Source organism: Caretta caretta, chromosome 11, assembly GCF_965140235.1.
Source record: "Caretta caretta isolate rCarCar2 chromosome 11, rCarCar1.hap1, whole genome shotgun sequence".
Lineage (NCBI taxonomy): Eukaryota > Metazoa > Chordata > Testudines > Cheloniidae > Caretta > Caretta caretta.
Window position 1 is genome coordinate 3596247 of NC_134216.1, and position 144179 is coordinate 3740425.

The 144179-nt window shown below is 45.2% G+C and overlaps 1 long non-coding RNA gene across 1 annotated transcript; it reads right to left on the reverse strand.

Moving 5' to 3' along the window:
• Positions 1–43227: 43227 nt before the first annotated feature.
• On the reverse strand, positions 43228–95929 carry LOC142068433 (uncharacterized). Its single transcript, XR_012664264.1, has 3 exons — positions 95743–95929; positions 94477–94647; positions 43228–43835 (listed from the first exon to the last, which is right to left on the reverse strand). It is a non-coding gene; the product is annotated as an uncharacterized LOC142068433 (long non-coding RNA).
• Between the last annotated feature and the right edge of the window lie 48250 nt (positions 95930–144179).

A 144179-nucleotide genomic window follows, 5' to 3' on the forward strand; every position in this document is an offset into this window, starting at 1 on the left:
GAAGTACTTTTTCTCACAACATGCAGTCAATTAGTGGAACTCATCACTATGGGATGTTGTGGTGGCCAAAAGTATAACCAGATTCAAAAGAGAACTAGGTATGTTAATGAAGGATGCATCCATCAATGGCTATTAGCCAAGATGGGCAGGGATGCAACCCCATGCTTGAGGCAACCCTAAACCTCTGACTGCCAGAAATCAGCAGGGGAAGACGGGGTGGATCACTCATATTGCCCTATTCTGTATACTCCTCCTGAAGCATTGATAAGGCCACTGTTGGAGACAGAAAGAAAAGGAGGACTTGTGGCACCTTAGAGACTAACCAATTTATTTGAGCATAAGCTTTCGTGAGCTACAGCTCACTTCATCGGATGCATGCAGTGGAAAATACAGTGGGGAAATTTTATATACACAGAGAACATGAAACAATGGGTGTTACCATACACACTGTAACAAGAGTGATCAGGTAAGGTGAGCTATTACCAGCAGGAGAGAAAAAAAACCACAACCTTTGGTAGTGTTAATCAAGGTGGGCCATTTCCAGCAGTTGACAAGAATGTGTGAGGAACAGTGGGAGAGGGGGAAATAAACATGGGGAAATAGTTTTACTTTGTGTAATGACACATTCACTCCCAGTCTTTATTCAAGCCTAATGTAATGGTGTCCAGTTTGCAAATTAATTCCAATACAGCAGTCTCTCATTGGAGTCTGTTTTTGAAGTTTTTTTGTTGAAGAATTGCGATTTTTAGCTCTGTAATCGAGTGACCAGAGAGATTGAAGTGTTCTCCGACTGGTTTTTGAATGTTAAAATATTCTAGGTGATCTAGGGAGAATCTCTCTCTTCTCCATCTTGGTGGTGGACAGATGAAATTATAACATTCAAAAACCAGTCGGAGAACACTTCAGTCTCTCTGGTCACTCGATTACAGACCTAAAAGTCGCAATTCTTCAACAAAAAAACCTTCAAAACCAGACTCCAATGAGAGACTGCTATATTGGAATTAATTTGGAAACTTCTTGCTGCATGGAATCCACCCTGGAGGGCAGGTAGGATTTAAAGACTCCAAGACTGAACATAAGAACGGCCAGACTGGGTCAGACCAATGGTCCATCTAGCTCAGTACCCTGACTTCTGACAGTGGCCAATGCCAGGTGCACCAGAGAGAATGAACAGAACAGGAAATCATCAAGTGATCCATCCCCTGTCATCCACTCCCAGCTTCTGGCAAAACAGGTTGACTTTTTGTTGTGTTTTAGTGAAAGACAGGACTGTAGTTGGCTCTTGGTTGTACAAAGGGACAGTCTCCAAAAGTGGGAAAACTCTTATGTCCCATTTTGAAAAACCTTATGTTGACACAGCAGAAATTGCTTGTTATGAGTGTCTTATTTTTAGGACCAATGACAAAACTGAGATATTCTAGGTGATCTAGGGAGAATCTTTCTCTTCTCCATCTTAGTGGTGGACAGATGAAAGCTAAGGTATTTTAATGATGGCAGTAGCTTTGAGAGCCTAAAATAAAAAGCTCCTCATATCAGTGCTAATTATTATTCTGAAACCCTGGATCCAATCCTCCCCCCCCCCGCTCCGAATTCCAGAGAAATTTGGATCTGAATCCCCCTTTCCAGCTGAGGGCTTCGCACAAAGATTTCCCATGGAGTATCAGTTGATCTTTACAGATCAGATTCTCAGATGATGGTTTCCATTTCTATGGGCTCAGATTGCAGGGGGGTAAATTTTGGTACCACAATCTAAGCTCACTCATGCCTATGTCCGTGGTCTCTGGATGCAGACAAGAACTTGGATATCTAAGTGATCATCCTATCCAGAACATCATCAACAATCTACAACCTATCCTGGAAAACAATCCCTCACACTCCCAGACCTTGGGAGGCAGGCCAGTCCTTGCTTACAGACAGCCCCCCACCTGAAGCAAATACTCACCAGCAACTACACACCACACCACAGAAACACTAACCCAGGAACCTATCCCTGTAACAAACTCTGTTGCCTACTCTGTCCCCATATCTACTCTAGTGACACCATCATAGGAAGCTACCATATCAGCCACACCATCAGGGGCTCATTCACCTGCACATCTACCAATGTGATATATGCCATCATGTGCCAGCAATGCCCCTCTGCCATGTACATTGGCCATCTGGACAGTCTCTACGCAAAAGAATAAATGGACACAAATCAGACATCAGGAATGGTAACATACAAAGCCAGCAGGAGACCACTTCAATCTCCCTGGACATTCTATAGCAGATTTAAAAGTAGCCATCCTGCAACCAAAAAAAAAATTCAAAAACAGACTTCAGAGAGAAACTGCAGAGCTACAATTCATTTGCAAACATAACACCATTAATTTGGGCTTGAATAAGGACTGGGAGTGGCTGGCTCACTACAAAAGCAACTTTCCCGCTCTTGGTATTGACACCTCCTCGTCAGTTATTGGGAGTGGCCCACATCCCCCCTGGCTGCACTGGCCTTGTCAACACTGGTTCTCCACTTGTGAGGTCACTCCCTTCTCTTCCTGTGCCAGTATATTTATGCGTATATCTGTAATTTTCACTCCATGCATCTGAAGAAGTGGGGGGTTTTACCCACAAAAGCTTATGCCCAAATCAATCTGTTAGTCGTTAAGGTGCCACCGGGATCCTCATTGTTTTTATGGATACAGACTAACACGGCTACCCCTCTGATAAGTGATCATCAATGTATGAGATGCAAATAAACTCCGGGTGCAAAATTTTGCAGCCACAGAAATCAAGAGGCTCGTTAAAGCCCATCTCAGAATTGGACACTAAATTAACTATTTCTGCTCTTGGGTTCAGAGTGTTTCTTTTCTCTCCATGCTCAGCTATAACAGCTTAGAATAATGCATGGGGTGCTGGTTTGCTTCTCATCCCCAAGCACCAATTGGGGTATAAGCCAATGAAGAAACAGAGGATCTCATTCTGCAAATGTCCGTAGCAATAAAGAACCAGGGACGGGAGAATTAAAGCAGGAGAGTAGAGTTGCTCCTGAAGAGTGAGTGTTTCAAGGCTTTGCTGGGAGGCACCAGTTGCCTTTCAGTGCTTCAAATCCTCCCCCTCGGATTTCTTTCTATTCTCTTTAATTAACCAGCTCTGCCTCTCCCTAGGCTCGGGGGCTGGGAATTTGCTAGGCCAGGCATGTTTTGTATTCCCAAGCTCCAGTGTGCAACGTACATAACCCATATTGCACACAGGCGCTTGTCAGTGCTTTATACGGATCCCCGGGCTGTCTGCATTTGCTCTTAGGTAGATTGCTCATGTTTTATGGGGCAGGGAAGGAAAGGACATTCGTTGCCTGGTTAATTATGATTTTTTCCTTGCTGCAGACAAATGCTTCCTCTTAGCGGCCGGGGAGGTAGGTTTCCAGCGCAGATGTGGGGCAAGAGGAGGAAAGAGTATGTGTCGGGGGACAGTCTCAGGGCTCCCATTATGGGGAATTGCAAGGCGAATTCTCTAGGTGCGCTGTTGAAATGTTAGCTCCATCTGTTCCTTTAACAAAAAAATCTAGGCGGTTAATTTGGCTCTTAATTTGCTAAACATACTTTGCCTTTACTGTCCTGTGCCTTCATACCCTGCTCACTGGGGCAGGGAGCTGGAAATGTTACCTCGCCTGCAACAGTGGGGGCTGCATGTTGGGGGGGAAGGGGGTTCCACTCCTGTTTATACCACTGCTCCCCTCGGGTGTTTACTAGACTATCTGAGGCTGACAGGAGCTCTGGCAATTCATATGCTGAATCAGCAACTGTTCCAGCTGCCATAACAATGCTTCCTTCCCAACCAGTGCCACTCACCTGTGGCACTGGGCTGGTGGCTTGTGGGCCCCCCGATGGGTGCAGGTGCTGTCCCTAATGGGTTTTCCACTGCCAGAGGCCCCTCCTCCAGTGGAGGGTCTCAGGTGAATCTGTTCCCACGTGTCTGTGCATCATGTGTGTCTGCATGTTGTGCATGTGTGTGCAATTGCGTGTTGGACATGTGTACATATGTGTGTGTGTACGCGTGTGTGCATGTTTGCCTACATCCTGGTGCATTCATGCACCTCTGCATTTTGGAGTCATCTCACTTCCCTTCTCTATCTTTTCAGACTGGATTCTAACTCCTTGTGAAGAGCAGGAAATAGGAATGACTCCGTCCTCCAGTGACATAAGCCCTTCTCTCCAAGTGCGCCGGGCGGCCCTGCATACCGCTACGCTCTGCAGGTGGAGACTCACAGCTGGATTCTATTCGAGCAACGGCATTAGGTAGCTTGCACAATGGCTTGTTAAATGCCTGCGGCTTTGGAACCCACGTGCTCGGGCTGAGCGCTGCTCAGGGCACCTGGGAGCTGCTGGAAGAGACCAGCCAGGAATCCCCGCAAGGAGAGAGGGGGTGTTGTATTGTTCTAAGGGAGGAGAAAGAGACTAGACCTCAAGCAGCTCTAAATAGGCACTTGGTCTGCATAGAGACTCACCCCACACTAGAGATCAAGGCCAGGTCTTTTGCAGGGGAGGGCACTCCTAGACCTTTGCCCATTTCCTCCCCTCTAGACCATGTTGCTCAAAGAGCTGTGGGGCTAGGGTCCCCATGAGCAAGCTGGGCTGGGGCTCCTGCCAGAATCCCTGCCAGTGTGATTATCTAGGGCTGGTGACAACTGCGGATGGACAGGCAAAACTGACATGTAAAGGTGACCCTAGAGCTAGCCAGCCGCAAGGTGTGTCGATCGCACCACCAGAGACTCATCAGCTGCTCTCAGGAGCCCCTGAGGAGCGACTCAAGAGCAATGCCCTCCCCGCTGGTGCAGAGAGATGGGAATTGTATGTTCCCTGCCCCCAGTAGCGGCCGCTTGGGGAATTCCACTCCTGTTGGCATCACCTTTCCACCGGGGTGTTTGCTAGACAGATGGGCGCCTAAGAGCTCACTGCTCCTGCTGGCTTGGAATGTGGTCAGCACCCGGCTTGGGTTCTGACACGAGGAAGCGGCTGGTTAGCACCACAATTATGCTGGATTCTTTCCCCCCTAGCAAACTCCCAAGAAGTCCAAGAGTTCCCACCTCCTCACTTGCTTCTCCATTCCCACCTTCTGACACCTCCCCTTCAGTTCCCCCTAGGGTCCTCTGGCATGTACTGCATCCATCCCCCCCCCCCCCCCCGCCACTCTGTTCCTCTGCTCACCAGCCCTGCCAGCTGATAAGACAGATACTGTATCTTGGCCAGGGCCAGGCCCCTCCCCGTGTAGACTCTCCATTCCAGACTGAGCAGCAGAGTCATTCAGTGGCACACAACACCTGTTGAGCACTGCCCAGGAGCACGGTTCCAGCAGTTTAGGAGGGGAGTGCCCTCTCCAAATGAAATCGTAGGGGGAATCTGGATGTAATTACGTAGGACTGGGGGGGGACGGACCACGGGACAGGACTGTGATGCAAACAAACAGCAAGGCTGGGAGAAGTAGAAGTGGCCACGAATCTGCAAGGAAGTTTCTCCAGTCAGCACCCCAATCTGTGGGGAAGCCCCAACTCACCTTCCTGATCTCTCTTCACCTGTCTTGCCCACAGCAGCACAACCCAAGGATGGATTCTTCCCCCACCCCCATAGGGTCTCAGCATATACAAAACACTGGCTTAATGTGAACGGGCATCCTCCCGTAAGTCTGGTTCTAATGAAGAGAAGAGTCTACTATTAATTGGGTAGGTTTTCCCAAAATCCTGTCCCTGGGATTTCTCATATGGCTGCCTATGGGGTTTCTGGCACTTTCTCTGAAGCAACTGGTACTAGCCAATGTTAGCAATAGGTCACTGGATTAGATGGACTGCTGGTCTGATCTACTCTGGCATTTCACCACTACGCAATGCACCTCCTCCAACAGCCAATTCATACAGGCACAGGAGCGAACTTGTATCGTACACCTCAGGGTATGGATCACAAATCACAGACCTTCTTGCACGGCTTAATCCCAAGAGGCTCAGCATGACATCACGATTTGGATGGAACATTCTTTGGTGGTCCAATGACCCCCATCTGCAAAGAGAGCACCCTTTACGAGTCACCACCGTAGCTCCCCTCCTTGCTTTCTCCTCTCCTTGAAAAGCGGTGGGACTTTGGAAAGAGAAGCTCTTTTGGGTCGGCGGTATCAAACCTGAATCCCATCTAATCAGGATTTAGCACAGGAATGTGCTAACGATCCCTTGGGGAACAGCACATGCCTCTCCTTCCTTTGCTTTTGGGTGATATTTGGAGGAGTGGAGTCGCTTGTCATTTGTCTTTTCATAATAATACAATTTCTGCTGAGACAGCAAAGCCTAAGGATATAAACGTATATACGGATATACGTTTTCAGTGGGGGGATTCATTTATTATTGATGTAAGACATCTCGGAGAAATATACTTGCGGACTTTTTTTGGATACCTGTCAGAAGGATTTCACAGGATCTTTGTGTGCTGATTACTTAGTTTGGAAGTTCTGCGGGGCAGAAAGTGTCCTTTTGTTCTGTGTTTGTGGTAGGAGCTGTGCAATGGGGTACTGGTCCACGATGGGGTAATAGACCCCCAACTGGCATTACCCTCTTTGGCTGAAATGTGCCTGTCACAGTGGTACCTAATACTGACTACACCCTCCAAGTCATCTCTGAAAGACCATCTCTGAAAGACCACAGAAAAGAGGTATCAGCGACTTCATAAACTGAAGATAGTGCAAGAGAATCATAGAATCATAGAATATAAGGGTTGGAAGGGACCCCAGAAGGTCATCTAGTCCAACCCCCTGCTCGAAGCAGGACCAATTCCCAGTTAAATCATCCCAGCCAGGGCTTTGTCAAGCCTGACCTTAAAAACCTCTAAGGAAGGAGATTCTACCACCTCCCTAGGTAACGCATTCCAGTGTTTCACCACCCTCTTAGTGAAAAAGTTTTTCCTAATATCCAATCTAAACCTCCCCCACTGCAGCTTGAGACCATTACTCCTCGTTCTGTCATCTGATACCATTGAGAACAGTCTAGAGCCATCCTCTTTGGAACCCCCTTTCAGGTAGTTGAAAGCAGCTATCAAATCCCCCCTCATTCTTCTCTTCTGCAGGCTAAACAATCCCAGCTCCCTCAGCCTCTCCTCATAACTCATGTGTTCCAGACCCCTAATCATTTTTGTTGCCCTTCGCTGGACTCTCTCCAATTTATCCACATCCTTCTTGAAGTGTGGGGCCCAAAACTGGACACAGTACTCCAGATGAGGCCTCACCTCAAGATGAAACAAGTTTGATTTAAAAAGAAGTATGATGTCAAAATACAAACCCTGGGGGGGGGGGGGTGGTGGACCTGCCCCTGCCATGATCCACCCCACAAAGGGTTGCATTGTTTGGGGTGCAGAACCATCATGAGCCACCAGAGAGAGCTCTGTGCACTGCAATTATGATTGAGCATCCCCGGGGTCCTGCAGGATCTGCTGACATTTCAACATCTGCTTTTGTTCCGAAACAGGACGCAAAGTTGAAATTTTCTGCAGAATGGAAATTCCATAACATTTCCATATGGAAGCATTGAACCACTTAGTTTTGACTTTTTCAATTGATCTGAACCATTTTGCCATTCCCGAAACCCAAATGTTTCATTTTGATTCACTGCAATGATATAAAACACGTCAATTGGAGTCAATTCAACATTAAACTGCAGTGCCCCATGGTGCATTGCCTTATTGCAATTCTAGTTCTGGCACCCATCCCCTTCTATGGGTCAGGTGCCCTGGTTGGACTACATCTCCCATAATGCACCCTGCAGCATGGTCAGAAGGAAATCAGTGCATTGCCATGTGGGAGATTCATGTCATCCTAACAAATGGAACAGGCTCAGGGCTTGCCCTCTTACAGCAGAATAGGCCAGGGCACCACTCCGAACACACCATGTAGCAGCTCAGCATAGTACCTAAGGATGCTAAGGGCTACTTTACAGAACAGTAAAAGAATTAATTTCTGAGTGCCGGAACCAGCACCTAGGCCTCATTGCTACAAGGCTTTGGCAGTGCAACACAACCTCTGCAAATGGCGTGCTGATAACATGGGTTGCAGCGAGTGTGGAATGTGCCCCGAGAAGCACGGCACATGAAGGGTTAGTTTTGCAGCTCCACCAAAGTCACTGACACGCACATTCCCACCCCCAACCAGCCCCAAAGACATTCAAGTCATAAAACCGTTGGCAGATCCATAAGGAAGAGGTTGTAGAGGAGGGAGGTAATGGGCCCCTGAAGGGAGCTTAGCAAGTAAAGAGGTGCTGGTTACTGAGACTCAAAATTTCTTTGTTCAGATGGGCATAAGGGAATTGGAGGACATATGTGAGGGGCAGAGGCGTGTTCCTTTAGGGAAGGAAATGGGAAAATGACTGAAGTTCAGGGGTCCTCAGGCTAAAGCAGCCACTCAGACCACATGGCACCCGTGAATGCTGGTAAGTGGGGGCAGATTTATCATTTGTGGAGGTCTTTAAAGTCTCTCTGTGCAACTCACAGATTGCAAGGCCAGAAGGGACTGTTATGATCATCAAGTCTGACCTCCTGCGTAACACAGGCCACAGAACGTCCCCAAAATAATTCCTAGAGCAGATCTTTGAGAAGAACATTGGTTTAAAAATTGTCAATGATGGAGAATTCACCATGACCCTTGGTAAATTGTCCCAATGGCTAATTGCTTTCACCATTAGAAATTTACACTTTATTTCCCCTCTGAATTGGGCTAGCTTCAACTTCCGGCCATTGGATCGTGTTTTACCATTCTCTCATAGAATCATAGAATATCATAGAATACTCTGCTAGACTGAAGCCCCTTTATTAAATATTTGTTCACCATGTAGGTACTTATAGACTGTAAAGATACCTATACACTAAGGTTGGGAAAGTCACTAAGGGCTTGTCTTCACTGAGCATTTAATTCGATCTATAACTCAAGGGTTGCCGCTAACCTGACTCCCGTCCACACGCAAACATCTCTAGCTTGGGTTAGGTTGTGCTTCAGACTCAAGTTAGCTGGCCCGTCAGAGGGCATTGAAGTTTGAGTAACACAAGGGGGATGCAGCTACTCTGCATTGCTAATCCAAGTACGCTGGGTGGCCTAGGGTGGCTGCTCTCATGCACGCTAGGCTAACTCAGATGGAGTTAACTCAAGTGTAGGTGACTCGAGCTAACTCTGGAAATGTCTAACACTGCAAAACCAGGCAGGTTGTCAACTCAAGTTAGCTAACCTGGGTTAAAATAGCAGTAAAGGCATGGCAGCTTGGCTTTTAACTCGGGTTAGCAGCTCCGGTTAACCCCAGATTACCCTGTAGGTTTTAACTTGAACTGTTAACCTGAGGTAGCTAACATGAGTTTAGAACATGCTTCTTTTGCACACCCTATGCAGAGAAGACACAGCCGATGTCTCTCTGGCCTTGTCTTTAATGCATGCTAGCCATGGGGTGACCAGTGGCCGCCTGACCTGTGACAGTGAAACCCCACAGACTGCACTATCCCTCCCTGGGTCTGCTCTGCTGTTGCATCTGACCAAGAAGCAAAACACCTCCCTGGGTGCAGATCCACAGATTCAGAGTGCTACCACTCTCTGCATCACGCAGTGTTCATTTCCACAGGGGCAACTAGTCTGCCCGCTCTGGGGATTGTGGGAGGCAGGGGCTCGTTCACCTGCACATCCACCAATTTGATATATGCCATCGTGTGCCAGCAACGCCCCTCTGCCATGTACATTGGCCAAACTGGACAGTCTCTATGTAAAAGAATAAATGGACACAAATCTGACATCAGGAATCATAACATTCAAAAACCAGTAGGAGAACACTTCAACCTCTACAACAAGAAAAGGAGGACTTGTGGCACCTTAGAGACTAACAAATTTATTTGAGCATAAGCTTTCGTGAGCTACAGCTCACTTCACCTTGGTAGCGGCCCCAAGGTGAATGGGGAGGTGTTGGATTCAAATGCTGTGTGCACACTAGTTGGATACATTATGCAGCCCCGGGAAGAGGGAGGTGATGTGGGCGGGAAGGGGCGGAAGTACTAGAAATGTAAAAACTCCTGGGAAAGGTGTAGACTTTGCAAAATTTTAAGCAGTCCTGCAATGAATTTGTCAATCAAACCAAATCAAAATACTATGACAAAAGTGGGTGAAAACCAAATAAATCCCCTTTCCTCAACTTTCCAACTCTTTCTGGTTTGGAGACGTGTTGTTTTTTTGGCTTGGATGGTTTTGGTAATTTTTGGTAAAAAAAAGAAAGTTTCAGAAAAGATTTTTAAACCCTGAAAACGGTACTCTTCAGAACCTACAGAATGAACATTTCAGAAATGTTCAAAATTTTCTTGTGGCATTTCTGGCCCAGCCGAGAGCAGGGCATGCCAGAAGTCTCCTGGGACAGCCAGTCCTCATTAGAAAGCTCAATAGGCCCAGAAGAGCCAGAAAGTTCAGAGAAGCATCTGTGGATTGTGTCTCTTCTGAGGTTAAAACAGGAACTTTCAAACGTTGACATGAATTCAGACCACAGCATTTGTACAACTGAAATGACACCCTCTCTCCACCCAGAGATCTTTCACTAAACAGATCTATTTATATATAACCTATATAACCAATCGACAGTGTGGGCACACTTATTAAATTCCACCATTCCAAAATAGTCTCTATCCATTTAATAGGAAGTTTTGCTAGAGGTCCTAGAGTCTTTCAAAAACTGTACAATTTTTAAGGATGTCTAAGTTTTTAAGGGTTCCCTGGTGCATTTCTTTACTAAACAAAACACAGATGACACACAACTGGACCTTTCCTTCCGCATACAGAACGCAGAGATTGGACAAGATCAGCTCCTGGGTGAAGAATAGCTGGTTGAAGCTGAATCCGAACAAGCCAGAGGGGATGCTGGTGGGCAGAGGAAAGTATTTTGAAGAGATTGAGACCACATTGGAGACTCCTTTGGTTGAAGATTCACACACACACACACAGTTGGGTCAAATCATTTTGTAGTTTAGGAGTGTTCTTGGATTCCCCACGGACACTAAGCTCTCAATTAGCAGCATTCCTGAGCAACACTTTCTATGAGCTCTGATGGGCTAAGAGTCTGTCTCATCCTGGTGGATGATGACCTGGCCTCAGCTTTTGTCACTTCTCAGATGGACTACAGCAACACGAAATATCTTGGCATGAAGCCTTCAGCATGTAGGAAATTCCAACTAGTACAGGATGCTGCAGCATGTCTCATCAGCAACATGGGCTAACAGGAACATGTTCTCTGTTCACTACTCTGGCTTCCCATAGCACAGAGAATCCAGCGCACGGTCTTGGTTCTTATCTTCAAGGTGCTCCACAGCCAAGGCCCAGGGCATCTAACAAAGTGCTTAAAGCTCTAGAATGAAGACTGTGGTTGGCAGCTTTGCTCCTTTGGTCCAGTGGAACTCTATAAAAAGGGTCAAGATTGTCTGTGCAGGAGACAGGACTTTCTCGGGCGCCCGTCCCAGACTGTGGGATGAACTCCTTCAGGAACTGAGGACCATCACAAACCCACCACTTTCCTCTCCAAGTGCAAGGCACATTTTGTAACTTTGCTGTCTTTAACAAACACAGAGCGACAGGTGGGTTTTTTAAAAAAAAACCCTCAAACCCTAAGATCGTACTGAAAAGATCGAGCCCTGGCTGGCCCCTGGCTGCCCGTTCCAGGGGGCTAAGGGGATGGTATCCCAGGCAGGATCAAGCCCTGGCTGGCAGCCCCTAGTTCCCAGTGTGTGTTGGGTGCTTTGAACTCTGGTGGTTTTGCACAGTTACTGCAGTGTCTTGGGGCTCTGACTCTCCGTTGTGGAGCAGAGGGTTCTGGGGCTCAGACTGGGTGTCAAAATGGCCACCTCTTCTGCTGCTGTGGAGAGCATCCACCAGCCTTCCTCCTCTGGCTCGCTCTCTGGGCACTCGGTCTCTCAGACTCAGCACACAAGAGCCAGCCCTCAGCAGGCTCTTTGGGGCCTGCTGTTGGTCACCCTGGCATGTCAATCAAGATCCTGGTCGCACAGGCTGGGTGCGTCCCTCCAGCCCAGCCAACAAGCAAGGCAGTCTCAGTGGCAGGCCAGTCTGTGCCTCTGTGGCAAGCGTTGTAAATAAAAAGGGTAGGGAATCATGGAATTATATTCCTGTACCAAGTTGCAACACACTTTTAAAACCCCCAAATATTAAGGTCATACATCTCTTGCCATTGCCCAACCACCTTGCCCGCTGCTTGCGTACACAGCTCCACACGCAGTGTAGAATATCCTGTGCTAAATCCCCTTGTTTGGAAGAGTTAGGAAGCTGGCAGAGGGAACTCATTTCTCATCTGAAAGCGACAGCTCTTGTGAGCATGAATCAGGCGGCAGTAACCAAAGCAGGATGTTTCGGAAGACTGGCTGGAGGCGTTAAAGATGATTCACAGCCACTGACTTACGGGCTGGCGGGATCCACGCATTTGAGAGAAACATTCTCTGTAAATCAGCGTAGGCTTTGCCTGGAAGGTGTGGTAGAAACTGCCTATAACAAGAAGAAAAGGAGTACTTGTGGCACCTTAGAGACTAACCAATTTATTTGAGCATGAGCTTTTGTGAGCTACAGCTCACTTCATCAGATCATCACCATCACGAAAGCTCATGCTCAAATAAATTGGTTAGTCTCTAAGGTGCCACAAGTACTCCTTTTCTTTTTGTGAATACCGACTAACACGGCTGTTCCTCTGAAACCTGCCTATAACAAGGTGACTCATTTGACTATAACCTTAGCCAAAGCCTCATGACAATGTTGTAAAGACACTCATTCTATCTGCATTGATGGTATTGCAGTAGATCAAATGGCCCTATACCACCTAGGAATGGGGCCCACAGAATCTTGCCTCTTCTGCATGTTCCCCTGTCAGGAACAGTCTCTTCACACCCCCAAGTGCAGGAACTCCCGTTGTGACTAGTCCTGGAGGTGAGGTTCCTTGTGTATTAACCACAAACAACTGCATCATCTGATCATTAATGAGCATCTAGGTGACTTGGATTTTCTTTGCCAACCCATCCTCAGCTGCTTTGCCCTTAGATCTAACATTGTTTCATGTTATCGATTTCCAGAGAGCGCCCCATACGATGCTCCTTAGTAATGGGTGAACCTCAGAAAATGTAGATGGTGTTTTCCGATGGAATATCCTGGCTCTTTGGTCTGCAAAGGAGTGAGCAGGACTTCCTGCTTCCAGCCGGGTGGGATCTGTCCAGGAATAGACTCTTACCGTGTTTCAGTCTGTTTGGACACTGCCGGAGCCAAGCATTGCAGAGGGGCATGAAAATGAAAAATGTTGGCTAAAGCCAACTCGGGGACATCAGTGTGCGTTTCAAGCATGTATAATTTTTGAACCACAAAGGAGGTTTGGTTGGAGTTCAGGGTGCATCTTGGGCAAAGACTTTTGTTACATCATGCACAGAAAAAAAACCCCCCAATCTGAAAAGAATTTTTAAATTAAGGAAAACAACAGGAATGGACAGAGGTTAAGTCTCCATGGGAGAGCAGTTGCAGCAACTGTGAGAACAAAATGGCCACCGTATCCACAAAGAGAAAGGGCCCTAGAAATGTCAAGGGGGTAGTGCGACACACACACACAAAATGTAAAAGACAGCAGAGTTTCAAGCTGCATATATCACATCCTGCAGGTTTCTCCTTTCTTTATATAAACTTTTTCCACACCCCTGCAATTCTAACCCTGTGGTTTGATAGAACTGGAGGAGAGATGCTAATGGAAATGGGCTGCTTTATTACATCAAGAAGAATTAATTCTTCAGAACTACAGAGGTAAAGCAGAATGAATGCTCCAACAGACTACAATTCCTAGGTCATTAATGGAACAGTCATTATGGCACCACGCATCTACATGGTCTCTTGGCATTATGGATCCACATCTGACAGTATCAGTGGTTTGACAGAGTCATCTACAGAGGACAAATGACGTCCTCTGTGGAATTCTGTATGTCTTCAGGCAAAGTGATTGATATTAATGGCAACTAAGCAACTTCCTTTCCGAGTGGAATTCTCAGTTTGGTAGCTGGCTGCATTCCAGTCAGTGATACTTTTTTGTGGCACCCAAAAGAGAGATGTTTCTTTCCTCTAGTTGGATCATAAAGCACAATTCTTGTATGTGTAATATTTGCTTTCATTGTGGAAGCGATTTATGACAGGCATGACATGATTGTAACAGGCATGTAAAATAACTGGCCATGTGTCTATACTCTAGGTGTCCATCTGAATATAAAACAGACAAGATCCTGACGGTGTTACGTGTCCGGCTGCTGAGGGCTTAGCATTAATATACCAAGGGCCAATTCCAAAGCTTTATTGCATGCACACAGCTGAGTTGAAGGTCTGAGTAAAAACTGCTATCATAGAATGAATGGGGGATGGCGTGGTCAGGAGAGGGTCTATTTCCTTTGTTCCAAAATCCTAGTTAGGAACATAAGAACATAACATAAGAACGGCCATACTGGGTCAGGCCAAATGTCCGTCTAGCCCAGGATCCTGTCTTCTGACAATGGCCAGTGCCAGGTGCCCCAGAGGGAATGAACAGAACAGGCAATCATCAAGTGATCCATCCCCTGTTGCCCATTCCCAGCTTCTGGCAAAAAGAGGCTAGGGACATCATCCCTGCCCATCCTGGCTAATAGCCATTGATGGAACTATCCTCCATGAATTTATCTAGTTCCCTTTTGAACCCTGTTATGGTCTTGGCCTTCACAACATCCTCTGGCAAGGAGTTCCGCAGGTTGACTGTGCATTGTGTGAAGAATCTATAGGGGATCTTTCCTGGGCAACACAAGGCAGTAGCTTCTTCATAATCCACACTCAAGAATCCCTCTTCCACTCTGGCATTTATAAGTATTTATGGACTACCAAGACTGTGTCTACCCTAGCCCTTTTGTCGGTATAATTTATGTCACTCATGGGTGTCAAAAACCACCCCTCTGAGCGACATAAGTTACACTTGTATGGACAGCACTGGTATGGACAGCGCTATGTCAGTGGGAGATGCTCTCCGGCCAACATAGCTACTGCGACTCCTTGGGGGTGGTTTAATTATGTTGATTGGAGAGGTCAGTCCCGTGGGCATAGAACAGTGACACGGGAGATCTTACAGCGGCACAGCTGAATCGGTACAGATGTGCCGCTGAAAGGTCTCCAGTGTAGACATGGCCTAAGTCCAAAGTGTGTCCGGACAACATTTCCCAAAGTGGATTTTTGTTTAATGAATATTATTATCAATATTTTGAATGTTGACCTTAGATGTGTATGTGGTATGGGGCGGGGAGGGAAGTGTTCTGTCTATGTACATTCTTGTAATATTGACAATATTTTTTTTTTTAAATGGGGGAACCTTTTTTAACATCTTTGCTAAGCCACCTCTCCTTCCTCCAGCAGTTCTAGTCATCAGTCAGCCATTGCTCATCCAGATACATATATATTTTAGCAATATTATAAGGATGCCTGGTCAATACATGTCATTATTTTTTGTCAAGGGAAGGCGGATTTTAAAACTTTTTTTTAATTTCCTGCAAAAAGAAAAATCATTTTTGACCAAAATTAACTCCCCAAACTGAACACAAGAGTCTTTAGGTTTTTCATCAAAGCTTCAAGTTTTTGAATGGAACACACATTTTCTCATTTGAAAATGCACGTTCCATCAAAAATGAGAAGCAAAGAGCAAATTTCTAAATATACATGGGAGATGTATTTCAATGGAAAATTTTGGAATACCTCCCAGGATATGCTTATGTGTATTTCGAAATTTGCTCTTTCCATGTGAATCAATCCCTCCTCATCTCTTTCCAAATTTTTGATCATCTCTTCTGAATCCTTCTAGTTTAGTCAATAGCTTTCTGGTGATCAGCTGACCTGAACGGAGCAGAATATCCCCAGGTGGATGCATGGATAGATGGATGTGCATTAGATATGGGGCTGAGATTCCCAACCTAGAGACGAAAGGTTCAACACCTCCAGCTACCTCTCCACTGAGCCCTCCCAGCTCCTGCCCCTCCAGCTAATTTGAAAGAAGAGACTTTTCCATCTTAGCTACTCTTATCTTCTTTAGTCACTTTCCCTTTCTTGAGCAGCATGGTATGGAGGGGAGAGCAGGACTTTGACGGCATGGATGGGAGAGGGGAACCTTTAACTTGAAATTTGATCTGATTTTCAGCTAAGTAGTTTAAACAAGCTGCATCTACTGAGGGTACCTCCTTCGACTGAGGGCCTGATCTTGGCAAAACTTATTCATGAAAATCCAATGGGACTGCTTATGTGAATGACTGCAGGATCAGGCCCTTAATTATAACCATCTGGCCTTCCTGGCTTTGCTGCTCTCCCCCAGCTCCACTGACATATAGTATCTAAACCAGCTGGGGGAATTTCTTATTCTCCCCCCCCGGACACACCACCTTCACCCTCCTCTGGAAGGCATAAAAGCTTCAGAAATCAGGCTTTTCATCTGATGCTTCAAAACTCCCTGTAAGGGTAATAGGTAACCAAGGGGTAAAATCTCTCTCTGTTGGACTGATCTGGGCTATGTCTGTCACACACCTTTTGATCTTCAATGCAGTCCAGGTCCTGACTGTCAGAAAGAAAAAAAAAGAAAAGAAAAGCAAGCTCCTCTCATGATCCACTTGCATGGTGGTGTATTATGTCAGCTAATGATTCAGTGCAGGAAATTACTATTGACAACCGATCTCAGCTGTCCCAAGCCAGCTGTTAAATATACTGTAGTCTCCAACTCCAAGAAAACTTTTTTTAGAAACTAGTTAAGGCTCGTACAGTGCTTTGAAGATGTAAAATGATTTCCAGTATAAGCCCTAAGTATGTTTTAGTGTCCTCGTTCCAGGTAAAACATGATTCGCTGAAACCTGAATAGCCACATTCCCATGTTACTTGAAATTCGTATTGAAACCAAAGCTACCTTGAGGAAATCACCATCTATCTGGTTACAGGACCTCCCCCTGCACTGCAGCATGTGAAAACGGCTCCAATACCTATGGATAAATCCAGTCAACAGCTCTGGGAGTCAAGGTACCACACCGTTATCCCGACGGGAACTGAGCCGCAGAGAGATGAAGTGACATGGTCACAGTGACCTGTGACTGAGTCAAGCATTCAAGCCAGAACGTCTGAGTCCCAGGCCCCGTCTACACTGGCAAGATTCTGGCTGTAACTCCCGAGGTGTACCCACTGCCAAGCCACCTAGTGCACAGAAACTGTGCAGTTGTAGCACTTTAAAAAAACAAACAAACCACGCCCACCCCAACAAGAGGCGCAGAGCTTTCTGCCCCGGGTCTACCGCACTGAGGTGCTAGTGTAGACACGGTGGTCGATATCAGCGCTGCAGCTGGCCTCCGGGAGGTGTCCCACAGTGCCTGTTCTCCCCTCTCTGGCCATCGGTTTGAACTCTACTGCCCTGCCCTCAGGTGACCCACCGTCACCCCCACCCCGTAAATTGATTTGGAATTTGGAAAGTCCCCTTCCTGTTTCCTCGATGATGCGTGCAGTGGTCTCAGAGCATCCTTCCAGGGGGCCAAGGCCTGCTCCACGCACCAGGCGATCCCCCGCTTGGAGCAATGCCGAGCCGGGACACCCTGCCGTGCAGGGTCAAAGTGAAGGAGCTGTGGAACGCCGACCACGAGGCGCAGGAGGCAAACCGCCCTTCCCGGTGCTGCACCCGCAAGCTGCCGGTTCTACAAAGAGCTGGATGTGCTACTCGGTGGCGACCGCACCCCCGCTGCAAAGGCCCCTTTGGATACTTCCTTGGCTCATGTGCCAGTCGAGAGCGGACTGAGCCAGGAGGAGGAAATCTTGGACTAAGAGGGGGACCCAGACGCAGAGGATGGCTCGGAGGCCAGAGATGCATGCAGCCAGGAGCTCTTCTCTGCCCTGGAGGAGGCTAGCCAGTCACAGCAGTCGGGTGTTGGTGACGCTCAGACAGGAGAGGAGGCCCCTGGTAAATGGATCTGACATTGGGAATTGTTGAAGCGAGTTGTTGGGGGCAGGAGGGTTGCAGGGAGCAGGCTTGTCTCCCACCGCATGCCTAGTCTGAGTGGCGGAACAGGCTGTCGATAGACTCCCTCACTTCACGGGACCCTTCAGGAAACTCATGTGGAGATACTGGGCAATCCGCTGCCGCAGGTTCCTTGGCAGAGCTGCTTTGTTTCTTGCCCCATTATTGGTAATTTTCCCACGCCACCGTGCCATCACAGTGTGGGGACCATTGCTGCACACAGGCGAGCCGCATAGGGGCCAGGGCGGAAGCCACAGGTTTGGAGAAGACCCTCCCTTAATTCCTTGCTCACCCTCAGCAGCAAGGTATCTTCCATAATGATCACCTCCTGTGGAAAGTGTGGGGACAGGAATAATTATCAGGCCCCCCCTACAGTGCTGACTGTCCCCAAGAGCCATGTGCCCAGTGTACAGCAGGGTCCCGGAAGAGTGATTCACCCTGCCCCTGCAGCTACTGGCCGTTTCGGGGGTCTTGTGGCTCATGTTTGCTGGCCTGGGTTCAGTCAGTTAGTGAGAGGTGTGTGGGAACTGGCTGGGTTTTAAAGCACTGAATCAGTGTGGTCTGTGTTGCAAGCCATACTGCTTCTGTAAAACGTTGCATTTAAACTTCACAGAGAGGACCTTGGGAGGCCAGCCTCCCTTATCGGTGGCAGAACGGCTGCGCAGAATTAGAAAGTGGCCATGAAGAACTGAAGAGGACTTTCTCCGTGAGGTTATGATGCACTCCGCCTCTGAGAAACGGGAATTGAAGGATTGGCGGGACAGCGAGAAGAGGGACCGAAAGGAGACCACAGCCCCCCGCCACACACACACACTGCCAACACACTCTGATCAACCTCCTGGCTCCACTCTCTACCCGCAGCATTCCACTCCTGCCCCGTCACAGTCCAGCTGTGTTGACTCCCACTACCCACTGCACTCAACACCCATCCCTCTGCGGTTTGGCCCTGCTGAAGCACGGTACCCGCTGCATTGTACTCCAAAGGAGAAGGTTGGGTATGATCCCTGGACATACACAAATCTGTAGCCATCCTGGGACCCCTCTGTCTCTAGAGACCTTCCTTTCCCCCATCTCCGTCACTGCTAATGGATTTTTGTCGTTTGACTCTCTCCTCTGGTTGTTGTCTTTTAATAAAAGAATTGTGTGGGTTTGAAAGCAATCTTTATTCTATTACGTGAAAGCAAAATGAGCGCAGGCAAAGCAACATGCAATTATGTTAAACCCCCATCATGTGCACCAGTCACCTCCTAGCATTAAAAGCACTGTAATCCAGAGCACAGCAGCAAATATTCATAGAATATCAGGGTTGGAAGGGACCTCAGGAGGTAATCTAGTCCAACCCCCTGCTCAAAGCAGGACCAATCCCCAACTAAATCATCCCTGCCAGGGCTTTGTCAAGCCTGACCTTAAAAACTTCTAAGGAAGGAGATTCCACCACCTCCCTAGGGAACGCATTCCAGTGTTTCACCACCCTCCTAGTGAAAAAGTTTTTCCTAATATCCAACCTAAACCTCCCGCAGTGGCTTTCAGCTTCAAATTGTTGCCTCAAGGCATCCCTGATCCTTATGGCTCTGTGCTGTGCCCCTCTAATAGCCCTGGTCTCTGGCTCTTCAGACTCAAGCCTCCAGGTGCTGAGCCGCTGCGGTCCAGCCCTGAGTGAAGCTTTCACCCTTCCCTTCCCAAATATTATGGAGCGTACAGCACGTGGCTATAAGCATAGGAATATGATCATCGGTCATGTCCAGCTTCCCATACAGGCATCACCAGCAGGCTTTTAAACGGCCAAATGCACACTCAACAGTCATTCTGCACGTGCTCAGCCTGTCGTTGAACTGCTCCTTGCTGCTGACAAGTTGGCCCGTGTATGGCTTCATAAGCCACAGCATTAAGGGGTAGGCAGGGTGTCCCAGGGTCACAATGGGCATTTCGACTTCCCCTACAGTGATCTTCTGGTCCAGGAAGAAAGTCCCTGCTTGCAGCTTCTTGAACACTCCAGTGTTCCAAAAGATGCATGTCATGCATCTTTCCAGACCAGCCTGCGTTAATGTATGTGAAACGCCCACGGTGATCCACAAGCACCTGGAGAACCATGAGAAATACCCCTTGTGATTAATGTACTCGGTGGCTAGGGGGTCTGGTGCCAGAATTGGAATGTGCGTGTCATCTATCGCCCCTCTGCAGTTAGGGAAGCCCATTTGTGCAAAGCCATCCATAATGTCACACATGTTGCCCAGAGTCACGGTCTTTTGGAGCAGGATGCAATTAATGGCCTTGCACACTTCCATCAACACGACTCCAGCGGTCGACTTTCCCGCTCCAAACTTGTTAGCGACTGATCGGTAGCAGTCTGGAGTAGCCAGCTTCCACACTGCAATCGCCACACGCTTCTCCAGCGACAGGGCAGCTCTCATTCTCACGTCCTTGCGCCGCAGGGCTGCGGGCAGCAAGCTCGTCACACAGTCCCATGAACGTGGCTTTCCTCATGCGAAAGGTCTGCAGCCACTGCTCCTCATCCCAGATGTGCATCACAATGTGATCCCACCACTTGGTGTTTGTTTCCCGAGCCCAAAAGCGGCATTCCACTGCGGTCAGCACCTCTGTGAATGCCACAAGCAATCTTGTGTCATAGCTACTGATGGGAGCACTGAGCCTTGGGGTGGCTCTGGGGGATCAGATTGTTGCTTTGATGGGTGTGCATGAAAACTCTGTGGGCATGGGGGAGGCAGTTACACCTTGTGTAAAATTAATTTGGCTAATATGATGTTATGGAGGTTAAACTATATGGAAGGAATTTGCATTTTCCCAGGACATGTGCAGTGTATATTGGAGAAGGGGTAAAAGAAATGCAAATAAAACATTGTACTTCATTAAAATCCTAATAGGGCTCCAAAAGGAGCCGCAATAGGTTCTGCTTTCTTTTCCAGATCTCTGTGTTTTGGAGCAGGAGATGAAAGTGGAAAGTAATCAGAACTCTAGTGGAAGTGGAATGTTTCCCTTTTAAGACACTCTCTAAACTGCTAACAGCTTTGGATCCAAAAGCAAGCTAGTAAGCCTCTGTGTGTAAATGCAGATTACCTAGCTGATGGGCACAAAGGAGCTGCAAATAACGAATACATCTGGTCAGCAAACAAGCTACTAGAAGAGTCAGATTATGGCCCTCCAGGAAAGGGAGGTGAAAAAAACAAGTCAAGCCTGAAAATAAGGGGGACAGGTTAACTTTAAGGGCGTGGGTGTGTGGGTGGGGGAGATGGGAACAGGGAATGGGGGTGGGAAAATTGGAATCATGTTTTGCTAAAGGGGGAAATGGGAACAGAGAATGGGGTAAGGAAATTGGAATCATGTTTTGCTAAAGGGGGAAATGGGAACAGGGAATGGGGTAAGGAAATTGGAATCATGTTTTGCTAAAGGGGGAAATGGGAACAGGGAATGGGGGTAAGGAAATTGGAATCATGTTTGGCTAAGGGCAGGAATGGGAACAGGGACACAGGTGTAAGGCTCTGTGGGGTCACAGCTGGGAAGGAGGATACTAAGGAAGGAAACTGGAATCATGTTTGCTGGAAGTTCACCCCCAATAAACATCGAATTGTTTGCACCTTTGGACTTCGGGTATTGTTGCTCTCTGTTCATGCAAGAAGGACCAGGGAGGTAAGTGGGTGAAGGAATAAGCCCCCTAACAGCTACTTCGCGTGGCAAGATCAGTGTGGCTCCTCTTGCCTTTGCAGCTTAAGGAATAACTCCACTGCCACTCGTGAGGTGTTGATCAGAGCGAGCAGCATACTGGTCAGCAGTTCAGGATTCATTCCTGCACCCAGAAAGAGGCAGGGCAGGGTGTGCAGTACACAAACTGTTGAAAGATGGCGCCAAATGGGGACGGAAGCACAGGGATTGCTGGGATATGAAGCAACGCATCACTAAGGGGAGATATGATTGAGGTCTATAAAATCATGACCGGTGTAGAGAAAGCAGATAAGGAAGTGTTGTTTACTTCTTCTCATAACACAAGAATTAGGGCTCACCAAATGAAATTAATAGGCAGCAGGTTCAAAACAAACAAAAGGAAGTATTTCTTCACATAACGCGCAGTCAACCTGTGGATCTCCTTGCCAGAGGATGTTGTGAAGGCCAAGACCATAACAGGGTTCAAAAAAGAACTAGATAAATTCATGGAGGATAGATCCATCAATGGCTATTAGCCAGGATGGGCAGGGATGATGTCCCGAGCCTCTGTTTGCCAGAAGCTGGGAATGGGTGACAGGGGATGGATCACTGGATGATGACCTGTTCTGGTCATTCCCTCTGGGGCATCTGGCACTGGCCACTGTTGGTAGACAGGATACTGGGCTGGATGGACCTTTGGTCTGACCCAGTCTGGCCGTTCTTATGTTCTTATCACGGGGCACTGGGACTGGACCCCGGATGCCCCGCGACCCCCTCCCCCTTCCCACAAGTCTTAGCAGCAGAAGAGGAAGAGGTGCTCTGTGGGATAGCTGCCCAGAGTGCACTGCTCCAATTAGCGCCGCAAGGATGCAGGTGTGAACACGCTATTGCGCATGCAGCTGTCAGCATGAACACACCTTCTGCGCTCTCTGAGCAGGGCTGTAAGTGCTGGTGCTGTAACTTTGCCAGTGTAGACATGCCCTCAGTCAGGTGGCTTAACCACAGGCTATCCTTTGCCTCCAAGGACATTGCTCAAAACAAGGCCGAGGCATTAATTCAACAAAGCATTTCAGCATGTGCTAAAAGCTAAACACTTGGCTGCATCAGGAGCTCCGTTATTAGGAGCCAATTATTTGCCCAGCTCGGTCTCTGAGCCGTCTAAGCCCGCTCTGCTGCCCGCAAACACCTGCAAAGCATCCGATGCATTGTCCATCTGAGGCCACACAATACCCCAGTCACCTGTCCAAGCCATCTAAAGCCTTCCGCACAAGGCATCCACTTGAAAAGCTGCCTCGCTCATGTTTGCTTTGTTTCCCTACCCGTGCCCATATTGATTTAAATTACAGGGTTGCTGCAGGCATGCTGTAACTCTGGGGAGCGTATCCTTTGAAATAACACAGTTTAGCAGTGGGAGGTCTGGGGTTTGAGTGGAGTGATTAAACATGCAAGGACCGAGAGCTGCTTTGTGCAAGCCAAACAACGCTGTCCAAGGAAAATCAAACATGAATAAAGCTTTCCAGCCCAGAGGTGCTCATTGATATTAGGCTGGCTGCATATTTCTTGATGCATCAGATGGGATAGAAAGGGATTTTTCTTTTTTTTGGACACCCCCGGGCCCCTTTCTTGAAAGTCACACAACGACAAAACCTTTCCTTTGCTTGAACCAAGGTGCGGGCTGCACTCTGCATGATGACCTCTCCTGGAACTCTAACGAGCTGCCGCAGTGCTGGAGCAATTAGATTCCGCTTTGGGCAGGGTGATTCATGCTTCAATAAATTCAATTTCAACAAGACATAATTATAGTGAGTCACAGCATCACAGATTAATCGCGGCACCTCCCATTTAGCAGCCAAAACAGCCGAGGGCTCCAAAGAGGCTGTTTGCTGCCCCTGCAAACAATGAAAAGGGGCAAGATTTCTAATGGCTTGGCCCCGCTTTGGTGCTTCTGCTTTGTGTGTGCGTCTCCAGAGTTACCCAGAAAGGGCCCTCTCTGGGTTGCAGATAAATGCGTGTTTCATGCCCTAGCGTGGGCTTCCCCTGTTACTATCTGCTTGAGGCCTGAATCGGAGACACACTGAACAACACAAACCCAGTGACCTCAGCAAGGACCCCAGAGTCTCCTGCTTGGTGCTGATCACCCTTGGACTTCAGGGACGATGCTCAGCACCTTGCCTGATTGGGCCCCTGATCTGTCACATTAAAACCCAAGCACGGTGAGTTCTTCTGTAGACCTAATTTTCCAGGACTGCTCCCTGGTAGGGTGACCAGATGTTCCAATTTTATAGGGACAGTCCCGATATTTGGGGCTTTTCCTTATATGGGCTCCTGTTACCCCCCACCCCATGTCCCGATTTTTCACACTTGCTGTCTGGTCACCCGACTCCCTGGGGTCTTCATCACTGCTTGCTTGGGTGCATCAAAAGTTGCCAGGCCACCAGACATGATACCAGCCAGTGGCTTTCAGTGCTAGACGGCTGCACAGCTGTGACGTAAACCACTATAACCCTATAATCCATAGGAAACAGCCTTAGATGGCCATTCATTAGGAAGACTCTATAGCCCACCGACATAGCAAGAGCCCGTGCCAAGATCCTTGCAGCTGGATGTCACTCTTTGCCTCCCTTTACACTTGCCACAAACATGAACAGGTAAATTCCACCTTTGTGATCAGGCAATTTGCGGCTGGCCTTTACCATACACTGGGTAAGGGTGTGTAACAGCGTGTTTCCATATGCTGCACCCCTGCTCATTCTATGAAACCGGCTTAACTTTCACTGCAGCTGCATCAATTCATGGAATCGTTTTTTCTTTAAATGCCTCACAGTTCTCCAAAGTGATCAGAAAGGCTGTTGAGGGGAGGGAGGGGGTGAGAGGGGGCTTGACAAGAGGAGGTTGGTTCTTTGATGTTAAGTTTGATTCCAAAACCAATTTGTATTAAAACTTCACAAGCTGCAGTTTACATCCTTATGTACACTATGAGTTTTCCCTAGATTTCAATTTTGTTTCAAAACTTGGCTGTGGGATCCGGGAAGTGGGTGGGGGTGTTGATGGAGACGCTGCAAAGTAACATTGTCAGCAAACTAATAAAAACCTTTGAATAAAAACTTTCAATGGCAAAGACCAGATTCCTTTCATCTCTCCCTGCTTTCACAACTTGATTCTTTATTCATTTTTGCAACAACAGATTAACTTGTTCCAAGGCACAAAGAGATATTCCTGCTGCATGACAGAACCATTAGAAATCCACCTCTCTGCCCCTTGAAGGCTACAAAGGTTCTAACAAAATAAACAGGACTCTAAACCAACCGGTCAGGGCCAAATTATAGTGGTGCTGGGGAGATGTATAAAGACGGGGGGCTCTGCACTAGCCACAATTCCCTGCAGCAGTGCAAAGGGTTACATGTTATTAATTGTGTGTGTGTGTGAGAGAGTGTGAGAGAGAGAGATCCCTCTTAAGTGGATGATCAACAGCATATCTTTGCAGTAGAACAGGTTTTATATGGGGGTCAATTGGAAAGCAGGGGGCTGTCTTGCCATGCCCCAGTTTGAATATAGTGATACTGAGGTTGTCAGCTCTTTTTGTTCTGTGTTTGTACAGTGCCTAGCACAGTGGGGTCATGATCCATGACCCCACTACCAATCAATCAATAACAACATCACGTGTCACTGTCCACAGTTGCCCTGAACTTTCAGAGATGGCATTCTTGTGTAGTCGGCATTAAGTACCATCATGACAGGCCCTTTAAACCAGAAAGACTGATTCTAATGGAAGTTTCTGACTAACCGCTCGCTGCACTGCCGGCAGCTAGGAAGGCCACTGACTCATCCCCAGAAAACAGGGCTGTCCCTGCTTCTGCTGCATGACCGAGCCCCCTTCAGTATGGACCTCACATGCATGGTGCAAAATGGCACCCCCCGTGCACCTATGGTGATACCGGACAAAATCACGTCCAGTTTTATATTAGTACCCGACAGGGACAAACCTTAAATACAACAGAACTGACTGGCATAAAACTGGGCAAATGGCCACCCTACCTGCAGCATGACAGGGGTGAGGGTTTGATCCCAGCATGTCACAAGCCCAAGAGTCACATCTGCTCCCCGGATTGTGTCTTTATCCACAGCCCCTGAAGATTACTCACCACAAGCTTCTTAAACTCTCACATGCACGGTAAGATATGCCACCCAGCACGAGGCTGTGCGCTGACATCCCCACTTTAATGGCATCTGAGCTGCAGATACAAAGGCACGGTTCCAGGAATGGTACTGCAACTCCAGCCAACTCATCTGTTTTCCATTGCGGCTGGTGCCAGGATGGGATATCTCCAACGAAAACGCCGGTGCTGCAAGGAGGTGATAGTGGTAAATTCAGTAGATGGAGCTGTTCTCCCTGCATTCATACTGAATCAATGCCACAGTGTGGAGTTGGGAGAGGGGTGCTGATCTGGTGTCAGCCAGAGGGAACGTAAAACAGAAGAGGTGTAAACCCAAGTGTTCTCAACAAATTCCAATACTTGCTGAGCTCCTCCTCCCATTGATTCTGAGATACAGAGCCAGATCCTGAAAATCCCTTGCTTAGGGGTAAAAAATCCCTTTGAAGTCAATTGGACTTCAGAGGGGAATTTTGCCTGATGGGGCCTGTAGTTTGTAAAGCACTTTGGGATCCCGTCCAGGTCAAAGGCATTGAAAGCCATGCTCCATGCTGCTGAAGTTGGAGAGCTTGCAGTACACATCACTGAACCACTTCTACACACTAGTACCAAAAGAACAAACAGTCCTGTAAAAATATTACAAAACTCTTCCATTGGCACCATGGGGGCAATGTCATTATGACCACTTGTGTTTTGCTCAGATTCCATTTCATTGGCTTCCATTGCCTTTTTCCTCTCTCTCTCTCTCTGTCTTCTATGAGACGCATTTTCTTTTCCTCATATTGCATTGAAGGGCTGAGTATCCCTGGAGGTTCAAAGTGCTGAGGAGTAGGCAGAGATCAAAAGAGTCTCTCTGCTTTGAACAGATTATTCCTGGCCCTGGATCAAGAACGGCAAGGTCCATCCATCCATCTTATTCAAACAGCATTTCAAACCAGTCACCCAACCCTTTTTGGATTTTGCTTCTCTTTCAACTTTATATGGCATGCAGAATTCTTTGATTTTGCCTTCTAAAGCATGGCATTGAATTCTTCTCTAAAACAAATGAACGTTCATATTTGTCAAAGCTTCGACCTGAACATCTATGGGGTTTTTGGTCCTGCTTAATCTCTCCCTGGACCAAATTCCCTCATTTACACGATAGAACAACTCCTTTGATTATACCTTAACCCATTGACCTCAGTGGAGAATTGTGGCTAAAAATCCCAATGCAAAACTTTGAAAATATAATCCTTCGGATCTCTCAGAGACCAAAATAGCTGCAAAAAAGGATGCGATATTCAGCCAATATGCCCAAGAGAGACACAATGTATTTAGGATGATGCTAAGATGTATAGTATATACCAGGATGTCAGTGAAGAAAGGAAAATTTAGTATCAGAAAATCAGAAAATAATTCCAAATAGGGAAGTACGTTAAACTATGGAATAGTGTCTCGGTTGAAGCAGTGGAAGATACCATCAATCGATTATTGTATGAATGGTGTGGAGAAAGCTATAGAATGTACTGTACTCGGTAATAAAAAAAATTATAAACTCAAAAAAGTAGAGAAGGACGAGACCAATACAGACAAACTCTCAAGGCTCTATTCCATCCAAACTATGCAGAATTGTTTCCATCAGTTCCAGATACTATAGTGTCCTCATTGAGAAAGCACATGAGTTGTCAGCCAGTCTTGTTTTTTTCTTTTGTATTAGATGGCAAATGTTCACAGGGCTAAATCTAAATCACAGTGCTAGAGGAAGGTGATCAGGAACAGTGAACATGGATTTACCAAGGGCAAGTCATGCCTGACCAACCTGATTGCCTTCTATGATGAGATAACTGGCTCTGTGGGTATGGGGAAAGCGGTGAACGGGATATACCTTGACTTAAGCAAAGCTTTTGATACGGTCTCCCACAGTATTCTTTAACAGCAAGTTAAAGAAGTATGGATTGGATGAATGGACTAAAAGGTGGATAGAAAGCAGGCTAGATTGTCAGGCTCAACAAGTGGTGATCAACGGCTCGATGTCTAGTTGGCAGCCGGTATCAAGTGGCGTGTCCCAAGGGTCGGTCCTGCAGCCAGTTTTGTTCAACATCGTCATTAATGATCTGGAGGATGGGCTGGATTGCACCCTCAGCAAGTTCGCAGATGACACTAAGTTGTGGGGAGAACTAGATATGCTGGAGGGCAGGAATAGGGTCCAGAGTGACCTAAACAAATTGGAGGATTGGGCCAAAAGAAATCTGATGAGGTTCAACAATGACAAGTGCAGAGTCCTGCACTAGGATGGAAGAATCCCATGCACCACTACAGGCTGGGGACCAACTGGTTAAGTGGCAATTCTGCAGAAAAGGACCTGTGGATAACAGTGGACAAGAAACTGTATATGAGTCAACAATATGCCCTCATTGCCAAGAAGGCTAACAGCATATTGGCCTGCATTAGTAGGAGCGTTGCCAGGAGATTGAGGGAAGTGATTATTCCCCTCTAGTCGGCACTTGTGAGGCCACACCTGGAATATTGTGTCCAGTTTTGGGCCCCCCATTACAGAAGGGACGTGGACAAATTGGAGTGAGTCCAGCGGAGGGCAATGAAAATGCTTAGGGGGCTGGGGGCACATGGCTTACGAGGAGAGGCTGAGGGAACTGGGCTTATTTAGTCTGCAGAAGAGAAGAGTGAGGGGGGATATGATAGCAGCCTTCAACTACCTGAAGGGGGGTTCCAAAGAGGATGGAGCTCGGCTGTTCTCAGTGGTGGCAGATGACAGAACAAGAAGCGATGGTCTCAAGTTGCAGTGGGGGAGGTCTAGGTTGTATATTAGGAAACTCGGAGGGTGGTGAAGAACTGGAATGGGTTACCTAGGGAGGTGGCTTGACAAAGCCCTGGCTGGGATGATTTAGTTGGGGGTTGGTCCTGCTTTGAGCAGGGGGTTGGACTAGATGACCTCCTGAGGTCTCTTTCAACCCTAATATTCTATGATTCTTTGTATATGAATGCCAATCTTTATTTAACCAACAGACCAATGAATCATTAAAATCAAGTTTGGCTCAGTAACAACAAATATTTTCAGTATGTAGCCTTCAAAACCTCTGAGGAGGAGTAGCAGGGAAGATTTAATTGTTTGCAAGTACAGTGGCTGGTAAAGAGTTGGAGGACCTTTATATGGAGGTACCCCAATATAATAATAATAGGAAGATTATTATATGAGCTGAAGGATGAGCATTTAAAAGAAGTCTGTGATTCTCTGGGCATTTCTGGGACAGATTGCCATAAAACTGCAACAAAAACACATTTTGCTGTAATCAAATATATAACAACCTATTGAAATAGTGAAGAGATAGAGAGTTAGAAGATAATGGATTGTCTACATCGCTGGAGTTAAAAGATCAGATTTGACACCTCAGTATTAGAGCAAAAGAGGAGGAAACAAAACAACTAACAGAGATATAATTCAGAAAGAGTATGCTGAAAAACTAAATGTGTTTGAAAGAGTTTTAGGAAAGCATGAAGGAAATGATGAGCCAAACCCCAATGAAAAATTTCTCATCTCCGCTTTGGAAAAACAGAACCAGTTTCAAAAAAAGCCTTTAAAGTAACAGACCAGATTTGCTGCCTTGACCAAAAGGACAGGTTAAGACAAAGCAGCATGGCTTATCAGATTGAAAGTGGGATTTGAAAGGCCAAACCTGAGTGAGTGGCATTGCAGCCTAGCACATGGGGTCAGAGCACCACCCAGTGAAGTTTGCTTTGGCCATCCCTTCCGTTATATTGGGAGATGGGCAGGCCAAACCTGAGTGGTGCTGTGATCCCATGCATCAGGTTGCAGCACCTGGAGCAGGGAGCTGGGTCCGGTCCTGTGGATCAGGAGACATGCTATGAAGTGAATGTGAGGCAGGCTTGGTCTGCAACTCTCCTCCGTCCTAGGGTCTCTCCCCTCTCCCAGCAAGACCCAACCCCCACTTCTCTGGGCCTCCCAGGATAAAATGAAACAAAACTAAATCCCCCCAAATCAAAAGGAAAAAAATATAAAAAATACAAAGAATTTTACAGGGCTCTCAAGATAATGATCAGGTAAGGTCAGATAGATAAGCTCACCAGTGTATGGAAAGGATGTGGAGAAACTGGAAAGGATCCAGAGGCGAGCAACAAAGATGATCAAAGGGATGGAATGCAAGCCATACGAGCAAAGGCGGAAAGAACTGGGTATGTTTAGTTTGGAAAAGAGGAGATTGGGTGGCGGAGCATGATAGCTGTCTTCAAATACTTGAAAGGCTGCCATAAAAAAGATGGAGAAAAGTTGTTCTTTCTTACCACAGAGGGCAGGACAAGAGACGACGGGATCAAACTACAGCATAGCAGATTAAGATTAAATCTCAGGAAAAACTTCCTAATTGTAAGAACAGTGGAAGAATGGAACAGACTGCCTAGAGAGGTTGTGGAAGCTCCTTCACTGGAGGTTTTCAAAAGGAGGCTGGCTAGACATATGTCTTGGATAGGTTAGACCCAAGAAATCTTGCCTCTTGGCAGGGGATTAGACGAGATAACCCTTGAGGTCCCTCCCAGTCCTACAGTTCTATGAGTCTATGATGGTCTCCCCAGGACAAGCTCTAGAAAGCTTGAAGAGTTACTGGAAACAGAAGATGGGCTCAATCTGGAAGCTGCCAATGGAACTGAAATCCCTCACTAAGGAGGGATTGAAGTCTAGATCCAATTAATTAAAGATGGCAGCCTCTTGACTGTTCCTGTGCTGGTCAGTCCACTCAGATTAGAGAATTTGATCATTGGCTGCAAAGTTAGTAAGGCGCTAGTCAAACACCACTGCTGTGAATCAGCTGATGAAGCCTCACTGGCCATGTAGAATGTGTATTTCCTCTTGAGGGTATGGCAGGTGTGGAAGCTCTGTGTGAACTTCATCAGAAACAAATTCAGACAGCTTGTGCATTTTTATAGTGGGGAGAAGGGATGTAATTAGCCCCAAAGGAAAAATGACTAATATAACACAATGGGCATATGCAGGCATGGAAACTGTAAGTTGAACAGCAAAGTTTGTGTCTGAAGATTTGGACATAAAACCTACTAGTTAAATTACCAAAAGTAACATCTTCCCAGATAAATAATCCTTTCATTAATTAATCAAAACAGGACATAATTTTGAAGAGATGAGCTGTGCTGGACATTTTACAGCAGATTAAATCAGAAATTCTAGTGGATACTCAGCAGATATAACGCTTTCAAGTGGCGCTGGGGTCCAAGGTTGTCTGGCTGAACAAAGCAGTCACCTCTCAACCTTCATTTCTTCATGGTAACTGTATGAATGGGCTAAAATCCCATTTGTTTTAATAAATGCACCTGCTGCCTTCCAGCACTGCAGGGAAGAGTCCCTTGTGGAATTTAGGGATGAGGTGTGTAATCCATAGCTGGACGAGGTCCTTGTCCAAAGTACCACTTTTGAAAAACATGTGGCAGACGTAAGGAGAGTATTGGAACAGTTACAGAAGCATGGGATTATGTTACAAACTTTGAAAAGTGAGCTCTTTGACAGGGAGATGTACCTGTGAAAGGTGGTGTCTGCTGAAGGTTATAAATAGGATGTAGCCGACACCTTAGGTGTTTTTGCTCTTGCAAAGACACTTCCAAGCACCACAGGGGAACTTCACAAGCTGAGGGGTCTCAAACATGGGTCTGCAGGAGTAGCCACGCTCCATTTGGCAGCCTGCTGAAGCTTGCCTATCTGGGACCCATGGAGCCCAGAGGCTCCACCTCTACAGTCCAATAAGTGGAGTCCCAGAGCAGCTGATGGGCCTGCTGGCTCCTGCACCTGCTCTCCTGGCTTGATTTCCCGGCATCCTGACTGGGTGTGACTCTTGGCATCTGAGCTGTGGTTCTGAACTCCAGTTTGTCTCCTGACTCTGACCTTCTGGTATCCTGACCCTGCTGACTCCTGTCTTGTGACTATGACTCTGGCTCTGACTACTAGGTATTGCCACCCACAACCCAGCCATGACCCTCTCTTCCTTTCCTCACAGTGTCCCTTGCTCATCCTAGTTGACTTCAACTCTTTGTTGCTGACCCATCGGATGCTTTAGCTCCATGTTTCCCCACCCTCATGTCTACTTTTGACCTGAAGCCTTGGTTCACCTCTTCCACTCATCAAAAGGGCCATTCACTTGACTTGATCTTCACCAAACACAGCTTTCTCTCCATTCACGCTGATAGTTAGGGTGAAGATCAGCTACATTATGCTGGGTAGGAGAAACCCTGAGACCACTGTCAAACATTTTTACACAGTTCTGGGGAATGAAGATGTTGATGATCCTACAACTTGGAAAAACTGCTGATCAGTCATTGAAAGACATGAATACCAAAATGAGACCATGTACAAAGAGCATCAGCACAATCCACTGATACTGGAGGGTCTCCAGACAGAGAGAGAGAGAAGAGCCTCAAAGACACTGACTTATAAATGTTCTGGGACACCTCCTTATCAGTGTCTGGTCTGGTGAAAACCAAATGGGGTTGTCCTTATGTTTGTCACATGGCATACCAAGTATCTATTTCTGTACTATCTCTTGCATGCTATCCAGGATTGAGGTATCATGGGTGAAAAGTGATATTGCCTTAGTATGATATGCATATTTTTCTAAATATAAGTGTTATCATTTTAGATTTATTTTCATTATTTACTAGATGTTTTTTTCTAAATAGCTTGTCATATGCCCAGTAACTGAGTGATATGGTTACACCATAGACCCTCTAGGATAAGTCAAATGGTCCTAATGGTATATTTTGTTAATAAAAATCTCAGGGTGACATTAAATTTATGTGTGTGTGTGTGGGGGGGGGAGTATAGCACTCATCAATTAGTATGTATGCATGAATATTTTAATATGAATGAGATTTTTTTTTTGTTTAAGCTCTGGTTGGAATGTCAGGATTATTTTCCTGCACCCTGTCCCTGTAAGGATTGGAGCTCTGCGGACGGTGGTACCTTGAGTAAGTTATGGCCCCTGTTGAGTTTGGTGTGCTCCAGGGAGACTCAGCTGAAGTGGGGCTTGTGCAAAGATATACATTTGGGCATGTGGTTAGTAAGTTTAATAAAACTCCAGTTTTCAAATAGACCCAGGACTGATTGTGTTATTATGATTGTGGTTCTGATGGGTCTTTCCAAAGCTTCTAATTGATCGGTCACTTCTAGTGATAATTTCTACAGGATGATAAATGAGTAATGTCAGTCAGTATTAATGCTTGTGTGGTGACTCATTTCTTAGGCACTGTCTGGAGCCCATAAAATGAGTTGTTTTTTTTAACTCCTCAAAGTAGATTTCTGCCCTCCCCCCCCCCCCTCAGGAACACTTGCATGTTGGATCATTGGCCTTATCTGTTAGAGATTAAAAAGTACTAGTTATTTGCAATAGCACTGAGGAAGTCACTATTTGCACCTGAGTGTTACAACCTTTCCACTCCCTGGTGTTTTGCAGGCGGTGGCAGTAGGCTGCCAGAGGTTGTTTTTGCTAGGGATCCAAGTCTGGGATGTATTGTAGAATGAGCATGCTTAGATACAGTTAAGTTTTAGGCTTGTGTGGGGTTCAATCTTGCAAGGTGCCAAGTGCCCGCAAGATCGACCCGTGGCTCAGAAGGTATATGTTGCCAGGCAGCTGCTGAGCTCCCATCTGCCCAGCACTGCAAAACCTCTTCATACTCTGCTCACTGCCCTGCAAGATCTCACCCACGTCCCCAAACAAGAGGTAGTTTGGGGTTATTTTATCAGTAGGCATCGCTAGGGCATTTAACAGTATCATGTTTAAATACCCGTTTCTCACTTAGGGTCAAATCTTGCAGGCCTCATCCAGGCTGATCTCCCGTTAAGTTCAAGGGTAGCTTAGCCAGAGTAAACAACACTGGATTTGGCTTTCACAACATACTGCAGTTCCAGCCAATGTTCATTTCACATTTGTCAAACAAGTGTTTGCATTTTTGTTTGGCTTTTGCCTTTCAATAAGGAAAGACGTGTCAGGGTAGCTGGGGTTTTGAGTCTCTCTGAAAGTTTCCGTTAGTACAGGTCGCAGCACGGTGAGCTTGAGAGAACACAGGGTGAAAGCAGGAATCAGTCGCTGTTGTCAAACACACTGGTCAGTTTCTGTTACGTATCTCACCAACCCCAAAGGTTCAAAAGTGAGTCAGGCCCCCCAAAATCACAACTGTGTTTAAAATCTCATGATTTTATGCTGTTTTGGACTTGCCTTTCCCCCTTCCACTTTAGGGTCATGCTTTCAAGATTCTCTAAGCATGAAGCCTAGAAATTTTTTTCAAAATAAAAGCTTAAACTCTCACATGATCACATGACCCCAGAAGCTGTGGCTTAAAGGTAAACACCAAATGTGAGACTTGACAAAAATCAGTGAGTTGACAACACTGGCAGAGGAGTGGAATTAAGAATAGAGTTACCATCAGACACAAGCTTCTGCAGCTCTTTGTATCAAGTTGTTAAAAATAAGCCAAATTCTTTCCTGGCAGAATTCTACTGAATTATACCATCACAGAATTTGACCCAAAGCCTTATACAACAATGTTGTAAAAAAATAGGGTCAAGTGAACCAGTTTGGATAACAAAACTAACCCCTAACTTTGCTCAGAAACTAAACTGAAATTTTGTTGAGACTCAGAGAGCTTTGTTGATTTTCCACAGGCCTTTGCACTTCTTGGTTCAATGAGATCCTGAGTGCTGAACCTCTATGAGGAAGTTTATGCGTGCAGGCCCAGAAGAAAGCATTCTTAGGAGTCTCACGGGAAAGTTTGCTCTTACGAGATCTCCAAGCCCAATTTTGTGACTGAAGAATTTTGGACAGTTTGGATGAGTTTCTATAGTGGCCTCCAGGTGGGTTGTCAGCAGAGTGGTAGAACCTGGAACCTCTGGATCTAAGAGCATGAATCTCTATAGCATTGGAGAGAGAGATAGCTTAGTGGTTTGAGCATTGGCCTGCTAAACCCAGGGTTCTGAGTTCAATCCTTGAGGGGGCCATTTAGGGATCTGGGGCAAAAATTGGGGATTGGTCCTGCTTTGAGCAGGGGGTTGGACTAGATGACCTCCTGAGGTCCCTTCCAACCCTGATATTCTATGATTCTATGAGCTTGAAAAAGCAAATCCCGGTAACTCAAAGGCAAGATGCACTCATGAGCTTCTGTATGGTCCAGCCACTAGAGAAGGACAGAACCACATTGAGTAAGTATGGGTTACACTTGAAATTTTAGTGGGGGGCTTATCTAAATCAACCATCAGAACCTTTTTTCAAATTCTCCCATTGCTAGGGTGACCTCTAGCCATTGTCCTGAGGATTTTAAAGCCAAGTTTGCTGTTTGAACTAATATAACCATTGTTCCACCAAGATCTCTGTTGTGAGGTATTCGCCCCCAGAGGTCTTGGAAATCTATTGCAGATTTGAATAGTCTATTTAACCTTTTCTGACATTTAAAAGAAAACAGAAAACAACTCCTTGCCAGATAAAAGTGAGCTAAAGGAGCCAGTCTAGTTTATGTCCAACTGGATGAAGAAACACGACTCAAATTCCTTCCATTTTACACACAGTTAGTCATGAAGTTGTTGAGGAGAGGAGAAGAAAGGAGACAATAAAATAGCCTTATCGTTACAGCTGAAGCAAGCCTTTGGGTAACTGTCAGCAAAGAAGCATCTAGAGAGCATTTGTACCATTTCAGATGATTAAGGTTTAAGGGTGGGATTGCAAACTGCCAAAGATTATTGCAGAGCTGTCCAGAAATGTACAGCTCACATTGTGACGAAGTACAAGGGAAGTCTTTTTCTCTGTGTTTAACAGGTATGCAACATTCAGCCCCGGTTTCTTCCGCTGACGTGTACAAAAGTCGGAGTGCCAGGAAGAAGTGAAAATTTAAACTCTCATAAACATTCACTATTTCTTGCTACAGTAACTTTGCTTTTGTACGATTTATTTACCTCTTGAAGAGCCATGAAGAGTTGCGGATAGCGATAAAGAACTACTTCAAACGCTTTGTGGGCGCATCACACACACACACACACACACTGAAAAGCTGGGGCCGGATTCACAGCTGGTTTAAATTGGTACAAGACAGTGGAGCCATGCTGATTTACACCAGCTGAGAATCTGGCCCAAGGGACAGCAACTTTTACAGGGTAAGAGACTAAGAGACCTGAATTATGAGTAAAACAAATGACTTTCAGTATCTGAAAGGTACCGTTTGATTTGGAGCCCCCATGACCTGATGGTGTTCTCATCAGTAGACAAAATGCACTGGGAAGAGGAGAAATTCATTTCACTCTCTGATAGGTATGTTGGATCTGATTCTTCTATCTTACACCAGAGTGTCTTCATTAACTTCAGAGGAGCCACTCCTGATTTGCATCAGTGTAAACAAGAAGAGCATCAGGCTCAAAGTGCCTAACACCTGCCAGGTGGGGGACACCTAGATTAAATGTTGATCTTTCAGACCGGCAGTCCCAAATATTTCACTGGAAAGTTAGGAGTTACCTAGGTCAGGTCTTTCTCTGGGTCCTTTGATCCTGTCTACCCTGTTTAACTGATGCCTTTAGATCATGCTTCTCGTTGTAGCAGAGAGTTTGCTCTGCCAATAGTGATTAGATCCAAAGGTTTTGTGCTTGTACGTTTTGTCCTTGAGGTTGTAAAAAGGCTCTAAGCACAGTTTGTAAAAGACCTTTACTTAAGAATTCATAGCCCCAGTATTAATGATGGTGGATTCTCACAAGGTGCAGTGGATGGGTTCGATTTGGATTGGTATCTGAAAATTCAAAGGCCTATTTGAAACTTATGCGTCAAAAATGTTACTCTCAGTTACGATGGTGTGGGTCCATTGAAGTCAGCGGGCTGACTGGTGTAACAAAGCAGAGTTTGACCCATTCTGCGAACCCCTTTGTCTACATGCACAAAGCAAATAATTGCATGAGGGCTTTTGTCCAAGATTCCCAGTGCTGATCTGTTTCATGGCAAGACTGGAAGAAACGAAGGCAGTTTTCTTGCAATATTTTCAGATTTCTCACTTTCAGCTGAAACTAGGGATGCATAAAACAATTTTTAGGATTTTTCCCCCCAAAATGCCATGGATGCATAGATTTTTTTTAAGGCTACAAGGGACCATTATGATGACCTACTCTGACTTCCTGCATAACCCAGGACAGAGCCATTTTCAAACCTCAAAAAACATAAAAGTGCAGGTTCAATCTGAGGTAGAGAAAAGCTGGGGTCACAACATTCAGATCTCACCCAGAGTTGTATGAAATGAGCAAGCAGGAAATGAGGTGACGCTACTGTCAGAGCATCCTGCTGGAAATTTTAGAAACGGTGGTAATGTAGATGGTATCAACAACAGACGAAGACTTGCTTTTATATAGTCTTTCCCTCTGAGAATGTCAAAGGACTATATAAAAGTCAAGTTGCAGTGGGGGAGGTTTAGGTTGGATATTAGGAAAAACTTTTTCACTAGGAGGGTGGTGAAACACTGGAATGGGTTACCTAGGGAGGTGGTGGAATCTCCTTCCTTAGATATTTTTAAGGTCAGGCTTGACAAAGCCCTGGTTCGGATGATATAGTTGGGGATTAGTCCTGCTTTGAGCAGGGGGTTGGACAAGATGACCTCCTGAGGTCCCTTCCAACCCTAATATTCTATGATTCTATGATTCTATACAGCCATTACGCCCTGTCTTACACCTGTGTAAACCATGAGTAACTCCAATGACATCAAACTAGCATGAAAATAGTGAAAGGGGAGAGTACAGACCCCTCGATTTTCACAACACCCCCAACGTGCATTGTAGACATGGAGAGGCTGAGTGATTTCCAATCATCAGTGGCAGAGCTAGGGCTAGAAGCCAGGAGTCCTGGCTCACAACCCCCTACCCTTGATGATTCCTCTCAGTAATTAGTTAAGCTACAGCGCTGGGGGTCGAAGGATAAAGCCATTGGAGCTGCGGTGCTCTGAGTAGTTTAAAGGAGTAGCGTGGGAACGGAGAGACAGACTAGAGGGAGCGTGTGGGGGGGTTGGATAGGGAAGCTGGGAGTGAAAGAAGAATACAGAGAGGTGAATTTCATCCTCCTCTGCAGGCAGCATAAAGCCTATAATACCTGTTAGGTCTAGGGCTAAAGCAGGGGAACCGGATCAAATCACAATGCCAAATAAGCTCTGCTGGCCAAGTGTTTTCTTTGTCCTCTTGAAACACTGGGCTGCGAAATGATTTCCCGATGGGATGCTCTGGAGTGTGAGGGATGCAGGGAGGGGGAGATTTGCCAGGAACAGAAGCAAAGGTGCTGAGAGACCAAAAGTTCGGAGCTTTCCAAAACCATATGGGAAGGTTGGGTGGACTCCCAGTACAAGAAGACTCCCTGCCCAAACTGAGAAGGAGCGGGGAAAGGCAAGCAAAGCAATTAGACATGTGATAAGTGGATATTTCAGGGTGCGCTCATGCCTTGGACCAACTTACTGTAATATTTTTTCCATTAACACATGCCAGCAATATGCTAAGTATTTATTCCCCTTTTTTCCCTCCTGAGATGAAAAAGGGATTTTAAATGCATTTATAATCCATTTAAAAAGAAAAAAGTTCCTTACAAAGTTGTTACAGAGAAAGATGGGTTTGGACCAAAGTCTGGATCTAAATTTTGAATCTGGAATCTGAGTTTGAAGCTGCCTCCATCTCTCCCTAACTGGCAAAGGCAAACTCCTGGATTCTGGACTTTGGGGAAGTCAGGATCTGGTGTGACCTCTGCAGCTAAGACTCATCCCTAGTTGGGGCGCATGCTCTGACATTATCTTTCTTTCATCTCTTAACCGTGATCTCCTCTCGGCCATCCTCTCGCTCAGCACGACATCCCTGCAACAACAATCCTTCCGGCTGGGAATTCCACTCTTTGTATTGGTGGCTAGGCCAAAGGGAGCCTTGTCTAAGCAACATTTTGGAGAGGGAGTAGTAGGTAAGGTTAGGAGGGGTTGTTGGCAGATAGACCCCTAACCTTGAGATTAAGGGTGGGATTCTGGCCCGACTGAAGTCAATAGCAGATGTCCCACTGACTTCAATAAGATCCAGATTTCACCCATATTTCCCTCTCTCCCCCTTTAAATCACTGAAGAAAAAAAATCCTGTTTCTTGGTCGTTCTTTGCTCATCTAGAGGAATTAGATGCTGACAAAACTGATGTTTCTTCTCCCTTCTTTACAGCGCCATGACTGCTCCCAAAGAGGAAGTGCCAAATACTGCTTACTTCAGTAACAGACATCAGTCCATCCTAGGGAACTCATTCCCTCTCTCTCAGGCTGCACCGTTTAGGATAAACGGTTAGGGACAGCAGTACAGTTTCAATTAAAACCCACCCAGCAATTCCTACTATTTTATAAATTCTATATTTATCTTCCATAGGAGTCCCATCCCAAGCATTCCTCCCCTTCCCTTAATCATTTGCAGAAATGTTTCCATTCTGTTCCCCCCACATTTTTTGGGACCAGTTTTGAAACATAGTTTTGTTTTTTTTTCATTTTTGGCTAGCATTTTGATTTCCCTGCTCAGTGGGGTTTACATGACTGAGGTTTTGTGATATAATTGCTTCCAAATTTTCCACCCAATGGGGCATCTAATCTCTTGAGAAATTGCATTACCTTCTGATGCACGATAGAAGAGGCAAAAAAATGTTTTTGTGCATGTGTCATTTACTTCTCTCTTCCTCTGTATTGAGCCTCACGTGCAAAATCCCAGTTTTATAATTCTGTAGACTGGTCACAGAATTCTCACACCTGGGACAGATGCAACTCAGGCCACGTCTGCCCTGCAAACTGTGGTCAACCTAGTGACATTGGCATACAGCCTCCAGAGTTAGCATATCACTTATGCACGTGTATACTTGACTGCTTGCATAAGTGCCGCATGTACTCACCAGGATTGCTTGTATCGAGGCAAAGTGCAGTGCGCCATGGGTCGATATCCCAGAGTGCCACTTGTCACCATCCAGTGCGAGGCCTTTTGGGGAAGGTTTTGCAGAGCATTGTGGGGTAGAAATGAGTCGCACAGGGATAATGGGATCAACGGGTCAAATCTTCATCACGTAGCTTTCTCTATCCCATAATGTCATCCATATCCCATCATTTTCACGCTTCTTTTCCTTTCAATTCCACAAACCCAGCGGGCACGTTGCACTGTCTGCCATCTCTGACAGAAGCATGGAACCAGCAGAGCTCTGCACTATTGTCATGAACATAGCACGTTGAGTACTCCTTTGCTTGAATCACCTGTACAGGCTTTTCATAGACGTCTATGTTTCCACAGCTGGTCTGTAGCTGTACTTGGACAACATCTTCTCCCCCTCAGGCCCAGGAGATCCAGGACCTCCTGTCTTCCCCAGAGAGGCGTGAATGTGGAGCATGGAGCCAGCTTGGTTGGACTGTTGTACAAAGCAAGGGAGAGCTGATAGAAGTGCTCAGCAAAGGTGGGCAGTCAGGAAAAAAAAACATTTCAAAAACACATGGGAGTTTTAGAGGAGGCGGTGGCTTCCGGGCACCAGGACCCCTGAGCAGTAGAATTCACAACTGTGAGAAGAGCGGTCACTGTTGCAGGGAACAGGGCGTTGTGGGACAACTGCTGGAGGACTGGTAAGGTCAACATAGGTCATGCAGTGTCTATGCTTGCACTGCATTGACCTTTGTAGGTTGACCCTGGCTCAGTGCTGTCAGGGGACGTGGTTTTACTTTGTTGCTGTAACGGGGCACTGATGGTGGCCAGAGACAAATATGAACATAAACTCATCCCCAAACAGGTCGACTCAAGGCTGCTTACATTGGCCTAACTTCGTAGTTTAGATTGGGCCTCAGAAATCTCTCTTCTTAGTGGAGCTTGTTGGCTCAGTGATGGCCTTAGTGCTTCTCATATTGAGGTAGCCGTTCGAATCCAACGCAGGCTATGTCTACACTACGAAATTAGGTCGAATGAATAGAAGTCGGTTTTGTAGAAAGCGATTTTATACAGTCGATTGTGTGTGTCCCCACACAAATGGTCTTAGTGCATTTATCCGGCATTTAGTTGGCGGAGTGCGTCCACAGTACTGAGGCAACCGTCGACTTCCGGAGCGTTGCACTGTGGGTAGCTATCCCACAGTTCCCAGTTTCTGCTGCCCATTTGAATTCTGGGTAGAAATCCCAATGCCTGATGGGGCAAAAGCATTGTCGCGGGTGGTTCTGGGTACATATTGTCAGGCCCCCCTTCCCTCCCTCCCTCCGTGAAAACAAGGGCAGACAATCGTTTTGTGCCTTTTTTCCTGGGTTCTCTGAGCAGCCGCCATACCCCAGCAATCATGGAGCCCACTCAGCTCACCGTCACCCTAGGTCTCCTGGGTGTTGGCAGACGCGGTACTGCATTGCTACACAGTAGCTGCTCATTGCCTTTTGGCAGCAGACAGTGCAGTATGACTAGTAGCCATCGTCGACGTACTCCAGGATGCTCTTTTAACCGACCTTGGTGAGGTCAGGGGTGCCTGGGCAAACATGGAGTGACTCAGCCAGGTCATTACCCTTTTAAGTTTCATCTCATGGCTATTCAGTCCTGCCGGCAGTCCTACTGCACCGTCTTCTGCTGAGCACCCAGGAGATGATGATGGCCAGCAGTCATACTGCACAGTCTGCTGCCAGCAAGATGTATAACGATAGATGAAGTGGATCAAAACAAGAAATAGACCAGATTTGTTTTGTATTCATTTTCTCCTCCCTCCCTCCGTGAAATCAATGGCCTGCTAAACCCAGGGTTTTGAGTTCTATCCTTGAGGGGTCCATTCTGTTTCTCCTTGATGCAAAGCCACCCCCTTTGTTGATTTTAATTCTGTGTAAGCCAACCCTGTAAGCCATGTTGTCAGTCACCCCTCCCTCCGTCAGAGCAACAGCAGACAATCGTTTCACGCCTTTTTTCAGCACAGACACCATAGCACGGGGAACATGGAGCCCGCTCAGATCACCGCGGCAATTATGAGCACTATAAACACCGCACGCGTTATCCAGAAGGATATGCAGGACTAGAACCTGCAAGAAAAGTGAAACCAGGCGAGGAGGAGGTGACGGCAGTGCGGTGATGAGAGTGATAAGGACATGGACATAGACGTCTTACAAAGTACGGGCCCCTGCAATGTGCACATAATGGTGTCAGTTGGGCAGGTTCATGGCATAGAATGCCAATTCTGGGCCCGGGAAACAAGCACAGAGTGGTGAGACCGCATAGTGTTGCAGGTCTGGGACGATTCCCAATGGCTGCAAAACTTTCGCATGCGTAAGGGCACTTTCATGGAACTTTGTGACTTGCTTTCCCCTGCCCTGAAGTGCAAGAATACCAGGATAAGAGCAGCCCTCACAGTTGAGAAGTGAGTGGCAATAGCCCTGTGGAAGCTTGCAACGCTAGACAGCTACCGGTCAGTCGGGAATCAGTTTGGAGTGGGCAAATCTACTGTGGGGGCTGCTGTGATGAAAGTAGCCAATGCAATCACTGAGCTGCTGCTACCAAGGGTAGTGACCCTGGGAAATGTGCAGGTCATAGTGGATGGCTTTGCTGCAATGGGATTCCCTAACTGTGGTGGGACGATAGACGGAACCCATATCCCTATCTTGGCACCGGAGCACCAAGCTGCTGAGTACATAAACCGCAAGGAGTACTTTTCAGTGGTGCTGCAAACACTGGTGGATCTCAAGGGACGTTTCACCAACATCAACGTGGGATGGCCGGGAAAGATACATGACGCTCGCATCTTCAGGAACTCTGGTCTGTTTCAAAAGCTGCAGGAAGGGACTGTCTTTCCAGACCAGAAAATTACTGTTGGGGATGTTGAAATGCCTATATGTATCCTTGGGGACCCAGCCCACCCCTTAATGCCATGGCTCATGAAGCCGTACACAGGCAGCCTGGACAGTAGTCAGGAGCTGTTCAACTACAGGCTGAGCAAGTGCAGAATGGTGGCAGAATGTGCATTTGGGCGTTTAAAAGCGCGCTGGTGCAGTCTACTGACTCGGTTAGACCTCAGCGAAACCAATATTCCCATTGTTATTACTGCTTGCTGTGCGCTCCACAAGATCTGTGAGAGTAAGGGGGAGACGTTTATGGCGGGGTGGGAGGTTGAGACAAATTGCCTGGCCGCTGATTACACGCAGCCAGACACCAGGGCAGTTAGAATAGTATAGGAGGGCGCGGTGCGCATCAGAGAAGCTTTGAATACCAGTTTCAGGAATGGCCAGGTTACAATGTGAAAGTTCTGTTTGTTTCTCCTTGATGGAAACCCCCCTGACCCCCCCTCCCAGTTTCACTCTACTTTCCTGTAAGTTAAGCACCCTCCCCTCCCCCCTTTGATCACCACTTGCAGAGGCAATAAAGTCATTGTTGCTTCACATTCATGCATTCTTTATTTATTCATCACACAAATAGGGGTATAACTGCCAAGGTAGCCCAGGAGGGATGGTGGAGGAGGGAAGCACCAGGTGGGGTGGTGGAGGAGGGAAGGACAAGGCCACACAGCACTTTAAAACTTATTGAATGCCAGCCTTCTGTTGCTTGGGCAATCCTCTGGGTGGAGTGGCTGGGTGGCCAGAGGCCCCCCCACCGCATTCTTGGATGTCTGGGTGAGGAGGCTATGGAACTTGGGGAGGAGGGTGGTTGGTTACACAGGGGCTGTATTGGCGGTCTGTGCTCCTTCTGCCTTTCCTGCAGCTCAACCATACGCTGGAGCATATGAGTTTGATCCTCCAGCAGCCTGAACATTGACTCCTGCCTTCTTTCAGCAAGCTGACGCCACCTACCATCTTCAGCCCGCCACCTCTCCTCATGGTCATATTGTGCTTTCCTGCACTCTGAGATTGTCTGCCTCCACGTATTTTGCTGTGCTCTGTCAGTGTGGGAGGACAGCATGAGGTCAGAGAACATTTCATCACGAGTGCGTTTTTCGTCTTCTAATCTTCATAGCCTCTGGGAAGGAGAAACATATCCAGCTGGTGGAGGGGAAAAAAAAGGGAGAGTGGTAGTTAAAAAGACACATTTTATAGAACAATGGGTACACTCTTTCATGGTAAACCTTGCTGTTAACATTACATCGCACATGTGCTTTCATTACAAGGTCGCATTTTGCCGCTTATTGAGGGTCTGCCGGTTTGGTGTGAGAGATCACTCACGCAGGGCCGGGCAGCAGAATTTGGCTTGCAGGCAGCCATGGTAAGCTACAGTCTTTTGGCTTCTTTAACCTTCATAACATTTGGGAATGGTTTCAAACAGCAGCACCCTCGTTTCCCATATGAAGTAGCCGTTGGGTTGCCCATTAAAAATGGGTTGGCAGTTTAAGAGGAGGGGCTGCTGTTTCCGGGTTCACGTGCAGCAGAAACCCAACTAACCCACCCCACCGCCCCACCGCAGGATTGCTTCACCCCTCCCCCCACCGCATGGCTAACAGTGGGGAAGATTTTTGTGCAGCCACAGGCAAACAGCCCAGCAGGAATGGGCACCTCTGAATGTCTGCTTACTAAAACCACCCTATTTCAATCAGGTGTCCATGAATGATATCACTCTCCTGAGGGTAACACAGAGAGATAAAGAACAGCTGTTGTTTGAATGCCAGCAAACACCGGGACCATACGCTGCAATGTTTTGTTCCGCAATGATTCCTGACTACATGCTACTAGCCTGGCATGGTAAAGTGTCTTACCATGGAGGACGGAATAAGGCTGCCCTCCCCAGAAACCTTCTGCAAAGGCTTTGGGAGTACCTCCAGGAGAGCTTTATGGAGGTCATAGAATCATAGAATATCAGGGTTGGAAGGGACCTCAGGAGGTCCAACCCCCTGCTCACAGCAGGACCAATCCCCAATTAAATCATCCCAGCAAGGGCTTTGTCAAGCCTGACCTTAAAAACTTCTAAGGAAGGAGATTCTACCACCTCCCTAGGTAATGCATTCCAGTGTTTCACCACCCACCTAGTGAAAAAGATTTTCCTAATATCCAACCTAAACCTCCCCCACTGCAACTTGAGGCCATTACTCCTTGTCCTGTCATCTTCTACCACTGAGAATAGTCTAGAACCATCCCCTCTGGAACCACCTCTCAGGTAGTTGAAAGCAGCTATCAAATCCCCCCTCATTCTTCTCTTCTGCAGACTAAACAATCCCAGTTCCCTCAGCCTCTCCTCATAACTCATGTGTTCCAGACCCCTAATCATTTTTGTTGCCCTTCGCTGGACTCTCTCCAATTTATCCACATCCTTCTTGTAGTGTGGGGCCCAAAACTAGACAGAGTACTCCAGATGAGGCCTCACCAATGTCGAATAGAGGGGAACGATCATGTCCCTCGATCTGCTCGCTATGCCCCTACTTATACATCCCAAAATGCCATTGGCCTTCTTGGCAACAAGGGCACACTGCTGACTCATATCCAGCTTCTCGTCCACTGTCACCCCTAGGTCCTTTTCCGCAGAATTGCTGCCTAGCCATTCGGTCCCTAGTCTGTAGCTGTGCATTGGGTTCTTCCGTCCTAAGTGTAGGACCGTGCACTTATCCTTATTGAACCTCATCAGATTTCTTTTGGCCCAATCCTCCAATTTGTCTAGGTCCCTCTGTATTCTATCCCTGCCCTCCAGCGTATCTACCACTCCTCCCAGTTTAGTATCATCTGCAAATTTGCTGAGAGTGCAATCCACACCATCCTCCAGATCATTTATGAAGATATTGAACAAAACCGGCCCCAGGACCGACCCCTGGGGCATTCCACTTGACACCGGCTGCCAACTAGACATGGAGCCATTGATCACTACCCGTTGAGCCCGACAATCTAGCCAACTTTCTACCCACCTTAGAGTGCATTCATCCAGCCCATACTTCCTTAACTTGCTGACAAGAATACTGTGGGAGACCGTGTCAAAAGCTTTGCTAAAGTCAAGAAACAATACATCCACTGCTTTCCCTTCATCCACAGAACCAGTAATCTCATCACAGAAGGCGATTAGATTAGTCAGGCATGACCTTCCCTTGGTGAATCCATGCTGACTGTTCCTGATCACTTTCCTCTCATGTAAGTGCTTCAGGATTGATTCCTTGAGGACCTGCTCCATGATTTTTCCGGGGACTGAGGTGAGGCTGACTGGCCTGTAGTTCCCAGGATCCTCCTTCTTCCCTTTTTTAAAGATTGGCACTACATTAGCCTTTTTCCAGTCATCTGGGACTTCCCCCGTTCACCACGAGTTTTCAAAGATAATGGCCAATGGCTCTGCAATCACAGCTGCCCATTCCTTTAGCACTCTCGGATGCAACTCATCAGGCCCCATGGACTTGTGCACGTCCAGCTTTTCTAAATAGTCCCTAACCACCTCTTTCTCCACAGAGGGCTGGCCATCTACTCCCCATGTTGTGATGCCCAGCGCAGCAGTCTGGGAGCTGACCTTGTTAGTGAAGACAGAGGCAAAAAAAGCATTGAGCACATTAGCTTTTTCCACATCCTCTGTCACTAGGTTGCCTCCCTCATTCAGTAAGGGGCCCACACTTTCCTTGGCTTTCTTCTTGTTGCCAACATACCTGAAGAAACCCTTCTTGTTACTCTTGACATCTCTTGCTAGCTGCAGCTCCAGGTGCGATTTGGCCCTCCTGATTTCATTCCTACATGCCTGAGCAATATTTTTATACTCTTCCCTGGTCATATGTCCAGACTTCCACTTCTTGTAAGCTTCTTTTTTATGTTTAAGATCCGCTAGGATTTCACCGTTAAGCCAAGCTGGTCACCTGCCATATTTACTATTCTTTCGACTCATCGGGATGGTTTGTCCCTGTAACCTCAACAGGGATTCCTTGAAATACAGCCAGCTCTCCTGGACTCCTTTCCCCTACATGTTAGTCCCCCAGGGGATCCTACCCATCCGTTCCCTGAGGGAGTCGAAGTCTGCTTTCCTGAAGTCCAGGGTCCATATCCTGCTGCTTACCTTTCTTCCCTGTGTCAGGATCCTGAACTCAACCAACTCATGGTCACTGCCTCCCAGATTCCCGTCCACTTTTGCTTCCCCCACTAATTCTTCCCGGTTTGTGAGCAGCAGGTCAAGAAAAGCTCCCCCCCTAGTTGGCTCGTCTAGCACTTGCACCAGGAAATTGTCCCCTACGCTTTCCAAAAACTTCCTGGATTGTCTATGCACTGCTGTAGTGCTCTCCCAGGAGATATCAGGAACATTAAAGTCACCCATGAGAACTAGGGCATGCGATCTAGTAGCTTCTGCGAGTTGCCGGAAGAAAGCCTCGTCCACCTCATCCCCCTGGTGATGTCCCTGGAGGATTTCCACTCCATCCCCAGACATGTTGACAGACTTTTCCAGTAGCTGTACTGGCCACGAATGCCAGGGCAAATTAATCATTAAACACGCTTGCTTTTAAACCATGTATACTATTTACAAAGATACACTCACCAGAGGTCCCTTCTCCGCCTTCAGGGTCTGGGAGCCTGCCTTGGGTGGGTTCTTGGGTGGCTCCAGGTCCAGGGTGAGAAACAGATCCTGGTTGTTGGGGAAACCGGTTTCTCCGCTTCCTTGCTGTGAGCTATCTACAACCTCCTTCTCCTCCTCCTCATCATCTTCCTCGCTCCCAAAACCCGCTTCTGTGTTGCCTGCCACTCCTTGGACAGAGTCAAAGTACAGGGTTGGGGTAGTGGTGGCTGCACCCCCTAGAACGGCATGCAGCTCATCATAGAAGCGGCATATCTGGGGCTCTGAACCGGAGAGGCCATTTGCCTCTTTTTTTTGGTAGGCTTGCCTGAGCTCCTTAATTTTCACGTGGCACTACTTCAGGTCCCTGTTATAGCCTCTGTCCTTCATGCCATTGGAGACTTTTTCAATTATTTTGGCATTTCGTCTTTTCGAATGGAGTTCTGCCAGCACGGATTCGTCTCCCCATACAGCGATCAGATCCCGTACCTCCTGTTCGGTCCATGCTGGAACTCTTCGGCGATTCTGGGACTGCATGGTCTCCCGTGATGATGAGCTCTGCATGGTGACCTGTGCAGGTGAGCTCGCCTCGCTGGCCAAACAGGAAATGAAATTCAAAAGTTCGCGGGCCTTTTCCTGTCTACCTGGCCAGTGCATCTGAGGTGAGAGTGCTGTCCAGAGCGGTCACAACTGAGCACTCTGGGATAGCTCCTGGAGGCCAATACCATTGAATTGCATCCACAGTACCCCAAATTCGACCTGACAAGGCCAATTTCAGCACTAATCCCCTCGTCGGGGTAGGAGTAAAGAAATCGGTTTTAAGAGCCCTTTAAGTCGAAAAAAAGGGCTTCGTCATGTGGACAGGTGCAGGGTTAAATCCAGATAACGCTGCTAAATTCGACCTCAACTCGTAGTGTAGACCAGGCCTTAGATGCAGTGATGTAGAATTTGTTGAATGGTCACTGGTCTAAATGAAATGAGTGGATGGAATTAGCCCATTTCCCAGTGGACTGTATCCCCTTTATAAAAGCTACTGCCATAATGGACATGAAGACTCAGCTTCCCTCTCTCCTGGTTTCTCCAGCTCAGGGTTGAAGTTCAGCATGAGACATCTTGCAGTGCCATTTGCTAGTATTACAGTAGGAGGCTGGATGGACTAGTGTTCTGAGTGCAGGAGATTGCCAGTTCTGAATCCCCTGGGGTATGTCATACCATTCCCAGGAATTTCCACTGAGATTTTTGACCTCTCAAGACTTTGTATGCAGTGTTAGTGCAATAAACGAAATTACCGCACCCACCTTCTCTCTCAAGACTTTGATAGTTATAGTGAACTGATTGGGACATTGCTAAATAAATAAGGGGAATTCACAATGATACACTAAAAGCATTTCAATTTCTGTTTTGCGGCCACTAGCAGCAAAAAGCGAAGGCACTGAGGGATACCACAGTTGTGAGCATGCTAGACCCTCAACAGAACAGCAACAGAATAGTGTAACACACCTCATTACACCCACGCCAATTGCCAGCACTGAATTTGGACCTTATACCATCAGAGGCAGGACAGCAGATTATGCACCAAATTATACACAGCTGATCCAGAGTGGTAATTCCTATGTTTTAAATGATGTTGCTGTAATGCCCATGAAAGATCTTGGAGCGGAAAGGTTTCAGGGCTCAAAATGGACTGCCCTTGAGACAACTCCTATCCAAAGAAGAGGAACACTTTGCAATTCTCTAGCATCTCCCATTTGAGGAGTTCATAGTTCTTTACAAACATTAATGAAATTGAAGGCTTAAGTGGTTCATCAATCTTGTGCTGGCCCCCTGAAGAGAGGTGAATTTCATTAACTGAAGTGACTTGACCCAAGGGCACACAGTGGAGACAATGGAAGAACCAGGAATGGGACCCAGATGTCCTCTCTTCTGGCACACTGCTTTAGGCACTACAGAGAGATGGGTTACAGATGCATTTGGTTTTCTCTACCCGGAGACACATATAGATTCTCTGGAAACCACTGGAATGGCTCAAAGGGCATAAAACCAGTCCAGCCATTCTGCCTTTCAGTTTGAATACAATGGACCATTTGAGTCAGTTCCAACCACTCCAACACTAGATGACTGAATGTTTGCTCCCAAGGCCTGTGGAAGGGGTCGTGCATAGCTGTGCTGAGGAGAAATCTTTCATCTTCCTACTCCCTTCTTGCTATCAGGGGTAGCAATCGGCTACTGGCCCCGACAGGTAGCAGATTACTGCAAACCCTCCATCCCCACCCCCTAGTATGGGCTCAGTTGCCTGCCACATTAGGGTGGGTGTATCCAAGGGTCAGCTATTCCTTGCTTCTCTCCACCCACTCCCTGCATACTTTGTGTGTCTGTGTCGTAGCAGGGGGGAGCCTTATTTCCCCTGATGGCCCTGCATTTGACTCATTTAGGGCCATGCCACGATCTGGGCCTTAATTTTGATTCAGTCACCTGAGGCCACCTGACCAGAATACCTCAGAACACTCAGTAGAGCAGCTCAAAAAATAATCATTATTTTTAAGAAGGAAATCATCATTTTCTCATCTTCATCAAAATTTCCTGCAAACATTTTTCAAAGTGAAAAAAATCCCAGTTTTTGAAAAACATTTTCAGGAAAAAATGTTCATCTTTCAGTAAAATACCCCCCAAAATGAAAAATTGAGCTCCCCAAAGTTTTGTATTCCACTTTCTTTGCAGAACCCCTGCCTCTCCTGCCCCCCTACCCCCCAATTTCATCAAAAGTAAAAATGTTCCACAAAGACAAGCATTTTGGACAAAAAAACATTTTATGCCACAATTACTTCGATGAACACATTTTGAGCGGCTCCAGCAATCAGGTTTCTTAGGGCTGAGATGAAAGTTACTCTGATATTCCTACTATAAAGAGTGCGCTGAAGATTTATATGATTTCTGACAGCAGAGGTACAAGCTTAAGTGTCTCTATTTACTTATGACATCGAGAATTCAGCTTGCAACAGCTTCTTTTTGAGCAAGACCCATTTAAATCGTCTTAGCAGGCTCCTCTCAGAAGTTTCCTGGCTCTCATCAGGAGTGTGGTATGTTCCCTCTTCCTCTTAAAAATTAAATTTAGTTTCCAATTAAGAGCTGGCCTCACCGACAGATACTGTGTTTCACTTTCAGGTCCAGCTTTCTAACCACGTTGACCTCACAACTGCCTCCAGCGACTTGTAAAAATAATAAGCATTACAAATAGCTGGACAGATCAAAAACATTCAGCTGCTATTGGGTATCTCTTATCAGTCTGTTCCCCTCTTCTGTTAACTCAAGCATTCCAGACACAGACAAGTGCACTGATGCTGTGGGTAAATACTATACCAATTGACAGTGGTCACCGGTAAAAAAAAAACAAACAAGTCAGCCTTGGTCAAAAGATACCTTACAGTGGTGTCTGATATACTGGTTTATTTACCCTTATAACTAGAAGAGGAAATAACTGCAGAATCTTTAATACCGTGGCCCAAGAACAGGGAAAGGTAAAGGTGACTTGGTTGTTTTCATGTCACCTCCTGTGGACTTGTGCCAAACATTTTTTTTTTCCCATAGATATTAAGGTCAGAAGGGACCATTATGATCATCTAGTCTGACCTCCTGCACAACGCAGGCCACAGAATCTCACCCACTCACCTCCTGTAACAAACCCCTAACCTATGTCTGAGCTATTGAAGCCCTCAAATCGTGGCTTAAAGACTTCAAGGAGCAGAGAATCCTCCAGCAAGTGACCCGTGCCCCATGGTACAGAGGAAGGCGAAAAACCTCCAGGGCCTCTGCCAATCTGCCCTGGAGGAAAATTCCTTCCAGACCCCAAATATGGCGATCAGCTGAACCCTGAGAATATGGGCAAGATTCACCAGCCAGATACTACAGAAAATTCTTTCCTGGGTAACTCAGATCCCACCCCATCTAATATCCCATCACAGGCCATTGGGCCAATTTACCATGAATATTTAATTACCAGAACCATGTTAACCCATCATACCATCTCCTCCATAAACTTATTGAGTTTAATCTTAAAGCCAGATAGATCTTTTGCCCCCACTGCTTCCCTTGGAAGGCGATTCCAGAACTTCACTCCTCTGATGGTTAGAAACCTTCGTCTAATTTCAAGTCTAAACTTCAGCCAGTCTTCCCCCAGGTACCCAGAGATGTGGCAGTAAAGACAGCCAAGAGACTGATGGCAAAGGCTGGAAGGAATCTATACCTGGCAGTGTTGGGCCACCTCAAAACACCTTCTCAGGGGCTGGATACTAGCCCAGCACAGGACTGATGGGCCAGGGAACCAAGACTCTGCTCCCCATGAGGGGCATCTGCTGCAGCCCAGAGGAGTAAGGACAGACACAGGCATCAGTACACCCAGGACCGAGAACCGGCTAAGAGCATCAAGCTAGGCACTACAGCAAAGGAACTGAGGCCACTCTGTGTACAGGTGAGCAGGTCTGGGTCCACACAAAGCCATGGCAAAAAGGAAACAGGTCAAGCTGCAGCGGGGCAGGACAAATGAGGTAGCTACAGACTCAGGACAGTGGTGGAGATGAAACGGAAGACAACTGCAGAGTAGCAGATAGCTGGCACGCTCAGATAGATGGGGACGAATCCAGGACTGGGACAACTTAGAAAGAGCCTCAGCCATCAGCAGGCCGGACATAGGCGGGTCAGAAGAAACAAGGTGCATGAGCAACACAGAAGACCACCAATCAACAGAATGAAGGCTGCAACAGAGTGGAAGCAAGCGTCCCACCAACAGCATCACAACATGGGAGACAGGTTCAAAAACCCACATGTTGGAAGGACTATGAGGCATAGCAGGCCTCAATGGGCTGCCATGTCCCAGGGGTGGGCTGTGTATGAGTAACCTCTAACCCAGTAAGTCAGCAAATGCTTGCACAAAAGACAACAAAAATAGATAAAAAGAAAGATGTAGCAACCTGCCTGGAACATGGAGGGAGGAGCATAGGTTGCAGGAGGGAAGAGTTTGGAGGATGCATCAGGAACGCAGTCTGTTTGCACATGGCTCAAATGCCAGTGGCAGTTGCAACCTCTCTGCAAATAGTTGTCTTAATAAAGAACTGGTGTAGTTTCTGTAACATGGAGTCCATTACATTATTACCCCTCATGCGCACATGAAACAGCTAAGCCACTAGAACAGAGGCGACGTGGGGGGCATGCAGGGTCGCGGGCCCTCCCAGATTTGCTACTTGGCTTGTACTGAGCATGCTCAGTGGCACTGCTGAGACGGGTTGCCCTCACTTTGCCCTCCCATTATCATCTCTGCTCTAGAGTGTGACTTCGCTGAGAATTCACCACTGATCTCCTATGCCACAGACTCCTTGTGCGACCTTGAGTAAGCCACTTCATCTCCCTGTGCCTCAGTTCTCCATCTGTTTAGATTCTATGGGGACAGCCATTGTCTCTTATTAAAATGCATGCACAGTGCCTAGCACAATGAGGCCCCAATCTTGATTGGGGCCTCTAGATGATACTATAATACAAATAATAAAAACTGCACACTACAGGTCAGGGCTGGGTACAACGCCCAAAACTTGTTGTTGCCATGATGCGATACCTATTTAGAGGATAAATTCTGTCACTAAGGTTCCTGGCCTCAAAACCAGGCTAAAAATAACTCTTAAGTTTTGATAAAGCTTTGAAAATTGAGTGTGCTAAATAAACGTGAGACAAGGTAGGTGGTGTAATATCTTTTATTGGACCAGTTTCTGTTGGCAGAAGGTACAAGCTTTCAAGCTACACAAAGCTCTTCTTCAGGGCTGGGGAAGGAAACAGTGTGAGAGCTAAATACAAGTTGGGACAACACCGTAAACTAAATAAACTTGTCAACTTCTTTACTTTGAATTTAATAGAATGATGCCAAATAATCATTAAGAACATATTTCTTGTGGTTCTACAACTATGTAATAGAGCCATAGCAAGGCTGTTACATAATCATGGCAGCCTCAGCAAATGGGGTTTCAGTTAGCACATAGTACTTAATTAATGTACCCAAACTATTATATTAAATCTATATTAAATTCTCATTGGAGACATTTGGTGTTGAAAGGGCATCAAAATGTGTCACCCAAAGTCAAATGTCACCATGTTTACTTCAAGATAACGGCTTTGAAGTCATTTGATGCAGAAATGCTTGTCCAGAAGCTCTATCCAGGTTCTGTGGGGGAACAGTGGGGGAATGTCCACTTGAGAACAGTTCCTAAGCGCTGGTGTGACTCCAGATCATGGTATCATCTGCACCCTTGAACCCTGGCAGCACAAGTATATTCTGGGTATCACTTTTGGGAGCTGTTCAAACCCCCCTACTTCTTTTGGAGCGTCTCAAGGACAAGCATCAAGCTGGTGAGATGATATGTCAGATTTCCAGCCGCACGAGGATAACCTGCCTGTCTCCCAGAGATCATAGAATATCAGGGTTGGAAGAGACCCTCAGGAGGTCATCTAGTCCAACCCCCTGCACAAAGCAGGACCAATCCCCAACTAAATCATCCCTGCCAGGGCTTTGTCAAGCCTGACCTTAAAAACCTCAAAGGAAGGAGACTCCACCACCTCCCTAGGGAACCCATTCCAGTGCTTCACCACCCTCCTAGTGAAATAGTTTTTCCTAATATCCAACCTAGACCTCCCCCACTGCAACTTGCGATCTCTGGGCCTGGAGGAAAGTCAGGCTGGAACGAAGAAGAGCTGGCTCATGCTGAACCCAAGAAAGTGTGAAGTGATGCTAATCAAACTCTTTGGTGACCTGGCAATTTCCACCACCATGCCCTCCATGGAAAGTGTTTGCTCATTGCTCGTAGAGCGTACGCAGCCTTGTGGGTCGTTGCTGGGCTTGTTCCTGACTCTGGACACTCTGGGAAAAGGCTGTCTGTCCATCCCCAGCTGGCAAGATGACTCCATCCGTGGCTCTCAGATGAGGACTTGTCCTCAGAAATGTCTCTGTTTCCCCACCATCAGGCTGGACTACTGAAACCCACTCTATCTGGGTCTAAATAAAGAAGGAAATTGCAGCAAGTGCATAATGCAGTAGCCGGTCTCCTGAGCTGATCAATCGAAAAAGAGGCTAATTTTCTGCAGTTCATACTGGTTTCCCATGTTCTCTTCTGGAAACACTTCATAGTTCTGGCAAAACAATTAATGTGAAGATCCACCTCTGAAACTCAAGGATCACTTCTCTCCTTCAGCAGCCCCCTTCTGAACCTTGCTGGCATGAACTTAGAGGCCACATATAAACTTGAGGGTGAAGCTCAACAGCAGGAACTCCACCTCAAATAAGACCAGCTGGAACCTTACCTCTTTTCACCTTCACCAAAACATTCTGCAATGAACCCGGGCCAAGGGAAAACCACATGGGACAAAAGCCAGTGACTAATTGAAAGCTCAGTGTGGGAAAGTTGACTGATCGTACTGCATAGATATGACTGTTCTGGGCATGGGTGCTTTAGGAAATGCTGACAGGTAAACAAAAAGATGATAAAATATTGTGCAAATATATGTGCAAAATTTTAAATTCGCATTAGGCAAGCTCACCCTTCTTTTGTACTCTTTTTGAGTTGGGACCGTAAGGAGCAGTAACACTGAATAGTCTTATTGACAGCATGCATGCGTTCATGTTTGTAGGATCAGGTTCATAAACAAGGAATAATTCACAGCCTCACGGATTTTACAGCTATGAGGAACTACCTAGTCTGAGCTCCTGCAGAACCTGGCCCAGAGAATTTCACCCAGGGATTCCTGCATCATGTCTAAACTAGACCATATTATTTAGAAGAAAGAACCTTTAAATCAAGACTGGAGTTAAGTGATGGAACCTCCACCCCATCACTGGAAATCTGTTCTAGTGGTAAATCACCCTCATTGTTCAGAATTTGTTTTTTGTATTTGTCACTCTGTATCATCGTCCATCTTGAACTAATTCTCATGGAGTGCCCCGAAGATGGGCATGGGCCCTACTGTGTAGATAAAGACAGAGTACCTAGACAACAGCTTTTAAATTACATAGTTTTATATACATAGGAAGTGACTATTAAAAATACAACATTCAAAAAGCTTGAATTACATTCAAGGGGACCAATCTTCTAAAGTGCAGAATGCTCTCAACTTCCACTAAAGTGAAGTGGCCCTTCCTCTTTCTGAAAAATATACACCAACTAAACACAAGGGTCATGCATTTTAGGCCAAATTCTGACTTCAATTACACCCCAATGTCCAAAATATTGCCCAATTATTCTTGTTCTCCAGTTCAGACATAATGTACAAGAGTTTTTATATACACACATACATACATACACACACCCCTATATATAGCTGCGTGGACTCTGAAGCGGTGGTGGCCAGGTATAGCTTTAATTGACAAAGTGAATCCTTTAAACATGTATTATATATTGAAGCTGACATGTGTCCTTATTATTGCAGTGGTATCTTTGCTTGCATGTTGTATTCCTGTTCTCCCAATCCAGTATGGTGCTGTCTTTCTTATACTACAAGCCCTTCTGGAAGGGATCTTCTTTTCCCGTACTGTTTGTACATCACCCTGCACATTTTGGGTGTTAACATAATATAAATAATAATACAGGAGGTGGGACTGAAAGATTTTCTGATTTCTTCTGACACATACTAAATAAAGATCTTACAGTCTAACAAACGTTTATGCACAGGGGTTAAACTACTCTAGGGAACTCTTGAGGAGAGAGAAGAGTGTGTGTGGAGAACAGTTCATATCCACATTTAGGGCCTGATCCAAAGCCTATTGAAGTCAATGGAGCGATTCAATGGCCTTTGAATGAGGCCTTTACACCAGAAAGGGGAAGAGCTACAAGAAACAGTTAAAAGCCAAGGGAAAAGAAAAAAAAGAGACAGATAAATAACATTCGCCCAAATCAAAACAGATGTTTCACCTCAAATCCACTTTCTGTTTCCATGAGAATGAAGACAAAGAACATCAGGGCTATTAGTCTGGTCTTTGATTCTCACTGTGGAGACCCAATCAGTGTAGGGCTGTATTCATGTGACCTTCCCAAGCTTCCTGTGTCAAAAATGAGTCGTGGCATTGGGCGGGACAGTCAGTTTGAGTCAAATAGTCACAAGTAGGAAAAACCCAAATTCTTCAGCTCCATTTTCCTCTAACCCTCAGTTACTTCATACTTTGTGGTGGAAGTTCCCCATTTCAGCTCCAGCGGAAACCCCCACAACAATGTTTGGGAAGCTGTTGAACAGTGCAGTTTTGTTGACTTGGGTCTATGGTACTTAGCACTTAGTATATAGCATTTTATGTATTGCACAGACGTGTTTAGAGTTTGGCAGCTAAATTCTTACAGGATCCCGTGCCCACTGAAAGAGCGTCAGCCCACGGTTACGGGGGCTGTGCAGGATTTTCCCCTGCAATTGCAGCTCCTGGCTGCTATGGCATGGGGCACAGGAAGTGAGAGCAGAGAGGCTGTCTGCTTTTATAGTCTCAGTGCTCCCCTTGTTGGTGCTCAGGCAGCTTAGGGTGGAAGGAGGCTATGGTAATACAAAGAATAAGAACATAAGAACGGCCAGACTGGGTCAGACCAAAGGTCTGTCTAGCCCAGCATCCTGTCTTCCGACAGTGGCCAGGTGCCAGGTGCCCCAGAGGGAGTGAACAGAACAGGTAATCATGGAATGATCCATCCCCTGTCGCCCATTCCCAGCTCCTGGCAAACAGAGGCTAGGGACACCATCCCTGCCCATCCTGGCTAAAAGCCATTGTTGGACCTACCCTCCATGAACTTATCTAGTTGTTTTTTATCTCTATTACAATCCCTGGCCTTCACAACATCCTCTGGCAAGGAGTTCCACAGTTTGACTGTGCGTTGTGTGAAAAAATACTTCCTTTTGTTTGTTTGAAACCTGCTGCCTATTAATTTCATTTGGTGAGCCCTAGTTCTTGGGTTATGAGAAGGATTATAACAACACTTATAATAGATAATAAAAACAATGAGGCACTTACATACAGAAAAATAGTGTATTATCATGTGATTAAAGACTTTATCCTCATAATGATGCTTACATCATTCTCTTTTGAATTTTTGACCTTGCAACTTGTGTTCTAATTTTTTTGAAAATCTGCAGTCTGTGTCTAGCCCTGTAAACAGCTGGAGGAAGGCACCTGAATTCTGTACCTGAAATCGTATGCGAACAAAACCTCTCTCTCTCTGACAGGGCTTTTTCCTTCTAAGAAAATGTGACAGACTGACAATATCCTGAACAAACCATATGGAATGAAGATCAACTTGACTGAATTAAGCTAAACCACATTGGATTAGGGTTAATACTTTGGGGATGCATTGTATTAGAATGTGATTGGGTATGTTATTGTGGCCTTGTATGTACCTTCTCTAGTAGGAAGGGGGGATCTAATGGACTTCCTCCATTAGCAGCCCTTTGAACCCAACCCCCGGAGAGGGGTACATATACTAATTCAAACTGGATGCTCCAGGGACCGACAAAGAAAGGGCTTTTGGACAAATAGTTTGGTTTTAAACTGGCTCAGGGCCTCCTTTCTGATACAGTAATCAGACTGGAGCCTTGGTCGATGGAGGGCCCCAGTCCTTCGGGTAAGGTTGGAAGGACTGGGCCTGCTGAGCCTCCATAAGACTGGGTACTGGTTACAAGCTGATGCTGTGATGAACTTATAACCCCCAAGGAATCCCCCCCCCCCACTTGGGTTGGGATTTGAAGCACTGTTCCTGCCAGAATCGGACTTAGGGTTGGGTTTACCTCTGGTAAGCTTGTTAGTATACGTGTAGGTTCTTTTATTATTTTAATATGTTTTCTCTGTAACCCTTTTACCTCAAGAATAAAATAGGCACGCATAGGAAGTGCTGTGTGGTCACTGTAGCAATTACACCTATCACTTGTCCCTCGCGAGAAAGCAAGCAGGCATCCTTGCGTAGCTGGTCTCGGCTGGGAAGAACACAATGAAGGCAGGGAACTGTGCAGTCTGTAAATACACCAGTCAGAAGGGACAGCACCGGGGGCCTGCACCCAGAAAGGCCAGGGCTGGGGAACCGGAAGCATGAGAGTGGGTACCATGGCTGGACACTGAGGGGAAATACAGGAGCAATTGCCCAGACCTTCAGCAGAAATCATGTTTTGTTTTTGATAGTAAAAGGGCAGGTAGATCATATGGAGCATGAAGAGGAGTTGGCCTCTTTCCTCGTGCTCATCTGGGTATATTATGTGATGCTCACTCAGGGAGCAGTCTTTGGCTGGACTCTCGGTGGCTCAGATTGTTTTACTTTGCTCTTGGGTGCCGGCCTGCTGTGAGTGGAAGTGCAGTCGTGGGAAGCAAGTAATGAGCTGATACCATACGGGACCAATGTGGAAGTTCTTTATGAGAACAGGGTGAAATCGTATGGATTTGGGATTAGCTGGGCCAATGTACCAAAGGAAGAGCGCTCTCCTCACTGCTCATGAGAACCCAGTGAGCAATCGGATCTGCAGGGTTGTCATGCACAGAACTCAAAGCACTTTACAAAGAGGGTTAAGTCACATTTCACAGATGGGGAAACTGAGGCACAGCAAAATTAAGTAACTTTCCTAAGGGGCTAGAACTACTCTCTGCTCCACACAGTGTCTGTTGGCCCACACAGCCTTCTAAACCATCTCCACCCACTTTCTAAAATCCCTCTACACAGTACTGCATGGAGTTAGTAATATTCATAACCTAGCAAGGGAAATGCATATGGTGCTAACTGATAAAAAGTAGTGTCCTTGCCCAGCAGAAATTGCAGTCCAGGTCAACGGGACTATACAGACACTCATGCTTGCGCTCTGCCAGTAGCCCAAATGACTCTAGGAGCAAGAGAAAGAGAAAACACACAAGCCTGAGGATGACACTGTAGCTTGGTGGTTAGCACACTCCCCTGGGATGTAGGAGATGCAGGATCTAGTCCCCTGGCTCTTGTGAGTCTTATTAATTATCCACAGTGTGATAGTTTCAATAAGAGAGACTGAAGGACTCCCTACATCAGAATAGCCCACGATGGCTAGAGGTAACAAAGCTTTCTCCCCCTTAGGTGGAGGGAAGAAGTCAACTGGGGGTCTCCCACCTCTCAGATGAGTACCCCCACCACTGGAATACTAGCTATAAGGGAGTTCCTTCTTCTCCCGGTTTTGGTAAGCTCCCCTACGGGGGCCTGATCAGGTAGACAGACTCCGAGCATCAGGGAAGGAGGAGGATCCTGGGAACTACAGGCCAGTCAGCCTCACCTCAGTCCCTGGAAAAATCATGTAGCAGGTCCTCAAGGAATCAAGTCAGCTCCCAGACTGCTGCGCTGGGCAACACAGCATGGGGAGTAGGTGGCCAGCCCTCTGTGGAGAAAGAAGTGGTTAGGGACTATTTAGAAAAGCTGGACGTGCACAAGTCCATGGGGCCGGATGCAATGCATCTGACAGTGCTAAAGGAGTTGTTGGCTGTGATTGCAGAGCCATTGGCCATTATCTTTGAAAACTCATGGCGATCGGGGGAAGTCCCAGACGACTGGAAAAAGGCTAATGTAGTGCCCATCTTTAAAAAAGGGAAGGAGGAGGATCCTGGGAACTACAGGCCAGTCAGCCTCACCTCAGTCCCCAGAAAAATCATCGAGCAGGTCCTCAAGGAATCAATCCTGAAGCACTTACATGAGAGGAAAGTGATCAGGAACAGTCAGCATGGATTCACCAAGGGAAGGTCATGCCTGACTAATCTAATCGCCTTCTGTGATGAGATTACTGGTTCTGTGGATGAAGGGAAAGCAGTGGATGTATTGTTTCTTGACTTTAGCAAAGCTTTTGACACGGTCTCCCACAGTATTCTTGTCAGCAAGTTAAAGAAGTATGGGCTGGATGAATGCACTATAAGGTGGGTAGAAAGTTGGCTAGATTGTCGGGCTCAACGGGTAGTGATCAATGGCTCCATGTCTAGATGGCAGCTGGTATCAAGTGGAGTGCCCCAAGGGTCGGTCCTGGGGCCTGTTTTGTTCCATATCTTCATAAATGATCTGGAGGATGGTGTGGATTGCACTCTCAGCAAATTTGCGGATGATACTAAACTAGGAGTGGTAAATACGGTGGCAGGTAGGGACAGGATACAGAGGGCCCTAGACAAATTGGAGGATTGGGCCAAAAGAAATCTGATGAGGTTCAACAAGGATAAGTGCAGGGTCCTGCACTTAGGACGGAAGAATCCAATGCACCGCTACAGACTAGGGACTGAATGGCTCGGCAGCAGTTCTGCAGAAAAGGACCTAGATGTGACAGTGGACGAGAAGCTGGATATGAGTCAACAGTGTGCCCTTGTTGCCAAGAAGGCCAATGGCATTTTGGGCTGTATAAGTAGGGGCATTGCCAGCAGAAAAAGAGACGTGATCGTTCCTCTCTATTCGACATTGGTGAGGCCTCATCTGGAGTACTGTGTCCAGTTTTGGGCCCCACACTACAAGCAGGATGTGGAAAAATTGGAGAGAGTCCAGCGAAGGGCAACAAAAATGATTAGGGGTCTGGAACACATGACTTATGAGGAGAGGCTGAGGGAACTGGGATTGTTTAGTCTGCAGAAGAGAAGAATGAGGGGGGATTGGATAGCTGCTTTCAACTACCTGAGAGGTGGTTCCAAAGAGGATGGTTCTAGACTGTTCTCAGTGGTAGAAGATGACAGGACAAGAAGTAATGGTCTCAAGTTGCAGTGGGGGAAGTTTAGGTTGGATATTAGGAAAACCTTTTTCACGAGGAGGGTGGTGAAACACTGGAATGCGTTGCCTAGGGAGGTGGTGGAATCTCCTTCCTTAGAAGTTTTTAAGGTCAGGCTTGACAAAGCCCTGGCAGGGATGATTTAGTTGGGGATTGGTCCTGCTTTGAGCAGGGGGTTGGACTAGATGACCTCCTGAGGTCCCTTCCAACCCTGATATTCTATGATTCTATGCCCAGAGGCAGAAATGCAGGTGCTGAAAGACCTTTAACTGCAAAAACTTAGGTGCCTACAGGGTTTCAGTGGATTGCAGTGGTCCCCAAACTGGGACTTAGGCATATAAAACAAGGATTTTAGGTGTCAAACTCCTTTTGAGGATTCAGCCCTAAGTGACATTGCCAAGGTCACACAGCAAGTCAGTGTCATAATCATGATTAGAAGTCTCCGTCTTTTTCCTAGGTGGCTAATGCCTCATCTGTTTAGTACTGGGTTGGTGCCGCAGGAAATGTTCTAACAGATAACTAACAGTTTAGTCAGATATTTAGACAACTTAAGTCAGGCTTTGTTTGTGTCACTGCGCGTCTATCTCTAGGTACTTCTATGGGTCCCCACATCAAATTATCTGAAGGCCCCAGGAGAGATTGTTCCAGCAAACAAGTTTGTGGGCAAGAAAGTTGCCGGAAACAGTGAGTTTTAATTGAATTTTGGTGAATATTTTGAAGCCAGAAATACAAGTTTCTACTACAGAAACCTGAGTCTTGTTGTTGGACCTGTAGGTCATCCGAGCAGAGAACAGAAATACACCATCTGGGCTCTGTGTCCCATCAAAGCTAACCAACACAGCTTGAATGTCAGATTTCAAATACCCACAAAGAACTGCTTAAAACAAATGTACAGGCCAAGAATTACTCAGTGAAATCATTTGGCATATTGAATAAATTTTAAGAAACACGGCCCACTTGTAGGCAATTTGTAAACAGAAAAGAAGGCAACGTTCTTCAAGTAAAAATGTTCTTTATTTGGCCAGCTCTGTCCTGTATCAGTCATTACACAGAGTACAATAATATGACAAAAGCTCACCCCAGCATCATTAATGGATGGCTATTTCAGCCAGTCAAGTCTCAGATCATCAAAATATTTGTATATACTGACTTGGGTTTTGACCCTCTAAAATTGGACTTATGTCTGAACTTTCATGTGCAAACACTTCACTGCTGTCAGCATCAGAATGGGACAACAGACTGACAGTTTAGCTTTGCACAATCATTTTTTAATACATAGGATATAAACAAGGCCTTTAAAGTAGAGCAGAGGTGGAAGAGCTCCTGCACTCGTACAGAGATGCGGGATCATATTGCTTCTGAAAGATTTTACTGTTTCAAAACAGCACGTGGAAAGGCTTACCATTTTTAAAAGATGCACTCAGCCAAAAAGGTTGAGGGAGGAAAGGAGGTAAGGGAAGAGCAGAAGGAACCTGGGAAATAAATTCTTCCAAACGAAGTGACAGGTCCAAAAATAATCAGAACTGAAGTTCAAAGAAGAAATCTAAACGGAAAGAGAGAGAGGACAACGGAAACAAGGACAGGAGTGGGGTGTGTGTGTAACTAACAAACAAGGACAGGCAATGGTGTGTGTGTGTAAGTAACTAACAAATACCATGTGCTGCTCCCATCAGCTTGTATCCAGAGTTCAGATCAGGTCATCAGAACTCATCTGAGGTTATTTAGAAAGCGATGTTTATATCTCCCTCTGCAATGTCTGCCACCCCAGGGCTTTCAGATTCCATCCAATGTTTTGCCCTCAGAATTATTTTTTCCTTACGCACTTGATTGAATTTCTTACATTCCCCACCCCCGTGCTCCCAGCGCTGTCCTCCCAAATCTGTGTTATTACAATTTCAGAGTTTTATAACAGTGTGACGTCTGGATGGGCTGACCCATTTTCTATCCTCCCCCCCACACACACACACCTTTTCTTGCCCCACCTCCAAAGAGAAAAAACTACGAACACCCAAAGCCTGAAACATGAGGAGGATGTGGTTAAGGGTGGAGCCTTTAGCTATAGCATCCAAGAAGGACCACAAGGTCACCGGCTGTGAATCAGAGCTTTTGGAAGTTACTGAAGTCCTCTGTTTATCAACAGAAAGAGCATAACATAGGTAGCCACAATGCAAGCATTTCCCAGCATGATTTAATGCTTTCCTGGAGGGACCTCATCTAGCAATGAGAAGAGCGTTCAGGCTCCATGGCTTCCCCGCTGAGGCTGCCGAGGAAAGGGGGCTAAGTAGCATCAATTGTGAATATAGCTTTTGTGATGTGAGGGGAAGATCATCCCTAGAGACCACAGATGTAGCCAAGAGGTTACCATGTATGCTTTGCTGTGCAATTTTTAATTTCTGGGACAACAAAGGATCCCTCCTCCACAAGCCCTTTGTAGATTTATGGCCTAACATCTTTAGCTGGTCCTTCTGTGTCCGTGGATATGCTCCTTTCCAGGGTTTCTCGAACTAGGGGTCAGGACCTCTCAGGGGGTCACAAGGTTATTACATGGGGGGTCACAAGCTGTCAGCCTCCACCTCAAACCCTGCTTTGCCTCCAGCATTTATAATGGTGTTAAATTTATTAAAATGTGTTTTTAATTTATGGGGGGGAGGGGGTCACACTCAGAGGCTTGCTATGTGAAAGGGGTCACCAGTACAAAAGTTTGAGAACCATTGCTCTAGTCAATGACAGGTCTACCCCAGTAGAGTACAGGGACACTGCTGGTGGGGGAAAGAAATTAGCAAGTGTGCATATAACTATCAATTTGCTCTTACACCCTTGCTTGTCACAGGGTGTCTAGTAGCTCTTCTGAATTAATACAAAAATAAAGACTGATTTAGTGGAGTAGCTAGTGGGACTTACATGCATAGGAATTTTTTTCTAACTCAATTCCTCTGGATTGCATTTGCTCTTATTTGCCAACAAGTCACTTTCCCTTCCCTTTAACGGTTCCCCTATAGATTCCTCTGCTACAGGAAAAGAATACTAAACCTTTCCCCTGCCCTAACAAGACAAGCCCCTAGCATAAGCAACAGTCCCCTTGAGATGTTCATTAGGCAGCAAACTGGCCTGAGATCAGGGTTTATAAGGAGGTAATGCTAATGAGCCACACATGTGGCCACTTGCAGTCTTGATTCCTGAGCCAGGAGAAGCCCAGCAATGGAGGACAGACTGCTGGGGCAAGCAGGTGTTTTTTTAAGAGGACTGGGAATTGTGGGAAATCTGGCCCATGGGCTTAAAAGCCCAGCTCTTGCTGCCTTGAGTAAGGCTTGTGAGGTAGTTTGGCTCTTCAGAGGCTTGAGTCTGTTTTGTGTCCTTGTCTGTAAATCTGCTTTCTGAAGCAACGTATCTGTTATAGGCTCTTGCTACAGAGCAGCCTAATTCCTTTTAGAGCAACTTATTTCACAAACAGCATGGTGGGACTACTCTCTAGAAATGAATACTAACTTCCTCTGGGTTTGACCTTTCCAGATCTTCAAACAGTGATTGAAAAACATAAATGTTGTCTTATAATTAAAGTAGGAGACTTCAGGGTGAGAATTCCTGGCTTCTCTTCCTGCTTCACTCTAACAGCCTCTCTGTGCCTCTGCACGATGGATATATTATCCAGCCCAGTCATAGGGCAAAATACAGTTAAAGAGCTTTGAAATGCATAGGTAAATGTACTTTATAATCATTGTTATTATTAAAGGTAAAAAGGTCTCTTTTCCCCCATTATCACTTAAGCTATCTACTACTGAGAAGCAGCTTTTGGCCATACAATACATATGGGTCCTCTGGAAGACCAAAAACCTCTGAGTTTAGCCTAGTTATGTAAGAGCTAGGTCTTATTATTGCTACAGCAGTAACAGGAATGGCTTTATTTTTGCTTTGTCACCTCATCAGCAGAAGGAAGAGCCATATCTAGGCTGTCTTTATTGTTGGTCAGACAGTCCTTGTCAGAAGGTGGTTTTCTTATTACACATCCTCAAAAGAGCAATGCTTGCCCTATATGAGAATGCCCAAACTGGGTCAGACAAAAGGTCCATCTGGCCCAGTATCCTGGCTTCTGACAGTGGTCAATGCCAGGTGCTTCAGAGGGAATGAACAGAACTGGTCATCATGGAGTGATCCGTCCCCTGTCGCCCATTCCCGGCTTCTGGCAGTAATTTAAGGCCATGGTAGGAATACAGGTAATGGAGTATTTAAATATATGTAAATTTTTAATATTGAGTATTAATTGTTTGTATTAAAGTAGCACCAAGAAAAATCAGACTCCCTGTGTATTAGGTGCTGTACAACACAGAGTAAGAGACAGTTCCTGGCCCAAAGAGCTTACAGTCTAAATAAATAACACAGGCAACGGTGGAGGAAAGGAATGATTTGAGGGAACCGAGGCACAGAGAGACTATATGACTTGCCCAGGGTCATGCAAGAAGTCTGGCAGAGCCAGGAATTGAACCAGATCTTCTCAGTCCAGAATGCATGACAATATAATTGTGCCCAGAAGTTTCCTAGGTTCTCCAGAAGCTGGTTGTGGTGTATAATTTAACAGCACTGTTAGGGATGATCCAGCTAAGTAATCTTTAGTTTAATATTTTCCACCCCCACTCTTTCCCTCCTCCCTTCTACCCAAGATAGATAGTGCCAAATGCCAACTGAGAGATGAGGGAACACTTCAAATATTAACAAGAACAATGGAGCAGAATATCCATTTCATTATAATTCAGTTGGGAAAAAGTTGCCCAGGATTTACCTCAAAAAACTGATAATGGGAGAGGTTTAGAGGTCATGAAGGCTGTTTTGCTTTCTATAAATGCACATGTCATTCATCCAGAGGTTCTAAATCACCCATTTTTGATACATTGAACAAATACTGTGGACTGGAGGCATGCAGATCCTAAACTAATGAGACCATGAAACGCTGCTTAGACCTAGCAAGAAGCTCTCAGACTGAGATGGCCTTTGAGACAACGGTGTCTTATGCTTTTCTCATTTATGTTGGTGCAAATCAGGAATAACACCCTTGAAATTAAAAGGGGGTGAGAGGAGAATCAGGCTTCAGGATACAATTGAATATGACCTGAAACCATTATTCAAGAAAATGAAATACATTGGCATGGGGCAGACATCTGAGTAGCTAGTGGAATGCAGCATGCTAAGTTAAGGACATGCTAAGATAACAAAGCATCTCCTTTTGGCTCATGCAGTGCAAATTTAGGATCCAGCTGTGTGGAAGCTGTCCTCCTGGCTATCTGCTCCTTACTGCTCCCCGGTCCCAGTTGCAGACCCAGCTTTCTTTGGTTTGAAACCTTGTGAATCTCATGGACCAACCCTGAGGACCTGTATCAACAGATCCATCAGCCTCCCGCTTTAATCCACCTTGCTGGCCAAATTGCTGCCTACAGACAACAAAGGGTCCTAATTGAATTTCAACTGCAGTACTATGCAGAGGTTGGACTCAGCCAGACCAGGTACTTGGTGATGGGCTCTGCCAGTTAGTTAGGGTGTAGTATTAAAATAATAGGGAAGAATCAGGGATAAGAGGTTAGAAACTGGGACCATTCTTTGCTTGTAAAGAGAAGTAGGAAAGGTTAAAGCACAATTGCTTTAAGAAATATATTCCTGGTGAGGTACCAGGGAGATAGGGTGTAGATAACTATAGAAGTGATTATGAAAAGCCTAGATATTTTGAAGCTGGCCAAGAATTGGGTCTACATAATGTACATCAATGAGACTGCAAGGAAATGAGGTTAGAAAATCATTGATGTCTTAGAGACTGGTTTGCTGATGTTCAACAAGAAGAGTGAGATGGACTCTTTTTAACTTGGACCTTAATGTCAAGACCAAGACCAAGACTCTGCAAGAAGTGACTGGTAGCTGCCTTCATTTGATGTTAGTTGCAAAAGGGCTGTTCAGAATAAATCCTTGTGATGCGTGGTGGGTCATCATTATTTGGAAGAGCACTGTCTGGTCGGAGACGACCAGCATGGTGCACTAAGAATCTTCTTTCCACTACCTTGCCAGATCCTTCAAAGATGTTTGTCTTCAGCAGGGGAAAAACGTAGGGATTTATGCTACAGGCACACCAAGCCTCTGATAAAGAGCCCACTTCTAAGTTTGAGAGACAGCTGACTACACAGGGTTCTGACTGGTCTTAGCCACAATGGCAAGGTGGGGGGAAGGGTGAGCAAAGGAAAATAGGGAAGTGGTGGAAGCCTGAATATACTGTAGGGAACCTTCTTGCATTGATGGGAATCTATGGGAATGAGACAATGGACTAGAAGACATTAAAGCTTTTTTTCCCCATCTCCCATAGAGAGGAAGTTTTGTCCAGTGCTTGGGCTGTGGGCCTCCTGAGCTCAATTCTTGCTGTGCCACAAATGTATGAGGTGCTCAGATACTAGGGTGATGAGTGCCATATCAGTACAATACATAGTTACTTATCTAATATGGTAATTCTTTGTCTGGAAAAGGGGCACCAGGGAAAACAGAGAGATCTATCTTGTTCAGGAGTGTGATTTTCCTGTCACAATGATGCAATGACATTGACTTTGATGAAGTTACTTCTGATTTGCACTGGGGTAGGTGAGCACAGAACTGGACCTGGAATAAGTAATTTGGCCTGGGATTTTCAGAGCCTATGGGAGTTAGGTGCTAAATTCAATTCCCATAAACTCCTTTGAAAATCCCAGCACTGGCTGCTCATTTTAAAGGTTAAGGTGTCACAAATTTGCAGACGACAGCCAATTTTAAGACAGCAAATAATGGACGATAGGGAAAACCATAATTTCACTATTTAATGTAGTATCATGATTGCTCTGTGGGTGTGGCTGCATGCAAACTATGAGGAACACGTGGATGAATCATGCGGAGGCTAGAATGTAGGTCTAATGAAGTCATCTCATCACTTCCTCCGGGGAAAAGCATTGGGAGCGAGGTGGAAGGTTAACACCACTTTTTTATAGGTTTCCAAATCATTTTTCATCCTTGTTTCAAAATAAAATATGTCCTCGGAATTATTTTGGGGAAAGTTCTATGGCCTGTGTTATACAGGAGAGCAGGGGGGATGCTCTTTGAGACCTCTGGGTTGATCATTGTTCTCCACGCACACAAAGAGTTGCACAGGAAAACGGAGTTGTTTGACATATAATCTGAAAATGGCACTGGAGCTGAACCTCACCAGCTAGGTTCTTGAAAGCAGGCACGCACGTTACAAATGGCCCATAATATGCTTCTTCCCCCACCTCCTTGTCTGTCCAAAAAGTATAATTGGGTGGTATGAAAATCACATAACAGCACGTGAAAACTATTAATTTGGAATGGACTCACCTGAGCTGCCCATACAACGTTACATAATTCTGTGGTTCTTGGGCACATGAGCATAACTGGCAGGTTCAACTTCACTTGGTGCCTGGGGTTCAGTATTCATATCATGGTGTCATATGGTATCACCACCATTAGGAAATTAAGATGACATGCTTACAGCAGAGAAAGAAGCCACTATAGCTGTGACTTCAGCAGAGGAGTCAAAATTTGGGGTGTTTGGATTTGGACCTGTACTCTAGCCTGTTTTAAAGAGAGGTCTGAGTCATGAAGCTCAGAAATGGCTGCGTGTCAGGACCTTAAAGTTTGGGGTGAGCGCTGTGGGAGAAACTGACTTAAGGCACAAGTCTTAAATGAAATACTTCTTTGTGCAACGTACAATCAACCGGTGGAACTCACTGCCATATGATATTATTGAAGCAAATAGTATAAGATTTGATAAAGGACTTATGCAGGCATATGAACATCTACAGTTACGCTAGAGAGGATTAAAATGATAACCGCTATTGGACCTCATTCTCCAGAACATATAACATTGGCAGGCTGCGGTCAAGGAATAATTTCTTTCAGAGTATTGTACATGTAGGTGTATTATCTATCTGTTGTTCTAGATTTCTAACCTGCGCTCATTACTGTGATATCTGAGCACTTTTGAGGGGCTTATTATGGAGAGTTTGTGCCTCCCTCTAAAATAGTCAACAATGGCCATAATTGAATTTTGCTTACCAGACTAGACTGCCCACTGATATGTTTCACTGTAGCACTTGGTACAGTCTATTCCTATAAATAATAAACAAGACTTGTGGAGAGAGAGAAGGAGCATCATTTTTATGATAAAACTGTTGATGAGTAGAGCTGATCAAAAAATGGGTTTCCTGACCAGGGTAAATTCCAATATTTTTCATCCAGAATCAGGACAAAAAGTGAAAGTGCCAAAACTTTTCACACAATGAAAAGCTCAGGAAAATTTAGTTTCAGACATTTTAAAGCATGTTGCTTTGACAGTTTACATCTAAATTAAATATGTGTACATTCCCAAATCGAGACAATTCATTTCACTTTGTTGACCCTAAACAGTATTTCCATTTCGGTAAGATCTACATTAATCTCGGTGTCTGCTTGAGTTTGTGCAGTGCCTCATGGGAACCGTAGATCTGAGTCACTCATGCCCCCCATTCTCCCCTATGAACTCTGCTGGACTATATCTCCCATGATCCACTGCAGTCTATCTTTACTAATAAGCCCAGCCCTATTAATGAGGTTGATCACTTTTGCGGGGGAGAAGAGATGTGACCTGCTTGAAGTGTTCACAGTTGTGAAGTTGGGAGGGTCATTAAAATTGAACAAGGCCAAACTCTTCTTGATGATGAGGGTGTTAAAAGCCAGAACTCCACATCTGAAGCTCCCTCCCCCACCACTGTAGGGGGTAAAAATCCTAGGCCTGAATTTTACAATTAGGATCTGGCTGTCTACCGGGCTCAACCAAAGCCCCAGTTCCAGACACACCTGACCTTTGGAGAGGGCATGTTCAAAGTCTGGATCCAAACCAGAATCCAAATGTTGTGGTGTTGGCCCTTCTCTATCAAAAACTAGAGAGCACCGTAAAAAAAAAAAAAAAAAAAAAAGAAACAAAGTGTAACTGGTTAACTCAGACATAACTGTCTAGTCATGTTCTCTGTGAAAGGGGAAAAACACCACTACTCTGCAGAGGTCTGGGCCTAAAGGCCCTGCAGGTACTCAGCTTAATGGGATGCAAATTGAGTGAGCATAAACAGGAAGCCTTGAGTTTGTGCGTTGGTGACAGCAGCAGTGCTGATATCTATAGCCAGGAATACACAAAAAAACCTCCAGCAGCCCAATCCGGTGTACATGAACATCGGTGTAAATCAGGAATAACTCCACCAGAACCAGTGACATCACACTGGTGTCAAACGGGTGGGAATGAATTCAGAACCAGGCTTCACACAGCCAACTGTGATCTCAGAATGGCCTAAATCAGGAATAGCTCCTTTGAATTCAGTGGTGTTACAGCAGCATAAAACTGGCGTAAAACGAGGGGAAGGATCCAACCGGAAATTTCTCTGAGTTGCAGTCTGTCGTTCGACTAAACTTTGCAGGCTTGGTTTGAATCCCATTTGCATGGAGGTGAACTTCAGTGCGATCGCTTCTCATGTATACTTATGTAAGTGAGAAGTAAAGCGTGGGGCGAGGTGGGGGGTGCGACACTGAAACAAACATCAAAAAAGACAACTTTCTTGGTCAAATAGCTTTTTCTTCTCTGGAAATCTATCTTTGGAGTCAGACAAGAACAATATTATCTTGCACCGACTTCCTTCCTATTGTGAAATACTTTTCTAATAGGCTGTCTCCTACAGAGGGCCACCAAAACACTGTTTCTTCATGAAGTAATTATTTAGGGGGATCAAAACATTCGGCACAAATTATCTTGGCTGCCATTTACAAATCTTCCTCTCTCTCTCTCTCTCCTTTGTTCCTCCCTCCCTCCTGTAAAATGATGCTGTTTTGGCAGCAACAAGTGGCTGATGAGAAATGCATGAACTGAGGACAGGATATTGGATCCCGGGCATAAGAGAGACAGAATCCAGTGTCCATGTATTTCTACTGTCTCAGCAGGGATGTGGCTGCACTGGCATCTGAAATTAAACAAACTCTTGTTGCTCTTAATCTTTATTGTCACCATTATTATTGTTACAATGTGGGCAGCTGAGCCATAGAGCAGAGATGGAACAGAAAGTGCTGCAGATGAAAACCTTCAGAAGATTAATTCGAAGGCAGGCTTTGGAATGCCCAGCCCACTGTCAAACCACAGCTACCTGGAGAGCTTAAGACAATTTGCCGAAGTTCATTGCAGTTTATAGCCCTGAGGCTTTTCCAATTGGGGGTTCAGCCAAAAGATAATAGTTCCCATAAGGTATCTTCCTGCTTGCAAACCAAGAACAGTTCAGACACAGGGAGAAGGAGGAACCATGGAGGGATGGCGCTTGGGTTCATTCTGGGCATATGCAAACCTCAAAGGTCCTGAACTAAGCACCCAAATGCAGGGATTTGCTGAGCACTTTGGGTTTACAAAACTAGGCTGGAATTTTTAGGAGAATTTGCTTTCTCACAGTATTGTGGATCCAAAGTACTATCATGATGAGCCACTGTATGAACAGGCAAATGCAATGAATTCTCTTTTCCTGACCAGCATATTCAAATGCCAAAAACAGAGACTGGGCCAGCCAACGAATCTGACCCAGGGGATGCTGGAATGAGACACTGTTTTAGTCATATTAATGTAGGCCAGGGGTTCTCCACATGGGGGTTGTGTACAGCTGGTATGGGGTCACAGCCATACTGAATTACTATAGGTGGAGGGGGGAGGGGTGTTTGCTGGTGAGATTTTTGCTGGTTTTGGATGGGGGGAAATCCCAGAATGGGAAAGGTTGCAAATTAAAGTTATAGGCCACCATTAATGCCAGATGCAAAGACTAATGAACAGAGCCCTAGACTAGGAATCAGGATGCCTGGGTTCTATTCCATTTGCCGCTGGGTGACCTTAGGCAAATCACGGCACCTCTGTGCTTCACTTTCCCCATCTGCGCAAGCAAGATATTGATACCCACCTTTGTAAAGTGCTTTAAGAGAGATGGATTTTAAAACTTACTGAATAAAAGTGAGGTATTTTTATTCATTAGTGCCCCAAGACAGTACTCTGGAAAAGACTACTTTCAACCTTTCAGGCCAGGTCCGCTGACAGTGTTAAACACCATAGCTCTGTTTAAGTCAGTGGCAATTCGATGATTTACTCCAGCTGAGGATCAGGCTCTGAAAGTTTAAAGACAACAGCATTAATTTTTTTCAAGGTACGGAAATCCCACGGCATCAGAGCATGCCTTAGCTCTGCAACGCCCTTCCTTGAAAGACAGAGGCCTGAAAGCTGTTGGATATTATTATATAATTAACTCTCTGGGGGGGAAAAACCCAAGCAAGCATGTATGGTAAGTGTAAATCCTGCAGCAAATCACCACAGTACAAGGAAGAGTCAGAAACAGTCAACAGTCCCGGTGCTGAAAACCTTTCCACTTTTCTATCGGGCATTCAAAATGTCATTTGCAATGTGCATTCTATTTTTAATTATAATAATAAAAAAATCTTTGAAGAAGCCTCGGGAAAGGAATTTTATAAACATTAGCCTAGAATAAAATAAATGCACTCCTTTTCATCAGGACATTTTCCATTATAAATAGCCAGCTTTCCCAACCCCCAGCCAACGGCTCTGCATGCCATCTGTTCACTGATGTAATACTAGAAAGTTCACTCTCTGGGCTGCTTACTGAAAAGCCAAAGTTTTGGTTAGAAACAAACTTGAATCCTGGCATCTCCCAGAATGCTTTTCTCTGAAGAGAATGACTCATTTTCTGAGAGAGACAAGCCGGGGGTGAGGGCCAATGAAAGATATTGCCTCACCCACTTTCTCTCTCTAATATCCTGGGTCCAGCATGGCTAAGCATAGGTTGTTGTCCTTCTTCAGGATAAAGTGATAAAGTGACGAGTAATCTGAGTTCCCAGCTATGTTAGGATATCTTGAGAAGGAGGGCCTGATTTTCAAAAAGCTTTGGACACCTATCCTTGAGCTCCATTAAGGTATCCTGAGTTGGGCATCCAAAAATGGAGGGACCCAATCTCAATACTTTAATTTAGAAAATGGAGGTGAACTGGAGCTAGTTAGAAAAGGCATGTTTTTTCCTGCATGGAAAGTTTCCACTTTTTGGTGGGGAAAAAAAAATTGCAACAATTTAAGCTGAAAACTGGAAAATGAAAACTTTTGGGTGAAAACAGAACATTTCTGTTTGGAATGGCTGCTGTGGTGCTTCATGGGAGTTGTAGTTTGTATGCCTCATGTACCCATGGTCCAGACTCCCTGGCTGGACTACTTCTCCCATGAGCTCCATGGGTTCCCCTCTTTCTGAACTGCCACAGTGCCTCATGGGAAACCAATATCCATGGTGCAAGCCCAGTCCACAGGGGAAAGTGAGTTCATGTGGTACGTGAACTACACCTTTTATGAGGCACCAGGACAGTATTTGGGGTTTTCAGCATTTGGTTTTCTGAAGAAAAGCTGATTTTTTTTTCACAAAAAGCAAAAACTTTCACTGAAAAAAATTGTTTAGTCAGAAACCCAATTTTCTGTCAAGGGAAGTTTTGATGGGAAATTTTCAACCAGCCTGAAGGTCAACATATCTAACACTTATATAATGCCTCTCATCCAAAGATCTTAAAGTACGCTCAGGATTTTTAGGGCACCTTATTCAGGGTGACCCAGTTGTGCTGTTCTCCTTATTAAGGTGAACAGAGCTTGGATTTAACACAAATTGTGTTTATTGAAACTTCACATAACTGTAAAACAGCAGCATCCAGAGCCTGGTTAACTGCAGCTCCCTATAACTAGGCTTAGCAGAACTTGGTAGCGGTTGAAATGGTAAAAAAAATAAAAATAATCTGTTCATTTTTAAGCTTTCCCCCCATTTTTATCAATTTCACTTTTCACAATTGAGCAAAATTATGGGGTTTAAGCATTTTTTTCTTCAATTTTTATCCATTTAAATTTTCACAGATGTGGGAAATTATGGGGGGGGGGTCAGATAATGGGGAGGGTCAGTCAATAATTATTTAATGACAGTAGATGTTCAGATTCAAAAAGTCAAAGCTTTATCACCATTAGCACACAAATTGTCAACCTTACATGTCAAAACATACAAAGTGAATATCCTTAAATCAAACTCTAATAAGTTCTCAAGCAGCATTTTTCTTACGGTGCATTTCGATTATTATTGCTGGAAATATTTTTTCATCGGTTTGTGTGAGTACGGTGAAATTGACCTTTGACCTTTACTAACATTGACCGCTAAAAGTCTCACCTTTTCAAGCCCACCTCTAGCCTAGAGCACCGCTTCCCAAGATGGACAATGGCCTTTGACTCTCCAGCCACATCCTTCTACAGCAATCGTATTTGCTCTATACAGCAAAGAGCTAAAGGCAGGGTCAGGACTATTATCATTTGAATAATAGATTTATTATCAGACTGGAACCCAGTCTCCCGAGTAGCAGTTCTGTGCTCCACCCACTAGACCACATTATCCCCTTCCACGGCAAAGGGGCATCGGACCTTGAGATATGCACAATGAGTGAGAATTACATTGCACAGAGTATATACCCTTCTTGCTGTTGTTTCCACTACTGTCGCACACAACCTAAATATTTGGCTTAAACTGCCATACTGCCTCCCTATTAAATCGCTTGTCAACCGTCTTACCAGTTGGGAACACACGCACCTGTAATTAACAACCCAGGCAATATCCATACACAGCAAGTGCTGGGTTTCCAAATACCCCACTGCTCTGTCCAGAGCTCAAGGCACTACGAAGAAAGAAGTGTACAGTGCAGAGGTGAAAACAAGTTAATTTAGCCTTAAAATGGCAAACATTCCCAGTCCAAGAACATATCTATGCATCTATATATATCTCCATCTATATATAGAGGCTCCCATGGGTTGGTGCAGAGAAGTGAGAAATGCAGAAACCCCAGGATATATTTAATATCCGTTCCCCTGCCGCCACCAACATAGAGGCTGCTGTCCAATGTTTGGCAAGGGCTAATTTCAAATCCCGCAATTGTACAAAGTTAACTTTGTGAAGGCTTTCCACACTGAAGCAGTGAAGCTAGGAGGCTGGCTTGGAGGAGATCCCACCTGCAGAGCAGGGAGGGGCCTCATTTTTAATTGCACTGCTTAATTCTCCCCTTTCAAAATATTGTGGAAGGTGGGAGTTGGTCATTTGTTTTCATAAATTAACATAAATTACAATTTATGGGCCAGATGACTTTGAAAAGAGTCATTGTGCGTTTGGGAATGTCTTGGTGGGGAGGGGGGAAATGACATGTTAGCTGTGAACTTTTGCACTCCAAATGCTCTTCTTTTTTCGAGGAAAAAAACACATAAAAAATCTGAACCTTCTTTTAATAGCTGGCCACAAAGATTCCTTTCTTAGTGCTGTTTTTTTACTGTTGCTCTGGATTCCTTGCAGCAACAAGGAAAGGGAAAAAAAATGGAAACAGAGGAACCCTCTTATGGTCAAATTGTTATTAATGTGGCACGTTTTTGGGGTGAGGGGAGGTTTCACCCTAAGTGGAATTGCAAGGGGCATATTGAGGATGCACTAGAAAAAAAATCATTGGTTTTTCTACTTTGGTTGCACTATATATATTATTGTGAGCCAAATATTCAAAGATCATGAGACCACAGTGACCATCTGACCTTCTGTATATCATAGACCATTGCACTTCCCTGAGTTACTTCCTATTTGAACTACAGCATAGGTACAGCATCCACAAGAGGGCAGGTTGAAAGGAGAGTCACGTGGTTAAGACACTGGGCTGGGACTTAGTTTCGGTTCCCAGCTCTGGGACAGATTTCCTTAGGATGATTACTTTGTCCCTCTATGCTTCGCTTTCCCATCCGGAAAATGCGGATGATAGAATTCCACTACCTGACACAGGTGTTGTAAAGATAAATGTGGGATTAGAAGGAACTCTGATCCTGCAGTGGTGGGTGCGCCTTCCCCAGACTGCTTCCTACCACCCTAGTTCCCCTCCTTTCTCTGGGTGTGCCTGCTCCAAATCTGCCTCCCTCTTCCCAAGGAGTGACTGCCCTTTGCCAGCCGCAGCCCTTGTCTGTTGCCAGCTTCCTGGCTTTTTAGGCCCTGTCTGTTCCTGCACAGCTGAACCTGCTTGCAATCAATTCCCTGCTCCCTGGCTCTTCCTCCAGGTGCAGTGTGTGGAGTTAATAGGCCTACCTGGCCACCTTAACCCCTTCCAGTCCTGGGTGGGGTAGACACCCTATCACAGGGACAAACTACTTCCCCTCCCCTCGCCCTTTTCATTTACTTTGCACACGGTTTCTGGCCAAAATATCTCGATGCCGGGTTTTTAATTCTGTTTTTTTTTTTTTGTTGCTGTAGGGCAAGCTCTTCAGTTGGTATAAATCAGTGGAGCTCCGTCGCAGTCCAGGCTGATCGACATGCATCTTGAAGTCAATATGCCCATTTGCGCCAGCTGAAGATTTGGCTCTGAGCTATTAATGTAGGGGCATTGTACATGCTTCTGAGACAACATATTAAGCATTAATCCCAATACACCAGTATGTATCATTTTAACACTTTCAGTGTAACTGGCATCCAATATCCCCTGTGGCTGTTAAGCAAATATGTTGCTAACAGGGAAAAATAAGCTTTATGTATCTTTAGGGGAGAGAATATGTTGTAAATAAAGCTCCACATCATTAATAAAGACAGCATAATTGCTCTGCAATTACCCTGATAGACATTTATCTTGGGATTAGACCAAAAACCCTAATGGGGAAAATCCATCATATCCAATTTTTGTCCAGATGCTTAATTCCACCACTAAACTAATCCTAAAAGGTCTGTCAGCTTCGTTATGGTGTCACTGGGGATGCCCAGAGCTCTCCAGCCTGGAAAAACTAGAAAATGTTTCAACCATCCTCGCCTCCTTCTGATTTCATCCTAAAGGACTGGGGAAAAAGGAAGGATGCAAACCATGTTTCTAATTGTACTCAAAAGGATCACTGCAAAATATGCAGCATACCTAATGATGAGTGAATGTTTAGCATTAATTGAGCAAATGCTGGCAGTGAAAAAAGAAATCTGAGTGGAAAATTCACCTTGACTAGAGGACATCTGTATGGAAACAGACAACCTGAGTCTCATTAAAGCCTTGAGGGGAAAAAATTGGTCCTGCCAGCATGGAGCCCAATGTAAGCGGCTGGGAAAGAAACTGGACTTCAGTCCTTTGAGAATAGGGTTCCTGGCAAAATGTGCTGGACAGCCTGGTACTGGAAAGGTCCTGAAAGAGAATGAGCACAAGGTAGCAATAGGTACGCATGGAGTTCTGAATGTTCTCATGTGGTAATTCTAATACCAGTATTTCTTAATACAAGAAATTGCTTCTAGGCCGCACTTCCCACAATACTGAGCAGGAACTTTGGAAAGTGAAAAAAATTCCCAAAGCATGGTGGATAGTTTGCAGCCGATTTCAAGATCTCTGTCTTTCCTGGAAAAAGGAATTATTATTTATATAGCTCCATGGATGTGTGTATACAATATATCTGTGAGAGCAGCCTTTCCTGCAGTGTTTTGGTACTGCATTTGCAGCTGGGCCTAAATGTCTACAAAGAACCTAGATAGCAAGATCTTTTCAGTGTGAATATTGTATTCGTTTTTTGCGTAAATGTACACTACTGTTATAAATATAATTTGTTTCTGTCAGTTTAATAATGATCTAATGATTTGTTAATGAAGAAAACATTTGTTCAGAATTAAGAAAGCCTTTGTTCAAAGCATTCACTCATAGAATCTCAGGGTTGGAAGGGACCTCAGGAGGCCATCTATTCCAAACCCCTGCTCAAAGCAGGACCAATCCCCAATTTTTGTCCCAGATCCTTAAATGGCCCCCTCAAGGACTGAAATCACAACCCTGGGTTTAGCAGGCCAATGCTCAAACCACAGAGCTATCCCTCCCCCACTTGGAAGGTTCAATCTTGTAACAAAACCTACATCTGTTCTGCACTGTTCTATTCTATTCCATTGTTATGGCAAGACGCCCCAGAGGACGTTCCCACATGGTCTTACAAGATCTTGTCTTTAGCATGTTAGCAGCATACAGCATTGTTGAAGGAATGTTACATTGTCATTAGGTTTGTGAGGCAGTTTTTTTGAGATGTGTTGTTACAAATAGGAGAGTTTTCTTTATGCCTTAAATTCTCCAAATTGAGTCAATTTGGCATGGTGGGTCCCTGGGAATTGAGTATTGGGGTTTGAGATTCCTGAAAGTGTTGTGGGTGAACATTTTCCACAAAAACAACGAGGAGTCCTTGTGGCACCTTAGAGACAAACAAATTTATTTGGGCATAAGCTTTAAAGTTGTTTTTGCTGATACAGACTAACATGGCTACCACTCTGAAACCTGTCACCATTTTTCACAAAGTGATCACTCTACATCTGGCCTGTCCTCATCCTCAAAGGAAACCTTCACAACACCTTCAAAAGACGAGCCTGGGAGCTTAAATTCATAGCTTTGCTAGTCACTAAAAATCATGGTCTTAAAAAGGACATTGGATTTATGGCTTACTACATGAAGTGAGCTGTAGCTCACGAAAGCTTATGCTCAAATAAATTGGTTAGTCTCTAAGGTGCCACAAGTACTCCTCTTCTTTTTGCGGATACAGACTAACACAGCTGCTTCTCTGAAACCAATCTGTAACACACTAACCCAATTTTTGTCCTGTTACTGCAGGGTGTTAACGGGCCACTTCACCTTGAATGGTCCCTTAAAATACATGCTAACTGCTTATGCTAAATTATCTGTTTGATCTTGTGTTTTAGCTGTAAGAAGAAAAGGAGGACTTGTGGCACCTTAGAGACTAACCAATTTAGCTGTTACTCTGAAACCTGTTTTAGCTGTGACACTCTTAATACCTTTCCCAGACTTGAAGAAGAGCTCTGTGTAGCTTGAAAGTTTGCCTCGCTCACCAACAGGAGTTGGTCCAATAAAAGATCATGCCTCACCCACCTTCTCTCGCTAATATCCTGACACTGACATGGCTACAAAACATTTGAGCCCTGAAAGTGGAGAGGTGTCTGGTCATTCTAATCCCTTATAGAACCCAACTCCACATTTCTTGAGAAGGTCGATGAAGTGGGCTGTAGCCCAAGAAAGCTGATGCTCAAATAAATTTGTGAGTCTCTAAGGTGCCACAAGTACTCCTGTTCTTTTTGCGGATACAGACTAACACGGCTGCTACTCTGAAACTTGAGAAGGTTCCGTCATCCGCACTCATGAATCTCACCCTGGTGGCTGGTTTTGGAGAAATATAGTTTTCCATGGTCATGGAGGGAAATGCAGTTCTCTCACGGGGCTATGGGCCAACCCCTAATCTGGTTCTGAATATCTGGACTGAGCCCTAGAAATCTGGTTCTCTGCTCATCCACAACCCACTCTAATGAGTGCAGTGGGTGTGTTTGCACACACTTATGTTGCTAAGTACATACTCTCCTTTGTCTTGGACAAATGGCTCATTATTTTCATACGTCGTACTCCAAGCTGCGCTCTGCCAAATGAAACTGTATAAAGGCTTTCCTTTAATTGCTACCCTGCCCGTACGCTATCCTTGTTACTGTACCAGAACAGCCGGTGATTGTTTTAACCCTACCTTTTCCAAGCCTAAGGGCTTGTCTACATGGGATGTTACTGCATGGCAAGCCAGGATGTGACCCTACAGCAGGGGTGGGCAAACTTTTTGGCCTGAGGGCCACAACAGGTCTCTGAAATTGTACAGAGGGCCGGTTAGTGGAGGGTGTGCCTCCCCAAACAGCCAGGCGTGGCCCGGCTGCTGCCCCCATCTGACCCCCCCCCTTTTTCTCGCCCCCTTTTTCTCGCCCCCCCGGGACTCCTGCCCCATCCAACCCCCCTGTTCCCTGTCCCCTGATGGCCCTCCCAGGACCCCTGGCCCATCCATCCCTCCCTGTCCCCTAACCGCCCCCAGACCGCCCACCCCTCACTGCCCCCCGCCACACCATCTAACCCCTCCTCTCATTCCTGACTGCTCCCCGCCCAAGGACCCCGCCCCATCCAACCACCCCTTCTCCCTGACCGCCCCCAGAACCCTTGCCCCTCACTGCCCCCTACCACCCCATCCAACCCCCCCTCTCCTTCCTGACTGCCCCCCCAGGACCCAGAGCATTGTGCTGGTGGCACAGTGAGCTGAGGCTGCGGTGGAGGGGGAACACCAGGGGAGGGGCCGGGGGCTAGCCTCCCAGGCCAGGAGCTCAGGGGCTGGGCAGGAGGGTCCCGTGGGCCAGATGTGGCCAGTGGGCCGTAGTTTGCTCACCTCTGCCCTACAGCTTGCTGTGCAGAAATGTCCCATCTAGATAAGGCCTAAGAAAATTTTTACATAGGCAAATCATCCACTTTGAGTTTTACACAGGACATAGTCATTTGGAAGAGCCTCCTTTCCAGGGCCTCCCCCTCCTGACCCATTCAAAATACCTATCCTACTCACAGTTGCCAACTTTCGCGTGGTAAATAAGCACCCCGACTTTCACAAAAAGCCAAAAATCAAGCTCATCCCATTTCAAAACAAGAACCCCAATACTCTATGTGACTCGATCCCTCTAGCATGCAGTCTGGGACTGTGGTGGGTCCGCTGTGCACCCCTGACTCTCTCCCCACCTTGCCCGTGCTTGCCGGGAGCCGATCAAAAAAAGAATCAATAAGCAACAAAGCTACAAGCCAAACAATCTAGAAGCCAAAAAACTTGCCAACAAGCAACTCACAAGCCGGTTAAGCCAAAAACAACCCCAATTTCAGTGTTTTTCCCCCGTGGGTTTGGCATGTCTGATCCTAATCCATGCCACCCTTTCTCCTCATGCCAGTGGCTCCCATCACTAATGAGATCCCTTGATGACTGCTCTCCCTCTTCTGGTTACGCCTTTGCCTTTCCACACTTCCATCCCTGACTGGCAGCAAGTTCTCCCTGGGGCTCAGATGTTCCACTAAATCCCTTTCTCCCCTCCCTTGGTTCACCCCCTCTCCTGTTCTGGCAGGAAACAGGAGAGGATCCTGGGGTGATGGACCTGAGACAGATGCAGTCGCATACGCGGCCTTGTGTTCGCTACAAACAAAAAGCGTGTTATTAAGTTGAGTTAAAGCCTATTGGATTTAACTCGACCTGCTCACTTATGTGGAAACTGCAAACTGCCTTGTCCTCACTAGGATTTTACCTGGAGTTAGTTAACTCGAGCTAGGAACATTCCTTTATTGTGGTAGTGAAGCGTAGGCCAAAGTGGGCCAGCAAGCAGCTGCATCCCCTTATGTGTTGCTCCTGCGATCAGCCATAATACGGGAGCGTTCAAAACCCAGGGCAGGAGAGCAGCTTTGAGGGAGAATCTGGCCACTTCTCTGCCTCCCCTCTCCCCAGGGTCACTTTGTGAGGACGGTGGGATGTTGCCAACTTTCCCAGCCCCCCTGCTGTTCCTTTGTACCTCTTAGCAGGCATCACCTGCTGCCTCTCACAAGTCAGTCAAGAGCCAATGTGGAAGGGGAGTCCATGTAGCGTGACTTTAACTCCCCTTCTGCTCCACTGCATTTGCTTCAACAGGTCCCACAGATTCCCAGACTCCCAAACCATCCCGGGGTCGGAGGGGCAGAAATTATTTCCCTGCACAGGGTATTGGACTTAGGACCCTAAGTCGGTTCCAGTTGTCCATTCCCACTGAACATTTGGCTTCCAACCATATTGGTCACGTTGACAAGTTTCTTACTCATCCTTTCCAAATACTGGGCCTTGTGTCTTGACAATCACTGTTGAGGCCTGCCCACAGCTGGGCTGTGAAGCTGGTTTTAGATAGCATTTAACATTCCTAACTTCATGTGTTTTGTAATATACTCCTAGAAATTCTCTGGCTTTGCCTAGAAAGTGAACTAAAAGTCTCTCTCTCTCACTCACTCACTCACTCACACACACACACACACACACACACACACACACACACACACAATGGAGACAACTACTGGTTATTTATTTAACAAAAGCAACAAACTCAAACAGAAAGTGGGGCGGTTTAAAAAAAGTATTTGTAAACAAGCTCCAAGTGTGACAGCTGATCCTTCTCTTTTGTAAACAAGGCCTTACTGTTTAACTCTTTTTAACTCTCACCACTGGCCAGATTTAGCTTTGGATGTCCTCAGCTAAAAAATATTGCACTTCTCTACAGCAGAATAAACACTTGGGGGACCCAGCAATATGAGGGGAGGAAAGAGGCAGACGAACTTTGGGATCAAGCCACTGAAAAAAATGTTCCAGAATCCCATTAGAATGGCAAGTACTGGAATGAGAAAAAGAAATGAATTTGAGCTATTGTCCTGCCCTGCATATGTGATGAAAACTCACTTCATTCTCAGACTGTCACCAGAGATCATGCTCCCTGGTGTCAATCTTCTCAGCTTCTGTGCCTTTCCAGTGTTTATTTCTTAAATCACAAGACATATACCTAAAGGTTTGGGATAAAGTTGGTCAATGGAAGAAATGACATTCTCAGATGCAAAGTTATGGCTCCATGAACTTTAGGGCTCAATCTTGCAAGCACGGTACAACTGGAACAACTTGATTTGGGTGCTCAGCTGATGACTGAGCTTAAATGGCATCTAAGCAAGTCATCCTCAGGTACTGAAGTCAGACTCTGGTATTGGAGTGGTGACTCGAACCATATTCTGGTACTGAGCCTTACTCTGGTACTGAAGTGGTTATTCTAGTGAGGCAGAGTGGGGTGATACCAATAGGATAAACTTCCAAACCACGTGCTAAACTATGCTTATCACACTCCTTTGGCCACTTCACCTACGCTCTGCCCACTAATCCATCTCCACTGGGACGCCTTTCAACATACCAAACCCCAGAGCAAGTTCAAACAGGTGCCATTAAAAACCAAACACCACCAGCCCTGCTGCAGAAATGTTTCCTTCTTTTACCCTCAAAAGCAGAGTTCCTCCCCCCCTCAAATGTATATGTAAGATGCCCTGCACGGTCAATGACCAGACTGGGACAAAGGGCATGTTTAAGTTCCCTGTATCTCACAACTCACTTGGGTTAGAATTGGGAGATTTGGACCATTGATAAGAAGAGACTTCTGGCTTCCCAATGGAATGATATTGGATACACTGGCCTAGCTGTTGTAAAGCCCAAGATATCAAATCTTCAAATTGTGACACATTGTGTACAGCAGAGTCAGCGTAGGCAAATAAGTCTCTGGCCTTTGTTAATGGAGCGAATCACCAGATGATCATAACAGTCCCTTCTGCCCAGGAAATCTATAAACTTTTGGCAGGTGTCTAAATCATTATTAGGTCTCCTTTCCTCCTCTCCTTTGACAGCACATACCGTAGGGCTCATGGTGCTAAGCAGCTTAGATTCACACAGCCAAACACATGACTGGCTTTGGCCAAATGACAATAACATTCAGTTGATGTTGCCCTAGTGGATGTTATTCAGTTCCGACCACCCTGGTGACATCACTGTCTCCATGTTCAACATCAAAGAAGGGGAAGAAAGGGAAGAGAACCCACAGATCTCCCTAAGAAAATAAAACAAAGATGTGGTATAAACAGACTCTGGGGATGGGGTGGAGTCAAGTTTTATTGCCACTTGTTTGGAAATACCTCCCTCGTTCGCTTGTGGCTTTGTCATGCATGAGTGATGCGGTCGTCCTTATGCTGTGACAATAAAACCATTATACAGCCCCGACATGTATTTTTTCTTTCTCCAGTGCGTGAGATATAAACAGCAGCAAAGAAGCTGCAGGATGTTCCCAAGCTTTGAGCATCTTATTTGTATCCCTTGTTAATTCAGTTAAACACAACATCGGGGAGTTGCTAGAAAGGAAACCATTTGGGCCAAAGCTTCTGGTATGTTAATTGGGCAAGGGGGACTGGTCTCTCCGTGACACGCAGCCCTATGAATCTTGGGGCACCTTCGTGAACGTGCTGAAGGAGTTTGCTATCGGGAGGAAACACTGAAGCATTTTTTTTGGAAATCGAGTCAGATCTTTTGGGCCGTTATCCTTGAGTGACCCACGAAAGACTGAACTGTTGAACTCCTACATCACTGAGCAGCACATAGTGTAATTGTGCTGTCAGGAAGTCTGCAGCTGCAGCCCCGTGGCCTATAAACTCCACTCTGGATAGCTTCTCTTCCACTGGCACTGCTCTTCCCTTTTGGCTCTCAAAGCCTTCCCTTAGTTCTCAGTCTCTTTCTGAGCCCTGAATTCCTTATTTCCCTTAATTGGGTTTCCCGTTTAACAAAACAAAGGAATTTTAACTCTCCGAATCTCCCCAGTGTCTCCAAAAGTCTCCCTCAGGCTCCGGTTTCAGCAGACATTTCCCTCCGTGCCCCACTTCACTGAGGTCTGTTTCGTGTGCACATGAATCCATAAACAAGCGACCGAGAAGGTGCCAAGTTATTTTTACAAGATGGCTATCAGGCCCGGCGCTGCTCGAGCAGAAGAGTAGAGTGTTTGGGTTTGTAGGCAGTGCTATTCTTGCTGAAGCACTCATTTGCGTCCTGAGAGCCGTCCGTGTCCCCCAGTCCTGAAGGAAGAGAAAAGGGCCTTTTCGAACTCAGGAATGCAGTGCATTGCAATGGAATTCACCCTGTAAGGCAGCGGGAGTTTTTAAGTCTCCAAGATTGAAGCTGTCATAACTGTGTTGAAAAATATGGTAGCCACTACGCACGCGGCAGCCATGTCTACGCAGCCTTGGGTTAGAACTGAGGGCAGGGTAGGGTATTGGGTTATCCCAGCTCTTCTTGAGAAGGATGATAGAGAGCTGTGCCGTCATCTGGAACAGGCACCAAAATATTCAGGCCCCCAAAGAAGTGTCTTCCTATCTGAATGCTGTGGGTAGGGTGGCCTAGCAGAGAAGATGCTAGCCTTTGACATGAGAGATCTGAATTCAGTTCTCTACTCTGCCTCCAGTGTCCTGTCTGACCCTGGGAAAGTCCCTTAATCTCTCTCTGCCTTAGTTCCCTTCCTGTACAATGGGGATAATAGCTTCACATCCCCTCTGTGAGGCAGAGCAGTGCTAAGTGTGTTAAAATATTGTGAGATGCTCAGATACTGTGGTAATTGGGACCATGTAAGTACCTAATATTGATCTGTTCCTTGTATGTATTTCAAGTAATATCTGCTGACTTGAGTGACAAAAAATAAGTCTTCACTCCTTTATTATCATTATTAATGATTATTTATTTATTTATTCTTTCTTTCTGTTAGCCCTGCAGTCCCATCACAGCTCTGTGAGAAGGAGCTCGTTTCTGATCTGGCTCATGCATCGGAAGCAGATTACATACATTTTAATTTTGGAGACAAAATTCTGCCTTCAGTTACATCTGTGCAACCTTATTGGAGACCACAGGGCAGGCAATGGTGTATGCTAGGGGAGAATTTGAAGGTAGCAGGGCTACACAGATGTCATCAAAGGTAGGATTTGAAAACAATGGAGTTGCACAGGTGTAATGGAGGGTAGAATGAAAACTGAAGAATTTCTATTAAAAACCAGGAAAAACCTTGCCTGAATGAAAGTTGAAAGCACAAAGCAGCAGAAGAAAGTTCAGAACAAGTTGGTTTTAATGGAGTGATGGTCCAGGTCAGTTTTCATTTATTGGAGCCACTAAAGGAAGTACCTGAAGCATTATTTTTGTATGTGTTGATGGATCAAAGAGGTTGGCCAACTTTTGAATCTGGATCCAGATCAGGCTTGGGTTTGAGCTGGAATCAGGACCAGAGCTGGAAGAGCAGTCTGAAACATGGAATTTCCATCCTGAGTGAAATTCCAAAGTGTTTTGGGGAAGAAAAGGAATTGTCCCAAATTGAAATGAGGAGTCAATCTCAAAATATCTCTTGTAACAGAAATTCCAAAATATTTTGATTCAGAAATATCAAAACGACCATAGTGAAATGTTTCAAAATTATCAAAACAAAACTTAATGTAATATTAAATATAATATATAAAATGAACATTAATTCAAAGTTCAAAGATGTTTAAAACTGTGAAGTCATAATGAAATGAGAATGTTGGAATGAAAGGAAATGAGAAGATCAAACAAAATACTCCAGCCCGATTTCTAATCACGTCAAAATGTTTCCATTGAAAATCTAATTGAAAGTGAAATGCCCCAGTGAAGCATTTTGATTTCAATGAAGGAGTGTTTTCCAACGGAAAACTGTTGTGCTGAAAAAATTTCAACCAGTTCTGTTAACGGGCATCAAAATCCTGTAGCTCTCCTTAGATTGCAACCACATCTGAACCAAAACTGGGAACTAAACCTTTTCCAGCTTAGTGATCCAATCCAGAATCAAAATAATAGGAGAGGATTTGTATCTAAATATCCCCTCTTTCAGTGCATCATAAGCAATAAACTCCAATGTTCTGGATCTTTAGCTGTAGAAACTTGCAATATAATTTTATTGGGGAAGCTAAATTCTGGTAGTAGTGCATCAGTTTCATCTTTGGCCCTGGATCTTCTTCCGGCAATATCTATGGCCAGGACAGTTGTTTGAGAACAGGAGTTTTTAGCCACTTGTGATGCTGCAGCATGACACACAGGAACTTAACTACTTTGGTGCTTACACCATTGTCTTTTGAGATCCCGTTCAATTCTGCTACTTCCAGTCTGTTGTACTGAAGACTAGAGTTGGGTGACACTTTTCAGATGAATAATTTATTCACTGAAAAATGCTGTTTTGGTCAGCAAATTTAACAAATAGTTCTGGCCAGGCTGAAAAGCAGCTGAAGGAGGAGAAAGGGGTTGTGGTATTAGTGGGTTTGCTCTGCCGTTAACCTAGGGGGCAGGCTAGTGCCTGGGAATAGGAGAGCCCTAGGTTCAAATCTCTGCTTTTGAACCAATCCAAAATGGACTTTTTCAATTCACCGACAAATCCAAAAAAGTTCAGATTTTGTTCAGGTTCAGATTGGTTTGACCTGACCTGAATTTGTTTTGTTTCTGAAACTGCCACCACATCAAAAAATCAGGTCTCCACACAGTTCTATCAAAGCCCTTTTCTCTGCTGAACTTGGTCACAATGGGTCTCTCTTCTGACGTGTGTCTCACAGAACTTTCACTCTGGTTTCAGAAGAAGAGACTTCAAGGAGCAAAAGATCCTGGCACATCAAAGAAATATTACAGTGTGTGTGTGTGTGTGTGGGGGGGGGGGGGTAACTCTGCTACTGACCTAGAAAAAGCTGTGGAAAAGTGGGCTACTTTTTAAAGCATACCCCTTTGCATTGGTTGTGCAAGTGAAACACCCAACATACCATTTCCTCTGTAAACTAAAAGGGGCAAAAATTAGTCAGCCCTTGAAAGAGTCATAATTTTTAAGCTAATGGAATGCCAGCAATGTTCACTTCCAGTGGAAAGTTTATAGCATTTATATCCTGTCTGTTCTACTTTATTAAAATACAAAATATTTTCAAATAAGCTATTTTTAATGGACTAAGGATACATATCCTCTGTCACTGTGTTTTTAACATTTTGATTGCTGTCTAATTCAGTGTTATATGTCAGGGTTTGGTCTGCCCACTTGGCTGCCTGGGGCTGGCTCTTGCATTGAGACCAGGCAGGCATGTTGCTTCTTTGCAAGGGAAAAGCTGCAAACTGTGACCCGGGGGTGTGTTTTGATACGACTGTATCTGTTTGCAAAGTTCACATTGTTCTTTGTAAGTGGCTATAAGAAAGCCAACATGCCAACAGCAAAAATAAATGAAAATTGTGCAGTCCGGTGCTGCTGACTGATTTTCCTGTAACAAACCAGTGTGCATCATCTGAACTTCTGAGCAACCCTAACATAATAAACCAGTGTGCACCCCCATGCTTCTGACCGACCCCTACCATGACCAACCAGCGTGCATAGCCCAGCGCTCATGATTATTTCTTTATTAATCATGTTTATTACAGCAGTGTCTCAGGGACATCTGACAACGGACTGCCATTGTGCTCAGCGCTGGACACTTCTAAAATTCCTGCCCTGAACAGTTTATAATCTAAAAACAGATGCAGGGTGGGGAAGGGTTAGAAAATATAAGCATAATAAGGACAGGGCATTGTTTTTGGCCTCTTCACATAATACAAGAACCAGGAATCACGCGATGAAATTATTGGGCAGCAGGTTTAAAACTAACATAAGGAAATACTTCTTCACATAAGGCATAGTCAACCTGTGGAACTTCTTGCCAGGGGATGTTGTGAAGGCCAACAGTATAACTGGGCTCAAAAAAGAATGAGAGAAGTTCCTGGAGGATAGGTTCATCAATGGCTATTAGGCAAGATGGTCAGGGACGCAACCCCATGCTCTGAGTGTCCCTAAACCTCTAACAACAAGAAATTGGGACTTGACAACAAGGAATGGATAACTTAATAAATGCTCTGTTCTGTTCATTCCCTCTGAAGCATCTGGCACTGGCCACTGTTGGAAGACAGGACACTGGGCTAGATGGACCATTGGTCTGACCCAGTAATGACATTCTTATGTTCTTGATCAGTCAAGACCATGACCGATAAATGCATATTTAGACATAGAAAATGATATCAATAAAATAGAATCAATGCAGGCTCCTAGCTCCTGATGGGGAAACCCAGAAGCTTTTCAGTTGCTTTGGTAACAAAGCAACATCCCCTAAGGCTCACAGCTGGTCGGAAACATATTTTTTAATAATTGTTTCTCCTTAGTTTTTTGACAACATTTTCAAAATGCGCCAACCAGCCTGTGACAAGATACAGGCGCTGCATCTGCTGAGAGGTTAAGGGGCCCTAGCTCGTCACGTGGCTGCTGGGGAAAGCAGCTGGTTCAGTAAGCTTCCCAGACATGCATCCCTGATGTTCTTGGCTCATGTCCTGGCTGTACATGGCTCGCACTCAGGGGACACGATGACCCTTTGGCACAGAACCACCCTGGGAGTGACTTTCAGGGTGACTGATGGTGGGGAGATGCCCACCCGGTGAGCCCTCTGTCACAGCAGTGAGCTCCTTCCCGTCATCTGACTCAGGCCACCTTTCACATAGATTCATATATTCCAAGGCCTGATGGGACCATTGTGATCATCTAGTCTGACCTCCTGTCTAGCACAGGCCAAAGAAAGTCCCTGAAATAATGCCTGTTTGAACAAGAGCATATGTTAGAGAAAAACATCCAAACTTGACTTAAAAATGTCAGTGATGGAGAATCCACCACATCCGTTGGTAAGTTGTTCCAACTGTGAATTTCCCTCACTGTTAAAAATGTACATCTTATTTCCAGTCTGAATTTGCCTAGCTTCAACTTTTAAACCGTTGGATCTTGCTTGACCTTTTTCTGCTAGATTGAAGAGCCAATTATCAAATATTTGTTCCTCATGTAGGTACTTATAGACTGTGACCAAATTACCCCCAACTTTCTCTTTGTTAAACTAAATAGGTTGAGCACCTTGACTTTATCACTATAAGGCATGTTTTCCAATCCAGTCATTCTTGTGACGCTTCTCTGAACCCCCTCCTATTTATCAACATCCTTTTTTAAGTGTGGACAAGAGAACTGGGCACAGTATTCCAGCAGTGGTCGCACCAGTGCCAAATACAGAGGTGATATAACCTCTCAACTCTTACCTGAGATTCCCCTGTTTATGCATCCAAGGACCACATTACCTCTTTTGATCATAGCTGTACACTGGGAGCTCATAGAATCAGAGAATATCAGGGTTGGAAGGGACCTCAGGAGGTCATATAGTCCAACTCCCTCCTCAGAGCAGGATCAATCCCCAACTAAATCATCCCAGCCAAGGCTTTGTCAAGCCAGGCCTTAAAAAATTCCAAGGAAGGAGATTCCACCACCTCCCTAGGTAACCCATTCCAGTGCTTCGCCACCCTCCTAGTGAAAAAGTTTTTCCTAATATCCAACCAAAACCTCCCCCACTGCAACTTAAGACATTTACTTCTTGTTCTGTCATCTGCCACCACTAAGAACAGCCGAGCTCCATCCTCTTTGGAACCCCCTTTCAGGTAGTTGAAAGCAGCTATCAAATCCCCCCTCATTCTTCTCTTCTGCAGACTAAACAATCCCAGTTCCCTCAGCCTCTCCTCATAACTCATGTGTTCCAGCCCCCAAATCATTTTTGTTGCCCTCTGCTGGACTCTTTCCAATTTTTCCACATCCTTCTTGTAGTGTGGGGCCCAAAACTGGACACAGTACTCCAGATGAGGCCTCACCAATGTCGAATAGAGGGGAATGATCACGTCCCTTGATCTGCTGGCAATGCCCCTACTTATACACCCCAAAATGCCATTGGCCTTCTTGGCAACAAGGGCACACTGCTGACTCATATCCAGCTTCTCGTCCACCGTAACCCCTAGGTCCTTTTCTGCAGAACTGCTGCCGAGCCATTCAGTCCCTAGTCTGTAGCGGTGCATTGGATTCTTCCGTCCTAAGTGCAGGACTCTGCACTTGTCCTTGTTGAACCTCATCAGATTTCTTTTGGCCCAATCCTCTAATTTGTCTAGGGCCCTCTGTATCCTATCCCTACCCTCCAGCGTATCTTCCTCTCCTCCCAGTTTAGTGTCAGCTGCAAACTTGCTGAGGGTGCAATCCACACCATCCTCCAGATCATTAATGAAGATACTGAACAAAACCAGCCCGAGGACCGACCCTTGGGGCACTCCACTTGATACAGGCTGCCAGCTAGACATGGAGCCATTGATCACTACATGTTGAGCCCGACAATCTAGCCAGCTTTCTATCCACCGTATAGTGCATTCATCCAGCCCATACTTCTTTAACTTACTGGCAAGAATACTGTGGGAGACTGTGTCAAAAGCTTTGCTAAAGTCAAGGAACAACACGTCCACTGCTTTCCCCTCATCCACAGAGCCAGTTATCTCGTCATAGAAGGCAATTAGATTAGTCAGGCATGACTTGCCCTTGGTGAATCCATGCTGACTGTTCCTGATCACTTTCCTCTCCTCTAAGTGCTTCAGAATTGATTCCTTGAGGACCTGCTCCATGATTTTTCCAGGGACGGAGGTGAGGCTGACTGTCCTGTAGCTTCCAGGATCCTCCTTCTTCCCTTTTTTAAAGATGGGCACTACATTGGCCTTTTTCCAGTCGTCTGGGACCTCCCCTGATCACCATGAGTTTTCAAAGATAATGGCCAACGGCTCTGCAATCACATCCGCCAACTCCTTTAGCACTGTCAGATGCATTGCATCCGGCCCCATGGACTTGTGCTCGTCCAGCTTTTCTAAATAGTCCCAAACCACTTCTTTCTTCACAGAGGGCTGGTCACCTCCTCCCCATGCTATGCTGCCCAGTGTAGCAGTCTGGGAACTGACCTTGTTTGTGAAGACAGAGGCAAAAAAGCACTGAGTACATTAGCTTTTTCCACATCCTCTGTCACTACGTTGCCTCCCTCATTCAGTAAGGGGCCCACACTTTCCTTGACTTTCTTCTTGTTGCTAACATACCTGAAGAAACCCTTCTTGTTACTCTTAACATCTCTTGCTAGCTGCCCCTCCAGGTGTGATTTGGCCTTCCTGATTTCACTCCTGCATGCTCGATCAATATTTTTATACTCTGGTCATTTGTCCAATCTTCCACTGCTTATAAACCTCTTTTTTGTGTTTAAGATCAGCAAGGATTTCACTGTTAAGCCAATCTGGTCGCCTGCCATATTTACTATTCTTTCTACACATCGGGATGGTTTGTCCCTGTTACCTGAATAAGGATTCTTTAAAATACAGCCAGCTCTCCTGGACTCCTTTCCCCCTCATGTTATTCTCCCAGGGAATCCTGCCCATCAGTTCCCTGAGGTTGTCAAAGTCTGCTTTTCTGAAGTCCAGGGTCCGTATTCTGGTGCTCTCCTTTCTTCCCTGTGTCAGGATCCTGAACTCGACCATCTCATGGTCACTGCCTGCCAGGTTCCCATCCACTTTCGCTTCCCCCACTAATTCTTCCCGGTTTGTGAGCAGCAGGTCAAGAAGAGCTCTGCCCCTAGTTGGTTCCTCCAGCACCTGCACCAGGAAATTGTCCCCTACACTTTCCAAAAACTTCCTGGATTGTCTGTGCACCGCTGTATTGCTCTCCCAGCAGATATCAGGGTGACTGAAGTCTCCCATAAGAACCAGGGCCTGTGATCTAGTAACTTCTGCGACTTGCCAGAAGAAAGCCTTGTCCACCTCATCCCCCTGGTTCTGTGGTCTATAGCAGACTCCCACCACGACATCACCCTTGTTGCTCACGCTTCTAAACTTAATCCAGAGACTCAGGTTTTTCTGCAGTTTCATACCAGAGCTCTGAGCAGTCATACTGCTCCCTTACATACAATGCAACTCCCCCACCTTTTCTACCCTGCCTGTCCTTCCATGACAGTACTCCAGTCATGTGAGTTATCCCACCAAGTCTCTGTTATTCCAATCACATCATAATTCTTTGACTCTGCCAGGACTTCCAGTTCTCCCTGCTTGTTTCCCAGGCTTCTTGCATTTGTGTATAGGCACTTGAGATAACTTGCTGTTTGTCCTGCTTTCTTAGTATGAGGCAGGAGCCCTCCCCTTTCGCGCTCTCCTGCTCGTGCTTCCTCCCGGTATCCCACGTCCCCACTTACCTCAGGGCTTTGGTCTCCTTCCCCCGGTGAACCTAGTTTAAAGCCCTCCTCACGAGGTTAGCCGGCCTGCTTGCGAAGATGCTCTTCCCTCTCTTTGTTAGGTGGAGCCCGTCTCTGCCTAGCACTCCTCCTTCTTGGAACACCATCCCATGGTCAAAGAATCCAAAGCCTTCTCTCCGACACCACCTGCGTAGCCATTCATTGACTTCCACGATTCGACGGTCTCTACCCAGACCTTTTCCTTCCACGGGGAGGATGGACGAGAACACCACTTGCACCTCAAACTCCTTTATCCTTCTTCCCAGAGCCACGTAGTCCGCAGTGATCCGCTCAAGGTCATTCTTGGCAGTAACATTGGTGCCCACGTGGAGAAGCAGGAAGAGGTAGCGATCCGAGGGCTTGATGAGTCTCGGCAGTCTCTCCGTCACATCGTGAATCCTAGCTCCTGGCAAGCAGCAGACTTCTCGGTTTTCCCGGTCGGGGCGGCAGATGGATGACTCAGTCCCCCTGAGGAGGGAGTCCCCGACCACCACCACCTTCCTCCTCCTCTTGGGAGCGGTGGTTGTGGAACCCCCACAGAGCTCTTCTTCAGGTCTGGGATTAGACACTGAGACAAAAGTCTTCTTTAATACCAAATTGGCATTTTTGTTGGCATATGCAAGAGGATCAGCCTCCTATCAATCCTCAGCATTATTTTTATTGTTGTTACATGTATTCCCAAAGTGCCCATCACCAAAATACCTAGCGCTCTAACACACAGCTTTCCTATCTGTCTGCCTGCCTCTCTCTGTACAGACCTCTAGGCATTTCTGAAGTCAATGAATACTGCTTTGGAATCAGCCCATTTTGGCCTTTTAAAACAGTCTACAGGCCTGCCTCTGCCTTGTTCCATGTTCATCCCAGAACGAACATGGGATCTCTAGCCTTGACATCAAGGAATTCTGGAAAGAGAGGCTCTATATGAGTTCCCTTTTGCTCAGTGTGGGGGAAATCCCAAAGAGAATAGGATTAACTGTTGAAACTCTTCAAGAAAAGGGCCCAAAACCACCTGTAGGCCTCAAGGGAGAGCCAAACTGCTGGGTAAAGTACCCCTGAAAGGGTAGTAGGTTGTGTGTGTGTGTGTGTGGGGGGGGGTTAGTTGGAGGGTTTATCCAAACAGCAAGAGGAAAACTGAGGCATGGCCACATCTGACAATGGAGAGAGGTGTTATCTCCCCTCAGTGGGGACATAGGTCCCCACCCTTTCCTTCATATCCTCATATTAGAAGTACGAGACTCTAAGCAGTGTGTGGGGTTCTGCTCATCCATTATAAAAAATGCATGCACAAAGAAATAACTCATTGCAAAGCACCATGGAAATGTTCAGTCTTGGTCCTGGTCTGTGGTGGAGGCCATTTTGCTAGCTACTTGGCCCTCTATTGAGAGAGGTTCTGGTCAGGTCCTATATTCCCTTGGCCCGGCCAGCCAACCATGTCCCAGTTCGAAACAGTTTCCATGCCTGGGCACTCAGTGAGTGTGCCTTCCACTCTTAAGAAATGGTTTAAGTCAGTATAAACCAAAATGTAGCTAATGAGAAAAAAAAGTGCCATACAATAAAAGAGAAGGCAATAAAAGTGTCAACATTTCTAAGCCTTCCCCTGGTGGGACACAGCAGAAATATTCACCGCTCCTCAGGGACACATTTCATGCCATTTGCTTTCCATTTCCCTGCCTTCATACCATCCTTTGGAAGGACGTTGGAAAGAAGTCTTTGCACAATTCCCCAGAGGATTTACACAGAGGATTCCTCCCTCCTCCCCCGAAAACGTGGATATGTCTACCAAGCACATAAAAAGAAAATCCAGTTGGTACCAACCAGTTGAACTACGAGGGAAGCATTTCCTAAAGTGATCCTGGTGCTCAAGTGAAAGGTCTCAGACTGAAGGCAGCCCAGGGTTCTCCACCACACAGGGTTATTCCAGCTTGTCTTTGAAGAGGCCACTTCTAAGGGTGACAGGGGAGTTCAGTCTCCATGGTTTGTTCATTCCTAAGCCAATAAAAAACCCAGTTAGTTCCATATGTGATGGTGGAATCTATAGGGCATAAGTAAGTGTGGAAAGGGGCTGATGGGTTAGAACATGCCTTGGCTCAGATAGTTCAGGGGGTCTCAAACTTCATTGCATCGCGACCCCCTTCTGACTACAAAAATTACTACATGATCCCAGGAGGGGGGACTGAAGCCTGAGCCTGCCCGAGCCCCGCTGCCCCTGGTGGGGGGGCCAAAGCCGAAGCCCAAGCTGACCATCCTGGGCCGGAGGGGCCAAAGCTGAAGCCAAGGGCTTCAGTGACAGGCAGGGGGCCTGTGACCTGAGCCCCACCTCCCAGGGCAGAAGCCCTCAGGCTTTGGCCCCAGGCCCCAGAAAATCTAAACCAGCCCTGGCTACCCCATTAAAATGGGATCCTGACCCACAGTTTGAGAACTGCTGAGATAGATGGTTATTTAAACGGATCCTTGTCCACAATGATAACACTACCCACTGCTTTTCATCAGTAGATCTCAAAATGCTTTATGAAGGAGGTCAGTATCCTTATCCTCATATTACATATAGGGAAACTGAGTGATGAAATGACTTGCCAGTAGGTTGGTAGCAGAGCCAGGAATACAAGCCAGGTCTACTGAGTCCCTGTGTTGTGCTCTATCCACTAGGACACCCTGTCTCCCGGATGAGTCTGGCCCTTGAGCTCACCCAAGTTCAGAAGGAGAGCTTTCTTACTCTCTCCCTTATGGAATATTTAGCCCATATCCTGGGGACATCCCCTCCAAACTCCCGATAGGACTTCAGAACAGCCAGAGTAGAGATCAGTACCTGGAGGGCCCATCTCAAGACTTCCACAGGGTCCCATGCATGCTGGGACAGAGCTCTGGGAGATTACCCAGTGTTACGTCAATACCCATGCCGCACAAACATGACCAATAAACCACTTGCCGTAGTTTGTGAACCTCATTGAAGGAGCTGCCGAAACTGCACCCTATTGGCAACAATCTCTTCATCTCCTTGTCAGTTTCCTTACCCCATCCACTCTCCCCTCCTGCCCTTTTCTCTGATACATAAAATACTCCCCTAAAAAACATTGCACTTACCCCAGAATGGAAGAGTGCCATCTTCAGGCAGGATCCTGCCTCTGATCTTTCCTCAGCTTTTGGGAACAACTGCTGAAAACAAGTCTGTTCTGTGTTTGTATTTCCCGTCCTGTGTATCCCGGGGAATATCGATAACACCAGCACTGAGTGTAATGACACAAGGCTTTCTGCCACGTCCGTCACATAACTTGAGATTAGAAGAACAAAAATGTGCTGGAGATATGGTCGAATATAATCAGACATGGCCTGATCTCTGATGAGTTTATCCCTATGTCTGGGTCAGCATGGTCAGCAACACCACGGCAACGTTAATAACAGGAGTCCAAGAACACTTAGGAGCATGCTTTATATAGGGTGCTTTACTCCAATGATGCCTAGTCTTCCAAACGTTCAGAGTTATTTATCGATCAAAATCCCTTTCCTTTCTCCGTACCCACACACACTGATCAGTGTTCCTCCCATGCCCTGGGCATCTGATTGACTTTTATTTTATACTATAGGAAGCAACTGTGACATTGGCAGACTAGGCATCAGCTCGTGCCGAAGTCCCCATGTCTCAACTGATCACTGACAAATACTTAGCTGGAATCAGTCTGGCTCCCCTGTGTGTTAGCATTGTTAAAAAGGGTATTAAGAATTATAAGAATGGGTTTAGTGTTTAGACTCTATTGAACGGTTGTGAGTGGCTGCCTGCATTAGTTTCACTTATAACAGCTGTATGCCATACTGAAAGGTAATATTTGAGCAAAAATTATCCTGAAGATGGTGTGGATTGCACCCTCAGCAAGTTTGCAGCTGACACTAAACTGGGAGGAGAGGAAGATACGCTGGAGGGTAGGGATAGGATACAGAGGGACCTAGACAAATTGGAGGACTGGGCCAAAAGAAATCTGATGAGGTTCAACAAGGACAAGTGCAGAGTCCTGCACTTAGGACGGAAGAATCCCATGCACCGCTACAGACTAGGGACCGAATGGCTAGGCAGCAGTTCTGCAGAAAAGGACCTAGGGGTTACGGTGGACGAGAAGCTGGATATGAATCAACAGTGTGCCCTTGTTGCCAAGAAGGCCAATGGCATTTTGGGATGTATAAGTAGGGGCATTGCCAGCAGATCGAGGGACGTGATCGTTCCCCTCTATTCGACACTGGTGAGGCCTCATCTGGAGTACTCTGTCCAATTTTGGGCTCCACACTACAAGAAGGATGTGGAAAAATTGGAAAGAGTCCAGAGGAGGGCAACAAAAATGATTAGGGGACTGGAACACATGAGTTATGAGGAGAGGCTGAGGGAACTGGGGATGTTTAGTCTACGGAAGAGAAGAATGAGGGGAGATTTGATAGCTGCTTTCAACTACCTGAAAGGGGGTTCCAAAGAGGATGGCTCTAGACTGTTCTCAGTGGTAGCAGATGACAGAACAAGGAGTAATGGTCTCAAGTTGCAGTGGGGGAGGTTTAGGTTGGATATTAGGAAAAACTTTTTCACTCGGAGGGTGGTGAAACACTGGAATGCGTTACCTAGGGAGGTGGTGGAATCTCCTTCCTTAGAAGTTTTTAAGGTCAGGCTTGACAAAGCCCTGGCTGGGATGATTTAATTGGGGATCGGTCCTGCTTTGAGCAGGGGGTTGGACTAGATGACCTCCTGAGGTCCCTTCCAACCCTGATATTCTATGATTCTATGATTCTATGAACTGTATTTGAACCTCTGTGTCCGTGTAAATCACCAGACAGGAGAGAGACATTAATTAGTGTGAACTGCTGATCTGCAACAGAAGGTGTTATGTCCTTCCCAACAGGGAAGGTCCATCAACACCAGATAGACTATTGTGGGACATTAAAGAGGACAAAAGTCATCAGCTGAATTTTTACCTCAGAGCATAGGGGGATAAAAATCCCTAGCAAGAAGGAACTGGTTATCTCTCTGCTATTTGGACTCTGGGTAGAGGGGAAGGTTTGTAGGCATAAGCAAGAGATCCCCAGTTGCTTAGTCTGGGTTAATCTTAAAGGACATATAGAGCTTGCTTATTAGAGAAAATCTTCTATTACTTTCAGAAACTCAAGATTGTAACTCATTTATGTGTGTGTGTGTGTATATATATATATATATATATATGTTTATCTACTTTAATTTTGTAAATACCTCATTTCCTTTTCCTATTTCATAAATCTTTATATAGGTTATTAAAGGATTGGCTACAAATGTTGTCTTTGGTATAAGACTCCCTTAGATAAGTGACTGGTCCTTTGGGCCTGGGAGACCCTTCTTGGTGTAAGAGAGCATCTATCACAATGGCAGGCTCACTTGGGTGCTGCGGTAGTTTGGATTACCCAAGGGGACTGTCTGTGACTCCATGTTTAGGCTATTATAGTGCCTGAGGAGTTCACACTTAACTGGTTGGTGAAATCTAAGTATAGAACTCACAACCAACTGGGGGTTGTGAACTCACAACTGCCCTGGTTCCTAACAGTCTGTCCTGATGTTGATACTCTCACTCTTGAGTCACTACAACAACAACAATGAAAAGAACAAACAGAAGTAAAGTCTCCATAGGAGAGAGCACAGTGTGTATATCTCCTCTGTTGCATGCTACAAGATTTCTAACTCACATGCCAGCTGTCCCAGCAACAGAAGCAGACTACTTAGAAATGTAAACATGCAAGACAGAAAAAACAAAGTTACAGTAGTTATATAGCTAACTAGACCATACCATCTATTTTGGCCATCCCAGAACTTGGAGTCTGATTGGCAAAGACCAATTTCAGGTGGTGATCAGGTTGGCACAATCCCTACTAGTTCAGCCAGACGAATGGAGACTCCCCTTTTGGCACCACTGGTAGAATTGTCCCTCACTGACTGAAGACTCTGGTTTGAGACTCATCCATGGTACTAAGAGAGGTTGCAGCTTAATTAAACCAGTTCTAGTGTCTGACTGTGAATGGGCCGAAGCCTCATGCTCTGGTTGTTGAATCTTCATTGGGACATAAAGGTGATCTGCAGAAGGGCTGGTGTCACTTGTATTGCAGTGGCATTTAAATGGCGTTTAAAACTGCATTGGCAGGGAGGAGGGAAGTCAGCAGAAGCAGGGAAAAGACTGGGGCAATTATTATTCTCTGCTCCTGGGGAAATGCAATTACACGGTGCCCATGAATCAGGGCAGACTGCAAGGTTAAAATTCAGCCTTTGGTGAGCAGAGAGGTGTGGTTAGTCCAGTTAATGATTCACTTGGAACTATTTATCCGGCTCCTGTTCTAACTCACTCCAATTCCCCTTCCATTTCACAAACACCGAAATTCACTACTCCATTAATTTTGGAGTGGGTAAGAAAATGGAAGGAAGAGAGAATTTGTTGGCAAAAGCTGCACTGGTCACCAACCAAAATCCGAGCTGCTACAAGGTGTAGGATTTGCAATCAAAATGCCCTATGCAGCACACTGCCTTTGGGATTCTGAACACATTCACGGGCTACAGAGGGCCAGATCCTCAACTGATGCAAATCAGTAACCCTCCATTAACAGAGTGACACCCATTTATACCGGCTGAGGATCTGTCCCTTATTGTCCAAGCAGGCTACTAACAAATGCAGACCGTAATCATTGGGATTACTGGATGAACTGCTCTGTGTAATAGCTCTGTGTGCATAGGACATTGGTGCCTCTCCTGGTTGCAAAGCTCAGCCTCTGTTTCTTTCTGGCTTGTGCAAACACAGATGAGGTCAGCCTCTTTTCACATTGCACTTTGTGTATATTTCATCACTGTCCCTGCGCACGCAAATGGTGTTTGCGGCTGAGTCACCTGCCTTGTGTTGAACATTGTAAACGGCGAGGTAAATATTTAGACCCCCTGATCTCCAATGTGGTATCTGTCACCCGGGCACAGAAAGCACAGAGAGATCAGGCTTTCTTTGCTGACACACTTTTTGTTCTTTACCCTCCCTTTCAGTGTTTGGATTAAATAACAACAACTGTAAATCAGTGAATCCAGCCGGGAAACTGCACAATTGTTAACCCTTAGCTCACTAAGTAACTTTGGTATGCATGAGACCTGGAAAGTGAGGGCTAGAAGAAAGGTTTATGGGGAGCACATGTCTAAGATTGGAGGAGCAGGAAGCTTATGGGAGTTTTGTAAGTGCAAACTCGCCACCAGGAAATACATTTGATCATGCAAAGTTTGTGCTGGGGAGTCATGTGGCATGTTATAGAGGAAGGAACATCGGAAAGCTGGGCAGAATTCTGTTTATTTTTTTATAGTTTTGACAGATAGTTTCCATGTTTATTTTAAGTGGATTTTTATTATTTTTATCTGCTTAAAATTTCACAGTTGTGCAAAAATATGGTGTAGCAAAGTGACGATTCACCGGTGCGGCACCTCCTGCTGGTCGGTGGCTCACCTGCCTCAGGTCCTGTGACCCTCCTGGACCCTGGTACCCTCTTTACCTCAGAGTTGTGCCCCAGCAGTACCCCCTTTCTCCCAGGGGAACCCCCAACCCTCTATTCCCACCTTGTCTCAGTGGCAACTGCCAGTTGTCATCTAGCCCCCACTCACTGGGGCAGACAGCAGGGTGATGACCACTTATCATTGGCAAGGGGTTGGGCCCAGCTGCCTCTGCCTATTCCCAGGCTGCCCTTCTGTAGCCCCAGTACCTTTCACAGCTCCCTTTGCCCTTCCCCAGCACTGCTCTGCTTCAGATACCTTGCTCCCAGGCAGCTAGCCCTTCACACTCCAGGGCTAGAGTGAGACTGCTGGCCCCCAGCCCTCTTATCAGGGCCAGCTGGGCCTTAACTGAGCTGGCCGCACCTGTGGTCAGCTACTTTCTCAGCTGCCCTGACTTCCGGCATCCCAGCCGCAGCCGGTTCCAGGGCTGCTTTTAACCCTTGTTCTACTGGAGTGGGGCAGCCGCCCCACTACATATGGGTTTTAAGCATTTTTCCCTATTTTTATCCATTTGAATTTTCACATTTATAAGAAATTATGGGGGGGCATTAGACAATAATTATTTAATGACTGTAGATACTGAGATTCAAAATGTTTAAGCTTTCTAACCATTAAAAAACAGTCAACATCATATGTCAAGGTTTTACCATTAAATCAAGATCTGAATTCTCAAGCAGTATTTTTCTTCCTTTGCCTACCTGTAAATGTAGATTAATATTAATAGAATAATAATTCCTTGGCTAAAGGAATTTGCCAGAAAGTACTTGAGACACCGAGCATGGAGAATACAGTACCTCCTGCCACATGAGGGAGGAAGTCTTCTGGTATTGGGAGCATATATATATATTTTTCTCACTACTGCTTCATTAAGTCTTTAAGAGCCACAAAGATTTGGTTTTTCCCATTTTTCTTTATAGCAGGCACCATTGGTGTGCAGTTGGCTCAGAGATTTTTCTTAATTATGGCATTCTTTTCCATTCTCTTGAACTCCTTTTCTACTTTATGAAGGAGCAGGATAGAAATTCTGTGAAACATATGTACATTATATGGTTCAGAATTGTCCCTTGAGATTATTTCTACTGGATTTCCTTTTAAAAGTGCGATATCACCAAATATTCAATCAATGTCTTCCACCTTTCTCACTAGACCCATCATGCCACCATATTGCGATTTAGGAGATTGTCAGTTTCCAATCCTTTAATCCCATGCACACTAAAATTAAAGCCTTTGTCTTTGTATGTTGCTGTGAAAACTTGTCTGATGCAGTTCAAAATACCTCCAGGGCTATTTAGGACAGAATCTGTTGGTTTCAGCTCTGGGAGAGGTTGATGGAGATAAGTCGTTTCTGATATGACTGTAAGGCCTGCACCTGCATCGATTTTAAATTTACAGTCGTTCCACAAATATTTTGTTCCACCCACCAGGATGGCTCTGTGTCATTGCATGTGATTGATCCCAGAAAAAAATGGCTCTTAACTCTCAGTGGTCTCTTCCCGGATGACCTTTGCATGTCAGACAGTGGCAAAATGTCCAGTTTTTGTGCAGTTACAATATTTGGTTCCTTTAGCTCGGCAATCACCTCTTGGACTGTGATCTTATGCATCTAGTCTGAAAAGTGTTTGATTTTGCCTGGCGCTTACTCCAACATCTTTGATGATTTATTACAATTGCTTTTTGAACCTGTGCTTTATCTTCTGTCATGACTATGTTTGTAAGTCACTTCCCGTAGGTTTCTCTCCGGTGACCTCTGGTTTCTATTTCAATTTTTTTATCGTCTCCGATTATCTTGCCATTTCTGTCCCTGGGTGAAGGGTCAAATCTCTCTTTATTTTGCAGTTTGTGTGACGCTCCCGTGTCTTAAGCTGCCAATCGCTACCCTGTCTGTAATGTGCTCTTCGTTTTTGTCTTCCAAACCACAGTTCTCGGCCATGTCACATCATCCTCTTGTAAAAGATCCCACCCACTCCCCACGTTTTTGAACATGCGGGTGGAAACACACTCGCTCATAAACCGCATTCCGCTGAGGTGTAGGGCGCTCGTCAAAACTAGCCAGCACCACAACGGACATATTTTTGTGGCTCTCCTCTCCAAAGGCAAAGGCTTTAAAGAGATGTTCAGCTTCCCTGCCCACGGCATAGAGTAGGGAACTTATCTGCACCTCCCTACTCTCCTCGTGGAGTTTAGCTGCAATGCGAAAATGTGCAAACCACTCCTTCCAATCAGGCCAGTCTGATGGTCTGTCGAAGCTGAAGCTCTCTCAGCGCATGAAACTTCGGCATGTTGACAAAATTCTGCATTTTTTAATTGTTTTTCTTCTGACATCAGACAGAGGCCAAATGGACCCGAGCAATGACAACCTCATTCTAAAAAAGAAAAGAACGTAGACTGTCTCCAACACACAGTAAAGATGTGCTGTGGTATTCTTCACACAACGCCACTTGCAGACTAAACATCCAAATGCCCTTTAAGCTCTCCAGCACGGCTGCTTGGATTTGACAGGGGCTGGGGCTGCCTTTGTCCCCATCCAGACAGGGGTGAGGGGCATAGAAGGTAAAAGGCAAAGAGACCTTGAACCGCCCTGCCCCCCCAGCTGCACTGCCACCAGTGTGAGTGGGGCGGGGAGAGGGGGTCAGGCTGCTGGGGGGCCACCTGAGAGGGGAAGGGGGGAGGGTCAGGCTGGTGGGGGGAGGGGAAGGTCAGGATAATGGGGGCAGAGGGTTCCTGCGAGGGAAAGGGGAGGTCGGGCTGGTGGAGGGAAGGGAAGGTCAGAATAAGGGGAGATAGGGTGTCTGAGAGGGGAAGGGGGGAGGATCAGGCTGGTGGGAGGAGGGGAAGGTCAGAATAAGGGGGGCAGAGGGTTCCTGCGAGGGGAAGGGGAGGGTCAGGATGGTGGGGGAGAGGGGTGCCAGAGAGGGGAAGGGGAGGGTCGGGCTGGTGGAGGGAAGGGAAGGTCAGAATAAGGGGGGATAGGGCGCCTGAGAGGGGAAGGGGGGAGGGTCAGGCTGGTGGGAGGAGGGGAAGGTCAGAATAAGGGGGGATAGGGTATCTGAGAGGGGAAGGGGGGAGGGTCAGGCTGGTGGGAGGAGGGGAAGGTCAGAATAAGGGGGGCAGAGGGTTCCTGCGAGGGGAAGGGGAGGGTCAGGATGGTGGGGGAGAGGGGTGCCAGAGAGGGGAAGGGGAGGGTCGGGCTGGTGGAGGGAAGGGAAGGTCAGAATAAGGGGGGATAGGGCGCCTGAGAGGGGAAGGGGGGAGGGTCAGGCTGGTGGGAGGAGGGGAAGGTCAGAATAAGGGGGGATAGGGTATCTGAGAGGGGAAGGGGGGAGGGTCAGGCTGGTGGGAGGAGGGGAAGGTCAGAATAAGGGGGGCAGAGGGTTCCTGCGAGGGGAAGGGGAGGGTCAGGATGGTGGGGGAGAGGGGTGCCAGAGAGGGGAAGGGGAGGGTTGGGCTGGTGGAGGGAAGGGAAGGTCAGAATAAGGGGGGATAGGGCGCCTGAGAGGGGAAGGGGGGAGGGTCGGCTGGTGGGGGGAGGGGCACCTGGGACAGAAAGGGAAGAGTCAGGATGGTGGGTGGAGGGTTTATTCTGGATTTTGGAGGTGCCAACCCTATTTGTGACTGTGGCTCACAGGCATTACTGCAATAGAAATAAATACACAACCAGCTTCCAGACAAGGCAGCGGCTAGCATTTTCAAAATGCAGTTCACCACTGTAATGATTAAATATAACGTTACTAGAACAAATTGAATATGGGGAGATTGGGAGGGGGAGGTTAATATTTTGCAAATACTAGGGCTTTCATTTGAGGTGATCGTGTCTGAGCCCACTCGTGCTGGCACATTTGGGACACTTCAGAATTAGGCTAAATATTAGAGCTAGCAGAACTCAGATTTCCTAAAATTTGCTTGAACTTTTCTTTCTTTATTCTGTTTTTCATCAAAACGTCAACAAAAATTTTTGCTCCAACTTTGAACTTCATCATGTTCTGGTCAGCTTTACTGAGTGCGCATATCGAGCGTTTAGTATGTCCACTCATTTGCAGACAGAACACTTGACTAACCACTTCTTACGCTCATCCGTTGTATAGCAACGCTGGATGCTTCACGGGTAATCCAGAAGCAGCCATCTGTCTCTCCGGTGATATTAGCTGAGTGTTTTCAAATCGAAAATGTTTGAAAGCAACAGGACTGGTCTGTAAATGCCAAAATTCAGCAGTCTGTTTGGTCAATACCATTTGAGCATTCATTTCTTTGTATTACAGTTATTTTGTCTGGCATTTTAATTGCTTTTAGAGCTGAATGATAGTGCATATATTTATTAATACTTCAATTTTCATCTTACTTTATGAATATCAAAAGTGGCATAAAATCAATTTTGTGCTCCACAAGCATGTTATGGGGGAAATCTTTTCTTCTCTTAGTGAGCTTTAAGTCTTCATTTAACATATATAGGCAGGGTCAGAATCTGCCCTGCTTCATACCTTCTATCATCATTTATACCTCTGCAAAGTGGGCATAATGTGACTGGCTGTTAATGAGTAGTTAATAGGCTCTGATTTAGGGAGCATTTTCTATCCACTGTGCACAGCTGGCTGTTGCTGAACAAGGCACAAAGCAGTAGAAAATTAGGGTCTGATCAATGGGATCATTGACTTCAGTGGGCTTTGGATCAGGGCCATCGATCCTTAAGAAATGCCAGACTGGATCAGTCTAAGGTCTGTGTCGATCAGTGTCCTGTCTCTGACAGTAGCCAGCCCCAGATGTTTTAGAGGAAGGGGTCAGACACTTGCAGTGGGCAGATGTGGGGATAATCTTCTCCTCCCATATGTCTCACTTTGTATGATTTATATTACAGAAGGACCTAGTGACCCCAAGTGCAATTGGTGCTCCATTTTGCTAGGCACCATATAGTCACATACTGAGAGGCAGGCCCTGCCCCAAAGATCTTACAGTATAACCATCACATAACTCTAGGATAGATCTGTCTAGTCATCTGCGAAACAGCAGCTGGACGGAGGGGGCTCTGACATAGGTCCACAGCAGCGTGAGTGGAGTACGCATCTAATCGGCATGACAGCTCCGAGTTCCACCACCCATCCCCTGCCCTCACTGAAGGAGGCTGGGGGGGGGGAACCAAAGGGTTAACTGCAAGCTAAGGGAAAGCTTTGGAAAGGAGAGCAAGGGAAAATATTTCTCTTTTGCTTAGTGTGTAAAATCAGACCATTTATTCTTTTCCTTCCCCTCCTCCTCTGCCCCAGTCTGGACAAAATAAACACCATAATTTCTAATGAAATCAGGAAAGGGGTAATAATCCCTGGAAGAGGAAGAGAGAGCCTGTCAGGAGATCCCTGCCAATGGTGTTCAGTGACTACAGAAAGAGCACTGAGCAGCCCCGGGAAAGCACTCGGTGGGCCAAATTCCTTTGGCCAACGCTGATTGAATTTCGCCTTTTCATCGTTCAACAAATTCTTTTACTTCCTCAGCCGGGAGTGTGTTACTGTGGTGAGTTAAAACCCAGGCTGAAGCAAATACCCTTGTTCTCCGGTCTCATACACCTTTAAAATAAGAGCCACCTTATCCCTTTTCTCTCCCTTGGATGTAGGTTGAAAGAAGCCAAGGAGCAGCGATGTTCCGTGCCAAATGACAGTGCTAACAATCAAGGCCTCAATCCCAGCCCCCCCACCACTGAGCCGCGTAAAGGCCACTTTGTACAACAACAGAAAAGACAGAGGTAAAAAATAAACGGAGTTGCTGGGGAGGCAGAAGCAGCAAAAAGGACACCCCTGACGTGAGGAGAGCAGTCCTGCTTTGCATTCACCGCAGATAATGCCAACGTTATCTCAAACATTTTGCAAATGTTAATCAAGACACATAGCACTGATAGGCAAGCAGAGTTGGGCCAGGGCAAATGGGCAAAATCCCAGCAAAGTCAGTGTCTCTGTGTCCATTTATACCAGCTGACAGTTTGATCCATTGTCCCTTCTTTAGAGGTTAGAAGCTGAAGCACAAGGATATAGCGGGTCTGATTCTGCCTCTGTTATATTGAGCAGCACTTTTTCATTTGGGGAGTTCAGGAAGATGAGCCCAGCTGTGATTTGCCCAAATCAGTGGCAAGGTTATGAACAGAACCCAGAAATCTTGATTCCCATTTCCCCTACTTTAACCACATGACACGTTTCCTCCCTGTCCTCTATACTGGGGCTTCCTTAGCATCATCTCACCTTTTCTAAAGCTGTGACGATTTTCTGGTTTGGTCTGAAGGGAGCTGGCTGTCCAAGTCAGCCCCTGAGCGTCTGTCTACACAACAAAGAAAGACCCTGTGGCAGCAAGTCTCAGAACCTTGGCCAATTGCCTTGGGCTTGTGGAGTTCTCCCTGCCGGGCTAAAAATAGCAATGCAGAAGTTTGGGCTCGCCCTGCAGACCGGGCTCTGAAACCCGGGGAGGGTCTCCAAGCCTGGACTCCAGCCCAAGCCCAAATAGCTGCACTGCTATTTTTTTGCTGTGTAGACAAACCCCTCAAATCTATTGCTGGCCCATCCTGAAGCAATTCATAAACGGATTTTATTTCCTCTTCTACAACCTGGCAAGTAAATTCAGAGTGCATGAAAATGGGGAACTGATCATACTGGCGAAACCAACCCACATGATGTACTAGTTTCAGCTACAGAGCTATGCTAAAGTAACTCCACCTTGATCTCCTGATATTCCAGATCCTCCATGGCCTTTTCTCTGTGCTTAGTCCTCATTTCTGACTGAAAATTATTTAGGATCATACAGCAGTCCACTTGCTGACATCAGGAAAAAAAAACACACCAAGATCCAGTAGAAGAGTAACTGATAGGAGAGAGACAAGATGTTTGAGGGCATGTCTTTTACTGGAACAAGAAAGAGACAAGCTTTTGAGCCACAAAAAGCTCTTCTTCAGGTCTCTGACATGACAGAGAACAAGACGAGCAGCAGGGTGGTGACAGGCGGCAGGTCACAGAACCATCAGAATCATAGAAGATTAGGGTTGGAAGAGAACTCAGGAGGTCATTAGTCCAACTCCCTGTTCAAAGCAGGATCAATCCCAACTAAATTATCCCAGCCAGGGCTTTGTCAAGCTTGACCTTAAAAACCTCTAAGGATGGAGGTTCCATCCACCCATTCCAGTGCTTTACCACCATGCTAGCTAAATAGTTTTTCCTAATATCCAACCTAGACTTCCCGCACTGCAACTTGAGACCATTGCTCCTTGTTCTGTCATCTGCCACCACTGAGAACAGCTGAGCTCCATCCTCTTTGGAACCCCCCTTCAGGTAGTTAAAGGCTGCTATCAAATCCCCCCTCACTCTTCTCTTCTCCAGACTAAATAAGCCCAGTTCCCAGAGCCTCTCCTCGTAAATCATGTGTCCGAGCCCCGTAATAATTTTTGTTGGCCTCTGCTGGACTCTCTCCAATTTGTCCACATCCTTTCTGTAGTGGGGGGGCCCAAAACTGGACACAATACTCCCAGGTGTGGCCTTACCAGTGCTGAATAGAGGGGAATAATCACTTCCCTCGATCTGATGGCAATGCCCCTACTAATGCTGCTCAATATGCCTGTTGACACTGTTGACTCATATCCAGCTTCTCATCCACTGTAATCCCTAGGTCCTTTTCTGCAGAACTTCCACTTAGCCATTCGGTCCCCAGCCAGTAGCGGTGCATGGGATTCTTCCGTCCTAAGTGCAGGACTCTACACTTGTCCTTGTTGAACCTCATCAGATTTCTTTTGGCCTAATCCTCCAATTTTCTAGGGCACTCTGGACCCTATCCCTACCCTCCAGCATATCTACTTCCCCCCCCAGCTTAGTGTGATCCACAACTTTGCTGAGGGTGCAATCCATCCCATCATCCAGATAATTAATGAAGATATTGAACAAAACCGGCCCCAGGACCGACCCTTGGGGCACTCTGCTTGATACCGGCTGCCAACTAGACATGGAGCCATTGATCACTACCCGTTGAGCCCGACAATCTAGCCAGCTTTCTGTCCACCTTGTAGTCCATTCATCCAGCCCATACTTCTTTAACTTGCTGGCAAGAATACTGTGGGAGACCGTGTCAAAAGCTTTGCTAAAGTCAAGATGTATCACATCCACCACTTTCCCCATGTCCACAGAGCCAGTTACCTCAGTATTGGCAGAACCTTCTAGCAGCTCAGGACTGTGAAATAGCTCGGTTGTTGCTGGGCGGGGGCCCAGCAGAGTGGCTGACTTTTGTTTTTCCCGGTGGGTGCTTTCCACCTTCCGGTTTCACTGTGCGCCATGTATGTGCTCCTGCCACCCACTGGTGGCTCATGGGTGCTTGAGCCCCCGAGCACCCATACAGTAAGTGCCTCAGAAGAGCAATGGGTACTGTGGATGAGGAGCACTGAGCTGGAGGCTGAGCAGTGGAACAGGATAAAGGTGGCTTGCTATGCACCAGCCCAGGACTGGAATAGCAGGTGGCTGCTGCAGATCAAGACAGCAGGGTTTGGGGTCCAGGACAGAAGTAGCAGGGGACGTGCTGCAGGTCAGACATAGGTACATTGAGTGGCTGGGGCCCAGGATGGGGCAGGTTGGGGATGTTGCGGGTAAGGACTAAGATGCATGGGGGCAGGGGGAAGCTTACCCAAGTGTCAGCTCACTGCCAGAACAAAAAAGCACATTACTGAGATAAGAACTGGCCGGAGCTCAACAATGTATCATTATTCCACAGAGACAAAAGGGCAGTGTCCGGAGGGCTAAGCTTATGCTTCAATTATGCTGTCTTTGTAATTTTAGACAAGCAGGGGCACATTCTGTGGCTTGGGAGACTTTGCTGACTCATGGCCTCCCTGCCACAGTAAAATGGCTTCCGCCGCCTTTGAAAACCTGGCAGCTTGCCGTCCCTCCCCCCACTACACCCATCCCCACCCACCGCCACAAATGAAGGCAAGCCCTTGAGACAGACAATCTTTTGTGACTGTAAAAGCTTTTAAAGACAATGGGAAGATTAAAGCGTTAGGCCAATAATCGTGTTCTTGTAAGTGATCAGGGTGGTGACAAAGTATTTAAGCTCCTACACAGCATAAGGGCTGTAGGTTCAGTCGTGTGCATGGGGGGGCAGAGTCTGCCAACCACAGGGATTGACTCAGCTCATGATGCATTGAATCTCGTCATTGATTCTCCATCTCCTCACATACGCTCTGCAGCTGGTTGGAGCGGGGGCTCAGCCCTGCAGGAGCGGGACAGACTGCGGTATCTTTTATCTGGTGTCGTCTCCTTTTTCTTCCCTTTTTGGCACTTAGCGGCAGCCCCGCTGCAACCCCACTGCTAAATGCCACTCAGGCCCGCTCAGCTTAGGCATGTTGCTGCTGCTGTTTCAGGAGGCTGCAGTCTGCGTACACGCCTGGAGCCACCAGCTGGTAATCTGAAACTGCAAGATCTGGTTTGGTTGAACTTCCCATTTCAGGATCAGACACAGCCTGTTCTTTCTCAAATGCACAGTCACTCAGTGCTCCTCGGCTTGTATCAGACAATTCCCACAGGGCCATCCTTCCCAGCCTTATAGAGGAACGGCAGCTACTGCGATCCTGGCTGGCCCCACCAGTCTGCCCTGCCCTGTGTTCAGACGCGATGCACGCTGATGATGGGCTGATACAGCAAACCACTGCACTGGCCAAGCTCCACGGTGCGCTAGGGAAGTTTGCACTGGTGTAGTGATGTGAATGTGGGCACGACCACCAGTGCTGAACCTCCTGGGCCCCTTGGTGCGAGTGAGAAGACTGCACTAGTGATAGGGGTGCATTTTTCAATTAGGGAAGGAGAGCCTAGGGTGGTAACCTCAGAACCCTGAAGGGTCCATGCTAGTTGTCTCATGAGCAATGGGTGATGTACCAGGCAGGCAGAGATCCTTATTAAATATCCTTGTTAAGTGGACGACTAGGGATGGATCACTCCATGACTGCCTGTCCTGTTCATTCCCTCTGGGGCACCTGGCATTGGCCACTGTCGGCAGACAGGATACTGGGCTAGATGGACCCTTGGTCGGACCCAGTCTGGCCGTTCTTACATCCTTTCGTTACGTAGGGCAGTGTTACATGGCGAGGCTCTGCAGTTTGAGAGCTAGCACTCTGGATGATAGCGAGCATCCCTGAGCTTCCTGGTGCCACACTGAACTAGATCTTTCTTGAAACCTGACCCTCTTTCTCCAGTTCCACGCAGCGTACCACACCCGTGAGTAGACTAGCAGGGGATAGCTAGTGGCATGGAGATTAGAGGATAAGAGAAAGCAATTGAATGTTGCCCAGCAAGAGGAGGATGCATTCAAGGGGATGGGGTTCCAGTCATTGTCTCCCAGACAATGGAATTATAGGGATGAGTGTCCCAGTTTGGCTAAAGCAACACCCCTTCCTCAAAGTGACAATAATCTTTTTGTCATGTGAAAACAATTCCATGCACCTTATTTTCTGTGTTCACAAGATGCCAGCCCAATTTTGCCAATTCCTAATTTTGTTAATTCAAATAAACATAATATATTTTGGATAAGCATCCAAACATCTGGTCCTTACTCCAGTGCCAACTCTGTCCCTTTTGAGTACAGCTGTACCAAAACCCGAAAAACTTTCATCCAAATCCTTTGCTCACCTGATCCAAACCTGCACCTGTTGTCATTATCACTGTTGAACCAAGAGATGTTGTCCAGGATTGGAGCCCCATTGTGCGAGGCACTGTATGTAAGAGAGACATTCCCTGCCCCAAACAGCTTGCAGTCCAAAAGATGAGATAGACAAGGGGTTGGAGGGAAAACAAAGGCACAGAAAGTTGAAATGATTTTTCCAAGGTCAGACAGCAGGTCAGTGACAGAGTCAGGAATAAAATTCAGATTTCCTGAACCCGCACTCAGCATCCTATCCACAAGGCCACGCTACTCCCCTAATCTATGGTTCAAACTCTGGGCAAACACAGCAGCAAGTGTTGTGTTCAGCAAAATCTAAAATAAATTCTCTTTGATGATCTTCATAACCTTTCAGAATGAGTTTTCCACCAACATTCATGCTAGCAGGGATTTTTTTTTCCCTGTAATCTGGAATCTTCAAGACAAGCAAAATTTCACAGATCCCCCTTGAATATCTGTAGAAAGATTCACACTGGAAGGGCTCTCACAGCCCTCATGAAACATCTGTAAGGAACCACAAACATGCAACTCAAGGGACTAATCCCATTGCTTGAACATCAAATCATGAATATGCAATACTCACAGCAAGCAGGTCGTAAGTGTGTCATGAACTGAAATGTATTCATACAGAATGCCTATGCCTCAATCCTGAATGGAGAACATATCTGTAAAAATCACAGTCTGTTCACAGGAAATTTGTGAAGAGGGACCAGGCCCAATAACCTGTTGGATCAGGCTCTTTATGTGTAGTTGAAATCTCACAAGAATAAATGGTTTTAGGAGCCTCTCATAATTCTGGGGCATGAACAAAATCAGTTGGACAATTTTTCGTTGAAACAGCTTTTGTGTCCAAAAAATGCTCTTTTGAGGAAACCAAAATGTTTTCACCAAATTGTGTCAATTTCAATGATATTTTGTTTAGAAAAATATGGGGGAGGGATCTGAACATGTAAAAATGGCCCATTTTGACATTTTCAGAATGAAAAGTTTTGACTTTTCATTTCAAGGTTTAGTTTTCGATTTCCAATTTATATATTTTTAAATATTTAACTAAAAAAATGTAAATTAGGGTCAAAATTTAAACAAAATATTTTGAATTTATCTAAATGGAATGTTTTGATTTGACTGGAAACAATCTTTTCTGAATTCCATTTTGCAAAAACATTCAAACTTTTGGCTTTTCAACCTGATTTGCGATGCTTTTTTTTTTTCTTCAAAATCTTGAATTTTTTTGTGGGAAGAAAAATCTGTTTTCTGGCTATCTCTAGCCATTGAACCCAAATCTAAAACTTTCACTCTTGGCACCACAAACCCAACCGTTAGATCCCAAACCCAGATGTGAACACTACCTCCTCAGTCCCCCTTTGCTTCCAAGGTTCCCCCTTCCTGCACCAAATGCCACTGAGCAAAGACCATTTGATGACTTACAGGGATCTACTTTGTCCACCCTTACATTTTGCATCAGTTCTTCCTTTGGTTCGCTGCTGTAGGGACTTGGTTCTTTCGTTTGCGGATGTTGTTTTTCAGATGATTACTTAGTTTGCCCTTGTCCCCTGTTTCTTTGATGTTCTGGGCTGAGTGCATGGGGCTTTTTGGGACATTTATTTTGCTGTACCAAGCATTAGATGCTTTGCAATAATTATCTGGTTCATCTCATTCCATTCTGTTCTATTCTATGTAGAGTCTTATACTGTGCTTAACCTCACTGTATCTGACTGCCTCCTAGTAGTGCCTTAAGTAACGTGACTACCGTCTGTCACGTGTTTGTTCCTTCGACCTATCCCCGAGGGAGAAGTGTGCACGGGAAGTATTAAAATGCACCTTGCACTTGGAGTGGAAGGAAGTTAGGTGTGCAGTGCTCCTTAGTTACTGGGGGACTTCATTGCACAGCCTTGGTCTGGCCCCCATGCAAGCCCAGTCACCTGCACAGATGAGCTTTTCCCTTAGTAGAGTGTTCCATTGTCCCAGAGGAGGGAAATTGTCAACTGTGGTCTTCATCCCAGAGCTATAGATACCCTTGGCCGAGCCCTTTGAAGATCTTGAACCTCTTGAACCTGATTCGAAGTTCTATGGGAAGCCAGTGCAGAGAGCGGAGGACAGGTGTGATTTACTCATGATAGCCTGTGCTATCATGTGTAGTCTAGTCCTGCCCCCTGCTCAAAGCAGGACCAATCCTGTGCTCCACTTAGAACTAAATCAATAGTTACTTCTCCTCTTGTGGGTTCCAGGACTCGCTGCTCCAAGAAGCAGTCATCTAAGGTGCGAAGAAACTTTATCTCTGCACCCTGTCCTGAGGTGACATGTACCCAGTCAATATGGGGATATTTGAAATCCCCCCATTATTACTGAGTTTTTTATTTTTATCGCCTCTCTATTCTCCCTGAGCATTTCACAATCACCATCACCATCCCCATCCTGGTTAGGTGGTTGGTAGTATTATCCCTACCACTACATTCTTATTATTAGAGCACGGAATTTCAATCCATAGAGATTCTGTGGTACAGTTTGGTTCATTTAATATTTTTACTTCATTTGATTCTACGCTTTCTTTCACATCTAGTGCCACTCCCGCACCAGCACGACCTGTTCTGTCCTTCTGATTTATTTTGTACCTGTGTATTACTGTGTCCCATTGATTATCCTCATTCCACCAAGTTTCTGTGATGCCTATTATATCAATATCCTCATTGAATATGAGGCACTCTAGTTCACCCATCTTATTATTTAGACTTATAGCATTGGTATATAAGCACTTTAAAATGGTCACTTTTTAACTGTCTGCCATTACATGATGTAATCGAATGGGACTCTTTTTCATTTGAAAATGTCCTCTAAAATGTTTTCAGTTCCACATCCTGGCCTGAATCCACATTGTGCTGGGTCTAGAATATTAGTTTCAATTAGATGAGCTTGACGTTGGCTTTGGCTAGTTTCTCCAAAAGTTTGCTCAGGAACTGAAGCTTTGGCGAGGGATGATAGCTGGCTAGAACCAAAAAGTCAGACCCTGAACGTATGTCTACACAGCAAAGAAAGACCCTGTGGCAGAACCAAAAAGTCTAGGGGGGATGGAGGGGTCCTGAATAAAATCACTGCTTTTTTAAACAGAAAAATTCAAAGGTACTTGCACGGGTGAATCTAAAGTCCACCAATACTTACAAATACAACTCTGAAATTTCTTTTCCATCAAGATTTGTGCCCACACAATTCAGGCATTCATGGAAAGTGAAGGAGGAGGGTCATGAATGTGGCTAAAGCAAATTCTCTTAAAAATTTCAGTGAACATTAATGGAAAAATATTTGGAGTGTTCTTCTTTACTGGTAACCAAGTAGGAAACAGAAAGAATTTAGCTTAGTTTTCAAATCCTGGCTTGATTTGGAATGTTGTGAAGGCCAGAAGTATAACTGGTTTCAAAAAGGATTAGATAAGATCATGGAGGATCGATCCATCAATGGCTGTTAGCCAAGGTGGTCAGGGATGCAACGCCATACTCCAGGTGTCCCTCAAAATTTAACTGCCAGAAGCTGGGACTGGACAACGGGATGGATCACTGAAAATTGTCCTGTTCTATTCATTCCCTCTGAAACATCTGGCACTGGGCAATGTCAGAACAGGATACTGGGCTATTGGTCTGACCCATACAGCTGTTTTTATGTTAAGATTTTGTGACATTGGGAAGATCCTCCTTTTGATTTGCAAAGCGAGCACATTAGATCTGGAAATGATTGAAAGGATATAAATCTAGAGCTGTACAGTGTCATTTTTTGCAGTCATTTTTCTGCCTATGGTCATAACTACATTTCAGACCGGCTTTGCTGAGGTCCTGGGTACATTTGGAAACTTACGAACAAACCTAAAGAAGGGGAGGAGGGAAAAAGGACTCTTTTTGGTAAGTGATTCATTTCAGCCAAGAAGATTTATCTTGCAAAATAGTGTATGGCAGCAACAATAAGGGAACAACAGTGAGATATTGTATGTGAAGTGTTTCCATATTTTCTTAAGCTAGCAAGCAGTTATGCAACCGCAGTTGGCAGCAGGGTGGCAAGGCTGTTTTTTGAGGGTATTTCAGAAATGGGCCACGCTTGTAACTGAGGAATGGTCACTGCATCAGCTCCCTGTGCAAAGGTTATTTTTGCTACTCTTAAGTGTTTTATTTTAAACATCCTTTCGGGGGGGAGGGGGCAACTAACACAGTGCCAGAGGACCCTGGTGCTGTGCATGATGAAACTAGAACATGAACTGTGCATATTGTAATACTGAGAAGTCCTAGACTTCCTGTTCTAGGCCCACACTGCTCTGGCAACACTAAGAATTGCAGGAGTTAGAGGTGGGAAATGACTTATCTAGTCCCTCTACCTACCACTTCAGGATTGTTCCCTAGAGAACATTTTCTAGCAGTTAGCCCAGTCCAGTTTAAATGCACCAAGCATTAGGGATCCCCCACTTCTCTTGGGAAAATACTTGGCAGCCTTATGTATTTCACCATCAAGGAGTTTATGATGATATTCAAGCTACATCTTCCTTTTCTTTATTTCACCCCATCCCTTGTGGTTGTACTACCAGTGGGTACCACTCGACAATTCCTTTTCTTCCTTGGTGTCTTAACCCCCTTCACATAATTATCATGTCCCCAGGTAGTTATCACTTAGCCAAGCAGAGTGCAAGCTCTCAGAACAGAGGCTGTGCCTTTGTATATGTTTGTACAGCACCTCACACATCGAGATTATTATTAGAATCCTTTCAGTCCCCTAAGCATTTTCGTTGTTGTTCTCTGAACTCCTTCCTCTTTGAACAATATCTTTTAGGTAATGCGGAGACCAGAAGTCAAGCTCAATATTCTAGATGCAATCAGACCAGAGTAAGATGGAGAGGAATCAGTACCTCCTTGCTGTGTGATACGATGCTTTTGCATATATCATCTAAAACTGCATTGACCCTTTTTGCAGCCATTTGACATCGTACACTCATATCTAATTTACTGTCCACAATCACCCATATGACGCTTTCAGTATCCTGATTTCTAAGCTTCCTTCCCTATGCCCCACTCTGTACATCTGATCAGGATTATTCTTCCTTCCCCTGGGTTAACTGGTATTTTTCAAAGATGAATCTCATCTTGTCATTTTCCATTCATGTTTCCAATCGCTTTAAGACTCTTTGTATTATTTCTCTGACCTCCCTGATGTTTGCAAGTCATCCATTGTTGGAGAGCTTCTGACCTGGCCTGCGGTAGCCCACGTCACCCCCACCAGCACAGTTCTGAGTCCAGTGCAGCTCCTCATTTCTGACCCTCAAGCCCTCACCCAGTAGCCTTGCAACTCATCCTGAAATCCTGAAACCTTGGGATTTCGCAAAATAGATGAGGAAATGAGTCCAGTCAATGACTCAGCCTAGCACCCCGGAGGCAGTTAAATGTGGAGTCTCAGTTAGCTCAAGCCCCTTGGCTGATCCCAGCTGTTTGAGAAGACCTCTGGGAGAGAGAATATCTCAAAGGTAGCCAGGGACCAAATCATTAAAGGCTTTGCAGGCCAAAACTAACACCTAGAATTGCACTCAGAAATGTAATTGTAAGCCAGAGCAGACTAAAGAGCCCAAGTGATTTGTCTTCCCTGTGAGAAACACTGATAAATCAGCGGGCAGACATGTAAGATTCCTAGTGGGTTTGGGGGTAGAGTACACTGCATATTTGGTGAAGACGCAGGCGCGGACAACTGGGCATGGCCAATTTCCAAGAGAAGATCTTGCAATCCACTCACCAAATGTAGGTGGAGGCTCCATGGAGCTGCTACTTCCATTCAGAAGTGGAAGGGATCCCGTCGCATCTCTAGACTGAGCAGAACCCAGATAATCCAATGGAATGGAGACAGAGAGCAGCTGAGTGTTATCAGTATATGTGGGGATTGCGATAGGTCTCTAAGCAACTTTGCATACACATTGAACAATGGGGTGGGGGCACAAGAGGACAAAGCCTGATGTGAGAGCTTTTGATTGAAAGCATTGGTACTACTTTACCCTTTCCCACAATACAAAAACCAAGGGTCTCCCGATTAAAATTAATAGGCAGTGGGTTTAGTATAAAGAAGAGGAAATACTTTTCCACACAACACAATTAACATGTGAAACTCACTGCCATGGGATGCTGGGGTGGCCAAAAATGTAACTGGTTTCAAAAAAGAACTAGATAAATTCATGGAGGATAGACCACCTAACCGGGAAGAAGAGGTGGCTGAAGCTTTTTTAAACAACTAAAAAAAACCTAATAATTCAAAACACAGGACTTCCTGGTGATGGGGAACTTCATCTACCCAGACAGCTGTTGGGAAAATAATATAGCAGGCTGAAGATTAGCCAACAAGTTCTTGGAATGTATTGGAGACAACCTGGGTGAAAGTGACCATGAAATGATAAAGTTCATGATTCTAAGGAATAGAATCACAGAAGTGTAGGACTGGAAGGGATCTCAATACGTCAACTAGTCCAGTCTTCTGCGCTCAAGGGGAGGAGAGAAAACAGCAGAATAAAGACAATGGATTTCAAGAAGGCAGACTTTAGCAAACTCAGAGAATTGGCAGGCAAGGTCCCGTGGGAAGGAAGTCTAAGGGAAAAAAGAATTCAGGAGGGTTGGCAGTTTTTCATTAAAAGCAAACTATCCCAGTGCATAGGAAAGATAGGAATTATGGAAGAGGACACCAGGGCTTAACCAGGAGATCTTCAACAACCTGAAATTCAAAAAAGAGTCCTACAAAAAGTGGAAATTAGGTCATATTACAAATCTCGAATATAAAAACACAACCCAAGCATGTAGGGACAGAATTAGAAAGGCCAAGGCAAAAAATGAGATTAAATTAGCTAGGACATAAGGGTAACAAGAAAACCTTTTACAAATAAAAGAGAAGCAAAAGGAAAACCAAGGACAGGGTAGGCCCATTACTCAATGAGGAGGGAAAGACAATAACAGAAAATCCAACAATGGCTGACGTGTTAAATGCCTTTTTTCTTTCATTTTTTCACCTAAAAAGTTAGCAGTGATTGGATGACTAACTTCGTGAACATAAGTATAAATGGGATAGGATCTGAGGCTAAAATGAGAAAAGAACAAGTTAAGAATTACTTAGACAAGTTACGAGTCTTCAAGTTGGCAGGGCCTGATGAAATGCATCCTAGAGTACTTAAGGATCTGACTGAAGAGATCTCTGAACCATTAGCGATTATCTTATCTTTAAGAACTTGTGGAGGACAGATGTGCTCCAAGAGTACTGGAAAAGGGCAAATATAGTACGTATCTATAAAAGGGGAATAAGGACAACCCAGGGAATTACAGACGAGTCAGTTTAACTTCTATACCTGCAACAATAATAGAGCAAATAATCAAACAATCAGTTTGTAAGCACCTAGAAAAACTAAGGTGATAAGTAACAGTCAACATGGATTTGTCAAGAACAAATAATGTCCAACCAACCTAATATCCTTTTTTTGACAGGTGACAAGATGGGGAGAAGCAGTAGATGTGATACACCTTGATTTTAGTAAGCCTTTTTATACTAACATGACCTTCTGATACACAAACTAGAGAAATATAGCCTAGACAAGCCTAGTATAAGTTGGGTGCACAAGTGGTTGGGAAAGTATATTCAAAGAGTAGTTATCAATGGTTCACAATCAAGCTGGAAGGGCATATTGGGTGGGGACTCACAGGGATCTGGTTCTCTTCAATATCTACGTACATTATTTGGATAATGGCATAGATAGTACACTTAAAAAGTTTGTGAAGGATACCACACTGGGAGGGGTTTGCAAACACTTTGAAGGACAGGATTAGAATTCAAAATGACCTTGGCAAACTGGAGAAATGGTCTGAAATAAATAGGGAGAAATTCAATAAGTACAAATACAAAATACTACACTTTGGAAGGAATAATCAACTGCGCAAATACAAAATGTGAAATGACTGCCCTAGGAAGGAGTACTGCAGAAAAAGATCTTGTGATTATAGTGGATTGCAAACTAAATATGAGTCAACAATTTAATACTGTTGGAAAAAAAAGTGAACGTCATTATGAATGTATTAGGAGGAGTGTTGTATGCAAGACATGAGAAGTAATTCTTCCACTCTACTCAGCACTGCTAACGCTTCAATGGGAGTATTGTGTCCAGTTCTGGGCACCACACTTTGGGAAAGATGTGGACAAATTGGAGAAAGTCCAGAGGAGGGCAACAAAAATTATTAAAGGTCTGGAAAACATGACCTCTGCGGAAAGATTGAAAATATTGGGTTTGTTTAGTCTGGAGCAGAGAAAACTGTGGCGGGAGCATGATAGTCTTCAAGTATGTAAAAGTTTATTATAAAAAGGAGGGTGATAAATTGTTCTTATCCACTGAGAACAAGACAAGAAGTAATGAGCTTAAATTGCAGCAGGGGATATTTAGCTTAGACATTAGGAAAAAATTCTTAGTGGTCAGAGTAGTTAAGCACCAGAACAAATTACCTAAGGAGGTTGTGGAATCTCTGTCATCGGAGGATTTTAAGAAAAGGTTAGACAAATGCCTGTCCGGGATGGTCCAGAGAATACTTAGTCCTATCTCAGGGCCGGGGACTAGATGATCTACTGAGGTGCATTCCTGTCCTACATTTTGATAATTCTATGGTTCTAATACAGTCTGATGCCCTATTATTATCCTCAGAGTCCTCTCACAGAAGAAATAAAACAGAGTCACTCAACTGTGACTGTCTCTCTCTGTGCCAATCACATAGGTGTCAAAGGAGAGCTAGGTGACATTTTTTTGTCCAATACTATTTTTTGGAAAAAAAAATGCAGATTTGGCAACACCAAAACATGTTGTTAAATTATGTTGGTTTCGTGGAATAGTTTCACTCAAACCCTCTCCCACCCACCCCGAAAAACCTTGAAAAAATTGAAACATTTTGATTTTTCAATTCAAACCAACTTTGCATTTCAAAATTTCCTTGGATTTTATTTTTAAAAAAGTCAAAGACATTTTAAGATAGCCAAAATCAAAATGTTTCATTTTGACTTTGTCAGAACAAAAAGCTTCATTTGACCCAAATTAATGGAATTAATTAATTCCTTAGAAGTTTTTAAGGTCAGGCTTGACAAAGCCCTGCCTGGGATGATTTAATTGGGGATGGGTCCTGCTTTTGAGCAGGTGGTTGGACTAGATGACCTCCTGAGGACCCTTCCAACCCTGATATTCTATGATTCTATGATTCTAATGGTTTTTTTTAACTTTTCAATTTGCTGAAAATTAAACAAAAATATCGGTTTGACCCTAAATAATTTTTCTTCACGATTTTTCAGAATTGTCAGTGAATGGAAAATCCATTATTCTCACAGCTCTAGTCCAAGGCTCCGTCATAGTCAGTGGCATCTCTCTAATCTGACCTATATAGGTATTTATCTGGGCTTCTTGGTACCTGAACGCCTCACCTCAAAGACTGACAGAAATACAGCCACAGTAACACACAGAATCAGGTAATCATGCCGATTCCTTCTCTATTTGTGTTTATTACCCACATATATTATACTTATCGTGCTTATGCTTTTCACAGGATTTTTTAATTCCTCCGAGATTTACTTATTGAGCTGAAGTAACATGAGCTTTGGCTTTCTTGTAGTATTCCACTTCCTGGATGTTGGGAATACCATGAGCTGATTAGATTTCATGTTCGTTTCATCCCTGAGGTGCTGAAACAGCTTGAGGGGAAAGTAGACAGAACTATAAATATCCAGGAGGAGACTTTTCATGTTGGTTTACACAACCTCCTGTATTTGCAGCTTCTTCAGGTTATTTTCTGAGGGATCTGCAGGAATCCATCCTCAGAGCAACTTACTGAGTCATAGTTTTGTGAGGTGGGGAAAATACCTACAAGGGATTCGCTTGAGACAACCCAACTCATTTGTGATCCAGTAGCACCCATATGAAGTTCTTCGGAGGTAGAAAGACCAGTGCATTTATAACTCACTGCACCAGCACTTACATGCTAAAGGCTTGGCCTTCAGTAACAAGGCTGAAAGAGCCACAGATACATGAATCTCTGAGCAGAGAGGTCTACTTCAAGCAATACTGCCAGTTAGATTCAGCCCAGGGTTTAGATAGTGTGTAAAGGAAAATTATTATGAATTTGCATGACAATAGTACGTAGAGGCCCAAACAGAGGTTATAGAACCATTGCGCACTGGACATTGTACCAGGACAGAGTGAGCGACTGTCCCTGTTCCAAAGAGCTTACCACCAAAGTGGAATTGATACATCAGTGCAAAACTAAACCAACCCCCTGCTTGAAATCCAAAGTTGCCAGCTATGTCTGGGCAGACTTAGAAATGACAAAGGATTGGCCCAGTATTGAATTGCTGGCATGCAGCGAGCCTGGTGATAATTAGATCTGGTCACGACATTTTCAGTGAAATGATTTATAATTGAAAAAAATGGCAATTCATCAAAATCAAAACTTTTTATGGGAAAGGTTCAGTTTCAACAAATTTATTGGCTTGAAAATTTTGCGGGGAAAAAAGTTTCCAAAGTGTCTAAACATCCCACTTTGATATTGTCAGATGAAACTTTTCAGTTTTCTGGCTTGGACCAACTTTTTGTTTTGAAATTTCAGAGCAGGGGCTGCTCTTAGGCATCCCAGCCCGGCTCCAGGGCTCTCTACAGTGGCCTGGGCTCCCTAGGTGGCTCTTACCATGGTCCCAGCTCTGGCTTCCAGCCTGGCCAGGGGACAGGTCTCCAGGGGGAAGAGGAGGAGCAGGGGGTGGGGACTGGAGCAGGAGGAGAGGCAGGGGATGGGGACGTACAGGGGGTAGGGCTCCTGCATGTGTCCTGCTTTTGCCTTTGTAAAAGGTGGTCACCCTAGCTCCCAATGCAATGCTGTGGCAGAAAGGGACCTAATGCGACCCTTGGGGGTATAAATAGAAGCATATGAGTGAGTCGGAGCTGAGAGGTGATTTTACCTCTGTATACAGCATTGGTGAGACTGACATGGGAGTACTGAGTACAGTTCTGGTGTCCACATTGTAAAAGGTATATTGGGAAATTGGGGAAAGTGCAGAAAATAACTCGAGGGCTGGAGAAAATGCCTTGCAGAGAGACTTAAAGAGCTCAATTGGTTTAGCTTATCGAAAAGATGAAGAAGCTGGGAATGGGTGACAGGGGATGGATCACTTGATGATTCCCTGTTCTGTTCACTCCCTCTGGGGCACCTGGCATTGGCCACTGTCAGAAGACAAAAAGAACAGGAGGACTTGTGGAACCTTAGAGACTAACAAATTTATCAGAGCATAAACTTTCGTGGGCTACAGCCCACTTCATCGGATGCGTAGAATGGAACATATAGATAGATATAGATATATACACATATATACATACAGATAAGTTGGAAGTTACCATACAAACATACAGCCATGTTAGTCTGTATCCACAAAAAGAAAAGGAGGACTTGTGGCACCCCAGAGACTAACAATTTTTTTGCGGATACAGACTAACACGGCTGCTACTCTGAAACTACACATATTGAATCTATTTCCTTAAGTTAAGTATCCTCACACCTTCTTGTCAACTGTCTAAATGGGCCCTCTTGATTATCACTACAGAAGTTTTTTTGTTTTGTTTTGTTTTTTTTCTCCTGCTGATAATAGCTCATCTTAACTAATTAGCCTCTCACAGTTTGTATGGTAACTTCCAACTTATCTGTCTATCTATCTATCTGTTCCATTCTATGCGTCCGATGAAGTGGGCTGTAGCCCACAAAAGATTGTGCGCTAATAAATTTGTTAGTCTCTGGTGCCACAAGTCCTCCTGTTCTTTTTGCGGATACAGACTAACATGGCTGCTACTCTGAAACCTGTCAGAAGACAGGATACTGGGCTAGATGGAGCTTTGGTCTGATCCCGCATGGCCGTTCTTATGTAAGAGGTGACTTGATTACAGTGTGTAAGTACCTCCACAGGGAGAAAATACGAGGTACTAAAAGGCTCTTTCATCTAGTGGGATGAAACTGGGAATTGGTCCTGCTTCGAGCAGGGGGTTGGACTAGATGACCTTCTGGGGTCCCTTCCAACCCTTATATTCTATGATTCTATGATTCTAGTGGAGAAAGGCAGAACAAGAACCAATGTCTGGAAGATGAAGACGGACTAATTCAGATTAGAAATAAGGCACAGATCTTTAACATGGAGGATAGTTAACCACCAGAGCTAACTACCAAGGGAAGTGGTGAATTTCCCATCTCTTGATGTCTTCCGATTGAGACCGGATGCCTTTCTGGAAGAGATGCTTTAGTCAAACGTACGTTACTAGGCTCAACCCAGGGGTAACTGGGGAAAAATTCAGGACCTGTGTTATGAGCTCAGACTAAATGAATTATGGTCCCTTCTGGCCTTAAAATCTGTGAATTGGAACCCCTGCGCACCTCCCACAAGGGGTCCTGAAACAGGGTGGAGGGCTGAGGGTTAGATAACCCTAATTACAGGGGCACCCCAGCCATGAGGGGGCATGCAGGAAACAGCAACATTGCTACAGTCCTGGAGGCTGGCCCAAACCACAGGGCCCCCGTTGTCCTTCTGGTGCTTTCCTTTGTGTCTTGTTCTTCAAGGTTTGTGCAGATGACTGGATGCCACAGTGGACACTGCCTGAGTTTCGCACTCCTAGAATTCCCATTGACATCAGTTGGAGCTTTTTCCACATGCAAAGACTACAGAATTAGACTCAAATACATTGAGAAATAGCTCAAAGAGGGATGGGGAGGAGAAAGGCAACCTCTTCCTGCAGGTATGTGATGATTCTCCAAATATAGATGTTGGCACCTGGACACTACAATGATATTTGAGCTCAAATAAATTTGTTAGTCTCTAAGGTGCCACAAGTCCTCCTTTTCTTACTACAATGATAGGCACCTTATAAAATGTTAACTATAATAATAATAATAATTCCCAAGGAATAGGCAGCAGGTTTAAAACAAACAAAAGGAAGTATTTCATCATACAATGCACAGTCAACCTGTGGAACTCCTTGCCAGAGGATGTTGAGAGGGTGAAGACTATAACAGGGTTCAAAAAAGAACTAGATAAGTTCATGGAGGATAGGTCCATCAATGGCTATTAGCCAGGATGGGCACAGATGGTGTCCCTGGCCTCTGTTTGCCAGAAGCTGGGAATGGGCGACAGGGGATGGATCACTTGATGATTATCTGTCCTGTTCATTCCCTCTGGGGCACCTGGCATTGGCCACTGTCGGAAGATGGGATGCTGGGCTAGATGGACCTTTGGTCTGACCGAGTATAGCTGTTCTTATATAAGGAAGTTGTGAGTTTTTCTGTGTTACTTCCCATCTACATGGAATTCCGTGTGCTTCTTCCAGAAAACTGATGTTAAACAAAATATTTTCTGCAACATGGGTAAAGAAATGTAAAGTATTTGGTCTATATCCTTGTTGGGTGTAAATTGGCCACGTCCCATTGAAGTCAATGGAGCTATCGCAATTTATACCGGTTGAGGATCTGGTCCTCATACTATTCTATATAGTGATATCTTTAAAATAAAAATGAGGAAGTGCCCAAAGCTGCTGGAAATATTATAGAATTAGAGGGGATACATAGATAAATTATATACTATAATAATTATATTTAATCTTGACAGTATCCCTTTAATTTACATATCCTTAACAGTAGCTCGTTATTGTATTTATATTTATTTTAGGTGAGGTTTGCATTTCTTTTCCTCCTCATGATTGTTTAAAAGCAAACAAACATTGGGCCAAACTGGCGTAAATTGTCATGTAGCCATTGACTTCAAATGGAAGTAGGCCAGTTTACACCTGCAGAGAATTTGCCCCAGTGGGAACAGGTTCTATGACATTAAGCAGCTGAGTGAGATTTCTGTCTTCTCACTTGAGATCCTCTCTGGTTCTTTGGATTCCCACTAAGTTAAATACACCATGCTGTGTTCTGTGTCCCTTATCTTGTTACCATTTTGCTCCAGTTGTAATCCACCTTGCTCCAAGGTATATGAGGAAAGAGACACTGTATGTGTTTCGTACAAGATGAAAGAGTTAACCAAAAAAAAAACAACCATAAAGAAATATGCAGTCCCAGTACAAGGATATATGAGCCCCGGGCTATTCAGCTACTGGTGTATTTGCTTCCTTGCTGAAACCCCAACCCTCACCAAAGATTAGGCTGATGGAATACTTTCTGGTCTTGTGCATTTCTGAGTGCTCTTGCTGTAAGACTTGATGAATAGCCTTCATTGTGGAGGTTCCTTCCTAGCGGCAGCTCCCACCCTCGCTTCAACATTCCCATCTGGATATAAATCTTGCCTTCCCTCTCCCCGCTACCTCCCCCCACCTTCCCTCGTTCTCTCTCTCACTCTGGAAAGCTGGAAGGCTGCTAAATAAATCATACCTGCCTCGCTGATCAGCGCGATAGTCACCCAATCCATAACCACTACATGAATTTCCTTTGCCAAATGTTGGTAAATGAAAACCATACTGTCCTTTGGTATACATACAATTCACTGTTGAGTTGGACCTTCCCCCCCTCCACCCCCTTTTGGTAGTTATTCTCTGCTCTCTGCCAAAAAAAAAAAATCCATCAAAGAAAATGCTGTAGTTGAAAGCTCGACTAACTCTTCCAACTTGCCACCATCTTAAGAGGAGCCTCAAACAGCCCCCTGAATCCAAATGCTCCTGAGCGTTAACATACTCCACATGTTATGGAATTATGCCAGACCTGGATCCAGATCTGAACCTAGTTCCTGGGCCCCACTGCTTCAATGGGTGGAACTAACAACTCAGATCTGAACATCCTCGAGATATGATGCGGGGGGCGGGGGTGCCAAACTCTGTCTCTAGGTCCAAATTTTGAGTCCCAGTGTAGTGTCTGGTACGCTACTCTAGGCGAAATGGCTCAAGGGAGCGCAGAACCTGGGAGCGGCGGCTGACCAGGGGGCAGGAGAAGGCTGCAAAAGGAAATTTAGACTGAATCATTTTGTAAGGATGCGCTGAGCTGAGGAAAAGTCTCCCCAGGTAAGTGTTGGAAGCACTGCCTCTTGGGATGTTTAAAAGAGGATTGAACGTGCATTGGAGAAAAAAGGGAACAGTCTTTATTCCCTGAGGTTTTTGCAAAGGGGACCTACCTGTGCACAGTTTGTTACCAGCTCTGTTCCAAGAAACAGGACTTGTGCACATTTTGTAAATAAGCAAATAACACAAAGAAAATTCCTGATGCCATATTACTGAGCTGAGGTACAAGGCCCTGGGTAGCAGGGGGAAGTAAAAACAAAGGGAACAAGATTGCCTGTCAGGTTAACTTCCTTCTGGGCCTTGGCCTGTCTCTGTTGTTTGTCAGGTCAGGTATCTGGGGGATGTGGAATGAATCCACTCTTTTATATCAGTGACCCACTGAGCAAAGGATATATGACATATATGGGCCCACAAAGTGGAATTTGCATCTGGATGAAGATCCAAGTCCAGCTGCGGTGTGTTTGGATCTGGTGTTCTGTTGGGGGTCCATCTCAAAGGCAAAGATTCTGCTTTGTGATTGCAACTGAATTCCTATTCCTAGCTTCATGCAGCTTTGATATCTCACCAAAATGCTGTCTGACCAAACAGCCTGGCAGGAAAAAACGCAACCTATTTAAACCTCAAGAAGCCAGATGGGACTACTTGTGTGAATAACTACTTACCAATTGGAGTAAAGGGCTTTGCAATCTGGCCCCTCCTCTTCAATGTAAATATTTCAAAGCAATTTCTTGCTCAACTCTTCATGTCTTTTGTGTCTCGCCATTTTTTTTTTTTTGTAAATCAGCAATTTAAAAGGACCCAATTCAGCATGCATGCAACAAGCAGAGCCGAATGAATAATTCATAACTAATAATGGGCCTGATCTAAATCAGCATGACAGCCCATGGAGGACATGGGATATTTGCAAACAGAGTGTACTCTTCTGGAGTGCAGTAGCGTCTCCTGAATGTTCGTCAGCCACTCACACTTTGCAAGATGATAATAAAAAGAAAAGTAGGACTTGTGGCACCTTAGAGACTAACCAATTTATTTGAGCATGAGCTTTCGTGAGCTACTGAAGTGAGCTGTAGCTCACGAAAGCTCATGCTCAAATAAATTGGTTAGTCTCTAAGGTGCCACAAGTCCTCCTTTTCTTTTTGCGAATACAGACTAACACGGCTGTTACTCTGAAAGACGATAATAAGTAGGTGAAGAAACGCATGCACACACATATACCCATTAGGCAGCATGCCCACTTGCCCATTAGCACTCCAGGCAGAGGACTGTGATTAGAAGCAGAGTTTCAAACTGCAGCATGCTCGATAGCAAAGAGACCTGTGTACACAAACACACCTTCGGTGCTAGGGGAACAATATTGACTTTGTATCAGGTTGATATTTACACAATCTGCTTGGTATTTCAGAGGAGAGCGAGAAACAGGGTAATGATGTTTGAAGATTAGAATGCAAAGAATCTGAAAGTCAGTAATGATGGTTATAAGGAAATAATGTGCCCATGTGGTTTTTATCAGCATTACTAATCAGACAAGGAGTCATTTTGCTTCTATTGTACAGGGCCGGATTGTCATCTCAGTTACACCGCTGTAAATCTGCAATAACTCAGCAGATGTTAACTAAAGTCAGTGGAACTGCTCTAGATTTACACCGGGGTAAGTGAGATCAGAATCTGGCCCAGATTGAATAATTTGTTTCGCAACCTTCCTCCATGTGGTGATTCCCTGAGTCACGTATGAAATATGTGCTCTCACCCTCTAATAAAGAAAACCAGCTTCAGGTGAACCAAACTTAGTACCCTCTCCTTATGGCTGTCTATCTTTCATCTCACCTGGGGGATCTCCTGACTGTCAGCTATGTTCCAAAGTCAGGGGCTGTAGCATGCAGGATGTACATGTACAACAAGCCTGGCCATCCAAATGGGGACTCCGATTTTAAGTTATGTCTGCTCCACTGAGAGGCAGCGTAGTCTAGTGAGCAAAGCACTGGCCTGGGGGTAAAGACAATTGGATTCTCAGGCAAGTCACTTCCCTATTCAGTGTCTTCCCACCGTTTGTCAGTCCTGTCTAGTTGATTATAAGTTCTTCAGAGCAGGAACTTTCTTGGACAATGTGTATGTACAGCACCTGACACAATGAGGCCCTGATCTCTGTCAGGCTCTTTCGGTGCTACTGTCAAACAAGACCTTATACAAGCGCTGCATCTCTCTGCTCTCACATCAGGCATTTACACAATGCTCTTCGCCACCGGATCTGAGCACCAACTCTCTCTCAGCAGCAAAGCCAGTGGTGGAGAAAACAAGTGGGTGGGTCCATACCCCATTGTCCGTACCCCAGCAGTCCAACCAGAGAATGAGGCAACTCTTGGTCTGATTCCCTTCCTCTTCGTGCAGCTTGAGGCCCTGCATATCATAAGACTGGGCCTGTATTTTCAGTTGCCTTCAGTGGCACCTTGCAGGAAAGCTGGAGCCATTACAGATGGACTTGTAATGAGCTAGATCCACATGCATGCAGAGACACCGAAGTCACTAGTTAAACCAGTGCGCAGCACTGGGAAAAGACCTCTCAACCCTCAAAAAACTCTACTCCACAAGCCAGAGCAAGAGATTCATTAATCAACCCGTGAGCACATTCCACCTGGCAAAGGGCAGCAACACACACTCGTGTGTGCACACACTTTCTTTGTCAGTGTAGCATGGCATGTAACTAGAGGCGCTGGGAATAATAAACTGAAACAAAACAAGGGAAAATGTAGGATGAATTTCCGGACAAACTAGCCAGTATAATAATCTCACAAGGGAAGTGGTGGAAGTCCCATTTAACACTAGGCTGGACATGACCTCAATAAATATACATGAGGGACAATCCTTGCATTGACAGGCAATGCATCAGATGTTCTAGCAGCTTTCACCCATATATAACTTCACCCCCACTCTCATCACGATCAGACCCTGATATCTTGTTAAATTCTGCTCATCACACAACCTGAAAGGGTAAGGCTACTTTGTACCACACTTAACGCTTCTCAAGCTTGTATTAGCCACTAAGGGGCTCTTACCCGAATACAGCACACTCCAATCCTGAAAGTTAAGTAGTTGGCTTAGGGCCCAAGCTGCATGAAGGGAATCAAGAGGAGGTTGGAGTAGGTGTATGTATTGAACTTATAGCCACTGAGTCACCGTTGAGTGTTTTAACCACAAGACCATTCTTCATCTCTGAGTTTGCCTTTCTCTTCTTGTGTTCTTCAACATGCAACATGCAACAAATACTCCTGTTTCCATGTGTCACCTAGTAATAAAAACCAGGATGGGGGAGGGAAAAATTGAAGCGATAGAACAATATGTTACACTCCTATAATGTCTTTTATCTAAGGATCATTTATAAATGGAGAAATGGGGGCACCAAGCCAGATATAATTACACCTGATGTAAATCAGGAGCAGCTTCATTGAATGTCATGGAGTTACTCAGTGTAAAACAAGGATAAATGGGATCAGAATCAGGTCCATGGAAACAGCAGCAGAACTGGGGCTTGAACCTAGGAGTTTAGAGGCTGGCTCCCTCTCTCTGACCATTCCCTCCCTGTTGTTATAATCTGAACTGGTAAAAAAGAAAAATGGTTAGAACATTTCCATTGAAAAATACGGTTTCATCAAAATTGAGTTGTTCCATAAGAACATGGCAATACTGACAGTATTTTCCACTGGAAAATGGAGAAATGAATCATTTTGACTTTCTTGTTTTGTTCTGATAATGTTGAAACATTTTGTTTCAAGAAGGTAAAAATGTTTTGTTTCAGCTTGATCATTTCAATTAATTTGATTCACTTGTTCATATAATATATTATCACATTCATTTGTATATATTATATATTTAATGTAATATAAGAATAGAAATGATAAAGTCAAAATGACACATTCTAACCTTTTGAAATGTCATGTTTTTAGCTTATTGAAACAAAACAAAAATTGATGTTATCAAAGTGAAATGTTCCAGTGGTCCTGAATCAAATTTTTTTGTAGTTGTATTTCACAGGAAATTTCAAAATTCCTTCTTTTTGTTCCAATTCAGAATGATTTTTTTTCCAAAATGTCAGAATTTCCTGAGGAATTGAAATCCAGTTTCTGAGCAGCCCTGGTTATAGTACATTTTCCAGGTGAAATATTTGCTAGAAGTGTCATTGCCTCTCTAGTGGGGAGCTGGACATTTATTGAAAGAGCTGAGGACTGACATGAAACAATCTAGTGAGTCCAGGAAGAGTTGTTTCCTTGGATGCACCCTTTGCTGAAGTTCATGGCAAAGTATCCATTGGCAGCTGAGACTGGGAGCACAGGAAAGCTCTGATGTTTGTTTCCCTATAAAAATAGCAGGGGGAACAAGCTGATGAGATCCTCCAGCTCTTCCACCTAATCAATCTCCATTGGTGTAGATGCCACATACTTGCCTGGAAATCTCATTTCTGAAGAGGAGCAGAAAGGTACCACGGAGGGGGCTGTTTGTTTTACTCTAACCAAATAGGAATGGGATTTCTTTGGGTTTCAGATCCTTGTGGTGGGCCCAAGCCTCAGCTCTGGGAGAACAGCAGCCCTGGAGTGCTTCTGAGCGGAGATTCTGTGGGCCTCTGCCGTCAACATTTTCTCGGTCGTTATCCTCCCTGTGTTTTGTGTGCAAGGCTTTGAGTGTGGTTCGGGTTTCCCAAACAACCTTAATTGTTTTGTCTGATAAGATTATATCAGAGGGACTGAAAACTGAGGATGGCAAAGAAGTTTTTTCAATGCATGCGCTTAATTCCTACCTTGGGGAATCACCTCCTTCTGGCTGAAAAATTCCAGTTATTTTCATGGGGATTCTTTTTTTTCAAAAAATTCATTTCCCCCCTTCAAAATTAGAACCTTTTTTTGTTGCTGTTTTTGAAAACTTGTTTTTTTGATAAATATTTTTGGGTTTTAGTTAAATGACCAGTTTCTGAGAGAAAATAACATTTTACCCAAATTGAATTTTTTTAACCTATAAATGTTTGGGTTTGCGGTTTTTGAATTTTCACTGGAAAAAAGACCAAAATGAAGAATGCCCGTGACCATTTTAATTTTTGTGGAAGTGCAATTTTTCAAGAAAAAATGTTAAAAAAAAAAGCCAGCTTTTGCAACCCAGATCTGCAGAGTCTAAGCTAGTTGATAGTCCCACAGGGCCACTGGAAAGCCATATAGAGAACCCCAGCAAGGAAGCACTGTGGAGAGTAGATGCTGCAGGCAGTACCCCACAAGGGAGTCTGTGACAATACCCTGCAGCCCTCTGATTGGCCAAGCACCCTGTTTAACCCCGGAGGCTGCTCCAGGAATTTGTCTGGGTAATGATGTAGCCTTTGGTCTGCTGTGACTCCAGACTTTGCCTTGTGTTCTGGTCTCCAATTCCAGACTGACTCTGACCTGGTGCTTTACCATATAAATAAAAAGGAAAGAAGTGGGACTGATAAACACTGAGGATGGGTGGAGATCAAAGATAATCTAGGCACTCTCCAACACCTAAACAAATACTTTTCCTCAGTTTTTAGTAAGGCCAATGAGGAGTTTAGGGGCAGTGGCAGGGAGGATAATAGAAATGAGGATATGGAAGTAGAAATTACTGCATCTGAGGTGGAAGTCAAACTCATACAACTTAATGGGACTAAACTCAGGGGCCAGGATTATCTCCATCCAGGAATATTAAAGGAACTAGCTCATGAAATGGCAAGGTTGGTAGCAAGGATTTTTAATGAATCTGTAAACTCAGGGGTTGTAACCCTATGACTGGAGGATTGCTAATGTAGTACCTATTTTAAAGAAAGGGAAAAAAGTAACGTTGAAAACTACAGGCTTGTTAGTTTGACCTCAGTTGTATGCAAGGTTTTAGAACAAATTTTGAAAGAGAAAGTAGTTAAGGTTGTAGAAGTAAACTGGAATTGGGATAAAATACAATATGGTTTTACAAAAGGTAGATTGTGCCAGACCAAGCTGATCTCTTTCTTTGAGAAAATAACTGATTTTTTTAGACAAAGGTAACGCAGTGAATCTAATCTACCTGGATTTCAGTAAGGCATTTGATACAGTTCCACATGGGAAATGATTAGTTACATTGGAGGAGATGGGGATTAAATATGAGAATTGAAAGGTGGATAAGGAACTGGTTAAAGGGGAGACTACAATGGGTCATAGGTAAACTGTCAGGCTAAATGGAGGTTACTAGTGGAGTTCCTTGCGGATCAGTCTTGGGATCAATCTTATTTACCATTTTTATTAATGACATTGGCACAAAAAGTGGGAGTGTGCTAATAAAATTTGCAGATGACACAAAGTTGGGAGGTATTGCTAATATGGAGGAGGACCGGACTATCATATATGAAGATCTGGATGACCTTGAAAACTGGAGAAATAGAAAATGGGATGAAATTTAATAGTGCAAAGTGCTATAAACTGGGAACTTATCAGTTGGAAGTGACAGAGAAGGAGAAAGACTTGGTTGTATTGGTTGATTATAGGATGACTATAAGCTGCCAATGTGATGCAGCCATGAAAAAGGCTAATGCGATCTTAGGATGCATTACGTGAAGTATTTCCAGTAGAGATATGGAAGAGTTAGTACCATTATACAAGGGACTGGTGAGACCTCATCTGGAATACCATGTGCAGTTCTGGTCTTCCATGTTTAAGAGAGATTATTTCAAACTGGAACAGGTGCAGAGAAGAGCTAATAGGATGATCTGAGGAATGGCAAACCTATCTTATGAGAGGAGACTCAAAGAGCATGGCTTGTTTAGCCGAACCAAAAGAAGGCTGAGGGGAGAAATGATTGCTCTCTATAAATACATAAGAGGTATAAATACCAGGGAAGGAGAGGAGCTATATAAGTTAAGCGCCAATGTGGACACAAGAACAAATGGATATAAACTGGCCATCAATAAGTTTAGGCTTGAAACTAAAGGAAGGTTTCTAACCATCAGAGGAGTGAAGTTATGGAACAGCCTTCCAAGGTGAGCAGCGAGGCCAAAAAACCTAACTGGCTTCAGGCCTGAGCTTGATAATTTTGTAGAGTGGATGGTATGACGAGACTGCCAACAATGGTATGTAGTCGATCTATGACTGCTAGCAACAAATATCCCCAACAACCAGTGATGGGACACTTGATGGGGAGGGCTCTGAGTCACTACAGAGAATTCTTTCCCAGGGGTCTGGCTGCTGGGTCTTGCCCACATGCTCAGGATCTAAGTGACTGCCAGATTTGGGGTAGGAAGGAATTTTCCCACTGGTCAGACTGGCAGAGACTTTGGGTTTTTTTTGCCTTCCTGTGCAGCCTGGGGCACCGGCCACTTGCAGGTTTAAACTAGTGGAAATAATGGATTCTTTGTAACTTGAAGTCTTTAAATCATGGTGTGAGGACTTCAGTAACTCAGCCAGAAATCTATTACAAGGGGGAGTGCTTGAAGTTCTGTGGCCTGCAATGTGCAGGTCAGACTAGATGATCAAGGTGGGCCCTTCTTCCCTTGAAGCCTATGAGTCTATCTCTGATCCCTGGTCTCTGACTCTGGTATGACTCTGACCCTGATTCTTGCCTCCTGATTCCAGCCTGGTACTACCTCTGACCTCCAGTCTCCACCCCTGGTCTGACTCTGACCCCGACTCCTGCTTATTGAACCTAGCTTTTGCAATTCCTCTGACACCTGCTCAGCGACTACCATCCTTGATGTGCAGACCCCAGCCCACCTGTGACTGCTAGGCCAGACTGCCTACGCTCACCCGGTCCCTTACAACTCCATTCAAAGGCTCACTTAGCCAGGAATGAATATTTATTTAGGTGGGTCTAATCCCATGAACAAAGGGTATTTGGGTACATTAGACAAATACCACCTAATGGACTGTTCAAAAGAGGCCCAGGACTGGAACACAAAGGCTAGTGCAGAGCAGGAATGAGCAGCCCTGAGAGAAGCTATGGCCCCAGTAATGAAATAAAAGACTCTGCAGGGCAAACCCTATGGTATATTGACAGGGCTGGACACCATGTTGGCCTGGGGAATGTAAGCCAGGATTGAAGTGGGTTGGCCAAGCAGGGATTTGGTATGCGGGAGAGTGCAAGTGGTGGGTAACCTTGCCAAGGGCCTTCTGTGTCTGTTTGACACTAGCCAGTGCTCCTGCATAGAGATCCAGCTCTGCCATGCTGCTGTAGAGCAAATCTGTCTGGCACAGGAATTGTATGTACATTACCTCCTGCTATTCCCTCGGCCCCTGTCTTTATCTAGTAAGCTTGTTGGAGAAGGAACTGTCCATAATTGGTTGGAAAGTGCCTAGTACACAAGCGGGGTTGCTCTAAATAAATATTAATAGCATCATGTTGATCTTCACAAGGACTAGAATTACCAATTGTTTTAAAACAGAGAAATAAGAAGAGAATTGACTGAGTCCCAAATCCTCTCTTAAAAGTATAGAATCAGAGTATAGAATGTCAGGGTTGGAAGGGACCTCAGGAGGTCATCTAGTTCAACCCCCTGCTCAAAGCAGGGCCCCCTGCTCAATTCAAGAAATATGTGTTTGCTGATGATGTTTTAAAGAAAGTCACACCAGCGAACTGGTGGAAGTCACTTAAGCACTTGGATTCAGAGACTGTTGAAGTGATAATCTTACTTTTAACAGCAGTAGCTGCTTCTGACGGTGTAGAAAGAATATTTTCTTCCTTTGGACTAATTCATTCCAAATTGAGAAATCGTTTGGGACCTGAAAAAGCAGGAAAGCTTGTTTTTCTTTTCCAGATTATGAACAAACAGGAAAATGAAGGTGAAGACGAGTGAGTTAGCTGCAGAAGCCAATATTTTAAGCTTCTTGGCTGACATAGTTGATTTAATTTTTGTTTTTTGTTTTTTTAAATATTTCATTTAACTATTTTAGTTAAAAACAATTTTAACAAAAACAAACCTGATTTTAAAAAAATTGAATGTTTAAATAATTCAAAAATTCATACGCTTGTTTTGTTAAAATATTATGTTTGTTGTTGAAGAAAAAAATCCAGAATACATAACGTTGTTGTTTTGCTTTACTATATATATGTTCTTGACAGTTAAAAAGGAATCGATCACAGAACTAGAAATGAATGATAGCTTAGGTACAAGTGATCATGGCTTGATTCCATCGGTTATGTGCAGGCAGAATAAATTTGCTGCGCATAACTCAATATAATATGCTGACAAAACTCAGAGACTGGGAGAGCTTGTTAAAACAACAAATCACCTTAGGCTTCTAAAATGTTCCCATTCACAGGGTCCTGTCTTTGGGATCATCGCAAAAGCTGCATTCTTGTACATAATGGGGTTGTGCATTTTAGAAGTCAAGCCACATGCCGATATTACAAAAAAAAACCCCCAAAACAAAGCAAAACCAGAACCATCTGGTAAACACAGAAGAGACTGCTAACAAAAGGCTTGGACAGTGATGGAAAAAGGGAAATATACTTCACGCCCCCAGCACACCAGCCATCAATGGAGTGTGAAAGAAATGTAAGGTTTGCTGCACCAGGCATCCGGTGCCAAGGGACAATCATCTAGAGAATCCAGAATTCAACTTTCACTCTGCTCCGCTTACTTAACTGAAAGTTTCCCCCATCCCTCTCCAGTCCTCAACTCATGTTCAGCATGCATGTCACAAAGGTGGTCAGACAAGGGGAGTGGAATCCCATCTTGAAAAAGAAAGCAGATGTTTCTGGGATCTTGAATAAGAATTTTAGCATGGGCCCTGATGTATGCTTCGAAAGAACCAAACACCAGGGCCGCTGTTTATTGGCTGTTTCCTTGCTCACACTGCAATGTGGCTCCCAAATGGGATGAGGCTGTGAGCCAAGAAGCAACAGAAATTACTCAAGGACTTTCTTTGTCTGTTTTTGCTCTCCAGAAAAAAAATGCCTGAAGAATGGAACCTTTAGCTTGGCACATCTACTGTCCCTCTCTCCTTGTCAGAGCTGCAATGGGGATGAAATAACTTCACGATCAAATAGAGGAGGCCTGTTGTATTGGCATCTAATTGGGAGCATGTAAAAATAAATTGGTGCCCACAGATGGTAAGCAGATTCATTTTGGCTATTGTCTGAGAAGGGAAAGGGGTTTTTGGACCAGGAAGCAATGGACATCTTGCCAGAAGCATTAGTTTCTCTCTGGCTTTCAACCTAATTTCCCCCTGCCCGGGTTTTGATATTCTCGACAAATAACAAAGACATTTCGATTGAGGGGAATTGCCAGCTAAATTTTGCCTGAGAGATTTCCATTTCTGCCCCAAAGCTAAAATGCTATTGGACACTGAGTGGCTCAAGGGATTGGAGGGAAAATGGGATTCAAATCTTTCCACTTCAGTAAGGACTCCATTCCAGATTAGTAGTCGCTAGGATTAGGTCCACACAGTAATGCGTGGCTAGGAAACTGGACCTGACCTTCCCCAATGTTCAGAGGTGTCTGGATTCTAGGGTTTTAGTTCACGCCTGATTGCTAATGATTGATTATATCTCCCATGGTGCATCATGGGAGTGTCATGCCTGTGGTGCATTGTGGGAGATGTAGTCCAGCTGGGGTGCCTGGCCTATGGAGGAGAAGGGAGGCATGAAGTACCAGAACTGCAGCTTCCAAGAGGCAGCTCGGGAGGCATATGGTTTCATGGTGAACTGAACTGAAATGTTTTGTTTCGACCAGAAATGTTGGAAAATTTCAACATTTCCCGATGGAAAGTTTCTGTTTTTGGCTGACAATTTTCCGTTTCCGGGTGTTTGGTTTTTTTCAATGAACAAGCAACTTCTTCTTCACAAAGCAGCTGCTTTTCACTGCGTGTTTTGCTGAGAAAGTCTCTGCCTCAATCTAAACAGACAAGGAGTAAGGGGGGAAACAGAGACAAAGACAGCTGATGTAACTTACTGAAGGTCACATGCTAGGTCAGTGGCAGAGCTAGGATTAGAAAGCCTATTGCTTGAGTCCTCATCCAGTGCTCTGGACAGCACAACCTCCCCGCACCTTTTATTAGGTTCTGTGACATTCTGTCCACGCCTCCATCCCAACTAACCTTCCACAGAGCATGGCTACCCTGCACAAGATATACCAAAGGTTGCCTCAACTCATTTCTAACTGAAAACTGGCCACAGAATAGTCTAACCAATGCCCACGGACAATACATACCCAGCCACTTGTTGGTCCAAATGACAAGGAACAGATGAAACAGATATATATCTGTATCCCACCTGTCCGGGATGGTCTAGATAATACTTAGTCCTGCCGTGAGGACTGGACTAGATCTCTCGAGGTCTCTTCCAGTCCTACACTTCTATGATTCTATATTGTACTATGTTTTAAAGCCATTAGAATACAGGCTCTGGGAGGACTTGAGGGTTCTCCACAGAGAACATCCAGCCTGCCCTATGGCGACAGAGAGCGGGAGAGCTTCATTCCATCATGGTGGCTGTGACAGATGGTAGAGAGTGTTGGGACAGGACATGATCTGGAGGTTAAAGTGTAGGACAGAGCTTCAGAAGATTTGAACTTTATTCCCAGCTCTGCCGCAGAACCCCTGTGTGACCCTGAGCAAGTCACTTCATCCACCAAACTCTGTGGAGGTCAGGATCTCTGGCCATCTGTAATATGGGGATGACTATGTGGATTTCGTGGGGGGCTTGTGGGGTTGTATCCTTATCATAATTCCATTTATGTAAGGATGTTTGCATCATAAGCAGCCTGTGTTAATAACAAGATGCAAAAGCCAGAGCTGCATTCAGTTTGCTCTCTTTCTTAGTATTGCTACCATCTCAAGATCCCCTTAAATCTTTCAATCAGTCCTGGGCTTAGAACCCCCACCGGGAAAGTAGAAACACAAAAGAAAGTGTTGTAATGACCCTTCTTTCCCAGGGCTACTGCTGCTGACCCACTGTGGTGAACAGGCAGCTGCAGTGCCCTCTTTCAGACCATACATCAGATCTAGATGCTGTGTCATTGTTTGCAAGGATAGTAGTGTTAACTCCTGTATCCACACCAGACTTTCATTTTGGCAACACACTAAAATCCCTCTCCCATTTAAATTGTATACAGTGGGGGTGGGGGAAGAGGTTCCACTTCCTGTCCTAAATCAGCACTTACTGGTGATTTCGATGCTGTGTGTCACCCTCGTGCTGATGAGAATGGAGCTATACGTAAATGCATGGTTGAGTTTGTGTAGCGCTTCGGGAAATTCCAGGAAGAAAGGTGCTATGTAAATTCAAGATATTATTATTATTATTTGTTAGGCATAGGTTAAATCCCTAAAGACTTGTTTGAATCTAAGTTTTCTCTTTCCTCTCTTTTGGGTCAGGGCAACAGAATGAATGTTTTTGACAAACCTCTGAAAACAAGCTAAATTATTAGTGCCGCTTCCTATGGGTTTTTAGTTTTTCAGATGAATATGGAGGGAATTTAGCCTCCCTTTTATTTTGCTTTGCCTGTTACTGTCCTTACCACACATTCATCTGAATTGTGCTGAGAAAGCTCCATAGGATTTATCAGCATGTTTTTCGGTTTTTCTATAAAAGGAAATTCAGAAAGGGAAAAGCGAGCTTGCATAATCAGGAAAAACTTCCTGACGTCAAGATCTATTAGGCTGAGGAATGTCTCCTTCACAAAATGGTACCAACTCCAGCATTTGGGGCATTTAAAACTAGCCATCCCTTTTAACAATGCACCCAAATGGATCATGTGTGGGGACTGAACTCATGGCTGCAAAACATGAACGTCTACTGCTTGAGCTAAAGAATCCGCTCTGCTGGCATAGAGGCAGTAGTGGACTCAAAAACTTCGTATATGGACCAGCCACTAGAGGGCAACAGATACCCACATGATAGTAATATGGGTTACACTGATAACCATCAAATGGGTGAACTAGAAGGTAACCTCTTGCTGTGCCATGTGGATGATGGAAACAGGTCATGTTTGCTTAATTAATTAAAGGGACATAACTGTGTATGGGGAGCCACATAAAGGTATAGCTTCGCAGCCACTGCCTTATGGAGCTGAGTGCCGGGACTTTCTCTCCCTTTCACTAGGTTAAGGTTGTTCCCATGTAGCTCTGCTAAAGTCCACGGAAGGCATGCCGACAATACCCTCTGGTGAACAGTGATAAACACACTGATAGAGGTGAATGGAAGCATGAGGGACCGGAAGCACAACTCCCATGAGGCACCATGGAACCATTTCCAAATTGGTTTTCGGCCCAATATTTCTATTTTTTGGTGGGGTTTTTGGCCCCAAAGTGAACATTCTCTGGCCAAAACCAAACCCATTTTCTGAGCAGCTCTGGTAATTTGCATGATAATAGTGCACAGGGCCCCCAGCTGAGATCAGCACACCATTGTGCATGCACCCAGTGAGAGACCGTTAGTCTCATTTTACAGCTTCACATGGAGATTAAGTGGTTGCCCAAGGTCACATGGGGAGTCTGTGACAGGGCTAGGAACTGAACCTAGGTCTTGTGGTTCCCAGTCCACTGCCCAAACCATAAGAACTTTCTCTATCCTTGTGCCTTCATGCATATCTCTGTCTGTGCAGGCCCAGATGTGGGAGGCAACATCTGACAAGGACCCCAAAGGAGGGACACACCAAAACTATTCAAGGAGGAGACTTAAAAGTCTGTGTGTGATTCCTTCCTTTAGCGTACACAGCTGTCTCCATAATCTCCATGTCAGGATCCTACATTTCTGATGCCAGTGGAAGGAAGGGGACACCCAAGCTGTGTGGACCTTTGGGACTGAAATGAGCCAAGCCTGTAAGTGTGACGTGCGGTTGCGAGGAACATGGGTGAATTGTCGGCATGCTTTTACACATGCCGTTCATTGTAGGAGTGGTTCATGTTGTGTACATGCCTAAATACTCAACAACTCAGGTACTTGGGGGGTCACTGATGCCAGCTGGAAACATGGAACGGGGCCGGCCTGTTCATTCCTTTTGAATGGCCTGGGAGTTAGGGGCACTTAACTAAGACTAAGGAGAATCAGCTCCAATTTCCTTCCCTGCCACAAACTTCCACCGTGACCTTGGGCAAGTCTTTTCGGCTCTCCAGTATGTCTACCCTGCAGCTGGGAGCAAGCCTCCCAGCACAGGTGGGTAGACTCAAGGTTCGAGCTAGTGTGCTAAAAATAGCAGTGTGGACATTGTGGCACGGGCAGCGGCTTGGGCTAGCTGCCCAAATCCAAGCCTGGCTGAGCCCTCAGGGTGGCTAGCCCAAACCACCACCTGTCCTTCGATATCCACAGTGCTATTTTTTTGCATACTAGCGTGAGCCCGTCTGCCTGGGCGGGGTGGCACAATCCCAGCTGCAGTGGAGATGTATCCTTTGTGCCTCAGTTCCCCCACTGGACAATGGGGATACCAATGGGGAGGTTGAAAGGATAAATCCATTAAAGATTGTGAAATGCTTTGAGATCTATGGGTGAAAAAGCCCTAGATAAGAGACAGGTGTTGTTATTCCACAGCCAGGGAGAGTACTCAGTGATTTGATTTGAGGGATAGCTCATTGGTTTGAGCATTGGCCTGCTAAACGCAGGGTTGTGAGTTCAATCCTTGAGGGGGCCATTTAGGGATCTGGGGCAGAAATTGGGGATTGGTCCTGCTCTGAGCAGGGGGTTGGACTAGATGACCACCTGAAGTCTCTTCCAACCCTGATACTCTATGATTTTACAATTTGCCTTCAAACTCTCTAACTGCGGTGTTTTATTAATTTTGGGGTAGGATGAAGTTGAGAGAGGGAGAGAGAGAGAGATGGAGCATCCTCCTCCATCATCCCAGCCAAGAAAAATATACTTAATGAAGTTCTATACCATGACTAGCAAAGGCCTGTTTCAGAACAGAAAAGTATAACTGTATAGTACGGCCAGATACGCCATCAATCTTCCCCTGGCATTTGTAAGCTGTCATTGCATATCCCACGGGGCTGTCTTCTATAATGTGTCTTGCCCATGTGCGTCATCGTTTTGGGAAGGGTTTCAGCCTCAGCACGGTATCCAGAACATTTTCTTTTCAAGAAGATTAATGGAGTTCTATTTATAATTGATAAGCAGGAAGGTGGAGTGGGTGGAGTGTGGGCCCAGAGCTAACTGAAGGTAAAGGTGCCAGTAGGGAGTAGAGAGGCAGTTGATTATTTCTCTCAGTGCGTCTAAAATTCCTCATCCAGATATCAGTTGCTCTTAGGGCATCACGCTTGGCACACATGTTGCTGAAGGACTTACTGCACTTTTTTTTCATAATCATCCATTTAATGGTTTGCTTAAGTACAGGTCTGTCCCTGTCTTTTCAGTAGCGGGTTTAGGCAAACCACCTGGAATAAAATAAGAGCCAGCCTAAAACTTCAGCAAGACATGGAATGAATAATGGCACTTTTTTATTTCTATGGAAACTTCCATCCATGGATTTTAAAGCATTGTGCAAAGCATCGTTTGTATTATGATAACACCTTGAAGGTGCCCACCAAGATCAAGTCCCCTTTATGTTAGGTACTGTACATTCATACTGTGAGCCAGTCCCTACCTTGATCTGCTTACAATCGAAGTAGATAAAGTGGGGGAGGAGAATGAGAGGAGAAGTGACTTGACTTTTGTCCCACAGGAGATCAGTAGCAAAGCTGGAACTGGAACCTATGTCTTCCTGGTCCCAGTACAATGCCTTATCACTTAAAACATATTCATTAATCAAATCTTAGGCACCCATGTGAAGTTGGCCAATATTTTCCATGGCATTATGTTTATATTTTGAATGAATTAATATTTTAATTCTACGGTGTTTGATCTTCACTTTCCATGCAAACCAACCTGAGAGCTTTCTTTGATAAGGTAACAAGCCTGGTGGATGGAGGGAAGGAGTAGATGTGGCATATCTTGACTTTAGTAGGGCTTTTGATACTGTCTCACGTGACCTCATAATCAAAGTAGGGAAATACAACCTAGATGGAGCAACTATAAGGTGGGTGCATAACTAGTTGGAAAACCATTCCCAGAGAGAAGTTATCAGTGGTTCACAGTCAAACTGGAAGGGCATAATGAGTGGGTCCCGCAGGGATCAGGGTCCAGTTCTGTTCAATATCTTCATCAGTGATTTAGACAATGGCATAGAGAGTACACTTATGTAGTCTGTGGACAATACCAAACTGGGAGGGGTTGCAAGTGTTTTGAAGGATAGGATTAAAATGTAAAATGATCTGGACAAACTGGAGAAATGGTCTGAAGTAAATAGGATGAAATTCAATAAGGACAAATGCAAAGTACTCCACTTAGGAAGGAACAATCAGTTGCACACATACAAAATGGGAAATGACTGCCTAGGAAGGAGTACTGTGGAAAGGGATCTGGGGGTCATAGTGGATCACAAGCTAAATATGAGTCAAGAGTGTAACACTGTTGCAAAAAAACCAAACATCATTCTGGGATGTATTAGCAGGTGTGTTGTCAGCAAGACACGAGAAGTAATTCTTCCGCTCTACTCTGCGCTGATTAGGCCTCAAGTGGAGTGTTGTGTCCGTTCTGGGCGCCACATTTCAGGAAAGATGTGGACTAATTGGAGAAAGTCCAGAAAAGAGCAACAAAAATGATTAAAGGTCTAGAAAACAGAACCTGTGAGGGAAGTTTGGAAAAACTGGGTTTATTTAGTCTGAAGAAGAGAAGACTGAGAAGAGACAGTTTTCAGGTAAATAAAAGGTTGTTACAAGGAGGAGGGAGAAAAATTCTTCTCCTTAGCCTCTGAGGATAGGACAAGAAGCAATGGGCTTAAATTGCAGCAAAGACAGTTTAGGTTGGACATTAGGAAAAACTTCCTATCAGGATGGTTAAGCACTGGAATAAATTGCTTAGGGAGGTTGTAGAAACTGCATCATTGGGGATTTTTAAGAGCAGGTTAGACAAACACCTGTCAGGGATGGTCTAGGTAATACTCAGTCCTGCCATGAGTGCAGGGGACTGGACTAGATGACCTCTTGAAGCCCCTTCCAATCCTATGATTCTATTATTTGAATGGCAAATACATTTGAGAAAATCACTATGTGTTCGTGGACAAATTGTGCACAGAAAAAGAGGCAAAACTCAGGAAATGAATTAATCAAGCTCTACTCAGAATTATCTAGTCACAGACCCAAAGAAAACACTGGTTCTGATCATTCCTGAATGTTGGATCCAGACCAGAATTTTCCCGGGGCAACACTCCTGTAGTTTGGAGAAACGTTAGATTCCCACTCAAATTTGGTGTCTTCTCATATCATTCCCATTTGAGAGATGGGTAAACTTGAGTTATAAAGAAATTATGCCAACATTTTCTAAAGTATCCTCTGATTTTGGAAGCCAAATTTGAGTCTACTTGTTCCTAATTTTCAGAGGCATTAAACACCTAATGACTTCAACTGCAGTTGGGGGTCCTTAGCACATGTGAAAATCAGGTCATAGGTGTCTCAGGTTGGGCACCCAAATCAGAGATCATTTTTGAAAACTTTGGCCTAAATGACTTTGTACAAGGTCAAGTGGAGAGATATCAGTGGAGCCTGCAGTAGTTGTGTTTTTTTTTAACTACTGCCTTATATTGATTGACTCAGGGACCACAATCTATTAGCTTAACAAATAAAAGATTAAGTGACCACTTGATCATAGTGCATAAGTACACACCTGGGGAACAAATATTTAATAATGGGCTCTTCAGCCTAGCAGAGAAAGGTATAACCTGATCCCATGGCTGAAAGTTGAAGCTAGACAAATTCAGATGGGAAATAAGGAGTAATTTTAACAGGGATGGTAATTAACCATTGGAACAATTCTCCAAGGGTCATGGTGGATTCTCCATCACCAGCAATTTTTGAATCAAGATTGGCTGTTTTTTGTTTTTTTCCCCAAAGATCTATTCTAGGAATTATTTTGGGGACGTTCTCTGGCCTGTGTTATACAGGTGTCCAGACTAGACGATCCCAGTTGTCCTTCCTGGCCTTGGACTCTATGAATCCATGAACCATTCAGCCTTCTATAACCTCTACATCTGCTATGTGCTGTGGAAGCTGGGGGTGGCCACCACCAGAAGAACCTGCCAGTATATTGCTCTGCAGGGCTTTTTGCAATATTCATGCATGTTTCCTCCTTTAGAATGTTGTGCTTGATTTTAGTGCTGGTGTCCACTTGTAGGACTGAAGCTCTACTCCATTCCATACACACACAGGACATGACCACAGTCAGAGAAAGCCCCTTTCCACCTGAAGAACCTCTTCCACCATTTATCCCTCCCCACCTTGTGCACCATTCCCTACTGTAACCAAAATGTGTCTGAGCTGATCCTGCCCCAAAACGAAG